The 144,179-nt window shown below is 43.1% G+C and overlaps 1 protein-coding gene and 1 long non-coding RNA gene across 2 annotated transcripts; both read right to left on the bottom strand.

Annotated features, from left to right (window-relative positions):
• Positions 1 to 40,091: 40,091 nt before the first annotated feature.
• Positions 40,092 to 121,190, bottom strand: RAD51AP2 (RAD51 associated protein 2). The gene is made up of 5 exons (XM_040347679.1): positions 121,037 to 121,190; positions 109,360 to 112,176; positions 82,713 to 82,793; positions 74,317 to 74,339; positions 40,092 to 40,397 (listed from the first exon to the last, which is right to left on the bottom strand). The coding sequence occupies exons 1-5, from the start codon at positions 121,188 to 121,190 to the stop codon at positions 40,092 to 40,094; spliced, it is 3,381 nt and encodes a 1,126-aa protein (XP_040203613.1).
• LOC120936317 lies at positions 89,071 to 89,897 on the bottom strand. The gene is made up of 3 exons (XR_005748603.1): positions 89,776 to 89,897; positions 89,462 to 89,601; positions 89,071 to 89,296 (listed from the first exon to the last, which is right to left on the bottom strand). It is a non-coding gene; the product is annotated as an uncharacterized LOC120936317 (long non-coding RNA).
• Positions 121,191 to 144,179: the final 22,989 nt, after the last annotated feature.

Below are 144,179 nucleotides of genomic sequence, written 5' to 3'. Positions count from 1 at the left end.
ATACAGGTTAACATTGTATCCTCAATTCAGTCCATATACATTGCTCCTTTTTTTTTTCAAATTAGACATATCTATGTTTTCCTTTTTTTCACCTCTTTCTAAACACTTTCTAACACTAGTCATCTTGGGATGGTACGTAGATATAAAGATTTGAGCAATATCAGTTTTTACTCTTGATATTTTTATCATGTATTTTTTATCATATATACTGTTGTTGCTCTGCTTAGTCTGTTGGTTTTCTCCCACATACATTTTTGATCGTTTTCAATTGCCAATTGAAAAGTGTAGCGGTACCCCCATGAGGGCTGCCAATAGACTCTGTACCCCATTGGTTACCTCGACTCTGCAAATCCTCTCTTACCTCTGACACCTAGGGTTTCATCCAGTCAGAGCTGTGATAGTAAATAGAGACTCACACAGAAAATTGCATAAGTAAATCCAATGATGTGGCCGCCGGGGGGCAGGGCCGAGTCATACACACGGGGCCTGATTTACTATGCTCTGTGCGCTGCGCTGGTTCATGCGTTAATTAGTACTCCGGGTGGAGGCTTAATTAGGCGCATGAACCAGCGTAGCAGCCGGCGCATTGAAACTAATATGTAAAGCCGCGCCGAACTCCCTATAGAAGTCTATGGGAGAAATCAAAAGTGTTCATTTTAAAGGCTAATCTGCAAGTTTTGTCCTAAAAAGTGTTTGGGGACCTCAGTCCTGTCCCAGGGAACATGTATCAATGCTTTTTTTATTTTTTAAAACGGCCGTTTTTTCGGGAGCAGTGAAATTAATAATTCTTAAAGTGAAACAATAAAAGTGAAATATTCCTTTAAATTTCGTACCTAGGGGGGGTGTAATGTCAGCATGTGAAATAGCGCATTTTTCCCGCACTTAGAACTCCCCCTGCACAAAGTGACATTCAGAAGGAAAAAAGTCATTTAAAAATTCACACGCGGCTATAATGAATTGTCGGCTCTGACAATTCTAAAGGGATTCATTCATAAAACAAACAAAAAAATGTGTAGGGGTTCCCCCAAATTAAATTACCAGGCCCTTCAGGTCTGGAATGGATATTAAGGGGAACCCCGCCGTAAAAACCAAAAAAAAAAGACGTGCGGTTCCCGGCAAATATCCATTCCAGGCCCTTCAGGTCTGGTGTGGATTTTAAGGGGAACTCCACCCCAAATTGAAAAAAAAAATGGCGTGGAGTCCCCCTAAAAATCCACACCAGACCCTTATCCGAGCACGTTGACCTGGCCGGCCGCAGAAAAGAGGGGGGGACAGAGTGCGCCCCCCCCCTCTCCTGAACCGCACCAGGCCACATGCCCTCAACATGGGGAGGATGTCCCCATGTTGATGGGGACAAGGGTCTCATCCCCACAACCCTTGCCCGGTGGTTGTGGGGGTATGCGGGCGGGAGGTTTATCAGAATCTGGAAGACCCCTTTAACAAAGGGGACCCCCAGATCCTGACCCCCCCCCCTGTGTGAAATGGTAATGGGGTACATTGTACCTCTACCATTTCACCCCAAAAAAAATGTCAAAGTGTTAAAAATGACAGTAGCCGGTTTTTGACAAATCTTTTAATAAAATCTTCTTTTCTTCTTTCCTTCGGGTTTCTTCCGCTGCTTCTTTCTTCTCGTCCACATCTTGCCCGACGTGTTCTTCTATCTTCTCCGTCCGTCCTTCAGCCTTCTGGTCACGCATCTTGCCCGTTGTCTTGTCCTGTCTTCTTCTCCGTCCGTCCGCCTCCTCGTCCGCATCTTGGGTCTTCTGCGGTCTTCTTCTCGGTCCGCCAGCCTTCTCGTCCGCATCTTGTGTCTTCTCCGGACCCAGCGTTTGAATTGTAATTGGCCGCCGTGTTCCCGCTCCTGGGACCCGCCCCCCTCTGACGCCACAAGTAAACTCCTTAGAAGGTCATGTGCGTCAGAGGGGGGCGGGGTCGCAGAGCGTCACACAGCGGGGGAATTCAATTTCAATCGCGCCGCCCGGAGAAGAAGTTCCCGCCGTGTCACACTCATGTGACCCCGCCCCCCTCTGACGCACATGACCTTCTAAGGAGTTTACTTGTGGCGTCAGAGGGGGGCGGGTCCCAGGAGCGGGAAAACGGCGGCCAAATCAAATTCAAACGCTGGGTCCGGGGACGAGAAGGCTGGCGGACCGAGAAGAAGACCGGAGAAGACACAAGATGCGAGGAGGCTGGCGGAAGGACGGAGAAGAAGACAGGACAAGACAACGGGCAAGATGCGTGACCAGAAGGCTGAAGGACGGACGGAGAAGATAGAAGAACACGTCGGGCAAGATGTGGACGAGAAGACCCGAGAAAGAAGCAGCGGAAGAAACCCGAAGGAAAGAAGAAAAGAAGATTTTATTAAAAGATTTGTCAAAAACCGGCTACTGTCATTTTTAACACTTTGACATTTTTTTTGGGGTGAAATGGTAGAGGTACAATGTACCCCATTACCATTTCACATAGGGGGGGGCCAGGATCTGGGGGTCCCCTTTGTTAAAGGGGTCTTCCAGATTCTGATAAGCCCCCCGCCCGGATACCCCCACAACCACCGGGCAAGGGTTGTGGGGATGAGACCCTTGTCCCCATCAACATGGGGACATCCTCCCCATGTTGAGGGCATGTGGCCTGGTGCGGTTCAGGAGAGGGGGGGGGCCGCACTCTGTCCCCCCCTCTTTTCTGCGGCCGGCCAGGTCAACGTGCTCGGATAAGGGTCTGGTGTGGATTTTTAGGGGGACTCCACGCCATTTTTTTTTCAATTTGGGGTGGAGTTCCCCTTAAAATCCACACCAGACCTGAAGGGTCTGGTATGGATATTTGGGGGGACCCCACGCCATTTTTTGGTGGGTTTTTTACGGCGGGGTTCCCCTTAATATCCATTCCAGACCTGAAGGGCCTGGTAATTTAATTTGGAGGGACCCCCTTTTTTTTTTTTTTTTTTTTTTTAATGAGCAATGACTCTATTCTTTATAGCCATGAGTACTTTAACCACTTGCCCACCGGGTTAATTCTGGCACTTCTCTCCTTCATGTGAAAATCACAATTTTTTTGCTAGAAAATTAATCAGAACCCCCAAACATTATATATTTTTTTTTAGCAGACATCCTAGGGAATAAAATGGCAGTCATTGCAATACTTTTTGTCACACCGTATTTGCGCAGCGGTCTTACAAGCGCACTTTTTTTGGATAAAAATCACTTTTTTGAATTAAAAAATAAGACAACAATACATTTTGCCCAATTTTTTTATATATTGTGAAAGATAATGTTACGCCGAGTAAAATGATACCCAACATGTCACGCTTAAAAATTGCGCCCGCTCGTGGCATGGCGTCAAACTTTTACCCTTTAAAAATCTCGATAGGCGACGTTTAAAAAATTCTACAGGTTGCATTTTTTGAGTTGCAGAGTAGGTCTAGGGCTAGAATTATTGCTCTCACTCTAACGATCGCGGCGATACCTCACTTGTGTGGTTTGAATACCGTTTTCATATGCGGGCGCTACTCGCGTATGCGTTTGCTTCTGTGCGCGAGCTCGTCGGGACGGGGCGCTTTAAAATTTTTTTTTGGGGTTTTCTTATTTATTTTTATTTAGTTTTATAATTTTTTACACTGAAATAAAAAAAAAAAAAAATGATCAGTTTTCTTCCTATTACAAGGAATGTAAACATCCCTTGTAATAGGACTAGTGTGTGACAGGTCCTCTTTATGGAGAGAGGCGGGGTCAATAAGGCTGGAAAGCATGGTATTGGAAAAAAAAATAAAAGATCTCATGCTTTCAGCTGCAATCATGTTCGTTCACCACAGTGGTGTAGTGTATAGCACTTTGACCTAGCAGCAAAAGAGTCGTTGGTTCGAATCCCGCCCGTGACAGCATCTGCATGGAGTTTGCATGTTCTCCCTGTGCCTGCGTGGGTTTCCTCCCACAATATAAAAACACGCTGTAAATCGGTTCCGGTCTAAATAAGCCCTAATATGCAGTAGTATATTTAGGTTTGGTTCTGCCCTAGGCCTGACTACATATCTGCACCTCCTAATAGAAAAATGACCCACCCCTTCCTGTCAAGGTCACACCCTGTTTTTGTATAACCCCGCCCAGTAATTTTCAGGGGACCCACACACTAGTTCTGGGGGGGGCACTGGATTCCCTTAACCACTTCCATACCAGGCACTTACGCACCTTCCCGCCCAAGCCAATTTTCAGCTTTCAACACTGTCGCACTTTGAATGGCAATTGCGCGGTCATACAACACTGTACCCAAACAAAATTGGCGTCCTTTTTTCCCCACAAATAGAGCTTTCTTTTGTTGTTATTTGATCACCTCTGCGTTTTTTTTTTGCGCAACAACTAAAAAAAGACTGCAAATTTTGAAACAAAAAAACGTTTTTATTTTTTTAGGTTAATTTTTTTGTAAATAAGTTTTTCTCTTTCAATTACGGGCACTGATATGGCGGCACTGATGGGCACCGATGAGATGGCACTGATGGACATCGATGAGGTAGTACTGACGGCACAGATGAGGTGGCATTGATTGGCGGCGCTGCTATGCGGCACTGATGGGCACTCATAGGCGGCACTGATGGGCACTCATGGGCGGCACAGATGGGCGGCACTTATGGGTGGCACTGATGGATACTTATGGGCGGCACTTATGGGTGGCACTGATGGATACTTATGGGTGGCACAGGTGGGCACTGATAGGTGGGCACTGTGCATGGATGGGCACTGTGGGGTGGCACTGATTTTCCCAGTCAGTGCCCATTTGTGGGCACTGATTGGCATCTTTTTTCTTATTTTTTAATGCTTTTTGTTTTTTTGTTCTATATTTTTTTTGTTTTTGCACACCCTGGTGGTCCAGGGTGGGCATCCCTGGTGGTCCAGTGTGGTGATCCGAGGGGGGGCTGCGCTGATAAACAATCAGCGCGAACGCCCCCTGTCAGGAGAGCCGCCGATCGGCTCTCCTATACTCGCGTCTGTCAGACGCGAGTGAGGAAGAGCCATCGATGGCTCTTCCTGTTTACATCGTGATCAGCCGTGATTGGACACGGCTGATCACGTGGTAAAGAGTCTCCGTCTCCGTGAGAGACTCTTTACCGAGATCGGAGATGCAGGGTGTCAGACTGACACCCCGCATCACCGATCTCCGCGCTGCGTGCCCCCACAGGCGCGTGCGGCATGAAATCCTGCAGGACGTCCTGTCAGGATTGTGTAACCACTTCCCGGACGTAAATCGGCCATAGGCTGGGTGGGAAGTGGTTAATTTGCATAGTTTTTCTCTCACTTCCTGTTTGGCTATGGGGCAGGAAGTGAAGGCAAATCTCCCCAATTGGACACAGATAATACAAAATAAACTGACAGGGCCTATAACCCTCCCTCACTCTATCCAAAATTAAAGAAAATAAAACTTGTTGATTATAGTTCTTGTCAGGGGCGGACTGACCATTGAGTCACTCGGGCACTGCCCGAGGGCCCCATGCCACTAGGGGGCCCCATCCGGGTTGCCAGGCTCAGTAAAACCAGGGACAGTATGTAAAAATCTGTGTTTTTTTTAGATCTGTCCCTGATATGTCCGAAAATGACATGCTTTTAATGTGAATATCCCAAGATTTTAGCTGCCCGCCTCTGCACTACCTCCTGGCGTGGTGGTCATCTGTAAGCCAGAGGGGCCCCATAATCTTCTATTGCCCAGGGGCCCCATGAGTTGTCAGTCCGCCCCTGGTTCTAGTTTAAGCACAAATTTCATAGAGTTTTATTGAGAGCCCTAAGAAAATATAACCATGCCAATAGGCCAGGATAGAGCGTTGCTAATATGTAGGAATGTGTGTGTTAGAGCACCCCACCCAATGTTAACTAAAAAATTATTAATTTGCAAATAAGTATTATCTGCTCATTTTTTTGGGGATGTCTGCACCCCTGATAGTGACAACATTTGTGAGGTGTCTTCACCCTTTCTAATTCATTCACTTCCTGTCACATAGCCAAACAGGAAGTGAGGGTAAAACCTTACTAATATCTTTTCTTGGGGACACAGAGATCAATCTAGTTTCCCATTATGTAAATTGCACTCTAGCATTTTGCTGTGTACACCCCAAATTATTAGGGATCTTGGACTTTGGGGTCCATTGACTAAAGGCAAATCCACTTTGCACTACAAGTGCAAAGCAAGGAAGAAAGAAAACAACTTTGCTTCTACAGGATTGGATGTTAAAACCATCAGTGCTTCCTCTCTGATTTTCAGCAACTATGCTTGTACTGCAGAGTGGCTTTGCCTTTACTAAACCCCAAACTAAATAATCATTTGGGGCAGGGATCCTCAAACTACGGCCCTCCAGCTGTTTTAGAACTACACATCCCATGAGGCCTTGTAATGCACTGACATTCACAGACATGACTAGGCATGATGGGAATTGTAGTTCCTGAACAACTGGAGGGCCGTAGTTTGAAGACCCATGATTTGGGGTGTACACAGCAGTGCTGGAGTGCAATTTGCTTAATGGGGACACTAGTTAGATTGACCTGTGTCCCCAAGAAATGACACTGGTAGGGTTTTAACCTCACTTCCTGTTCAGCTGTGTGACAGGAAGTGAAGCCAATTTTAAGAAAAGGGACACAAAGCTCAACACAAAAATAAAAAAACACAAAGCAGGGGTTCTAACACTCACTTGGCTTCCCTCAAACACCCACAATTTGAATAGGATTGCCTTGCGCTAGATTTAAGCACAGTGCTGTAAATCAGCACGTCAAGCCTGTCCACCAATAGCAAACCCCCCCCCACAGGCCATGTTTGCAGGTTTTCCTTCATCTTGCACATGTGCTTTAAAATACAGTCTGGACAGCAATTCTTGATAAGAGAAATCCCCAAAACATGTCCTGTCGGGGGTACTTGAGGGCTGAGGACCACTGCAGAATAAATAAAATACTTACCAGTTTTTGTCTTTAAAGTCATGGAGAATAAACATGGCAAACATTTCATGATTACACACCAGGAAAGAAGCTTAGACAAAAATCACACATAATTTGTTAGGCCCAAACCTAGTTCAGCTGCAGCTGTCAACATATGTAGCATGAAAAAGTAACAAAAGACAAACTTAACAATTTTAAAGTAATTTTTATTGGTCAACAAAACAAGGAAAGCAAAAAAAGACAAACAAACAAAAATACATTTCAAAATTCTAAATAACCATAGCTTCACACATTTTTCATAAAATAAGGCCACATAGACAAATACATCAAAGTGAACATCATTTAAAAATAAACCAAAACCATTGGCAAAATAAAACAAAACCCATGCAACAAACCACATTTGTGTTTAGCAACAGCATTTCTGCCAGCCTGCCCCTTCTGAGGGCAGCTGAGGACTGATCGATCCAAGCTTTTTATAACAGTGCTAGTAATGAAGCAATTGAAATCACATGAACAAATTGCAGTCTCTAGTTTGGGTGAGCTTGTAATTGGGCACACCTGCAATTAATCCAAACCACGCTCTATGAGCATCCAATGAGTGTTTTTCACCTTTTAAAAAGAAAGGATATTTTTTTTCTAAGTGTTTGAGCATGCTCAGTTCATCACACATGTAGGAACCAAGCTGCAATGGAATGAGAGCTTTTTTTTTTGTTTCCCCTGATCTGATGCTTTCCAGCCTGAAGGGGGGGGTGTTAAAGACAGAAGTAAACACGCACATTTAATAATCTATTTGTGTGAAAAAAAAGGTTGCCAATTTTGTTTGGGAGCCACGTCGCACGACTGCGCAATTGTCAGTTAAAGCGACGCCGCGCCGAATCACAAAAACGTGCCCGGTCATTGACCAGAAATATGGTCCGGGCTCAAGTGGTTAAAAATTAACAAAACACAAAAGTGAGCCCAATTTTTGGGGATAATGTGAAAGATGATGTTACACTGAGTAAATAGATACCTTACATGTCACGCTTTACTATTGGAAACACTCCTGCAATGGGGCCAAAATGAATTCCGTGAATATCCCCATAGGCGACCTTTTTCTTTTTTTTCCAGGTTACCAGTTTATAGTTACAAAGAAGGTCTAGTGGTAAAAGTATTGCTCTCGCTCTAACGCACGCGTCAATACCTCACATGTGTGGTTTGAACGATGTTTATATATGTGGGCGGGACTTGCGTAAGTCCCGCCCACATATGTAAAAATTATTTTTACTTTTTGCTATAATAAATATCCCCAAAAATATATATTCAAAAAACTAAAAAAAACCTCAGTTTAGGCCGATACGTATTCTACATCTTTTTGGTTCCAAAAAATCGCAAATAGCGTTTAGTGTTTGGTTTTTGCAAAAGTTATAGCGTCTACAAATTTTTTTTTTTGTTGTTTTAACTAGTTATTGGGGCGATCAGCGATTTTTATCGGTACTGCGACATTATGGCGGACACATCGAACACTTTTTTGGAACCATTGGCATTTTTCTAGCGATCAGTGCTGTAAAAAATGCATTGCTTACTCAAAAAATGCCACTGGCAGGGAAGGGGTTAACACTAGGTGCGAGGGAGGGGTTAAATATGTTCCCTGGGTGTGTTCTAACTGTAGGGGGGGGACTGACATGTGTAAATGACAGATCGCTGTTCATGAAGGGGAACTCCAGACCCCCCCCAAAAAAAATAAGGTGGGTTCCCTCCAGGTGCATACCAGGCTCTTAGGCTTGGTCTGGAACATAAGGGGTTAAACCCACGCAAAAAAAATAGCGTGGGGCCCCCCCCAAGATCCAAACCAAGCCCTTATCCCAGGCACGCAGTCTGGTCAGACAGGAATGGGGGTGGGGACGAGCGAGCGCCCCCCTCCCTCCTGAGCCATACCAGACCACATGCCCTCAACATGGGGGAGTGTGTGCTGTGGGGGAGGGGGGCACTGCCCCCCCACCCCAAAGCACTCTTGCCCCCATGTCGATAGGGACAAGAGCCTCTTCCCGACAACCCTGGCCGTTGGTTGTCGGGGTATGCGGGCGGAGAGCTTATCAGAATCTGAGAGACCCCTTTAATAAAGGGGTCCCCAGATTCCGGCCCCCCACCCTATGTGAATGAGTATGGGGTACATCGTACCTCTACCCATTCACATGGGGGAAATGTAAAGTAAAAAAAACACACCACACAGAATAAAATATTTTATTAATCTGCTCTGGAGCCCCCCCTTTCTTCTTTAGCTCTCTTAGAAGGGGGGGTTTCTTCTCTCCCGATCTTCCGCCGGGACCCTGGGCTTCGGTGATTTCTGCCGGGGGAGGGCGCCATCCCTCGGTCCTCTCCGGAGCCTTCCGCCGGATGCCCCCACCCCATTTAAGCTCTTTTTCATTAGGGAGGGGCATCCGGACTTCGGGGTCTTCTGCCGGGGGATGGCGCCTATCCCCCGGTCTTTCCGGTGCCTTCCGCCAGGGTTCCGGTCTTCCTGGTCTTCTGCCGGGGGTGCGCCAACTCCCCGGTCTTTTCTCTTCTGTCTTCTCTGCTCCCTCTTCTGCCTGGCTCCCCCGCGGAGCCAGGGCTTTCTTCCGTCTTCTTTCTTCTCTCTTCCTTCTTCTGCCTGTCTCCTCCGCGGAGCACAGGGCTTGTCTCCGCTGTCTTCTTCCTTCTCTTCCATTCGATGTTGACACGACGAGGTTCCGCGCTGACATGCCGTGTCAGCGGCGGGCATGGACTTATATAGGGTAATGCCACCATGTGACCTCAACCCATGTGACATCACATTCCCTGGGCATGATGGGAATGTGATGTCACATGGGTTGAGGTCACATGGTGGCATTACCCTATATAAGTCCATGCCCGCCGCTGACACGGCAAGTCAGCGCGGAACCTCGTCGTGTCAACATCGAATGGAAGAGAAGGAAGAAGACAGCGGAGACAAGCCCTGTGCTCCGCGGAGGAGACAGGCAGAAGAAGGAAGAGAGAAGAAAGAAGACGGAAGAAAGCCCTGGCTCCGCGGGGGAGCCAGGCAGAAGAGGGAGCAGAGAAGACAGAAGAGAAAAGACCTGGGAGTTGGCGCACCCCCGGCAGAAGACCAGGAAGACTGGAACCCTGGCGGAAGGCACCGGAAAGACCGGGGGATAGGCGCCATCCCCCGGCAGAAGACCCCGAAGTCCGGATGCCCCTCCCTAATGAAAAAGAGCTTAAATGGGGTGGGGGCATCCGGCGGAAGGCTCCGGAGAGGACCGAGGGATGGCGCCCTCCCCCGGCAGAAATCACCGAAGCCCAGGGTCCCGGCGGAAGATCGGGAGAGAAGAAACCCCCCCTTCTAAGAGAGCTAAAGAAGAAAGGGGGGGCTCCGGAGCAGATTAATAAAATATTTTATTCTGTGTGGTGTGTTTTTTTTACTTTACATTTCCCCCATGTGAATGGGTAGAGGTACGATGTACCCCATACTCATTCACATAGGGTGGGGGGCCGGCATCTGGGGGCCCCCTTATTAAAGGGAGCTCGCAGATTCCGATTAGCCCCGCCCGCATACCCCGACAACCAATGGCAAGGGTTGTCGGGAAGAGGCTCTTGTCCCTATCGACATGGGGGCAAGAGTGCTGTGGGGTGGGGGGGCAGTGCCCCCCTCCCCCACAGCACACACTCCCCCATGTTGAGGGCATGCGGTCTGGTATGGCTCAGGAGGGGGGGGGCCGCTCGCTCGTCCCCTCCCCCATTCCTGTCCGGGCCAGACTGCATGCTTGGGATGAGGGCTTGGTTTGGATCTGGGGGGGACCCCCGCGCCGAATCGGCGCGGGTTTAACCCCTCACGTTCCGGACCAAGCCTAAGAGCCTAATGTAGCCCTGAAGGGGGACCCGCGCCGATTTCAAGTTTGAAATTTGGCGCCGAGTTCCCCTTCAGGGCTGAAAACAGCTCGGAGATTCCCGTGCGCCGCGTCACGCAGCGCAATCACGGGTACGCCGCTTGGTATTTACCAAGATTTTCACGGCGTACTGACAAGGCGCACGGGAATCCCTGACTTTTCTCTCTGCGCATGCCCAGTATGCAAATGAACCTCCCGAGGTTCAGGCGCACTGTGCAAGCGTACGGGGATCTGTTTTCAAAAAACACTTTCCCTTTCAATTCGGCCCGCCAAACACTTCAAAACACATGTCACTTCACTTCCCCTGCATCCCCCCACCTCCCCCCTAATAAACTCCCGCCCAAACCCCCGCAATTTACAGTTTAATGTGCCGTGCGCCAGGTCTGTACTGGTGCACAATGCACCCTCTCCTGGGCGCACGGAGCACATTAGTAACTAGGGAAATACACTGCACTAGCAGCGTATTTCTTTAGTAAATGGCCAAACGGCTGCTACTCCTGCTTTTACTCCATGAGTCATGGAAAAAAGGCTTGGTAAATCAGCCCCTCAGTGTCCATGGACGCCGAGTTTATGACACAGGAGTACACCCGCAAGGTAACCCCCTCAGGATATAGCTTCTCAGAGGGGGTTAGCTATTGGGGGGAGGAGCCGAGAGAGCCACAGAGGGACCCCAGAACAGCAGGATCGGGGACACTCTGTGCAAAACAAACTACACAGGGGAGGTAAGTATAACATGTTTATTTAAAAAAATTAAAATAAATAAACTTTTACAACCCCTTTAAATTAAATGCAGCCCTTGCATGTCCTACATTTGATAAATAGTAATATAAACAGTAATATATGCCTAAAGATATTTCATATGAGCAGAAAATAAGAAGTTCTCAGTCACTGGGGTACAGAAAGAAGATACGAGAGGTAAGAAATAAGGGTGTTTTCTTTATAGAATTGTAGTATTACTGTGTATAGTATTCAATAAAAATACAATAACATCTTGTAATCATGGGCCATTTTTTTGACTCCCCTTCTTCTAATTAGCTATTCCATAACATTCATTATTTTCAGCCATTCTGCTGTTGACTGACTTATGTGTTTGCTTGTATTGTCGTACTGCATGACCCTGCCATACTTCAGCTTTAATCAATGTAGGGTACGTGACATTTTCTGATGTAAAAAGGAAGATATGTTAGGACTGACTTATTAGAAGGCAAGAGGCAGGATGGATAGTTTTTTTTTTTTTACTATAGGCTTTAGAGGGGTGTACGGGCTTATAAAGGACAGTTTGCACCTAAAGCAGTATTAAACCCAAAAGCAAAGATTTATTATATTGCAGCTTATAAATTCTTATGCCGCGTACACACCATCGCTTTCTGCGATGAAAAAAAACGACGTTTTGAAAAACGTCAATTTAATTGACTGTGTGTGGGCAAAAACGTCGTTTTATGTCTTCTAAAAAAACGACACAAAAAAATTGAAGCATGCTTCAATTTTATGTGTCGTTTTTGGCCGACGTCGTTTTCTGTGTTCTAAACATTGACCGTGTGTACGTAAAAACGTTGTTTTAAGCCCGCGCATGCTCAGAAGCAAGTTAGGAGACGGCAGCGCTCATTCATGTAAAACGACTGTTCAGAATGGAATCAGCACATTCGTTAAGGTCTTTTTCAGCTTATAGACAAGAAAAGAAAGCGCTTCTTTAACCCCTGCTTTTAACTGCTACCCAGAAATGGACGTTTGTTGCGGCTGATCTTGTTACATAGTTATGACAAGCTTTTAATTAGTTTCTTTCTTATTTGATAATGTTTATGTTTGTGTTCTGTTATTTAGTTGTATCTTCCATCTTAAAAATTTTAAATATATATATTGGTCCACCTTTTTATTTATTGATTTTTATTTTGTCACCAATTTTATTTTTAATCTCTATTTTGTGTTGATTTGGGAGTGTGTGAAGTGGCTGCAACAACCTAATTTTTTCTTTAACTCACCCACAAGCATGTTTTTTTACCTTGTTAATGTTTGCAATATTTATTTGGGAATGGGTCTGCCCACTCAATAATGATCTCTCAAATCTACAATAAAGAAACATGGTCAAATTTGGCTGAAAAATTAACATTTCATTTATTCTGCTGAAAAATTCAAATAAAAAATGGTGGCAACCCAAAAACACAACATAATAAAAACAAAGATGCCAAGGAAGGCAGCACTTTAGAGCATGCTTGAATTTTTCTGAAAACAAGGGTCCCCGAAGCCACAAATTCAGCCTGTGAGTCCACATTAAAATTCCATCAGGGGCACCGTGTTATTTTTTGGGCTTTTTCTTCCCAGCAGCCTTCCCTGCAGTCTTCTCTGCAGTCTTCCCTGCAGCCTTCCCTGTAGCCCGAGTCCTTGGGGGCTGGGTTCCTGGAGGAGATGAAGTGCCAGGAGCCAGAGCAGCCTCATGAAGAGGAGGAGCAGGAGCAGGAGCAGGAGGAGCAGCAAGGACAGGAGGAGCAATCCGCACAATGTCGGTGTCGTCATCGAGCTGCCCCAGGGATGCCATGCTTATGGCTTTGAAGATGAGTTGTTCGCAGCGCACACGCTGGCTCTGCTCCAGATTGTAGAGCCTGGCTGCAATGAGCGCTGCGAACCCCTCAACTTCACTGGGTGGCTCTCGGATGGCTGCAGTAGCTTGGCGAAGCAGGCCCTGGGTCTCCTCCTCCATTTGTCGCATACTCCTGAGCCGTTTATTGGGATTGCGGAATGGAGGGATCCGGGAGATGGTATCCCGCCGGCGTGCCTCCTGGGTCCCACTGGGGCCTGCCAGCTCCTGGCTCCCAGTGGGCTCTGCCACCTCCTGCCTTGCAGTTGGCCCTGGCTCCTCCTGGCTCCCTGTGGGCCCTGTCTCTTCCTGGCTCCCTGTGGGCCCTGTCTCTTCCTGGCTTTGGTCTGCCTGTGTATCAAAAAAAGGAACATATTTTATTTGTGTTTGTCATTAATCACACACATTTTTAAAATCATGAGTGATGCAAATTGAATGTCAATATATATTACACACAGGGTCGCCATCCCTAATTATGTGGCCCCTTACACACCTTCAGACATGGTCTCCCTGGAATTATGTGGGTTGTTGCAAGCCTAATTTAGGAAATAAGTGGCCTTTTCCCCCAAAAAATAATTATTAAATTTCGTGTCAACTAGATAGTACTCAAAAAGGGTGTTTTCCATCTGGGACCCCTTGCAGGTGTATTGCGTTACTCCCCCCTACTGGCCTATCTGAAAATGCCACCCACTCCTTCATAAACATTATTAATTGGGCAATTTTGTCCCCATCCTGTTTTGCCACTACTGACTATTGATCTTATCCCTAAACTTAGGAGATTCACTTAGAATTTAGAACAAAAGTAACATACATTTAACATTATTACTAGACTTGTCATATACTAACTAAATTCATACAAAAAACACATACCATGCTCCATGGCTCACAATTGGGGTCCTCCAGGAACTCTTGCTCTTCCTCCGAGCTTGCCTGCTCTTGTCTGCAGAGAAGACTGGAGGATTGGCTGCTGGGAAGCTGGGAGCTACCTCTTGGGGGAAGGGTAGACATGGATGCCCTGGTCTCAATGTGGTCGTCCAGGAACTGCAGCTGACTGTAGTACCACAGGGTTGGTTTGTATATGGAGTCAGCTGCAGCCCCAGACCTCATTGAGGCCAGGACTTGGACCCGTTGGGCCCTGTAGGTGCCCCTGATGGAATTTATTTTGCTTTTCACTGTGGCTTTTGTGGCGTTGGGGACCCTTGTTTTCAGAAAAGCAAGCATGCTCTCTTTAGCTTTTTCCCTGGCATCTTTGTTTTTATTTATTGTATTTTTGGTTTGCCACAGAACAGGATGTTCCTTCCATTTTTGAATAAATTCGGTGAGGAAATCAGCATCCTTGAAGGGATCCATTCTTTCTGCACATGAAACAGAAGCCAAAACATAATGTCATTAAAGCCACTAGCTTACTTCCCCTAACTAGCCCACAAACTCATTCCCTCTTCACTATAATAAAGTCGCAAAAAAAAACTTACGTATCGTCGTTATGAAAGATCGTGATTTACGCCTTCTTCCACAGACTATGCACGCCGTTTACAAACACGTCCCATCCCTTTTTACACTACGCACGCGTGACGCTCCGCACGACACCCCGCCCCTGACGTTCGGTATCGTCCTTTCCACGCCCCTTCTCTGTCGTTTGGTGAGGGAGAAATGATGGAGAACATGGATGACAATTCCAGCTCAAGCCAGGAGGCAGGCCAGGCCCAACCACGCCGCAGATTCACATGCAGAGCCTCCAACATGACATTTAATGAAATGGTGGAGATGGTCACCATATTGAGGAGGGAGGACTATGATGCCAAGCATGGCCCCTACATGCATCCAAATAAAGTCAAAGCAAAAATTATGGAGAAGGTCATCCGTAGGCTCCAGCGGAAGTTTGGAAAACGCAGGAGCAGAGAGCACCTGCGCAAAAGGTGGTCCGATTTAAAAAAGAGGGAACCCCACCAACTTGCCAAAATAAATAGGGTGATTCGAAGAAGAAGTAAGTTTTTTCCATGTGTATTAATTATTTTGGTGTGTTCTTTGTGCCATGTTTATTTTTTTTGCAGGTTGACCATAATTAATATTATGAATGTGGACGCATGATTCAGTCGTCGTAGTCGTCGTTCATTCGCTGACTTTCAATAATCCAATACCATATTACTGAGAAATGGCATCATGCCTAGTTTGCATGTGCAAAGGGGAGTTGAAGCACTGTATCATAAATAAAAACGTAAATGTAGGAATTGTGGGCGAATGAACGACGACTCCTAGGACCAATTATTCGACACAAATATGAAAGTTGTGACATTTTTGGGGCTTAAAAGGTGTCTTCAATTCTGGTATTGATGTAAATGTGTTTCAGCTTATTTTTGAAGAAACTTAAATACCTTGAGATTCCCAAAAAGGAGCGTTTGCTCCTCATTTTTTTATTGAACATGTGTACTCAGTAGCACAATTGTTTGTCACAATCACAACCTATGTTGGGTCACACACAGGGGTGAGCAGATCCAGGGGATACTTGGTTAGCTTACATATAGAAAAAAAAAAAAAATTGTCACCAGATTTGACATTACTTTGTGAATGGATTAAATACTGGTCTATTTTCTTGGAACGCTTTTTAAAATCAACAATATTGCCCTCTTTTTTTTTATTTTCAAATATTTTTGGGTCATTTCAGGCCGCTCGTAATGTTTTAACCTCCTGTTTTCCCTTTCTTCAATCTTGTAGGGCACAATGAAGCAGCAAGGCAGGAGGCACAAGCCAACCAAGCCACACCCCCGAGGGATGTAGATGAAGGGGAACCTGCCACAACATCCGGTAAAGTAACATATACCACATTTTCAGGGAATATAGATATAGGCATACAATCTTTTAACACATGTTTTGGTTCCACTTTTTAGGAGAAAATCGGGCTGGTCAGGGACTAGACACGTATAGTGCCCAGCTCCTCATCGGCGAGGTTCTCACATGCAGGGCCCAAGTCGAGGACATACGTCTGGCCTGCCGGGAAATTCGCCACAAAGCGAAGACGCTGGAACGTCAGCTTAAAAATTTTATTAATGTTTTGGGGAGGGTTTAATTGTTTGTGTTCATTTTATTTACAAATATTTTTAAAAACCAAAAAAAAGACAAAAATAAAAAAATTATATTTTGTACTAATAAAAAAAAAGACAAAAAAATAAAAAAATTGATTCTATTTTGTACTAATAAAAAAAAAGACAAAAAAAAAAAAAAATTGATTCTATTTTGTACTAATAAAAAAAAAGACAAAAAAATAAAAAAATGTATTCTATTTTGTACTAATAAAATAAAAAGACAAAAAAATAAAAAAAATGATTCTATTTTGTACTAATAAAAAAAAAGACAAAAAAATAAAAAAATGTATTCTATTTTGTACTAATAAAAAAAAAGACAAAAAAATTTATTCTATTTTGTACTAATAAAAAAAAAGACAAAAAAATAAAAAAAATGATTCTATTTTGTACTAATAAAAAAAAAGACTAAAAAATAAAAAAATTGATTCTATTTTGTACTAATAAAAAAAAAAGACTAAAAAATAAAAAATATTTTGTACTCCAAAAAATGTGTGTGTAGTTATTGGTATCAATGCTGACTCATTAAATTACTCAAGCATATTTGTAGAGTTATTAAGATTTAACACTCATGGGAATTAATGACATCCCAAACACATGGCTGGATGAGAACCTAGGAAAAAGAAACAATACCCCCAAAAAATAAAAAATAAAGAAAAAAAAATAAATTTACACTGTTTAATCAAGCAAAAAGTAAATTTTATTAGTTATTGAAGATCGGGCATTGCAATGGCCCCCCTCCCCATAAAATAGTCCACATAGGATTGACGCACTGCACGTGCGGTTTGGGGGGCCTCACGTCCCGGCTCCGAAGCCTCATCAGGCAATACCGTGAGGTAATTTTGTGAATGTCTCTTTAAAAAATTGTGGAGAATGCAACAACATAAAATAATGTGATTCCATTTGTATTCCGCAAGGTTGATTGCTGTTAAAAACAATCGGAATCGGCTGGCCATGATTCCAAAGGCATTCTCTACCACACGTCTTGCTCTGGCCAGCCGATAATTAAAAACCCTCCTCGTTGGGGGTGCGTTGGGGAAATGGCCTCATGAGGTGGGGACCCAAACCAAAAGCCTCATCTGCAACAAACACGAAGGGCAGACCCTCTTCTTTCTCCTCCGCAGGTGGCAATCCTAGGTCCTCCGACTGAAGCCGTTGGGCGAACTCCGTCTCCGCAAAGACACCGCCGTCCGACATCCGGCCATTTTTCCCAACATCCACGTACATGAACTCATAATTGGCAGAGACCACCGCCATCAAAACAACGCTGTGGAACCCCTTGTAGTTGTAGAAATGGGATCCACTATGGGGTGGGGGCACAATGCGGATGTGCTTGCCATCAATGGCTCCTCCGCAGTTCGGAAAGTTCCAACGCTGGGAGAAGTCCGCTGCCACAGTCTGCCATTCCTGTGGCGTGGTGGGGAACTGGATAGAAAGATAATAAAAAATCCATTCAAACAAACATTGTGAACAGAATATAGCTACAATTTCAAGGGATCCCACCAAAACTTAAACAAAAAAGGTTAGGATTAAAAAATAACATGTGAACACTAAGCATATTAATCACCCCCTCTGATGTTCCAAAAATATAATTAGGGGGAGTGGGGGCCCAAGATGAGTTTGTCACCTGAGAAACAACCCCACAAAAAACATAAAATAATAATAAAAAAATTATTAGTTTGTAGTGAAACAATCTTGGGGGGGGGGTTTGGACAATGGAGGCCACAAATAAAAGGGGATATAGGGACACACAAAATGCAGCACTACAATGGAGGCCACAAATAAAAGGGGATATAGGGACACACAAAATGCAGCACTACAATGGAGGCCACAAATAAAGGGGGATATAGGGACTATGCTAGGTGGGTTTGGCCACAACATAGAATGATGGACAGGTTGGCAAAATACAATAAACATGTAGGGCTTTACAAATGGTGTAGAACAGCATACATGGAGACAAAGTGAACATTCTGAGCATATTACAAACAGGTATGTTTTTTTTTTTAGGGCCATAGTTTGACCATTGAAAGAACACCACTTACTTTAACATAGTCCTCCTGAAGAACCTGAATGATGGCCGAACAGGTATCCGGGATTATGAGGCCGAGAGCCTGGGGGGAGATGCCCGTCCTGCAGACTTCTCCCTGTTGCAAGGTAGCGCAACGTTGCAACTAGCCTCTGCTCAGCAGTGATGGCTTCCCGCATAACGGTGTCCTGCCTGGTGATATATGGCGACACCGAAGCCAAAAGCTGCTGAAATACGGGGTCAGACATCCTAAGAAAATTCCTGAAATCATCAGGGTTATTTTCTCGGATCTCCCGCAGCAGAGGCATATGAGAGAACTGGTCCCTGCATAGCAACCAGTTCTTGGTCCACAACCTCCTCCTCACCCTGTTCATGGACCGTCGCTGGGATGCAGCACACATCCTAACAACAAGCACAGCACGATCTCGGCGACGAGTTCGTACCCGCAACATGGCTAGAAAACGGTCGTCAAATCAGATCAGACTAAAAATTACGCCCTGAAGTACAGAATGGCCTTTGAAGAACGACCTGCTAAACAGCACCGTGCACACAAAACGTAATGCCAAAACAAATACGTCCTTAGTACAAGCACTGTATCACAGATCCGACGACAAGTAGACAAACTGTACGACAGAAAACAAAATTTAAAGCACAGTCACTGAAAATCACGAATCGTATCTCACCAAACTTTTACTAACACGTAGCAACACGATATCAGCAAAAGAGGCCGTCTTCCGCATGGAAACGACCCTTTATAGTGACGTCGTGCGTGATTGACGGAACTGCGCTTTGCTAGAGCGTTGTGAAAAAGTGATGGTGTGTATGCTACGTCGTTGTTCAAATTGAAGTTTGAAAAATGACGTTTTTTTAAAGCACATAAAGCGTCGCATTTTTTCATCGCAGAAAGCGATGGTGTGTACGCGGCATTAGATGTTATGTCTGCATTCGTTTTCTCTTTAGGCTTTCTTCCTTCTATTTTCATCTAGTGATTCAGCCAGTAAGTTGGTTGTTTTACAAAATAACAAGCTTTCTTCCAGATCCGTTTCATTTACAGGAATGAGACAAACCACTTACCACTGATAGGGGTGCTCACAATATTCAGCTCTTATTTATTCATGTAAATCCTTTATGCCAAAAGAAAAAAAACTGCTGCAACTGATAATAAAGTGAAAGCTTGGACTCAATGTGTTGCTGTATTTAACTCTTTTAGTACATTTAACCACTTCAGCTCCGGTAGGTTTACCCCCCTTCATGACCAGGTTATTTTTTGCGATACGGCACTGCATTACTTTAACTGACAATTGTGCGGTCTTTCAACGCTGATGTCCTTTTTTTCCCACAAATAGAGCTTTCTTTTGGTGGTATTTGATCACCTCTGCGGTTTTAATTTTTTGCGCTATATACAAAAAAAGACCAACAATTTAAAAAAAAAAACACTTTGTGCTATAAAACATTCTCAATAAAAAAAAAATGTAGAAAAACCAAATGTCTCCATCAATTTAGGCCAATCTGCATTGTGTTACATATTTTTGGTAAAAAAAAAAAAATCCCCAAATGTGTATATTGATTGGTTTTGTCATGGTCTTACCTCTCTCCTGTCTCCTTCGTTTGACATGTGCTGGCGGCCATCTTGGTTTCTAGGTCTCTTGTAGCCTCCCACCCTGCGGCTCCTCCTTCCCACTGGGAGGAGCTGGATGCCTGGCTCACATATATAGGAGGTCTGTGACTTCAGTTCCTTGCTTGGTCCTCCTGTGTGCACATGCTTCTAAGACTGCTGCTGCTTCTGGTTCTGATCCTGGCTTCGTCTGACTTCTCTGCTGGTTCCTGATCCTGGCTTCGTCTGACTTCCCTGCTGGTTCCTGATCCTGGCTTCGTCTGACTTCCCTGCTGGTTCCTGATCCTGGCTTCGTCTGACTACCCTTCTGGTTCCTGACCTCTGGTTTCACCATCCGTTTGGACTGTTGCTTTACAGCTTGATTTTCAATAAAGCCTTCTTATTTTCACTTATCTCTTGTTGTACGTCTGGTTCATGGTTCCGTAACATTAGGACCAAGCCATGAATTTTGACGGTACAGAGCCATCCTCGCTACCCACGCTGGTTGCCAGACTTGATCAGCTGGAGTCCCTGTTGGGTCAGTTCGCCGTGGCGTTGCAAACCCTGCTTGAACGCACGGCTCTTGTCACTCCCGTTGCCGATGGGTCGGTTGTCGCTCCTGGGCCCGCTCCTACTGCCGCTCCGGTTGTTGCGCCAGAGTCTACCCCGACACCTGTTGTTGCGCCTGCGGTGTTTCGGGGTATGACCGGTTCTGCCCCCCTTCCACAACGATTTGGGGGAGAGCCAACTCAGTGCCGAGGTTTCCTTAACCAAGTGGGCATTTATTTCGAGTTGCTGCCACATGCCTTTCCCACTGAGAGATCAAAGGTGGGCTTCTTGATCTCGCTGCTCTCGGACAAGGCCTTGGCCTGGGCCAGCCCTTTATGGGAGAACAACAATCCGGTGGTTGCCGAGTTTTCCGGTTTTGTTGCTTCTCTTCGGAAGGTATTCGATGTGCCGGCTCGCGCCGCCTCTGCTGCGAAGCTCCTTATGTCCGTCAGACAGGGTTCACGATCCGTAGCCGAATACGCCATTGAGTTTCGTACCCTGGCAGCAGAGGTAGGTTGGAATAATGAGGCTCTGGTCGCTGCTTTCTCTCATGGTCTCTCGGATGCCTTGAAGGATGAGGTTGCAGCTAAGGACCTACCAGTGGAGCTTGAGGCTCTTATTTCTTTCCTGATTTTGATTGACACCAGACTCAGGGAGAGACCTTCCTTTAAGGAGCGCCTGCGGAGGCCTCCTAACAGTTTGGCGCCTACTTTTGCTGTCCCACCCGTGCCTCCCTCTCCTCCCACGCCTCCTGGTGTTGACTTGTCTGGGGGTGAACCCATGCAGCTGGGGTTTGCTCGCCTGTCCGAGGGGGAGAGGGTACTCCGGAGACGCGAGGGCCGATGCATGTACTGTGGTCTCGGTGGGCATTTTCGGTTGGCATGTCCGAACCGTCCGGGAAACGCTCGCACCTGAGATCCTGTCGGGGGCAGATCTTGGGTGGAGTCTCCTCGTCCCCGGTTTCCCGTGTTGATAAACCACTGATCACTGTTGTCCTCTCCTGGATGGGGGGCTCGGTGACGACCCAGGCGTTGGTGGACTCTGGTGCTGGTGGTTTTTTCATTGATAGTGAGTTCGCTGCCGCCAATTCCATTCCTCTACAGGCTCGAGGTTCCCCGCTGGCTCTAGAGGCGATAGACGGCAGACCCCTCCAGCCGTCACACGTGACTCATGAGACCCTTCCAGTGGGGATAGCCATTGGTGTCGCTCACAGAGAGTCGGTCTGCTTCCAAGTTATTTCGTCTCCACACTACTCGGTGGTCTTGGGGTACCCCTGGCTCCCTGGAGATCGGCCGAGATCCTCTCATGGTCACCACAGTGTGGGGCTAAGTGCATCCATGGGCCTGTCAAGTTGCTGTGTACTTCCTCGGACTCTCTGTTGCCTCCTGAATACGAGGAGTACCGGGATGTATTCGATAAGGTACGCGCAGTTGCCCTACCTCCGCACCGCCCCTATGATTGTGCCATAGAGTTACAACCTGGTGCCGTTCCTCCTCGCGGCAGGGTCTATCCACTGTCGGTTGCGGAGAATGAGGCCATGGAGGAGTACGTGATGGAGGCGCTGTCCCGTGGTCACATTCGCAAATCCTCGTCCCCGGCAGGGGCTGGATTTTTCTTTGTGAAAAAGAAGGGCGGTGAGTTGAGGCCTTGCATCGATTACAGGGGTCTCAATCGCATCACGATCAAGAACGCTTACCCGATACCCTTGATTTCAGAGCTGTTCGATCGCCTGAGAGGGGCCACGGTCTTTACCAAACTCGACCTGAGGGCGGCATATAACCTGGTAAGGATCAAGGCGGGCGATGAGTGGAAGACCGCGTTTAACACCAGGACCGGTCATTATGAATCCTTGGTTATGCCCTTTGGGTTGTGCAATGCGCCCGCAGTCTTTCAGGAATTCATCAACGATGTTTTCCGTGACCTGTTGCAGCAGTGTGTGGTGGTCTATTTGGATGACATCTTGGTATATTCTGAATCCATGGAGGCCCACATTCTGGATGTCAAACGAGTGTTGCAACGGTTACGAGAGAACAAGCTGTTCGGTAAGCTTGAGAAATGCGAATTTCACCGATCCCAGGTAACCTTCCTAGGTTACATCATTTCCGCTGAGGGGTTCTCCATGGATCCTGAGAAGGTCTCGGCTGTCTTACAGTGGCCCCAGCCTAGTGGTCTTCGTTCCCTGCAGCGCTTTTTGGGCTTCGCCAATTATTATCGGAAGTTCATCAGGGACTTTTCCATGCTGGCCAAGCCTCTCACGGATCTGACCAGGAAGGGCAGTAATTCCCAGGTCTGGCCGCTCGAGGCCATCCGAGCTTTTGAGGCCCTAAAGTCCGCCTTTGTGTCGGCTCCGATTCTGTCGCATCCCAACCCTGGGTTGCCCTTTGTCCTCGAGGTGGACGCGTCTGAGACGGGAGTAGGCGCTCTTCTGTCTCAGCGTAGAACACCAGAGGGTCCTCTGCTTCCTTGTGGGTTTTACTCCCGGAAACTGTCTCCCGCTGAATGCAACTATCAGATTGGTGACAGGGAGTTATTGGCCATCGTGCAGGCCCTTAAAGAATGGAGGCACTTGCTCGAGGGCTCGGTGGTTCCGGTTCTCATCCTGACGGACCACAAGAATCTGACCTACCTTTCTGAGGCCAAGAGATTGACACCACGTCAGGCCAGATGGGCTCTGTTCCTGTCACGTTTTAATTACGTGGTCTCCTACCTACCCGGTTCCAAGAACATCAGGGCGGATGCCTTATCACGGCAGTACTCCGAGCTGTCCAGGGAGGAATCGATTCCGACTTCGGTCATACCTCCGAATCAGATCCTGGCCGCCATTCGCACCAGCCTGACCTCTCCCCTGGGTGAGCAGATTTTGGCGGCTCAATCTGGTGCTCCCTCTGGGAGACCCAACGGCAGATGTTTTGTGCCTGAGGAGTTGCGCACTCGGTTGTTGCGAACCTACCATAACTCCAAGACCGCGGGGCATCCTGGAAAGAATCAGCTGTCCTGGGCTGTTTCACGTCTGTTCTGGTGGCCTTCCCTACGTTCCGACATCGCCGCATATGTAGCGGCATGCTCTGTTTGTGCCCAGAGTAAGTCCCCTCGGCACCTTCCGTTGGGCCTTCTGCAACCCATAGCCACCGGGGACCGCCCATGGTCACACCTGGGGATGGATTTCATCGTGGACCTCCCTGCATCCCGAGGCCATACGGTCATTCTCATGATTGTGGATCGGTTTTCCAAAATGTGCCACTGTGTTCCTCTCAAGAAGTTACCCTCTGCACAAGAGTTGGCCACGATTTTTGCCAGGGAGGTCTTCCGGTTGCACGGTTTGCCCAAGGAGATTGTGTCGGATCGGGGGAGTCAGTTTGTGTCCAGGTTCTGGCGCGCCTTTTGCTCCCAGTTGGGGATTCATCTCTCCTTCTCCTCGGCCTACCACCCTCAGTCCAATGGGGCCGCAGAACGATCCAATCAGGCCTTGGAGCAATTCCTTTGTTGCTATGTCTCCGATCACCAAGACAACTGGGTTGACCTCCTGCCTTGGGCTGAGTTTGCCAGGAACACGGCGGTGAACTCTTCCTCTGGGACGTCTCCCTTCATGGCCAATTATGGGTTCCAACCTGCCGTGTTACCGGAGGCATTCTCTCCCCAGGATATTCCAGCTGTGGAGGATCACCTTTCCGTCCTACGTGCTTCTTGGGTACAGATCCAGAAGTCCCTTGAGGTCTCTGCGCAACGCCAGAAACTCCAGGCTGATCGCAGACGAGCGCCTGCTCCTTCCTACCAGGTCGGAGACCGTGTATGGTTGTCCACCCGCAACCTCAACCTTCGAGTGCCCACTCCCAAGCTGGCTCCTCGCTTTGTTGGTCCCTTCCGAGTGCTTCGCAGGGTAAACCCGGTAGCCTATGCCCTTGCTCTTCCACCTGGCATGCGGATCTCCAACGTGTTTCATGTCTCCCTGTTGAAGCCACTGGTGTGCAATCGCTTCACTTCCTCGGTTCCTCGGCCTCGTCCGGTCCAAGTGGGCAATCACGAGGAGTATGAGGTGAGCAATATCCTGGACTCACGCCTGGTCCGCGGTCGGGTGCAGTTTTTGGTCCACTGGCGTGGTTATGGTCCAGAGGAGCGTTCCTGGGTTCCCTCCGCAGATGTCCATGCTCCTGCCTTGCTCCGAGCCTTCCACGCACGCTTCCCTCAGAAACCGTTTTTTGCACCGCGGAGGAGGGGCCCTTGAGGGGGAGGTACTGTCATGGTCTTACCTCTCTCCTGTCTCCTTCGTTTGACATGTGCTGGCGGCCATCTTGGTTTCTAGGTCTCTTGTAGCCTCCCACCCTGCGGCTCCTCCTTCCCACTGGGAGGAGCTGGATGCCTGGCTCACATATATAGGAGGTCTGTGACTTCAGTTCCTTGCTTGGTCCTCCTGTGTGCACATGCTTCTAAGACTGCTGCTGCTTCTGGTTCTGATCCTGGCTTCGTCTGACTTCTCTGCTGGTTCCTGATCCTGGCTTCGTCTGACTTCCCTGCTGGTTCCTGATCCTGGCTTCGTCTGACTTCCCTGCTGGTTCCTGATCCTGGCTTCGTCTGACTACCCTTCTGGTTCCTGACCTCTGGTTTCACCATCCGTTTGGACTGTTGCTTTACAGCTTGATTTTCAATAAAGCCTTCTTATTTTCACTTATCTCTTGTTGTACGTCTGGTTCATGGTTCCGTAACAGGTTTACAGCGTCTACAAACTATGGTATATTTTTATTTATTTATTTTTATTTTTTACTAGTAATGGCAGCGATCAGCGACTTATAGCGGGACTGCGATATTGCGGAGGACAAATCAGACACCTAAACTGACACTTTTGACACTTTTTGGGAACCAGTGACACTAATACAGTGATCAGTGCTAAAAAATATGCACTGTCACAGTACTAATGACACTGGCAGGGAAGGGGTTAACATCAGGGGCGATCAAAGGGTTAAATGTGTTCCCTAGGTGTGATTGCTAACTATGGGGGAGATGCTTTGACTGTGGGAATGTAAAGATTTGTGTTCCTGCTGGCGATCTGCATTGTTTACATAGTCAGACTGCAATTCTGCCTTTCTCACAAACGATTGGTGGGTCCCAGCGGACAACGCATCAATCGGACCCGCTGATTGGCTCCCGCTGTGTCCAATCATATCGGGAGTGGGTCACCGGCGGCACCCATATGCGCCCCAGACTCTGAATTGTCAGATCACGTACCAGGTATGTTATCTGGGGCAGAGCGACTACCATTCCACAGTAAATCTACAGTGGGCAGTCGCTAAGCGGTTAACACTCCCCCCTGGACTGAAAATGCTGCTGTCTGCTGTGCCCCTTGTGCTCCTTCATCCAGAGTGGGGACACTCTAATACAGGAGGTGTGTTACTGGCCAAATCACAAGGAGAAAATGTAAAAGCCTAAAACGAAAACAAATGCAGCCATGACATCTAATAATTGGTAAGGTACAATATATAAAAATGTTGGTTTTGGGTACCGCTTTAACTGTAGTTGCACTAAATTGTAATCCCACCCTACCTCTATCTTTATGTGACCACCTCAAATTCCGATTTGGCATGTCATGTTGTGTAATTATTTACTATTATGTTTACTTGTCTACATTTGTATTATTTTATATATTTTTCAGCTTTTTTATTGTGTAGTGCTGTATTTGGTTTGAGCCTGTTATAAAACGGTCTATATCGCCTATCAAGTTCTACTTTTGATTTCAGAGCGTAAAAATAAGAAGTATTATGTCAAAGGTATTCCAAAAAGTCGACACTCTAAATGCCGGTTTTAATTACACTTTTCTTTCTTAGTCTATAGTATAAAATTTGAGTTTAAAAAAAAAAGATTTAGGCTGTGCTGGACTTTTAGAATAAAGAAAGGCATTATTTTTATACTATATCATTTTCAACAAGAGAGAATGGCCTGTTACACAATCACATACACATAGGAGGAGGGTGTCACAGATGTCACAACAGTTGATGACTATGAAATAAAAGACATGTATTTTTTAGGCTTCTAAAATTCTTAAAAGAATATTTACAACCTCCAAAACCTGACCTGTCATTATGACAAATTATACTGTGTGGCTGCAGACACCAGTGTGAAAAATTATTTGCGGCAATGACAAAAAGTTCACAGAAATTCTGAAAGTTGCTTTAGATAAAAGGGAATATAATAAGATAATGGATGCGGTATTAAAATGAAGCCCCCCCCCTTCGGGTTAACGAAAAGGATTTGTCTCATCTGCTTCTGTCGGGCAACTATTGAGATTTGTATTCTCAGTGTAACTACTGATGTATTTTTTATTTTTAATGAGTGCCATGTAGAAGGTTCCAAATTAAGCACTTAGGCCTGGATTCACAAAGCACTTACGCTGACGTATCTCGAGATACGCTGCGTAAGTGTAACTATGCGCCGTCGTATCTGTGCGCCGTGCCCACAATCTGAGATACGCCTAAAAATAGGCTTTCTACGACCGACGTAACTTGCCTACGCCGTCGTATCGTGGGCGCATATTTATGCTGGGCACATTTTCCGCTCCCATTGATTTTCTATACACATATGCAAATTAGGGAGATACGCCGATTCACGAACGTAGTTGCGCCCGGCGCATAATATATGCGGTTTGCGTAAGTCGTAAGTCCGGCGTAAAGTTATTCCCCATATAGGAGGGGCAACTCATGCAAATGTATGGACCAGGGAACAGAGCCGTCGTATTTTACGTTGTTTACGTAGTACGTGAATATGGCTAGGCGTAGGTTACGTTCACGTCATAGGCAGTGATTCGACGTATCTTCGGCTGATGTTTCGACGTGATTCTGAGCATGCGCACTGGGATGTGGCCACAGGACGGCACATGCGCCGTTCATTTTAAGTACTTCTATGGCGCTTGGCCCATCATTTGCATGGGGTCACGCCTCATTAGCATGGCTCACGCCCACTTCCACCTACGCTGGCTTACGCAGAGGAAACCCAGTGTAGATTTGAGAGCGAGTGGGAGCGAGTGCTTTGTGAATACTGTGCTTGCCTCTCTGCGCTGCGTCGGCGTAGCGTATATTCGATACGCTTTGCCGGCATAAATATGCGCCGATGTATGTGAATCCGGGCCTACATGCCTGGAAGGATTTCCCCCCTTAATGACCGGCTATTTTTTGCGATACAGCACTGCGTTTCTTTAATTGACAATTGCGCAGTCGTGCGACATTGTACCCAAACAAATTTTTCCCCACAAATAGAGTTTTCTTTGGTTGGTATTTGATCACCTATGTGTTTTTTTATCTTCTTCTTCTTCTTTCTTCTTTCTTCTTCTTCTTCCACTGATGGGAGGCAATAATGGGCACTCATGAGCACTGGTAGGTTACACTGATAGGCAGCACTGCTAGGTGGTACTGATGAGGCTCTGATTGGCACCAATGGTGGGCATTGATAGGTGGCACATGTCGGCATTGATAGGTGGCACTGGTACGCACTGTGGACACTAGCATATGGCCCTGGCAGGTGGCACTGACAGGGGGTACATATTGGCACAGATGAGGCAGATGTGCCTTCTTCTTCTTGTTCGGGACCAATGTCCCTTGCACCTAAGGCCTCGTACAGACGACCGAACATGTCTGCTGAAACTGGTCCGCGGACCAGTTTCAGCAGACATGTTCGGTCGTGTGTAGGCCCGAGCGGGCAGGATTCCAGCAAACATTTGCCCGCCGGGCCTTTTCCCAGCGGGCAAATATTTCCGGACTTGTTTTAAAACAGCCTGCTGGAATCCTGTCCCCTCGGACATGTTTGGTCGTCTGTACAGACCTACCGTACATGTCCGAGCGCCTGCCATCCCTCGCATGCGTCGAATGACTTTGACGCATGCGTGGAAGCATTTAACTGGCAGGGCCGCCCACGTCGCCGTGTCATCGGCGCGGACACGCCCCGCGTATTGTTTACGCGCAGATTTCTGTATGATGGTGAGTACAGCCACCATACAGAAATCCCCGGGCATACATGTACGGAGAAAACGGTCCGGCGGACCGGTTTCATCGTACATGTATGCTCGTCTGTACGCGGCCTTAGCCGGTAATCAACTTTTTTTTCTCCTCACGCTGAAAAAAAACAATTACCGAGCTTTGTTTACACCACGTGATCAGCTGTCATTGGCTGACAGCTGATCATGTGGTAAGGGGCCGGGATCGTCCCCTTACTCGGATCTGTGATCACTCGAGTCTCAGTGACTCGGGTGATCAGAGCACGCGCCACGCGCGCCCTGCAGGGGCGTGTGAAGAGCATGCAAAGGGGAGGACGTCTATTGACAGCCTCCCAGCAAATGGGGTCCGCGCTGTGGCCGTCATTCGGCTATAGCGCGGACCCCTAGTGGTTAAACCAAACAGTAAGAAACAATCTAACCATAATTGAAATCTAGAAACTTGACCTATCTGGTAGGTAGGTGGACGTTGGGAATCAACACTTGTGGTCCAGGATAGAGGAGTTTTTTTCAGAGAGGGTAGTAACAAAAGATCAAGAAATAACAGTTGTTGAAGAAATAAATATTATTATAACCGACTACATGAGTAAAAAGGGATCAGCAAAGAGGACTGCTCTGAAGTCGTAAGACTTGTGTTAATGAAAGATTGCCACTAAGTTTCAAATCATTTGGTAGAGATATTTTTATGGAGTAAGAATGTCCAACTTTTCCCTAAAAAGCAGAAATTTGAGGTCTCGCCTAACTTCAGTGATGGTGAGAAACACAGTGTTCCAGTGTTTAAGAATAATTATTCGAGCAACTAAAAGACAGATGGGTGTCTACTGACACTCGTCTTGGAGCTTAGAAGCTGAATGGTAATTCATGATGTTACTCAAACTCCTAATGCACTGGTCCCGTAGATAGATTGATAGGGGATAGAGTTATGGCATTTTTATTAATATTTATTTTTACTAGTAAATGGCGGCGATTAGCTACTTTTATCGCGACTGCGTCAAAGTCGGACACTTTTGACGCCATTTGGGGACCATTGTCTTTGATACAGCAATCAGTGCTATAAAAATGCACTGATTACTGTAACAATTACACTGGCAGTGAAGGGGTTAACCGGTAGGGGCGCTGAAGGGGTTAAGTGTGTCCTAGGGAGTGCTTCTAACTGTAGGGGGGATGGGCTGTGTGTGACATGACACTGATCACCACTCCCGATTACAGGGAGCTGTGATCAGTGTCCTGTCACTAGTAAGAATGGGGAAATGCTTGTTTACATTAGCATTTCCCCATTCTTCCTCTCTGTGAGACGATCGCGGGTATCCCCATGGACCTGCGTGCGCCCACAATGCCGCATCTTAAAGGAGACGTACGGGTACATCCATCTGCCCAGCCGTGCCAACGTATATAGTCGTGCGCTGATCTTTAAGCGGTTACAAAATTTTGCTTGTCTTGCAAAACGCTCTCAAACCAAGTTACTCTCAAATCAAGGTTTTACTGTAATATGTTTTGTTGTAGCCCTGGTAAAGGGGGAGCTCCATTGACTTCCAAAATGCATTGGCTGTCTTTTAGCACAATACCAATAAACTAAATTGGACTTTTTAATCGTTTGGTCTGAAGATCCTTCCTTGTATGCACTTTTTTTTGTGGTAATTCTAAAATGTTGGCTTTTCCCTTACTTTCTGTTTTGGTGACAATAGTCATCAGGAAACACATTGCAGAATATCTCCCTAGTAGGGACACAGACAGCAATACAAATTAGACAGAGGGTCTAACCCTTCTCCGCACCACACACAGATGCACTTTAATCTTATTTAGTTGTTCAAGAGGGAACTAAATAACTCTCACTGTAAAGTGGAAACATTTTCTAATAAAAAGTATCTCTAGAGCTAATGCTAAAAATATGTGTAGTTTATAATATTTATATAATTACTGGTGATTTGTGTATGCTCCTGGGAGTTCTCCTTTGCAATACCCATACCTTTCTTTTTCTCTACTGTTGTGGAAATAATTTCAGCTAACCTCAATATGCCAAAGCAATAGAGTTATTTTACAATAAATGAACAGAAGAGTATTTGAGTTTTCTTTTTTCTAGGTAGCACAAGTAGTGGTGACATTAATTCTTTGTGACTGCAAATTGCTTCTTTTTTGTAACACTTTCTAACACGAGAGCCTAGTAGAATTACTGGCAGATATACACCGTATAATGATACACATTGCTTGATAGTACAGCATGTTCATCATCCACTGAAATAAAAGAACATTAACTGTCGTCTCTGTAACCTTGGTGGTTTGTGACAAACACAAGAAAGAAGTTATGCAATCAATGATTTACTTCTAAAGAACACTGCTAAGAGGCATTTGTATCTGAAATGACCACATAATATGTAACTGTTATAATTTTAGAAGATGTCAGCCCTTATAAATATGTATTTTTATGGTTTCTGCGTGTCTCCCTCTGATTGGTACTTGAATAACTACCTCCTGTATGTGGCCAGTCTACCTAATCAGCATATCACAGCTAAGGAGCCAATATCTCAGTTTAAAACAGAATTGTACTGAACAAGCAACTTTCGTTGAACAAGCCAAGGTCTTGACACAAAGATTTGTGGAAAAGGGATATACTACTGATAGTTTGTCTAACACCCTTGAGTTGGTTAATAATACGGATAGAGCTGACCTGTTGAGAGAAAAAACAGACCGAGGGAGAGACAATACCTTGCGGAGTCCATTTGTTACCAACTACTCTTGTCAGCATGCCAGTGTTAAATACATAGGGCTAGATTCACATACCTGGGCGCATCGTTAGGCGGGCGTAGCGTATCGAATATACGCTACGTCGATGTTGCGCAGAGAGGCAATTCTGTAAGCCAGTGCTCCCCACGCTGCGTCGGCGTGGCTTAGATTTCAATGGCGTAACCCAGCGTAGGAGGAAGTGGGTGTGACCCCATGCAAATGATGGTCCGGACGTGGAGCAGTGATGTACGCCCGGCGTATCATGAACGGAGCATGCGCACTGAAGCGGAAGTCTGACCGCACACGTGTGCGCATGCTCACAACTATGCCGGCGCAACTTCCTGGCTTATGCCGAGCGCATAAATACGCCCAGCCATACGCCCGTCCGGCGCAAAAGTACATCCGTTTGCTTGTTTCCCCCCCTGAATCAAGGTACTTTTGAAGAGCGATGGCACCTCTTAAAGTGGGCAAGGATAAGAGGAAGAGAAACTTCAATCCTGAGGAGAGGGCTATCTTGTTGGCGGCAATAACCAAATATGATGCATACCTGCATGGTGCCCACAGTGGTAATACCAGCAAGGCACAGAAGAGGGAGATTCTGGCTAAGATCACCCTCGATGTAAATGCCATTGGCAATGAGACCCGGAAGCCTGATGACACCCAGAAGAAGATCAATGACATGAGACGTCGGGTCCGGGATAAGCTGGCACTTATGAGGAAGCATGCCAGGGGCACAGGAGGAGGACCAGCCTCATCTCTGCGGTTGACACCTGAGGAGGAGATTGTCGCCAAGTGTCTTTCGCAGGAGCAGGTGGAGGGCATTGAGGGCTATGACTCCACTGATCTGCACCTCAGGACAGGTAAGTGTGTTTTATCCTCCATTCGGTGTGTAGCATGTGAGGGGGTGAAAGGGAACATCTGACAAGTGTGTGGGTCCACCAACATGTGAATGTTTTGTGTCATCCACAGATGTGCTGGAGGGAGCTGGGCCGTCGTCGGCCGTTGTTCGACACATGCCATCCCGGAACATCCTGTGGCTCAGTCTGACCCCCTGGAAAGCCAAGTGAGTGAGTGAGTGAGTGAGAGACTTGTAAAGCGCAACACATGCAAACTGAATCGCCTCTGGGCGCTGTATCCATTTCATGGGTAAGGAACCCCTTGACCTCAGAAGAGATGGGTTTTAATCTTTCTCCTGAAGACCAAGTGGTCCGACTCCAGTCGGATGGTGGTTGGTAGTGCATTCCACAGGCGGGGTCCTTGGACTGCAAATCTTCGATCTCCTTTGGACTTGTATCTGGCTTTGGGTATCTGGAGTAGGTTTTGATTGGTGGATCGCAGAATGCGATTGGGGTTATGGGCTTTTATTTTTTCGCATAGATATTGGGGGGCGTTGCCTTGAATACACTTATGTATTAAACAGAGTGCCTTGAAAGTGATTCTGTCTTTTACTGGAAACCAATGAAGGGATCTCAGTGAAGGTGAGATTGATTCCCATGTTTTTTTCCCAGTCACTAGTCGAGTGGCCGTATTTTGAACGACTTGCAGACGAGTGATTTGGTATTTGGGGAGTCCTAGATAGAGGGCATTTGCGTAGTCGAGTCTGGAATTGATGATTGTTCCCACCACGACTGCAATGTCCTCTTTCAGGATAAAGGGCGTGAGTCTGCGTAGTAGGCGCAGCAGATGGTGGGATCCGCTGACCACTGACCCTATTTGTGCATCCATTGTCATGAAGGTATCGAAAATTACTCAGAGACTTTTGACTTTGGTGCTAGGGGTGATAGTTTTACCCAGAATGGGTGGGGGAGTCCATGTTGACGCGGGGTGATTTTTCCGGTTAGCGTGAAACAGGAAAAGTTCTGCGGAAATACAGTTGTGTGTCGTCTGCATAGGAGTGGTAAAGTAACTTCTGGTTACTGATGATTTCAAAGAGAGGGCGAAGATAGATATTAAACAATACGGGCGATAAGGGAGATCCCTGAGGGACTCCGCATGACACCGTACGTTTTTCAGAAGTGAAAGACCCCAGTTTCACTATTTGTGATCGGTTTTCCAAGAAGGAGGAGAACCAGGGTAAAACACCTTCAGCGACTCCAGCTACTTCAGCTAGCCTAGCCAGAGTCAGTGGATCTCCACCAGGAGGACTGTGTCTATTATGAGGAGGCTTCCACCATCCCTGGACCCTCAGCCACCTCCCCGCCCATCAGGTCTACCCCCTCCATGTCTACCCCAGGAAGGCTCTACGGAAGACCAGGGGTGTACCCGGAGCCCTCCAAGAAGGGCTGCACAGGGAGCAGGCCCGGCAGACCCGCCATATCGGTGCTACCGTGGGTGACCTGCGCTGTGTAGCGCCTGTTGCACCTGGGCTCCTCGGCCAAGTCCCAGGCTGCCTGCACATTGGCTGTGAAGCAGTCCCTCACCCAGCAGGCTGATCAGAGCAGCAACATCTCTGACAGCCTGCAGGATGTGAGCGGAAACTGCGTTGCGATGGTGACCTGCATGGGGAGCAGGAGGCCACAACAGCAGTCCTCACGGCGGAGGTGAGGAGGTTGGCAGTGAATTAGAGGCCAACACTGCTGCTGTGGAGATGGAGGGGAGGCAGACCAGGCGGCACCAGCACCACAACACCACCCGGCAGCTGAGGATGCTGGCTCAAACTAATGCGGTGCTCACCCGCCTCACCATTGCTATGGAGGGCAGGCAGCCACCACCTGCAAGGAGTGACAGAGCAGGGGATGATGCTCCTCCTGATGCCCCACCCCCCCCCCTCAGCCGAGGCTTCCTTCAGACAACTGAGGAGCCAGAGCCGTGGCAACCGTGGCACCAGGCTTGGCCCACGACAGAGCAGATGAGTGCTCTTTTTTTGTTGATTATGCTTAGAGTTAGAGCTTTTTCATTTCTTTGCTCAGAATCTGAGTTTTTGTTTTGTTTGTGACGTGCACAGAAGGATGTGCCGTCCTCATATAAGAGCATGCCATGGCTGCCAATGGCATGAACCCTTTTCTTTTTTTGTAGTTCCTGCACAGGCTACAGTGTGACTGGTGTGTGAATGTGAGGGTGACATTCCTGCCAGCAAGGGGTGTCACCCTGGGTCGTCGGGGAGAAGTTATCCCCACGACCGTGTGAATGTGGTATGAATGGACAGCAACATTCTTGGTGCCTTGGCGTGGCGTTGCTGCTCCCAAGTCCTGCAATGTGGACTTGGGCTAAACCAATGTGATGTGGATGTGGTGTGTGTGAGCTAGGGACAGTGGTGTGCATGCGTGCATTCTCCTTGTGCCATGATGAATGTGTGTGTTTAACGTGCAAAGATGCATTCCACGAGGCAACTCCTGACTGCTGTTCCCTCAGCAGACGGGGTAGCCTTGTTCAGGGGGGGACTGTGTGGCTGGGGGGTCAGGTCATCACGTATGTCAATCTCCAGGCCCTTTCTCATGGCGTAGTTGTGCAGCACGCAACATGCACCGATGATCTGGCACACAAAGTTTGGGAAATACAACAGGGCCCCCCCAGATGTATCCAGGCATCGGAAACGGGACTTCAGAATGACAAATGTGCGTTCCACCACTGCACGGGTACGTATGTGTGCAGCATTGTAATTTCTCTCTCCTCTGGTTTGGGGATCCCGGTATGGAGTCATGAGATGGGGCCCAAGTGCATATGCCGAGTCACCTGGAAGGGAAAAGACAGGAGGATGTTAGTCGTGCATGTGCCCCTCGTGATGTGTGCATCATGGGGTCGGACAGTCATGCCTGACTCCCATGTCACTCACCAACCAGTCAGCTGTTCCTGTACACGTTCTGTTCAAATTCTGTGGAGATGTTGCATTGACGGTATATGTAGCTGTCGTGGCAGGCCCCGGGGTGTTTGGCATGGACATGCCATATGAGGCATTGGGCATCGGCTATCATCTGTACGTTGATGGAATGCCACTGCTTACGATTACGGTATATGTGCTCTGTGGCACGGGGGGGCCATAGTGCCACATGTGTGCAATCAATGGCCCCCACGGTGCGTGGGAATCCTGCAATTTGGTAGAAATCATGCATTGCCTTTTGCCGCAGATGCTCATGGGTGGGTTTGATGAAGTGGTGGGACATGCGTGTGAGGATTGCGGGGACAACCTGGTGCACTCATCTGCTCATGGTGGGTTGTGACATCCCAGCCACTACTCCACTTGTACGCTGAAAAGATCCACTGGCGAGGAAATGCAGTGTTGCCAGTACCTTGACCAGTGGTTCCACTGCATGTGCGCGATGTGTCTTGCTGGTGATGTCATCATGCAGCGTGGTTGCTAATTCCAGGATGGCAGCAGGCCTGAATCCGAAGATGCGAAACACCTCCGAATCACCCATGCCAAAGATGTTCAAGCGCGTTTGGTATATCCTCTCCCGTGCCCTCCTACATGACGGTGGACACAGTAGTAGTGCTATGACCATGGCTGCCCCTGGCATGTTGGCATACAGATGTGTTGTGCTGCAAGTGGGGTTGCTCAGCTCGTTCGTAACGGTGCTGCTGTAGCTGCTCTCCAGCTGACCTGTGCATGTCTGTTGCTGAGTTACCCCTGCTTTATGAGGGATAGCTTTAGGCCGGACGTACAACTTACGCGCACCGCGCGTAGCCTGCGTCGGGCGCATGTACGCTCGTGAATCGCCGTATTTCCCTCATTTGCATATTTAAATAGGAAATCAAATGGGGGCGCAAGATGCCCCCAGCGTAATTATGCGCCCACGATACGCCAGCGTATAAAACTTACGGTGGTCCGAAGAAGCCTAGTTTCAGGCGTAACTAGTTCTGACGGCGCACATTTTGACTTACGCAGCGTATTTCTAGATACGTTGGCGTAAGTCCTACGTGAATCTAGCCCATAGTTAATAAGCACTGACATATTCTTAAAAATTACAAAGTTCTTGGTAACATTTTACCAGATAAACCTCAGGTTGTATTTGGGGGAGTTCCCTCTTTGAAGGATAAACTAGCCCCTAATATACTCAATCCCCCCAGTATTGGTTCTATGTTTTTTTCTGGTTTAACTGGGTATTATCAATGCAGGAGATGCCAGGTTTGCTCTCTGAATGGGTGTAGAGCTAGAAGAACCACATAGGTTCAGCTCTGTTTGCACTTCAAAGAGCTATTCCATTGAGCCATTCATTACTTGTTCCACAATCGGAGTTGTCTATTTGCTCCAGTGCCCGTGCGGCCTACAATATGTGGGCAGAACCAAGCGCCCACTGCAGGTACGCTTGAACGAGCATATTAACAACATTAGGAGAGGTTATACTAAACACTGTGTGTCAAAGCACTATTTAGCCGTACACAATAGGGATCCGACTAATACTATATTTTTAGGTATCGTCAAATTCAGCCCCTATTGGAGGGGTAGTAGTTTAGTGAAAAGCATTTCCAAATTAGAAATGGCATGGGTGCATAAACTCAAGTGCTATACACCCTTTGGCTTAAATATTGATGTCGATATCAATTGTTTTATTGATAATTCCTAGGGGCTATTCATATCCCTTTTTTATTATTTAATCATTTGTTTATTCAATAATTTATTGATGACATTGCTTGGCATATTTGTTGTTTCTCCCTTTTATTCGGCCTTCTAATACTACCCAACAGTATACATTTATGAGTCAGCACTGTTAAGGTATGTGAACTCGATGTAAGTCCGGTTTGGCCGGTATACCATTAATTTTATGAAAGTTTTCACAAGATATCATCATATGGCAATTTGGCTGTCAGTCAGTTATTTTTGCTTCTTTTGTGGATGGTAAGGGGGAAGGCAGATGAAATCATTTATTATTGGTTTTACCTCCCCTCTCTTGCTTCTGGCTGCGGTTGATAATGGCCGAAGCCATTCCTGATGGAAGTTTTTTCCATTGGGAAAAAAATATTAGGTTCAATCAGCAGATCTATATGGGCGAATATATTTCATGCTGTATCATGCTGATACAGGTTGGTTGTTTTTAAATATGATATGCCATACCTCCTATATTTTTTACATTTTTATTTGTGTTCAATTATAATATATTGTTTATGTTGCTGACAATTTGATATTTCTTAGTTTATTAATTTATACCTATGCACCCGATGCAGCTGTGTATTGTGATGTTATAGAACTATGGATGTCCATTACAGACTATTGATGTTTCTCTTTGTCCTCTTGGTTGCGTCATTGCAATCAGTGGGGAATCCTGTTTCCATCAGTTAAAATGGTGCTGGTGCGACCGTTCCGGGACTCACAGTGAGGCTGCACCATAATGTTTGAGTATAAGTGCAGTGATTCAGGACACCGCCTGTATCCCGTGACCACGTCCCCATTGAGACGAAACGTTGGGAGGCGACTTTCTGACATCACCGTGTCAATTGATCAGACCCGGAAGATACGGGCTGCATGATCGAGGAGCCGGCCGGTTCGATTCTTGATGATTTTATGTCTGCATTTGCTGTATTGATGTAAGTGCACACCTTTTTGGTATTTTTTAAACCCTGAGGATTTTTTGCTATGCGAGTTCTCCTCTCCTTTTATGGTACATCCCGCACTGGTATACTGCTTAAGGCACCCATTACTGCGATTGTCCCTCTGTGAAGACATCTTTGAGGATATCATTACTACATGCCATTCCCGATCTCCTGTAATTAAGAGATCACAGCTCTTTGGTAAGAGGCAGTGTGTGATTGTGGTGGAGGCATTTCTACTATGACCTCTTCTTGGATGCTGTGGATTAATGTGCACCTGGGAGATCACTGAAATCAACTATTTTTGGCTTCAATATTGGGACTTTACGGTGGATTGTAGCCAATCATTGTTTGGCTTGACTGTTCACTTTACACATTAAGTTTATTTATTGATCACGTTTTCACCACTTATTTTCATCACTTTTTTGCTCAATTTGCGCTGTTTTTTTCTGTCTATATCACAGCTAATGTCTCGTACACACGATTAGACATTCCGACATCAAAACCGTAGATTTTTTTCCACGGATGTTCGCTCTAACTTGTCTTGCATACACACGGTCTCACAAATGTTGTCGGAAATTGCGAACGTCAAGAACGCACTGACGTACAACGATACGATGAGCCGAGAAAAATAAAGTTCAATGCGCAGAATTTTTGTGCGTTGAATTGTGTACAGACGGTCAAAATTTCCGACAAAAACTTTTGTTGTCGGAAAAATTGAGAACCAGCTCTCAAACATTTGTTGTCGGAAATTCCGACAGCAAATGTCCGATGGAGCCTACACATCGAACATTTGTTGTTGTTGGAAATTCTGACCGTGTGTACAAGGCATTAGTAGGTCTGAAGTAGGATAAAATGTCAGCTCCTGCTGGATCTCTCATCTTAACGAAAACCTAACATGAGATTTAAATGCAGGCTGCTGTTTCTGATCTACTCTACACAAAATGTTATGTTGTTTCAGATCAAAGACCCATAAACAGTGAAGCTAGAAACAGCCAACTAGCCAGCAGACAACTAGCATTTCAAAAGTAGTTCAGTAAAGGCACCCCTCATTTTATTTAATTTTTTTTAACTCTATTTAGGAACAGTGATAGGTTCGTACAATAAAACTGTAAAGATATTGATGCAAAAAGAGTTGCAAGTTTTTAAAGATAAAGCATTGTAGCAAGTCAACGAGGCATTGAAATTGGATAAGAAGATCTTCTCAGCTCTAGATAGCTTAGGAGGACAAGATTAACTAAACAAACACGGGTAGGCAGCTCTGTGCAATCCATGTCCTGTTAATATTTTTTATGTGAACTTAAGGGAAAGCGAGGCCAGAAGAAAGGAAGAGGAGGGGAAGGAAAGTATAAAGAAGAAAAAAAGGGTAAGTCTTAAAGAGGAGACATTTTAGGAATAAGGGGTCACTCGCCAGAAGCGTTTTACCTTCCTCCGGGAATCCAAAGGCGTTCCAATGGAACCAGGTTTTCTTTTACGTGTGATACTTATTTTCTGTTGAGAGAACAAGATCTTCCATATGGTTTATTCTTTTTGTAGCCGCATGGGGATAGAGTAGGGCTAGGAGTCCTACCACTCTAGCGGGATAGAGTCTTTGGCCATGTTCAGGAGATCACGGAGCACTAACCTCTTATATATTTTTGAGGTGTTAAAGAGTGGTGTAGCAGGAAAAGGGCTACATAATGTGGGAAAGGGAAGTCTGTGAATATTTTGGAGATTCACCTAACCTCTGTCCAGAAGGTCCTCAGTAGGGGAAGGACCAGAACAAATAGAGAATCAAGCCCTTCTTCTTCCAGCACCTCCAACATATGTCTGGTGAATCAGGAAAATGTTAATGCAGCACAGTTGGTGTCCTGTACCACCTAGAGCCCAATCTGAAGTAAATTTCCTGAAATCAGGTGCATATAGAAAATTTTAGGATGAAATAAAGGAATCTGTGTTTTTGTTGGGGGGGGGGGGTGATATTTAAGTCCCAGAAGGGAGAAATTACATCTTCTAGAGCAGGGCTTAAAATGTCAAGTCCTGAGCTACTCGCCAGGCCTTAAGAGTTACTCGCCACCAGTTGCCCCGCCCAACCCCACCCCTAAACATGCCCTTGTAAAAGATCATATTTTATTTATCACAGCCAGGTCAATAAAATATGATTGCCGATTGCTGGTATTGGTTATTTTATTTTTTTAATTATTACACTGAATAAGGAAAAAAAAAAAAAAATAACCAATACCAGCAATTGGCAATCATATTTCATGGATCTGACTATGATAAATAAAATAAGGGTAAAATATGATTGCCTACTATAGGCACTGTACACATCATTACTGCCATGTAAAGTAAAAAGCTACCCCATCTGGGCGCCTCCACAATTCACCGACCTGAGAGGGGTCTTGATGGCCAGGTACCCGTCTATAGTCAAATCAAAGATGGAGCTTTGGGTCAGAACCAGAACAAGGCAGGCCAAGAGCAGGCATCTGTGGAAATCAGTCTTAAAGCTGATGGTGAACAGAAAGGCGAGCAGGCCCACCTTTATATCAGCCACCGACAACAATATCAGGACATAATTGGTGCCATTCTTTAGAGTTCTGTTGATGACCACAGCCCAGCAGACCAGGGCATTCCTCACAATGGACAGGACTGCGATGATCACCTCCAGAGCAATATTGTCAGGAATGCTGGTAGATCAGACTGTGTGACCGCACAGAGGAACCAAACAAGGTGAGTAGTGAAATGAAAGGTGTTTATTTACAAATGTGTGAACCACCAGTGCACAATAAAACGACAAACAGTATGTACAAATAAAGGGGAATACCGTATTCATAAACGAGCCAAGCCAAGGTCATACACATGGGAGGTCAGTAGATGGGTAAGGATGGGGACAGGAATCAGGACACAGGGAGGCCAAGTCCAGGCAGGAATCAAGGATCAGGATCAGGATCAGGTCCAGAAATCAGGGTCAAATACAAGCTCAGGTCCAGGAGGTATGACGATACCAGGGCGAGGAGTGATTACACACGCCGGGTATTTATAGAGGCGTGCTGATTGCATTCAGGTCACACCTGAACGCAGGAAGGGCTGTATGCTCCATACTGCCAAGAACGCCCCGCTGGTGGACGCCAGTACTGCAGCCCAAGGATCACATAATACCACCAGGGGAGAGCTCCCCTGGCAGTCCAAGACTGCCGGGAGACACCTGGTGGTGGGCCACAGTACTGCACGCCAAATACCAGGCAGTAACACCAGCGGGGGGAACCTTCCCTGACAGTACCCCCCCTCAAAGGAGCGGCCTCCGGACGCTCCAATTAGATGTTGCTGGGGGAAGTCCCTGGTGTCAAGCTGGGCAGCAGATAAAGTCACATCAGGTTGGGCCTGATGAAAGTCCATGACTTTTAACAGGGCAAAGTGCAGCTCAAGCTGGGCAGCGGGTACAAAAATCTTAGGTTGGGCAAAAAGTACATCAAGCTGGGATGCAGATAGGGGCAAATCAAGCTGGGCAGCAGACTCCGGGTCGTCGAGCTGGGCAGCAAGCTCCGGGTCGTCGAGCTGGGCAGCAGGCTCCGGGTCGTCGAGCTGGGCAGCAGGCTCCGGGTCGTCGAGCTGGGCAGCAGGCTCCGGGTCGTCGAGCTGGGCAGCAGGCTCCGGGTCGTTGAGCTGGGCAGCAGGCAGGGACACCTCAGACTGGGCAGCGGATGGCACTGAAACAGGCAGGGCGGATGGCACTGAAACAGGCTGGCAAACTGGCACAGCAACTTCAGGCTGGCAAACTGGCACAGCAACTTCAGGCTGGCAAACTGGCACAGCAACTTCAGGCTGGCAAACTGGCACAGCAACTTCAGGCTGGCAAACTGGCACAGGAACTTCAGGCTGGCATACAGGATCAGGCTGGCAAACTGGCCGCATAGCAGGTAGAGGTTTGGCAGAATCAGGTTCAGCTGGCATGCAAGCAGACTGGAGCAGGTTGGTTGGTGTGGAGACAGGTTGGGTTACTGGCAGGATCATCTTGGTTGGGAAAAACTTTCGTTTTTTCTTGGGCTTAGCCACAGAAGCTCTGTAGGTAAGGGGTGCAGCGGACTGGAAAGGAGGATTGGGATATGGCAGAGTAGAGGGAACAGTAGCTGGAGGAAGTTTTTGTGGGTTAGTAGGCGGCTGAGAAGAGACAGGTGGGTTGTATGCAGGATAGGTACAGGGAGCAGAGACTGGATATTGGCATCTGGTGGGAAGCAGTGTATACTGAGCTTCGACTGGGGTTGCCATTGGTGATGGACAGATGGATCTTTGGGAATGTGAGTTGTTAATGGCAGGGCTGGAAACAGGTGGTTTGGCAGAAATCAGGAGATCTGACCATGCCTGCAGCACAGGCTGAACAAAAGCAGGTTCACACACACCTTGCCTAATCAGAGACTGCACAGAACAAATGCACTCAGACAACTTTTGCTGGGGACAGGAGGAATAATGCTCATCAAAAGACGCCGGATCATCCTCTAATAACCACACCAGGGATTCAACTTGGTCATGACTGAAGGGGGGAGAGAAACCGTCACTGCCATCAGGAATAAATGACAGAGCTGGCTTTACACACAACCGAATTAATGCCTGAACATCATCATAAGACATATAACCCTGATCCACCATGGAATGGGCTGATCGGATGGCTTCCATCAGCTGGTCACTTGTCCATCCCTCAAAAACCTGGCGACAATACTCCTCATCCTCCTCTGCCAGCAGAGAATAGTAAATGATTTCATTGAAATCCATCTTTAGAGCCACACACTACACCAGTATGATTCCTCAAAGCAATCACGTCTGATCAAGGGATGGCCCTGGTATACTGTCAGGAATGCTGGTAGATCAGACTGTGTGACCGCACAGAGGAACCAAACAAGGTGAGTAGTGAAATGAAAGGTGTTTATTTACAAATGTGTGAACCACCAGTGCACAATAAAACGACAAACAGTATGTACAAATAAAGGGGAATACCGTATTCATAAACGAGCCAAGCCAAGGTCATACACATGGGAGGTCAGTAGATGGGTAAGGATGGGGACAGGAATCAGGACACAGGGAGGCCAAGTCCAGGCAGGAATCAAGGATCAGGATCAGGATCAGGTCCAGAAATCTGGGTCAAATGCAAGCTCAGGTCCAGGAGGTATGACGATACCAGGGCGAGGAGTGATTACACACGCCGGGTATTTATAGAGGCGTGCTGATTGCATTCAGGTCACACCTGAACGCAGGAAGGGCTGTATGCTCCATACTGCCAAGAACGCCCTGCTGGTGGACGCCAGTACTGCAGCCCAAGGATCACATAATACCACCAAGGGAGGGCTCCCGTGGCAGTCCAAGACTGCCGGGAGACACCTGGTGGTGGGCCACAGTACTGCACGCCAAATAACAGGCAGTAACACCAGCGGGGGGAACCTTCCCTGACAAATATAAGGGGCCCTTATTGTCATTTCCACTACTGGTTGAGAAGTTTACATCAGGAGACCGTTGGAGGCATGTGTGGGTGGGAGGATGGATCCCCTTCTAGAAGGACTTGGCAATCAATCAGCTGATCAGAGATGAGCAGCAGGAATGCGGCTCTTTATGCAGAAGGTTTTCCAGCTGTCACAGTCCCCGCAGGAATGATAACAGTGCTCCCATGCACTCAGCACTCTTCTTCACATCTCCAGAGCTCAGCGGGGGGGCACTTTGATCCCAAACAGGTGAGCCACCTACAAGAGGACATCACCCAGATCACAGAGAAGGTGACCCGCATCTAGTACACTGGAACAGCCAATCCGATCCAGAGGAGCTCTGTGCAGACTCCGCTCAGCATTGCACGCACATGGGACGGCACGCTGCCCCGCCCCTCTGTGCTATATGCCTCTCCTATAGGTCACCGCAGGCCCTTACAGCTCCCATACGTCACCCCCACTGACACGCCGATTAAATCTTATTGTGTGGAGAGTGGTCACATAGTGATCACAGTGATCGGAGATTGTAGACTCCAATCCTAGCACACTGACTGCCTGCTGGATCCTCCTATACGCCCACATCACCGGTATCCTTCACTACGGGCTCCACACTCGCTCTGATCTTATATCCACTCGCCAAATGCTAGCAGGCGAGTGGAAATTTTGAGGGCTGTTCTAGAGGCTGGGAGTCCAGAGAGTACATAATTGAAAGAGAGTGTCTGAATGGGTATTTTTCCGTACATCGACTCCCAAAGGCAGCAAGTGGACTCTTAGGGTCGCCATAAGTACTGTAGGTAATGAGAGGAGAAGATAGAGTAGTTGCAAGGTTCTCCAAACACCTAAACTGAATAAACCATCAGCCCTTGTGGGCATTAAGGGAAAGCCATCCTTCATGTGTTGTGAACTGAGAGTCCTGGGACATATTCCTCTCAATGAGATCATGAAAAGGACCTGAGTTTGCCATCAGGGAAGGCAGGATTACCTAAGACTGGATAGAGAGGAGATGGAGCTAGGAAAAGTATATATTTTTACAAGGCAGATGCACAACATTTGAGGGTGGAGCCAATAGTAGAGTGTATTTTAAGATGAAGGAGGTAGGGCATGGATGCTTTTTCTATGGAGGCAAAAGTTTTCAAGCCTTCATGTTTGTGCCAGTCCAACAGTTTGGTCAAGTGGGTGGCATTTTAGGATATCAGGGAAGGCCACACCGCCACATTCCTTGTAAAAAGAGAGAATACTAATTTTGTTTTTCTGGGGTTTTTGAGCCCATAGAAGTTTGTACAAGGTGGAATTAACTGATTTCAGGAACCATGTGGGGATGGAGATTGGTAGTGACGTGAACAGGTAAAGAAGCTTTGAGAGAATATAAATGTTAAGAATATTACGATGGCCAAACCACGAAAAGAGGCCTGTACCTCACTTGTGTAGAATTTGTGGAGTTTTGTGGAAGAGTAGAAAAAATTTCAGGGTGAAAGTGTCTTTTAGGTTGGTGGAAATAAATGTTCCAAGATATTTAATCCCTTTTTATGCACAGTGAAAGTTAGATTGGAGGCAAGGTCACTGTAAGTGTCAAGTTCTCTCAGGAGATTAGGGAGAGAGGTGTGTGGGGAGGTAAGGGAAAATGGAAAGTTCTCTCTGTATGCAGAGATCTTGGGTTGTTTGTCTCAAATTAACAAGCCTTGGATATTTGGGTCAGCTCTCACGCTGTAAAGAAATAGTTCCAAAGATGATAAATAGGGAGAGGGGGCATTGACCTTAACTACTGCAGTGAGAGTATACTAGATTTCTCTTATTCACTGGAGAAAGTTGGGGCCTAGACTGATGCAGTATTGCCAACTGACTCAGTCAAATATATTTTCAGCATCTGTCGACAGGTAAAGGCAGGGTTTCTTTATGTGGGAAGCGATGTGGATAAGATTAAGCATTTTTATGACATTGTCCTCACAGTAGCTAAAAGCTGAGTTCCACCTTATTTTACAACTTGTTCTTAAAGGAATGACCACCCCTCCACCTCTCGTTTTTGGATAATTTATTATTTTTTTCCCATTTACTTACCTTATGTGAAGTAATGAGTGTACTTTCTTCCTACCTCGGCTGCGGCCCATGGCGCCAATTTCCTCCTTCACCCAGCTACCTTCTGGGACCTGTGTGTGTCCCAGAAGATGGTGGGCCATTCAGAAAGTGCTGCGCAACTCGCGCATGTGCAGTAGGAAACCGGCGGTGAAGCCTGCAGGCTACACTGCTGGTTTCTCTTAGTTTCAATGGTGGCGCCTGCATCCGAGCCGATGCAAGCTGAGCTTTTGGTACCTCCCCCTGGCTTCTGTAAGCTTGTAGGAAAGTTCCAATATTTAGTGGGAGGAGTTATTAAAAAGGTAGCCTGAATATTTAGAAGATCTCTGGCAATCCAGAGGATGGGAAGGACGACCCAGAGGGTGGGAAGATGGTCCATAAATATTTTAAATATTAAAAAGCCTAGCCAGGGGATTGTTGTTGGGTTGAATAGGGAGTGTTGAGGCTGAAGTTGTGGGGCTTGCAAGGGGACCCCATGGCTGGGGGCTCTGCCTCCAGGCTGAAGCTGAGGAAGAAGAAAGAGAAGTTGAACAGTGGTATCTCCACTACCACATCCAACCAGAACACACCCTGCTTAGTGAGCTAAGATCTGTCCAGCAGGAGGTCTGAACAGCAGTTTATGCAAGCAGCGGGAGCCAAGGGGACAGTGTAAATACCTCTACCTATCACCCCCAGGGACAACGAGGGAGAAGGCTGCCAGATGCAACATTTAGTGAGCTTTCATTGGGACAATGTCACAGTTAACCTAAATCCCTTGCTGTTGGACACTTTTCAAGACAGCCAGGTGTGCTGGAATTTTCTGCACAGGGGACGTAGAGCTCCTGCACGCAGTTGGGACTTTGTGAGTTTCACCAATGGGGACAAAAGCTCCTGAAAGAGGAAATTTGTTTCTGATCCATTAAAGACTGACATTATTCCGGAGGGAGTACAGTCCAGGATCCATTTTTTTGTATATAGAGAAGTCTGTCCTCAAGTTGTTCTACCAAGTTCGAAGTTGGGCATCCCATAATCCCTCATCCCTATCCAAGTTGATAGCCCTCAATATAGCAACAAAAAACAATCCCATGAACTTGTTACGGAGTCTGCATGGAAGTTGGAAAATGCATGTTGTCTGGTTGTGCAGGAATGGGGGACACAAAATCCAGCGGCCCTCTAGGAGGTAGCGCTACACTTACAACTACTCTTTTTCCACATCCCAGTTCAGCACTGGTGATGTAACCCTAGCCTTATAGCTGCATCCTGGGAATGTTTTAGGAGACAGACCCAAAGCTCCAAGAAGTAAAAGGAGATGAATTCAACTGGTCTTAGTGAAAATTGCCACCGTTTGGCAGAAGAAGGGGGAGGAAAAGAACAATAAGCTTTGTGAAGACCAAAAAGCTCACAGTTATCTATTAGTATCTGTAAATTGCCACTACTAAACATTTTTTAAGGCGCCTTTGTTGTAAGTTTTACGATAATGGTGAAGTGACTCTTTAACCCTTTAATCAATCTGTTCTGGTATTTGAGAGCCATTTACATAAAAAGGAAATTCTGTTTTTTACTTGGGCAGAAGCTCTCCTTGAATATATGACAAAGGCTTTGAACTATTGGAAAATACTGACATTCACTGACATGTGAACAACAATAAAATACCTCATATTAGACCTCACACTTAAAAAAAAGGTAGCTTACTGTCTTTTTAGACATAACTCAGCAGAACCATTGTAAGCTGAGATTCTGCAATCTTCGCCAAATCACTTCATCAATCATAAACCTATTGAAAATGTATTAAATGATAAGCCTTTAAACAGAGAAGAGGAGAAAGCATTGTCATTCTACAAATCCTTTATTAATAAAGCTGGAAACCAGAGCGGCCTTGCAAGGCTTGTTTTGGATGAAGTAAGCAGGAATTTCTAGCAGGAACAGCTTCTGAGATATAATAACAGTAAATTTTCTGTTGTAAGGAAAGGCAGCATTGTTTTGCTACCATGCTCATTGGGTTACATTATTCTATTATTATTATTATTATTATTATTATTATTATTATTATTATTATCCCCTATTATTACTTGTATGTTTGTTATTCTGCTTTTTAGAATTACCTAAGAAAAACACATTCAGGGGAATTAACTAAACTTCTTGCTCCAGAAAACTGGTGCAAGAAACTGTCTGGAGTAGTGGGAGCCACTTTAACTAAGCAGATAGACCTGTTTTATGGTTATCTGCGCCACTTATGCCAGTTTCTATTCAATTGTGTAGAACAGCTGGTGTCCCTCTACTGAGCATGCTCATATTTCAGTTCCCTTCTAAACTCTAAATTTCCTCCTTTTTCTTATCTGTGCAGCCCATGTGACTATGAGTCACACATGTGGGCATATACATAGAGGTAAATGACACTCCTCTCCCTCGCACCTCCTCCATGTCCTCCTATTGCCAAACACTGTGGGGACAGAATATTGTATGCCGATAGATTACATTCAATAAGAAACTCACATAAAAAGCTTTGTTTTAATATAAATCAGTGTTATATACTGTGGGTAAAATAAGTATTTGGACACATCACCATTTACTAGGTAAATATACTGTATTTCTAGAGGCTCTATTGACATGAAATTGTCACCACATGTCGGCTACAACCTATGCAATCCATAATACAAAGAAACCAAACCAAAGTTCAGAAATTAAGCTATGTGTAATACAATGGAATGACACAGGGAAAAGGTATTGAACGCGTGAAGAAAAGAAGGTGCAGAAAGGTATGGAAAGCCAAGACACCAGCTGAAATCTATCAGTAATTAGAAAAAAATTAGCTGGTTCAGTCTCAACCGATGGCCTGTAAAAAGGTGCCTGATTACCAAGGTGTCACACAAGAAACATCTCATAATGGGTAAAAGCAAAGAGCTTTCTTAAGACCTTTGCAACCTTACTGTTGAAACATACGGATGGCATTGGTTACAGAAGGGATTTCTACATTTCTGAATGTTCCAGCGAGAACTATTGAAAGAGGGTGGATTTTGGAACTTTTGATGAAGCACATTTGTGGTGTGCCTCCATCCCTGGTTCAAGTAAATAAAGAAGGAAAATTGGGACTTTAAATGAGGCTATTGGCATTGTGGAGGTAAATTAGTAAAAGAACATATTTATTTGACATAGAAATATGTAAAAAATACATATCAATAATGGAAGACAAATAAAAAGTATTATTTCATATATATTCGCACACACATATGTGCACATGTAGCATGAACATCAAGGATACATACAGTCATGGCTGAAATTGTTGGCACCCCAGAAATGTTTCCAGAAAACCAAGTATTTCTCACAGAAAAGTATTGCAGTAACACGTGTTTTGCTACACACATCCCTTTGTGTGTATTGGAACAAAACAAAAAAAGGGAGAAAAAAAGCAAATTGGACATAATGTCCCACAAAACTCCAAAAATGGGCTGGTCAAAATTCTTGGCACCCTTAACTTAATATTTGGTTGCACACCCTTTGGAAAAAATAACTGAAATCAGTCGCTTCCTATAACCATCAATAAGCTTCTCACCCGGGAATTTTGGACCACTCTTCCTTTGCAAACTGCTCCAGGTCTCTCTTATTGGAAGGGCGCCTTTTCCCAACAGCAATTTTAAGATCTCTCCACAGGTGTTCAATGGGATTTAGATCTGGACTCATTGCTGGCCACTTTAGAACTCTCCAGTGCTTTGTTGCCATCCATTTCTGGGTGCTTTTTGACATATGTTTGGGGTCATAGTCCTGCTGGAAGACCCAAGATCTCGGACACAAACCCAGCTTTCTGACACTGGGCTCTACAGTGCGACCCAAAATCCTTTGGTAATCCTCAGATTTCATGATTCCTTGCACACATTCAAGGCACCCAGTGCCAGAGGCAGCAAAACAACCCCAAAACATAATTGAACCTCCACCATATTTCACTACAGGTACTGTGTTCTTTTCTTTGTAGGCCTCATTCCATTTTCGGTAAACAGTAGAATCACATTTTCCCAGAAGGATTTTGACTTACTCAAGTACATTTTGGCAAACTGTAGTCTTGCTTTTTATGTCTCTGTGTCAGCAGTAGGGACCTCCTGGGTCTCCTGCAATAGCGTTTCATTTCATTTAAATGTCGACGGATAGTTCACACTGACACTGATGCTCCTTGAGCCTGCAGGACAGCTTGAATTTCTTTGGAAGTTGTTTGGGGCTGCTTATCCACCATCTGGACTATCCTGCGTTGCAACCTTTCATCAATTTTTCTCTTCTGTCCACGCCCACAGAGATTAGCTACAGTGGGTTGCAAACTTCTTAATAATGTTGTGGACAAAGGCAATTCTAGATCTCTGGAGATGGACTTGTAACCTTGAGATTGTCGATATTTTTCCACAATTTTGGTTCTCAAGTCCTCAGACAAGTCCTCAGACACACAATGCAAACACTAAGTGAACTTCTCTCCTTTTTATCTGCTTTCAGGTGTGATTTTTTATATTGCCCACACCAGTTACTTGCCCAGGTGAGTTTAAAGTAGCATCACATGCTTTAAACAATCTTATTTACCCACAATTTTGAAAGGGTGGCAAGAATTTTGACCAGCCCATTTTTGGAGTTTTGTGTGACATTATGTCCAATTTGCTCTTTTCCTCCCTTTTTTGTTTTGTTCCAATACACACAAAGGGAATAAACGTGTGTATAGCAAAACATGTGTTACTGCAATACTTTTCTGTGAGAAATACTTGATTTTCTGGAAAGAAAATTGGGGTGCCAACAATTTCGGCCATGACTGTAGATATATATCAGCTTGGCACCACATGGTAATCTGAAACAATTGATTGATACATTCTATAAATTCATATATATACATATGTCATATAGGCAGCACATTGCAAAGGTAATAGGAATGATGAAAAAGCAGTAAAAACATGATTAATTTGTGGATGATGACTTGGATTGATTGTCTAGTACATGCATATGTCTGCATCCTAAATGCCCGACACGTTTCATGTGTGAACACTTATCGGGCAGATGCTCAAGAATATCTATAAAGAATAAAGTATAATTAATTTAGTTGTAACTGGTCATAACAGGAAAAGGCAAATTAGCCTGCCCTGAATACTTACATAATGTCAAATGCGATGAAATGTAGGGACTATGGAGCCAGGGCCAGTGAGCACTGTTGGGGCCATAATCCAAACGTGGAAAGAACATAATTTCACTGTAAATCTTCAAAGGCCTGGTGCTCTTCACAAGATTTCTGACAAAGAAGTGAAAATAATTATCAGAAGAGTAGTCCAAGAGCCAGGGACCACTTGTGGAGAGCTTCAGAAAGACCTAGAATTATCAGGTACAGTTGTTTCAAAGAAAACATCACCCCAAAAACACTCATATACCAACAGTGAAGTTTGGAGGTGGGTACATCATGGTTTTTCAGCATACGGTACTGACAAACTTCATGTCATTGAAGGAAGGATGAATGGAAAAATATACTTACATTTCAGCAAGACAATGATCCCAAATACAAAGCCAAGGAAACTCAACTGGTTTCAAAGAAAGAAAATAAAGCTGCTAAAATGGCCCAGCCAATCACCTGACTTGAATCCAATAGAAAATCTATAAAAAGAACTAAAGATCAGAGTTTAGAGAAGAGGCTCAATGCATGCAACTAGTTTCTCCATCTTGAAGCTGTCATTACCATCAAAGGATTTTGTACAAAGTATTAAATAAACTTAGCGTGTTCAATACTTTTCTCTGTGTCATTCCATTTTATTATTTATACGGTATGTGCACACTGCGCTCCAGAATGTGTATTATAAATAATTGTACCGCTACTTATAATATATTTTAAAAAAACGTAAAAAATATATACTGCAATCAAAAAACATACATTTCACAGTAGCGCACTAGAGTGTATCACCATGCAAAACATGCTCAAATAAATTTAAATGATATAAAGTGTCCATAGAAATGTGAAACAATATCTTGCAGTCTCATGCAAAAACATTGACTCAAATCCATTCGAATGTGATGAAATTAGTGTAAAAACTAGTGTTACAACACCAATAATCCTCCACTCCCTTAAGAAAAAAGCTCACCAGATGCTGTTGCCATTCACTCTCCTGTCTGGCAAATCTTGCTTATATGTTATATTAAAGAGCCGATAATGGACGCCAGACACGAAACAAATTTCTTTCTTTTGGAGGAGAAGAGGAGAGTGGGAAGCAGGGATATTAGGAAGGTTAGAACCAGGTGGGCTGAACAACGAATAAGGGAAATACAGAATGACAGTTGTTCTAGGGGAAGATAATTGCTTGTTCCTGAACAGTAATTAGCACCATACTGAATCAACCTGAATTGCATTTATTAATACAGACACTGAGTGAATGTGGGGGCCTGCTGTTTAAAGTGAACCTGTCAAGTAGACAGTGATTAGCGCAGTGATTTAAACAATAAAGGTAAATTTTAGTTTTCCATAGAAATCCATTGCAGCACAGAGGAAGCTGATTCTTGTACCTTTATGGTTAATTCTATAAACAGAACCCATAGTTATCTATAGAATAAGTCATTTAGATGAGTCATTCCCACCTAGTTTCTCTTGCCCCTATAAAGGCCTGTAATACCTGAAAAACTCTGTGGCAGAGGGGAAAGATCACATATCTGCTTTAAATCTGGACCCCAAATAAAATGTGCTGAAATTAAAAAAATTCCTGGATGGAATTAAACATTGCTCACCAGTACCTAAACTTAGAAGATATCTCCTGCCCGGGGTACAGACATTAATAAAAAGCTGTATCAATTCTATTCAGCACCCGAGCCTTACTTGTGCATGGGTAACAGTAATATAATATTATATCTCAAAAAAGACAAAAGCCAGCACTCAACCAGTAGACCTCATCATTTGGTGATATGAGTTTGCAAAACCAGGTATAACACGTCACTAAATTATAAAGAAAAAACATCCCTTCCACACAAAAACAAAACAGAAAAAAATGTCCTAAGACATTCAATAATCCAGTTTTATGCTAGGGTAAGTGGTATGTTCCATATATGCTTGAAATGTTTTTTGTCTTCCTCTGGATCAGTGAAAGATGCAGATGAAGTATGTTTTACAATACAAGGTTAACAACTTGGACATTTGATTTTTTTAAGCAAAAAAATAAAAAATAAAACTTGATTTGGTTTGATTCGATTTTGCTTAAAGTAACAGATCCATTTACATTGATGTTCATCACTAATTGTATATAAAATCTTTTTCGTATTTTAATTTTACTTTAAAATACAAATCTAAGGCCCCGTACACACGACCAGTTTCCTCGGCAGAATTCAGCTTCCGACCGAGTTTCTGGCTGAATTCTGCCGAGAAACCCGGCCGTGTGTACAATTTCGCCGAGGAAGCCGACGAGGAGCTCGACGAGGAAATAGAGAACATGTTCTCTATTTCCTCGTTGTTCTATGGGAGCTCTCGGCCCGTCAAGCTCCTCGGCGGCTTCAGGGCTGAACTGGCCGAGGAACTCGATGTGTTTGGCACGTCGAGTTCCTCGGCCGTGTGTATGGGGCCTAAGTATCTGAGTAGCTTTGTGTCATTCTGTTACATTAAAATAAAATAAGGACAAATGTACAGAATACTTGAATAAATGCAGTGTCTTTAATTATTTGAATAAAACAAAATGAATGAATGAATGAATGAAAAACTTATATAGCGCGGCACATGCGAACTGAATCGCCTCTGGGCGCTGGTTGTTAGTGTCTCATGCCATCAGAAGAGCAGGGTTTTGATCTGCTTTCTGAAAGACAGGTGGTTTTGCTCCAACCGAATGCTGGTTGGTAAAGCATTCCAAAGCCTGGGACCTTGGAAAGCAAACCTTCTTTCTCCTTTGGACTTGTATTTGGTTTTTGGAACCTTGACCAGATTTTGGTCGGTGGATCGCAGAATGCGGTTGCAATTGTGAGGTTTGATCTTGTCGCATAGATATCTTGGAGCCTTCCCATGGATGCACTTATGTGTCAGGCAGAGTGCTTTGAATGCAATTCTGTCTTTCACTGGCAACCAGTGAAGGGATCTCAGTGAAGGTGAGATTGATTCCCAAGATTTTTTCCCAGTCACCAGTCTGGCGGCCGTATTCTGTACGACTTGCAGACGAGCGATTTGGTACTTGGGGAGCCCGAGGTAAAGGGCATTTGCATAGTCCAGTCTGGAATTCACGATTGTTCCCACCACGACTGCTACGTCTTCTCTGGGGATAAATGGAATAAGTCTGCGTAGTAGGCGCATCAAATGGTGCGACCCGCTGACTACTGACCCTATTTGTGCGTCCATTGTCATGAAGGTGTCAAACGTGACTCCTAGACTTTTGACTTTGGAGCTAGGGGAGATGATTTGTCCCAAAATGGGCGATGGTGTCCAGTTTGTTGCCAGTTGGCTCTTCCGACTGGCATTAAACATAAAGAGTTCTGTTTTAGCGCTATTGAGTTTAAGATAACTCTTAGTCATCCAGCTTTCTATTGAAGAGAGACATTTCTCTAATCTGAGATGATGATCCTTTTTTTGGCAGATGCGAAAATACAGTTGCGTGTCGTCTGCATAAGAGTGATAGAGTAGTTCTTGGCTACTGATAATATCAAAGAGAGGACGAAGATAGATATTGAACAGCACCGGTGATAGGGGGGATCCTTGGGGGACCCCACATGGCACCGTGCGTTTTTCCGACGTGAAAGATCCCAGTTTCACTGTTTGTGATCGGTTTCCAAGAAAAGAGGAGAACCATGGTAAAGCATCTTCTGCGACTCTGGCGACTTCTGCTAGTCGTCTCAGTAACAATTTATGGTCTACTGTGTCGAAGGCTGCGCTTAGGTCCAGCAGAACCAGGAGACAAGATTCTCCTTCGTCTGCGGCCTCGAGCGCATCGTCCCATATTTTCAGTAAGGCCGTTTCCGTCCCGTGTCCGGGACGGAAACCGGATTGAAATGGATCAAGTAGGTTGTGGGTATCCAGATGCTGTTGCAGCTGTTGTACCACCACTTTCTCCATTATCTTGGAAAGAGCATTTAGACCTGTTATGGGACGGCGGTGAGTTGGGTCCATAGGATCCAAATTAGGTTTTTTCAAGATGGGCAGGATTGTGCCCTCTTTCAGCAGGGAAGGCACTATGCCTTCTTTAAATGACTGATTTATAAGCTGTGTGATTGGAGGCGCCAGGATGTCGGCACATTCCTTCAGTAGCTTGGTGGGAATGATGTCATTGGGTGCTGTGCTGTTCCGCAACGCACCAATGATATTTTTGGTGGTATTGACGGAGATTGGTTCCAGAATGAACTTAGTTGATTGTCGAGGATTTCTGTCGGTGTTTTGTAGTTGATTGAAGAGGGGGCTGAGCGGAGTATTGTTTTGCAGAACACTTACCCGAATTTTTTCAATTTTGTTGATGAAAAAATCCGATAGTTCATTACAGAACTCTTGGGTGTCTGAAGTGGGGACTTCAAGACATCCCGGATTCATGGTCTGGGTGACCATCCTGAAGAGTTCTCGTGGGCGATTCATGGCGCTGTTAATCACCATGGAAAAGTGATGTTTTTTGGCTTTGAAGATTTCTTTGTGATATCGTGTTGTTACTGCTTTGTAGATGTTGAGGCGGTCTTCTGAAGGGCTTCTTTTCCAGGCGGCTTCCGCCCTTCTGCGCTCTTGCTTCAGTAGCGACAGCTGGTTATTGAACCAGCTGGACTTTTTTTCCCGGCTGCGGACTTTGTGCTTTGGTGCTGCTAAGTCGGCTGACTGTAGCAGAGCTGCATTTATGGCGTCCAGTGTATCTGAGGCTGCTAGCTGAGGAGGAATAGCCCCAATTCGGTTTCCCAGGGTAGATTTGAAGAGTTCCGAGTGGAGCTTCTTCTGAGATCTAGCCCAGTGTATTGTCACCGGCTTGGGTGCTTTTATAACTAGTGGAATTCTGGGAATTATGAAGCTAATTGCATGGTGGTCTGTCCATGGTAAAGGTTCATTACCCAAAATGTTTATTTTCAGATTTTGTCTGAAAATTAGGTCGAGTGTGTGACCTGAAGCATGCGTGGGTCCGCATATAAGTTGCTGTAGTCCTAACCCTTCCAGGTGGTCGATGCAGGCCTCCGCGATGGGATCCTGTGAGGAGTTGGCCCACAGATTGAAATCCCCGAGCAGCAAAAGATGATTGCTGTTAAGGGAGTAAGTGGATATGAACTCCGTTAATGCTGGTAGCAACTGCGATTTGGGCCCAGGTGGCCTATAGCAGAGGAGAATGTGAACGGTCTCCTGGGAGTTAGATTGAAGTTGAAGCGTAAGGGTTTCCATAAAAGGTAGAGGATTTTGAAGGACCGGTTTAGTGATTGCAATATGAGACTTATGAATCACCGCAAGGCCTCCTCCTCTTTGCCCTATTCTGTTTTCCGTTAAGATGCGATAATTTACTGGTACCAGTTCTCCGAGAATGGTGTTGCAGTCGTCTGAAAGCCAACTTTCTGTAATAAAGAGGCAGTCTAGATCGTTTTGTAGTAAGAAATCGTGGATTTCTGATCGGTGTTTTACTGCCGATCTAGTGTTAATCAACGCACAAGATATGTGCTTGAGCTGTGTTGAATGGTTGAAATTTTTGATGATCGATCGACGATCGAATCTCAAAAGTTGATCTGTTTTTAAGGCCTCTGTGGTGACGGCAGGTAATATTGTTGCGAATTGTCTCAGACCCCAAATAGTTTCTGCAGAGTATCGCAATTTAACCATTGTTGCCAGTCACCGTGGACGGGGGTGCAGGTGTTGTGTGAGAGAAGATTCGCAGGATCCTCACTCTCGGCTATTTTGGTCCAGAGGAAGGCAAAAAAACCCTGGGCGAGCTGGCCAAAGTGCTGCGGCAGGGAAAAAAATTCCTTCCTGATCCCTAAAGGCGATCGGATCAAACCCTGGATCAAAGACTGTTGGATTATGGAGGGGAAAAGGGGGGGATGCGGGGTGTCACTGCTGCTGGGGTGTACCAAGATGGCCGCCAGGCAAAACACAGGACCCAGGCTGGGGGGGCTGTCAGCTTGGTAAAAAATAATTTTACCGATCTGGTTGCTGAACAGGGGGTGGAGGGGACCTCTAGGGGTGCGGGGGCGATAATCCTGGGAGATCTGCACTATTGGTGGCAAGTGCAGGGTGTACGGTCGGCGCGCCGGTAGGCGGACTTTCCAGAGGCGCGGCGGCCGCGAAAAGGAGCAGGCAGGCGCGGGCGTGTAAAAACGCCGGAAAGCGCCGAAAATTCACCCAGGGGTGGTGGCTGGGGGCCACCACAATCGTGGGTGGCCGTGCGGGCGGCGATGCCGGGCGAAAGACGGGGCGGAGAGCCGCAGTGTGGGGTCTGTGTGACGGCTGTCCTGAGAAGGACGGTCGTCAGAGGTTCCCCAGGAATGGCAGGCCCTGAGAGACAGGGGCTTACCTGCGGAGAAAAATGTCCACGAGGAGTGAGGAGAAGGAGCTGGTTCCTGGTTCCTAGGAGCTGCGGTTTTCCTTGTGCAGCACAGGTATGGAGAGCCTGCCTAGCTTCTGACTGCCAGGTCTGGGTGAGAGCAGGCTCGTAAGCGGAAGGTCCGAAGCGCCCTACTCCACCGCTGACACTGACTGACTGACTGACTGACTGACTCCTGATTGTCCAGAAAGCCAGGCATATACTTGCATTTTGATCTAAAAGGAAAATTTAAATAGAATAAGATTAATTTAATATGCAATTAGTGATAAATCCTAGTTCAAAAGAAACTGTAACTAAAAGCAGAATATATTTAAAACAACCACCCTTCCAACCATTTCCTGACTGTGACCCCACCTGTACTTTTTTTTAAATATATACAGTCTATATATATATATATATATATATATATACAGTGAGGAAAATAAATATTTGAACACCCTGCTATTTTGCAAGTTCTCCTAAATCATGGAGGGGTCTGAAATTGTCATCGTAGGTGCATGTCCACTGTGAGAGACATAATAAAAAAAAAAAAATCCAGAAATCACAATTTATGATTTTTTAACTATTTATTTGTATGATACAGCTGCAAATAAGTATTTGAACACCTGTCTATCAGCTAGAATTCTGACCCTCAAAGACCTGTTAGTCTGCCTTTAAAATGTCCACCTCCACTCCATTTATTATCCTAAATTAGATGCACCTGTTTGAGGTCATTAGCTGCATAAAGACACCTGTCCACCCCATACAATCAGTAAGAATCCAACTACTAACATGGCCAAGACCAAAGAGCTGTCCAAAGACACTAGAGACAAAATTGTACACCTCCACAAGGCTGGAAAGGGCTACGGGGAAATTGCCAAGCAGCTTGGTGAAAAAAGGTCCACTGTTGGAGCAATCATTAGAAAATGGAAGAAGCTAAACATGACTGTCAATCTCCCTCGGACTGGGGCTCCATGCAAAATCTCACCTCGTGGGGTCTCAATGATCCTAAGAAAGGTGAGAAATCAGCCCAGGACTACACGGGAGGAGCTGGTCAATGACCTGAAAAGAGCTGGGACCACCGTTTCCAAGGTTACTGTTGGTAATACACTAAGACGTCATGGTTTGAAATCATGCATGGCACGGAAGGTTCCCCTGCTTAAACCAGCACATGTCAAGGCCCGTCTTAAGTTTGCCAATGACCATTTGGATGATCCAGAAGAGTCATGGGAGAAAGTCATGTGGTCAGATGAGACCAAAATAGAACTTTTTGGTCATAATTCCACTAACCTTGTTTGGAGGAAGAAGAATGATGAGTACCATCCCAAGAACACCATCCATACTGTGAAGCATGGGGGTGGTAGCATCATGCTTTGGGGGTGTTTTTCTGCACATGGGACAGGGCGACTGCACTGTATTAAGGAGAGGATGACCGGGGCCATGTATTGCGAGATTTTGGGCAACAACCTCCTTCCCTCAGTTAGAGCTTTTAAGATGGGTCGAGGCTGGGTCTTCCAACATGACAATGACCCGAAGCACACAGCCAGGATAACCAAGGAGTGGCTCTGTAAGAAGCATATCAAGGTTCTGGCGTGGCCTAGCCAGTCTCCAGACCTAAACCCAATAGAGAATCTTTGGAGGGAGCTCAAACTCTGTGTTTCTCAGCGACAGCCCAGAAACCTGACTGATCTAGAGAAGATCTGTGTGGAGGAGTGGGCCAAAATCCCTCCTCCAGTGTGTGCAAACCTGGTGAAAAACTACAAGAAACATTTGACCTCTGTAATTGCAAACAAAGGCTACTGTACCAAATATTAACATTGTTTTTCTCAGGTGTTCAAATACTTATTTGCAGCTGTATCATACAAATAAATAGTTTAAAAAAATCATACATTGTGATTTCTGGATTTTTTTTTTTTTTGATTATGTCTCTCACAGTGGACATGCACCTACGATAACAATTTCAGACCCCTCCATGATTTCCAAGTGGGAGAACTTGCAAAATAGCAGGGTGTTCAAATACTTATTTTCATCACTGTATATATATATATATATATATATATAGATAGATAGATATATAGATATAGATATATTGTCCAAGGGTCTTCTGGATCATCCTCTTCTTCTGCAGTGGTGGCCGGGGCAGTCTTTCATTTGCACAGAATTGTGATTGTAATGACATGTGACCAGCATGCAGTACATTAATCCCCAGGCTGTGCCAACATTTACATAATGGGGAGGGCAGGATATCTGGTGGCACCTTATTTTAAAGAAAAATAAATGTCTAATGGTGTAAATCCATTTTCAATCATGTTGTCCAGCAATGTAGAGTCATTGTTAATCAAATGACAACCTGGTAACACAAACACGATGACCTTTATATCCTGCTCCTGATGGACTCTTCAGTAAGAATGATAGTTCACCAGCCAGTGATGACCCTGATCAAATATGGTCAGAGTCAAATTTGGTCAATGACATCACCCAGGATACCCACTGGCTTGTTTACCATGTGAAACAAGTTGTCACCCTCACCCTATGAAAGAACCCATTCAGTTTAAAAAATAAATGAAAGGCAAAACATTTGTGTATAGATATATAGTAAAAAAAACCACTATAAATACCTATTTTCTGAGCAGGTGTGAGGTGGAGGGGTTATAGCCTCTAAGGGGATGAACTTCTGTATTCTATGCGTCGAGTGTGAATTTCTTCTGTAAGTGGCAGTGTAACCCTTGGTTGTTTAGTATCAATAAAGCTGTGTCAGTCAATGGACTAAAGATAAGCACAAGTAATAAACTTGGAAAACCTGTGATCTTAGGCCTCGTACACACAACCGTTTTCCTCAACAGAATCCATCAAGAAACTTGGTGGCAGAGCTTTTTTGCAGAGGAAAACGGTCGTGTGTATGTTTTTAATCGAGAAAACTTATGTGGAACTCGATGAGAAAGAAAGAGAACAAGTTCTCTTTTTCCTCGTCGGGAGTCTCAATTTCCTTGTTGTGTTCCTCGTCGGGCTGGTTTTCGACGAGAAACACGTTCATGTGCATGCTTAGAAACCCGCACATGCTCAGAAGGGTGGCGCCAGTGGAATCAAACTTTCCCTTTATAGTGCCGTCGTACGTGTTTTACGTCACCGCGTTTGAGAACGACGAGATTTGGTCTTGACATTGTGTACGCAAATAAATCTTGTCAAGATTCTCGACAAGCCTAACAAGGAACTCGAGGAAAACAAAGTTTTATTTACGACGAGTTCCTCGATACTTCCAGGATATGCAATATCCAGAAGGAGTCTACCACTAGTTAAAAGCAGAAAAAAAATCTTCACATACAAGCCAAAAGTGCAGCAGAAAGGAAGGAGAAATCCATTCTCCTGAGGACACTAAAGCTTAACTGAGCAGATGTGAAGTGGAAGGGGCTGAACTTCAGCTTTCCTAGTATTTTTTTTCCTGAAAGGGGCAGTATAAAGGCTCATGCACACAGGACCTTTTAACAGCTGCTCCTAGGGGCATCAGTCATTTTTTTTACAGCTTAAAAACGCTTCTCTATGTTATTGTACATATCCTTGCACACATAGGCTTTTAGAAGCTGTAAGTGGCATAGGCATTTTCAAGCTGCAAAAAAAACAACCAGGACCAGTGCATTTAGGAGCGGTAGCACTACAGCTGTAAAAACGATTGACGCTGCTAAATGTGTATACAGCATTTAGCCAGGTCAAGCATTTTTAAGCTGTAGTAAGAAATAAACACTGCTTAATGCTAATGCAGCTATAGCGCATTAACATCAATGCAAAATGCTTCTAAAAGCGTGTTTTTACAGCCACTTTTTCCTGGCAGCAGTACTGGCTTTGCAGCTCGTTTTTTAAAACACCATGTGCGCACGAGGCCTAACCCTTGGTTGTTTATTATCAATAAAGCAGTGTCCCTCAATGAACAATAGAGACAAGCAGAATAAAACAATAATTATATATATATATATATATATATATATATATATATATATATATATATATATATATATATATTTATTTATTTTTTTATAATTGACCGTTTTTATTACAGTTTTCCAATATACAACATAACAAAAGGTAGAAAAGAAAACAAAATATATATATATCAAAGAAGGACATCTGATAGAGTTCACTTCAGCCTGATGTACTGTAACAGCAACATAGAAGAAAAATAAAAGTGTTGCAACTGCATGGCATTATGAGTGACTATGATATCATTTAACTTAAATAGTAAGGCTTCTGGCATCAGAAGGGAACAGTTCCAGTAGGAACCATCCTAAGTTTAGCAGCTCTATTACATGAGCCCTGGACAGTTCAGAGAGTCCTTGAAGACAGTCCAAAAATACCAAAAGTAGGGCCCCTTTCACACTGAGGCGTATTTCAGGGCGTTTTAGCGCTAAAAATAGCGCATAAATAACGCCTGAAATAATCCTGCCCCAGCATTCTTAATGTGAAAGCCTGAGGGCTTTCACACTGAGGCGATGCGCTGGCGGGAGGAAAAAAAATCTCCTGCAAGCAGCATCTTTGGAGAGGTGAAGGAGCAGGATGATTAACGCTCCTACACTGCTCCTTCCCATTGAAATCAGTGGAAAACTGCGGTAATAGCGCCGACAATGCGCCTCTGCAGAGGCGCATTGCGGGTGGTAGTAACCCTTTTTCGGCTGCTAGCGGGGGTTAAATCGGCACTGCTAGCGGCCGAATATCCCGGGAAATACGACGGTATAGCGGCGCTAAAAATCGCACCGCCACCGCACCTCCCGCACCCAGTGTGAAAGGAGGCAGAATAGAAAAAGAGAAGAGGTCAAAGGAATAGTAGACAACTGGGTTTGAGGCTCCTGGGGAGGATGAGAGCTTACCATTAATACAGACAAAAAGGCATTAAACGTTCATGGGTGGGGGGGTTATCCCGCGAGTGCCAAGGCTTCCATATTGCATCATGCTGCTCAACCGAATCGTGAATCGGACCGTAAGAGACTCTATAATTTCTATGTCTTTAATCCTAGTGTAAAGATTAATAGAGGTTGAGGGTGTTTGCCTCTTCCACTCGAGGGCGAGAAGATACCTAACAGCTGTAAGAATGTTGCGTGTCGATTTCTTAGCTAACCTAGGCAGGCTTTTGGGCAGTAGACCTAATAAAAATATCTTGGGGCACAGTGGGATGTCTACCTCAAAAAGCCTTTGGAGTAGGTCCTGGACAGATTTCCAATAAGAAAGCAAAAGAGGGCATTGCCAATAGAAGCAGAGTACCAAGAACCTCTACATAAGGCATAGTGGCAAATCTGGAGGGAGCTAAAATACGCTCCATGGGGCAGATCATGCTTGTCACATAGTTCCTCAAACCACAGCAATGTACGCATAACTGTGTTGACTAGATGTCCGAAATGTAAAAGGTTCCTTGACAGCCTTTGAGAAATCATTTGGAAGGTAAAGCTATCAGGCATTTTAGGGTTGCAGAGAAAAACCGTTAGTAAAGAGGCTTCAGACATGAGGGATTGCTTATGTCTGAGCTGTCTCCAGAGACCACGTAGAAGGGCCATAGAACGTAATAAGTAGGCAGAAGGCAAATCAACATCAGCAGTCCAGAGCCAGTTGTTAGGATGTATCGGGGCCAGCCACAATTTATCAATATGCGTCCAGAGGTTGTGCGTAGTGTTGCTCACGAATATTCGCATTGCGAATATTCGACTCGAATATAGCATATTCGAGAAATCGCGCTATATTTCGAATTTCGCGGTGAATATTCGCAATTCCGAATATTCGCATTTTTTCAATTTGATTTTTAAAACAGATCACATCCTATCGACGTCTAAAAGCATTGCTGGTATGATTAGAGACCCTGGGCCGAGTAGCTAAGCTGAGGCGATCCTATTATGTTGCCAAATTGAAAAAAAAAAAATTGCGATTTTTCGCTATTGCGAATGCCAAAATGATTGCGAATTTTCGATAACTGTGGTAGGAGAACTCTGATTGTCTCTGATGCAAAAGGGGGGGGCTTTGTGTATGTGTATGTTATGAATATTTGTATGTTTGATATTATTATTTTTTGTAAGAAGGAAAAAATTGCGCATACCTTAAAAAAGGGGAGAATACAGCAGCAACTCAAAAATGTTATACAACATAAATTAATACAAGACAGAAAATGGAGTCGCTCTACAAGAATAAAAAATATGTCTAGTGACAAGACATGTGGGCAAATTATAAAATAAGCAAGCGCAAATAACTTGTGAAATACACAGTGAAACAAATATATAAAGAAATATAGTCCCAATAATAGAAAAATAATCTTTCATAAAAATGTCTTTGATATGTGAAGTGAAAAAAAGTCCAAAGCATGCAGCATGAACGTGTTCAATCTTTAAGGTGTTTGATTGACAAACGGCTGTGACAGATGGATAGAGTAAAGAATCACCACCAATGCAAAACACTTTTTATTTTCTATTGTAAAATATCAAGAATATTCTGAGCCAATCAGAGTGCTCCTTCCGCATTTGCCGAATATTCGCAATTATTTTGTATTGTAAAATATCAAGAATATTCTGAGCCAATCAGAGTGCTCCTTCTGCATTTGCCGAATATTCGCAATTATTTTGTATTGTAAAATATCAAGAATATTCTGAGCCAATCAGAGTGCTCCTTCTGCATTTGCCGAATATTCGCAATTATTTTGTATTGTAAAATATCACGAATATTCTGAGCCAATCAGAGTGCTCCTACAGCATTTCTCGAAATTGCGCAATAAATATCGCATTCGCATGTTGCGATATTTCGATAAAATATCACGAATATTCTGAGCCAATCAGAGCGCTCCTACCGCAGTTATCAAAAAATCGCAATTATTTTCGCATTCGCAATAGCGAAAAATCGCAATCATTTACTTTCGATAAAATATCACGAATATTCGAATTTAGCGAATATATCTCGAATATTCGAATATATATTCGAGATATATCGCGAAATCGAATATGGCATATTCTGCTCAACACTAGTTGTGCGCAGGTAATGTTACACAGGAAGCTATAGCTTTCAGTTGAGCAGCATAGTAATATTGTGTCAGGTTTGGGAAGGTCAGGCCACCATCGTTGGGAGAGGCAAAAAGCACCAAATTGCTAACCCTATGTTGTTTATAGTTCCACTCAAAATTTAAAAGATCCACATGGAAAGATCATAAAAATATATAACATTTTAGGCAAAATAGTCATTTTAATCAAGTCTGTGTGGCCTAGCCAGGAAATGCGGTTATGTTTCCAATTCGCTAGAAGTATTCTATTTGATGCGAAAAGAGGCTTAAAGTAAATTTTATAGATGGGTTTCATAATGCGGGGTAATGTAGACTCCCAGTATCTAATGGTCGAGGTCAGGGAAAGAGCTTGAAAGAGCAAAACCACGCAAGCACAGAGAAAAACACACCAACTCTATGCAGATAGTGTCTTACCTCCGATTCAATCCAAGAACCCCAATGCTACAAGGAAGAAGTGCTAAGCATTAAAGAGGAAGTAAACCCCAATGGGTTTTACTTCCTCTTTTGCTGTGTGCAAACCCTGCAAATGAAAAGCATAATGGGCTAGTATGCACCGCATACTAGCCCATTATATGACACTGACCTGCAAACGAAGCCTGCGCTGTCCGATGTGCACGGCGCATCCATCTTCGCCCCTCTTCTTTACGGGGCTGCGGACTCCGGCTCTGTGACTGGCCATGCACGCGATAGTCATCTGTTAAAGCACACGCTGGGGAAGAAACGGCACAGAGGTCCGTTTCTTCACAGCGCCTGCGCCGATGACAACATCAGCACACTACAAGTGAAATATCTCCTAAACGTTGCATGTTTACGAGATATTTCCACTAATTATAGGCTTACCTATAGATAAAAGTAAGACAAAAGGGTTTACAACCACTTTAAGCCACTGTGTTGCCCATGTTACCCGATTAATTTAGATCCAAATAATGTCTAGCGGAATTCAATTTTTAGGCTGAAAGAAATGTGCATATTATTTTTTTTTTACTTTGCCTTTAACAGCATGCTTTTCATGTCATGTCATGTCATACTATTCATGCTTATATTGTATGGGTTGTGTATGGGGACATGTTGTAAGTCTCGCTCAGCACGCTTTTGGCTTCATTAATTCAAAGCAATGGAATCAATATGAAGGCCATTTAACTCTGACCTGTGTGACACTACATTGTACAGAGAGCAAAGAAGTCACTGATGCAATGAAAAAATGCTGTACCCTAATAATGTCTTCTAAGAACACAATAAGAGTGCTGCCGGGAAGGGGTCCTTTCAAAATGTTATTATAGCAAAGATTAGCTGCAGCCCACAGACCCCATAGTGGGGACCTCTATGCTGAAGGACGACACAATATCAAATAAAAATGTGTGATATTGGTTCATAAAAAATATATATATATATATATATATATATATATATATATATATATATATATATATATATATATATATATATATATATATATATCAACTATGTGTTTGTACGATATTATTATTATTTTATTTCTTATGGTTGAACTTGATGGACTTGTGTCTTTTTTCAACCTGTCTAACTATGTAACGATATATATATATATACAGTATATATATGGTATAACTCTGTGAGAGTCTGATAGATGTTGCGAGGGCTGGACAGTGCACCTAGCAATATAACCGTTTAGAGCATTATGCTCCCAGGGGGCTAATGCCTAGAGTGCAGACTGCTTGCCTTCTGGACATTCGTCCTCAGGCACATACTGCACTAAATGTAAGTACTGTATTTTACGGCGTATAAGACGACTTTCTGGATGCAAAAACATGCATCCAAAGTCGGGGGTCGTCTTATACGCCAGGTACGGTCTTTGTGCTCACTTTTTTTGCCGGCGGTGACAGTCTCCATACGGCGAGCGCGAGCGTCAATGATTTAAAAGACGCTCCTTCTCCTCAGAGTGTTCTGTGATAGGAGGAACACAAATCTTCCCAGCAGCGCCTCTGTTCTGTGTTCCTCCTATCACAGATGCCTTCTCATCCTCGGACGAGATGAGAAGACGTCCGTGATAGGCGGAACACAGAACAGAGGCGCTGCTGGGAAAATTTGTGTTCCGCCTATCACAGAACACTCTGAAGAGAAGGCGCGGCTTTCAAATCATTGACGCTAGTGCTCGCAGTACGGAGACTGTCACCGCCGGCAAAAAAAGTGAGTGTTTGCGGTGATTGCACTGGGGGGCAGCAAGTTCAGGCACAGTGGGGGCAAGTGATGGCACAGAGAGGGGCAAGTGATGACACAGTGAGGGGCAAGTAATGGCACAGTGAGGGGCAAGTGATGGCACAGTGGGGGCAAGTGATGGTACAGTGAGGGGCAAGTGATGACACAGTGAGGGGCAAGTAATGGCACAGTGAGGGGCAAGTGATGGCACAGTGGGGGCAAGTGATGGTACAGTGAGGGGCAAGTGATGGCACAGTGGGGGCATGCAATGTAATGGCACAGTGAGGAATGTAATGTAATGGCGCAGTGCAGTGAGATTTGAAAAAGCCTGTTTCTGTCAGCGGTTCTGGCTACCCCTCAGCTTCCAGAAAGACTAGTAAGAAGGGGGAAGTCTTATACAGTGAGTATATCCCAAAACCAAAATTCTTCCTGGAAAATGATGGGGTCGTCTTATACGCCCAGTCGTCTTATACGCCGGAAAATACGGTACTGCTAGGTGCACCAGCTCTGTCCACCTGCAGCAGTTATCAGCCTTTCATAGGGTTTGACAGGCTGTTGACAGTGGGACCGCATGGTATACTTGTATACTACACTCACCAGCCACTTTATTAGATACACCTGTTCAATTGTTTGGTAACAAAATGCTAATCAGCTAATCACATGGAAACAACTCAATGAATTTAGGCATCTAGACGTGGTGAAGACAACTTGCTGAAGTTCAAACTGAGCATCAGAATAGGGAAAAAAAGGGGCTTTAAGTGACTTGAACGTGGCATGGTTGTTGGTGCCAGGTGGGCTGGTCTGAGTATTTCAAAAACTGCTGATTTACTGGGATTTTCACACACAACCATCTCTAGGGTTTACAGAGAATGGTCCAAAAAAAAAGAAAATATCCAGTGAACGGCAGTTGTGTGGGGGGAAAATGCCTTGTTGATGTCAGAGGTCAAAGAAGAATGGGCAAACTGGTTTGAGATGATAAAAATGAATGAATGAATGAATGACTTGTATAGCGCAACTCATGCGAACTGAATCGCCTCTGGGCGCTTTTTCCAGCCAGAGTCTGCTTGGCTGGTGCGGTCATTTTACCCCGTAGGATCGTGACACGCTTGGGACACACAGTCATACACACAGATATACATATATATACTGGGCCAATTTGCACAAGATCCAATTTACCTACCAGAATGTCTTTGGAGTGTGGGAGGAAACCGGAGTACCCGGAGGAAACCCACGCATGCACAGGGAGAACATGCAAACTCCAGGTAGATGGTGTCGTGGTCGGGATTCGAACCAGCGACCCTTTTGCAGCTAGGCGAAAGTGCTATTCACTGCACCACTGCACCACTGTGAGAGTAACTCAAATAACCACTCGTCACAACCAAGGTATGCAGAATACCATCTCTGAACACACAACACATCAAACCTTGAAGCAAATGGGCTACAGCAGCAGAAGACCACACCTGGTGCCACTCCTGACAGCTAAGAACAGGAATCTGAGGCTACAGTTCGCACAGGCTCACCAAAATTGGACAATAGAAGATCGGAAAAATGTTGTCTGGTCTGATGAGTCTTGATTTCAGCTGCGACATTCAGTTGAATTGGAAAGGAAGAATGTATATTAGGGACTTTTTAGGAATCCCTAGCAGGGGGTAGAGACACGGCGCCATCGGTCGGAAATAACATCTCAGGCTAATCAGCACCTGACTGGCTCCCCCCATTGCCCATGAGTATGGACTGAAAAGCATGGACGCGACGGTGCAGAAAGTGCCACACGCAGTGTGAAGTGTTTGACGTGGACGCGCAGTGATGGCGCACCCAGAACACAGAGAGGTGGGGGTGGGCGGAGGCCCACAGAACCAGTCCCGGCCCCCGGGTGTAAGACAAGGCCAGACAACATAGCGACCAGCCCAGTCACCTTGGGATTGTAACAATGAAAGTTGTATTATCCACTTAAACTGGTGTAAAGATGTACATACTGATAAAATGGTTAATAATGGTAAAAGGTTTAAAACAGGAGAAGCTAAACATCCGGTCATTGACTGCAGAGAATGTAATAGAAAAAATTAGAGCAATGCCATAAAGTTCCATCCCTGATTATGTTGAATTGGAAAGGAAGAATATATATTAGGGACTTTTAGGTGTATTTACATCCCTAGGGATTTTAATTGAAATCATGGCCCGGTGAGGTCATGTATTTCCATCCCAATAATGTCAATAAAGGGAGAGCGAAGAGGGTGGGACTTTAACTGAAGTATATGGCAGCAAGAGAATATTAGGTGAACAGCAGAACTTTAATTAACATGGTAGAATATGCACATACACTTGTTGATAACATGGTAGATGATACACAAAATAATGATAGTAACCCTGGTGATAACAGGTGTGTCTCATGGTACAGCCACTGATAACAACGGTAAAATTGGTAAACATGGTAAAAAGCGTACACAATCTAGTAACAATCATAACTCATTAGGAGACTAGAATAAAGTTCCGTGGTTCACCATAGGCAAATTGAATAAAAACATAGTTGGAGGTACTATGGCTTCATTGAACCTGTAAGGGTAGGGATAGCATAGTGACTAAAAAATCGCAGTATTGATTGGCAGAAACACGGCAACAGAAAGCTCTACGCGTTTCGTGGCATTGCGCCACTCATCAGGAGATTGCACGTGGTATATCTAGAATGGAAGTAGTAGGTAAGTGATAGGTATATGTAAAGGCATGAACAGGGTAGAGTAGGAAACCCTAACACCAAAAAGTGTACTTACTGGTTAGAGTTCTATTGCTGCCATATACTTTATTTAAAGTCCTACCCTCTTCGCTCTCCTTTTCTTGAGCTGCGACATTCAGATGGTAGAGTCAGAATTTGGCATAAACATGAAAGCGTGGATCCTTCCTGCCTTGTATGAACAGTTCAGGCTGGTGGTGTAATGGTGTGGGGAATATTTTCTTGGCACACTTTGGGCCCCTTAGTACCAATTGATCACCATTTCAATGCCACAGCCTACCTGAGTATTGTTGCTCACCATGTCTATTCCTTTATGGCCACAGTGTATGGCTACTTCCAGCAAGACAAGGCACCACGTCACAAAGCTCAAATCATTTCAAACTGGTTTATTGAACATGACAATGAGTATATATATCTATATATCAGTATATAGGATCTAAACGCTGTATCAAGCCAGCCAAGTGGGTATGGTGCCAAAATAGTTAAAACACATATATTTTTTGAGGACATGTAGTTCTTGAGGGCTGTGATGACACAAATAGTTTGATTTACTAAAACTATAGAGTGAAAAATCTGGTGCAGCTCTGCAAAGAAACCAAACTTTTATTTTTATGAACAAGCTGAAGATAGAAGCCGATTGGCTACCATGCACAGCTGCACCAGATTTTGAACTCCTCAGTTTTAGTAAATCAACCCCCAGAATATTTTCCTAAGCAGGAAGACGATCTCTGTCTTCCCCCAGTCAGAGCAACCCCCCCACAGTTAGTGAGCACCTCCTAGGGACACACTTAACCCTTTGATCACCCCTGATGTTAACCCCTTCCCTGCCAGTGCCATTAGTACATTAACAGTGCATATTTTTAGCACTGATCACTGTATTAGTGTCACTGGTCCTCAAAAAAGTGCCAAAGGTGTCAGTTAGGTGTCCGATTTGTTCGCCACAATATCGCAGTCCCGGTAAAAATCGCTGATCACCGCCTTTACTAGTAAAAAAATGAATAAGTCAAAATTTCATAAAAATATCCCAACGTTTGTAAATGCTATAACTTTACCAAAAATATGTAGCTAAATACATATTGGCCTAAATTGATGAAGAGATTTGATTTTTTTTTATTGGATATGTTTTATAGCAGAAAGTAAAAAATATTATTTGTTTTTTTCAAAATTGTCATTCTTTTTTGTTTATAGCGCAAAAAATAAAAAACACAAAGGTTATCAAATACCACCAAAAAAAAAACTATTTTGTTGGGAAAAAAAAGAACATACATTTTAATTGGGTACAGCTTCGTACGACCGCTCAATTGTCAGTTAAAAAAATGCAGCGCCGTATCGCAAAAATGGCATGGTCATTAAAGTGGAGTTCCACCTTCCCCTCAAAAAATTTCAAGTCAGCAGCTACACATACTGTGTAAGGGAACCCATCAGTGAAGCCACTCAGCTTCATGGCCAGGTCCTTACTGCGTATGCGCGAAGTGCGACTCCGCTCTCCTACTGGCCCGACAGTACGGGTAGGAGGAGGGAGGAGGAGAGGGCGAGATCGGATGGAATTGGGGACAGGGTACCTGTCAAAACCAGGTATGCGCCCCCCCAGGAAGGTGCCAAATGTGGCACCAGAGGGGGGGACAGATAAGCGGAAGTTCCACTTTTGGGTGGAACTGCGCTTTAGGGGGTAAAACCTTCCGGGGCTGAAGTGGTTAAAGAAAATGCTCAACAAACCAAATTATAGGTATAATAATTGTAAAAAAAGGGAATTGAACATGTGCTTTAAATGTTAGATTGTATGCCTTTATATGTGAGCTCTGAGCGAACCAGACACAGTATTGCTCAGTTCATGCACTATTCAGATTTTTAGTCACTAAGAAAGTCCATGGAGAAAAGGAAGGCATTTTGTTTGGATAAATGTTTAAAGAAGAGCTTAGTGCGTATCTCTATAATAAAGGGTTTCTCTCTGAACATCCTCTGAGTTTAACCTAGCAGCTTGGTGCTCTTCTATAAAATGTTTCCTAGTCTAGAGCCTCTTTATACCTTTTTATCTAACACCTTCTACTTGGCAGTAGAACAAGGAACCCTTATGCAATATTGAAGGGTTTAATCAAATTCTCTTGCAAGCCGCTTAACATTTTTCCTTTGACAAGTGATGTACCTCTGTCTTTCCATGTGCAACATTTGCATTTTGCATACTTTTATATTGTCTTATTATGTGTTAAGGAAAATGGCTAATCCTTTGCACGAGGAAGATTTCATGAATCTTAAAATAAATGTACCTTTCAAGTAAATGCAGGAAAAAGGTGGAGAAAGGAATCCTTTGGTTTGGCTTTTATCTTTTATTCAGTGATTGCTCGCGCCACTAAGTAGGTGAGCCCCTTCACACATTCTCTTGAATGTTACTAAGCACTATCTATGCATTTCAATGTAGATAACTGTAATTTCCTTGAAATCTCTGGCAAATTACACAGTGACATGCTTTTCATTTGTAATTTTGTATTCTTGCTGAGCTCTTATTGTATTATACAATATAATGTAAACCTGATCATGTAAATAGAGCATGTTTTTATATGTACCGTGCAAGAAATCATGCTAGGGTAGGCTGTGTATCTTGATTTGATTTAATAAATGCTGTGACGCATTAAGTGGGCAGTCTTAACTGGTAGTGGCAGCGGTAAACCATGCATTAGATATGGACTCCCATGAACAGTCCAAATAATCCTTTGCCCTTATTCTTTTATTTATCAAAATTTATCAAGTACACAAACACGGTTCAATGTATGTTCATAGCATAAAACATACAAGCCACTGACCAAACTCTGTTCATACCCTGACTGACAGGGTACCCACTATAGTGTTCCCTAAAACAAATAGGCAGCACTTTTAAAAAAAAATAGTGGTCTGTCGACACATAGCCTTTTCACTCAGCAACAGTGAGAGAGAGAGAGAGAGAGCCCTGAGCATCAACCAGCTCACATATATAAGGCATGAGGACAGCTGACTAATTCATGGCTAGATTGTAAGCTTTTGGGAGCAGGGCCCTTCTACCCCTCTTGTTTTACATTGTGTTGTAAGGGTACTGTCTCCTATTATTCTCTAAAGCACTGCCAGCCAGGACCTTACAAGCTCTAAATGTAAACAATTCCATACTTTTATGTGCTTACACCACACTCAGAAGTTCTTTCTTGCAGAATTATTTGACTTGAAAAGAATTGTCATTCCCAAAGGAGCCATAAAGAAGAAGCGCTACCCCCATATGAACTGCTGGAAATATGTCCAGGGTTCTTTTTTCACAACCGTTGAAAGTGCACTTGGAAGTGCAGTCACTGTAGATCCGAGGGGGACATGCAAGGAAACTAAAAAAACAGCATTTTAGCTTGTACATGATTGGATGATAAAATCAGCAGAGATTTACCCGTCAGATTTACAGCGACTGTACTTCCAAGTGCACTTGCTGTGCAAAGTGGATTTTCCTTTCGTAAATAACCCCCTATGTGCCCTTTACAACATGCATGCAGCTGACTCCTTAGCCCAAAGTCTCTAGGATCTCTCTCTCCAGTCTGTACACACAAATGTCCTTGGAAAATTGGTTGCCTCATTCCAAAATCCATGCAATGCTTTCTCCCTATGACTAGATCCTCAGACAACAGTCCCTTAGCCAGCTTTCTGCAGCTTCCAGTGAAGCGGGGCCTTAGATCACCCACCTGATTCCCCGCAGGCACATGGCAGCCCCCTTTAAGATGTGGTCTCCTAAGAAAAACAGACCTGGATGCTCTGTGTCTTTAAAGCGGAGCTCCACCCTAAAGTGGAACTCACGCTGATCGGAACCCTCCCCCCTCCGGTGTCACATTTGACACCTTTCAGGGGGGAGGGGGGTGCAGATACCTGTCTAAAGACAGGTATTTGCACCCACTTCTGGCCACACAGTTGCAAGTTTACTGCGGGCAGAACGTCACCTCCCGTCCTCCCCCCATTGTGCTCTGGGAACACTCGGCTCCAAGAGCACAGCGGGAGTCAATCAGCGGCGCAGCGCAACTCGCGCATGCGCCATAGGGAACTGGGTAGTGAAGCCGGAGCGCTTCACTTCCTGGTTCCCTCACTGAGGATGGCAGGGGGGAGCAGCAGAGTGATGAGCGATCTCTTGTCCTCTGCTGCGGACGGCGCTGGACTCCAGGACAGGTAAGTGTCCTAATATTAAAAGTCAGCAGCTGCAGTATTTGTAGCTGCTGGCTTTAAATATTTTTTTTTTAGTGGCACATCCGCTTTAAGTATTTACAAATTCTCCCAGCTACCATCTGGTTGACCCTCCCAAGGGATTGGCCAGGGTTGTATGAATATTTAGTTGCTGATTAGACTCTTCCTGCCCGCTAATATTCTGCAAAAAATTACTGTGCCCAAGTAACTGGTAACTGATGTTTGGTATGTTCATTTTGAAAAGTATACTGTCCTATGAATAAGCCAATGCCAGGTGCCTAAAAAGAAGAATACATTATTAATCATCAATGAAAGTATTTTGAAACACTTGGGAGTCTATTTAGAAACAACTTACTGTGAGCATTTGCACAGCTGTCACTGATAATATGTTTACAGGCATACCCCACTTTTAAGTACACATTGGGGTATATTTACTAAAGCTGGAAAGCGCAAATCAGGCTCACTTCTGCATAAAAACCAATGAGCTTCCAGGTTTTATTACCAGGCATAATTGAACAAGCTAGGGTTAGAAGCTCATTGGTTTCTGTGCAGAAGTGAGCCTGATTTTGTGACTTCCATCTTTAGTAAATAAACCCCATTGTGTACTTAAAAGTGGGGTATGCCTGTATTTCCTACGATCATCTGCTACAGTCTAGTGGCCATAATAAGGCAAATTCCCGATTAAAGAGGAAGTAAACTTCTGCTGACATTTACTTATAGGTAAGCCTATTATAAGGCTTACCTATAGGTAGTGTTAATATCTCCTAAATGTGTTCCGTGTGACATCACTGGCGTATGCGCTCTGAAGGAACGGCCAGCCAAGGCCGTTCCTCCTGAGCAGTGGCCGGGGGCCGTGCGCCTGAATAGGGGGTGGCAGCGGCAGCCATGGATAGATTCATGCTCCATGCACCCTTATGGACGCACCGCCACTGCTCCTGTGCCCTGTGCTGTGAACAGCGGGACTGACATCATTGTGGCTCTGGCCAGTCACAGAGCCGGAGCCAGCAAACCCAGAAGCAAAACGGGTGAAAATGGAACCAGCTGCAGCGCTGACATTGCAGGGCTGAAATAGCTTAGGTAAGTTTCACATAATGAAACTTAATTAAGTTTCACATAATGGTGCTAGTATGCAATGCACATTGACTTTACCTTGCAGGAACAAAAAAAAACGTCCAGCGGTATACAACCGCTTTAAAGTTTTCAGCAAAATACTGCACTGTGATCACAAGATGGAGCTGAGCAGCAGAGGACATACCTGTATTAGACACATTACAGAAACAATATATGACAGCTGAGACATTCAGCAAATTTTGTTTTTTATGATGTTTTATAAACAGGTCCCTGAATTGTACTGTTAGCTGATACCTAAATATATTGTCAGCAGCTATTTCCTGGAGAAATGCATATTGACAATCATCAGTGGACCAGAGCAATTGAAAATGCAGTACTACTCATTTTTTTTTTCTTCTCGTCCTTTAACAAACTAAATTTTTAATGGGATTTCAACACAATGCAGAAAATACCACTTTACTTCTCCGTAGGAGTTCTGCAAAGAAGAAACATACAACATTAACAGTTATCCATTTATTTATTTGTTTCAATAAATGTAACAAGTTTTAACACAAGATAATGCCGCCTTTCATCTGTATGATAGAATCTCTACATGGTACGGAAACTTTAGGCCCCTTTTACACAGGTATTGATCAGACGGTTCATGCATTCCTATGGAAAGAAGGTCTATGCATTCCTATTGTTTCCATTTACACCCACCTATATCTGGGTCCGAATGGGTCCTCTAAAAAAAAAGAAGAGGAGAGGTTTGAAGGTAGCAGGGTATAAACGGGCAATGGAACAGTTCACTCCTGGCCACCCATAGTGTACAGCGGGCTCTGTCCATGTCCATTTTGAAGAAACTGAGCGGACACGGATATGGCATCTGCCCAGTCTGCTCTGATCAGCAGGGAATCAGCTCACAAGACCCCTGCTGATTGGAACAGAATTTTTCCCATGGAAAGGGGCTTTATGCTAAGAAATTTTAACAAAGCCAACTGATCATTGAAATAAATCAATTCTGCATCAGTGGAATGGTTTATCAGAATTACTGATTATTGGTTATTGTGACAAGGGCTACATCAATGTGAACATTATTTGAAAATGGCAATCTCCACTGTATGTAAGGAATAGGTGCACTAAACTTTAAAACCATTGTGAGAATTGCAGAAACACATCATAAAGCCCAACTTCTGACAGCAAACCCTCCACACTGCAAGGGGAAAATACATGTTTTGTCTGGTGGATATAATGAATAAAGTGAAATGCTTAACTTATTTCTGCCTTCTGTATGCTTCTTCCTCTACATAAGACCGGCCCACTGAAGCTAATTCTCTGACCAGCCAGTGACAGCTCTCTAACATCATGATGTAAAATGCATGACCAGCAGCCCTGCATTTTACTTGAGGATGCTGAGGGCCCGTCCACATCCCAGGATTTCGGCGTCCACATCCCAGGATTTCGGAAAGTGCTCCAGCTTCCAGGGGGCGACGAATAAGGTAAGTATTACTGCTTATCTATCACCACTTAGGCAAAAATAACAATTTAACCCTTGCTGTAAGAGAGGGGCGCCTCTGTAAGGGTAATTTTTAAACTAACCCAGAGGTCAACTTTAAAGCACAAATACACCTTTTCACCAGTTCCACACAGTAAGGCAGGATGACATAAGCAGGGTTGTAAATAGTATTAATTAGCTGGTTTGTATTCAATGTGCCTAGTAAGAAATAGTTCACATTTGTTGTCTGACACGTGGTCTACTGGCTGTATACGGATATTGCTCAGGAAGGCCATAGATGGTGCGAAATTGCAGGAAAGAAATTTTCACGGTTACCCCATCAACACAGATGGTGCTGACAGGGGAATGCCTCCTCCTAGGACAGTGATGGCGAACCTTGGCACCCCAGATGTTTTGGAACTATATTTCCCATGATTCTCATACACTCTGCAGTGTAGTTGAGCATCATGGGAAATGTAGTTCCAAAACATCTGGGGTGCCAAGGTTCGCCATCACTGTCCTAGGATATTGTATTTTCCCGGAAGGGGGGCAGGGAAAGCCGCCCCTGCTGGGAGAAGACAGTGATTATTGCTAGAGACTATGGCAGCTGCTAGCGATAATCACACTTAAAATCCAGAAGGCTGGTTGTACCAAAAATCGATCAACTTGGTGCATTCAGCCTGTAAAACCGGTCAAGATTCCAACTGTCTATGGCCGACCTTAGTGGACTGTAGATCACTGCAGACAAATTCTGTTTACAGGCCAGAAAAAAAAATATGTGAATGCTATTAATTACCTTACTGTCCCGACTTACATTATTACATTTGCCAAGGTTGGAACTATGCTTTAAAGGTATTTTTGTACAATAAAGCTTACCCTTGGGAGTAAAAATTTCAATTCATAGCCTATACTATCTGTATTATTTTTGTACATCACCCTATGTTTGCATGGCTTTCCGTCTACAAACCAAAAACATTTGTGGGTTTATAGGCTTCCTAACAAAGTGTCCCTAATATCTATGGCCAGGGCAGGTTCATTCAATTGTGATCCCCTTTGGAGGGTCAAGACAGATGTGAACTGTTCTCTGTATTCTGGAATATGCTGTGTAATATGCTGACACTATAAAAAATGCAATAAATAACCCCTCGGCTCCCACCAGGTTCCCAATCTTTTGATAGACTGCAAACTAATTCTAGAGCATTGAAGCTGAACCTGTAACTTGACCTAATGGGAGGGTTAGAGATTGGAGTCTGGCCCCTGCATCAGCGGGCTATAACTATTTCTCCCTGTGTAAGCTCCATCTTTACAGTCTCTGACAGAATTCCTTTAAAACCTGCAACAAATTGAAATGCTTATAACACAAAAATACTGCAAACACATTTCAATACAATTATTCTGTCTTTGAACTACTCAAAGCTGTAGTATGCCTGTAAGGACATGACAGTGGTAATAAATTAATTCAATCGTATTTATGCCATCTCTGAAATTTTAATCTACTATCGGAGGTAAGGATGAAGCTGTTTAATCTTTGCTTTCTTTGACAGGCCAATCCTGAGAGGGCCAGGGCGCGTCTTGAGTGGTGTCACTCTTCCAATCCCATGAGAAAATGTCACTTCTGTGGAAAAGATAAGAGTCTTATCATCGTGTGCAGGGAAGATAGAAACTGCTCAGTTCAGTAATGATATTCTCATTTTCCTGAAATAATAAACAGATAACAATGCCAGGCATTGTTTAAGGTGCCTGGTTCCATCTGACAGACAGCTGACCAGCTGGTGCCGAGCGCTTATGATTATTATGTAAAAGGGAATCAGAGGTACCATTTCCAGCTATTCATATGCCTCAGTTCCCGAGGTTATTGTAGGGCAAATACTCATTGCTGCTATATTTAACCAGAGAATATGGAATGTGAATGTTGCTTTCAGTAAGGTGCCATGAATGAACATGTCTGACTGACAAGCTGTCCTAGTTGCCCATAAAAATGGCATTACATTTTTCCTATTTCTAGGACATTAAGGGAGAAGAGAGAGAGAGAGAGAGAGAGAGAGAGAGAGCGAGAGAGAGAGAGAGAGAGAGAGACTTGTAAAGCGCAACACATGCGAACTGAATCGCCTCTGGGCGCTGTATCCATTTCATGGGTAAGGAACCCCTTGACCTCAGAAAAAATGGGTTTTAATCTTTCTCCTGAAGGCCAAGTGGTTCGACTCCAGTCGGATGGTGGTTGGTAGTGCATTCCACAGGCGAGGTCCCTGGACTGCAAATCCTCGATCTCCTTTGGACTTGTATCTGGCTTTGGGTATACAGGCATTTTTATTTATTTATTTTATTTATTAGCAATGGCAGTGATCAGCGAATTTTAGTGGGACTGCGACATTTCGGTGGAGAAATACAGGGAAGAATATGCTAAGTGCCATCCTTCAGACATCTTAACACAGAGCCAGTTGATGGCCTCATGCAAACGGCTGGTTTGAGGCATAAGACATACATACATAGGTGGGCCCGCAGGGTGTTCCGGGTGTGCACACCCTAATCACCTTGTGCGCATTAGCATTATCACCCTGGGTTGATTTACTAAAGGCAAATAGACAGTGCACTTTGCAAAGTCCAGTTGCTCCAGAGCTTAGTAAATGTTGTAAATCTTAATTTTGCAAAGAATACCCAATCATGTGCAAGGAAATAAAAAAAGCATTTTGGCCTGGAACTTGAATGATGGAAGACAGAAGAGCTTCTACTCATTTACCAAGTTATGAAGCAACTGCTCTTGCAGAGTGCATTTGCGCTTTACAAAGTGCACAGCCTATTTGCCTTTAGTAAATAATCAACCCCTCTGTGTGTGGATGGGGATATGGGAAAAATCTCCCTCTTAGCTCTGTCATAAAAGAAGTGCTTACACACTTCCCATTGTATGTGTGTTTGAGCTTTAGGGTGCACACCCTAATGCAATAGACTGCGCACACCTATCCACACATACATCGTGGGTGTATTTCCATACCTAGGAGAGACAACTGCAGTGTACAACCATCCTAAGTAGTGAATGACTGTATGCTAGCTGTACCCAAGTATACACCATGCTTGCAGAAACTCGTGCATTGACGTGGATCCCTGGACATGACTGTTGCTTATTCAGGGGTTTATGCACATGCATTTGTGCAAGTTTTGTGCAAACCACAAAAACGTTCCTCCATATCTGTTTCAGATGCGCTTCTGCATTTTTGATGCATATTAATGCCTTTTTGATGAGTTTCAGATTTTTTTTTTTTTTTCACTTAACCCTCCTGGCGGTGTTCCCGAGTCTGACTCGGGGTTAGATTTCTGTGCTGCGATCGGTAACCCCGAGTCAGACTCGGGCTTGCCTCGCAGAATCCACAGACAGTGTTTACTTACCTTGTCCCTGGATCCAGCGATGCCACCGCGCTGTGTGAGCGAGCGGGTGCTCGCTCGATTCACACAGTGTCCTCCTGTGCCGCCGATCTCCATTCCCTGCGATGTTACGACGCACGGGAGCGGAGAACGGCACCAAATTCAAAAACGTAAACAAACACAATACACACAGTATACTGTAATCTTATCTGGGCAGACCACTTGTCCCCAGTGGTCTGCCCAGTGCCCTACATGTACTTTTATATAATAAAAACTGTTCTTTCTCCCTGCAAACTGTATATTGTCCATAGCAACCAAAAGTGTCCCTTTATGTCAAAAATGGTTTTAGAGCAGCTAGAAAACAGCGATAATAAATTATAATCACTTGCAGAATTGTGCGATAGCGATTTGTGGGGAAATCCGTCATAAAAAAATAAAAGTAATGACAGCGACAATTCTGCAACTGAGCAAATTTCAGTGATTTTGAGTTGATTACATTATTGAATAATTTTTATTATAATTATATTATTATTTGTTATAATTATTTATAATTATTTATTATATTATAATTTATAATTTTGTTTTTAAAAAAAATTTCATACCCGGGATGCCTACAAGACTCTTGTTTGGTCAGATTTAAGTGAGTTTTTCCTAAAAATTACAGGCCTACAGTATAAAACGCCAAATTTCCTTGCAAATAATTGTACCGCTTTCAGCACCTTTTTTCTGAAAGAATCATACCGCCAGGGAGGTTAAGCCCCGGAAGGTTTTACCCTCTTAATGACCAGACCATTTTTTGCGATACAGTACTGCATTACTTTAACTGACAATTGCGACGCTGTACCCAAATAACATTTATGTCCTTTTTTTCCCACAAAAGAGCTTTCTTTTGGTGGTATTTGATCACCTTGCGCTATAAACAAAAAAAGAGCGAACTATGGGATATTTTTATGCCATTTTTATTTATTTATTTTATTTATTAGCAATGGCAGTGCTCAGCGAATTTTTGTGGGACTGCGACATTGCGGTGGAGAAATCGGACACCTAACTGACACTTATGACACTTTTTTGGGGACCAATGACATTATTACAGTGATCATTACCAAAAATATGCACTGTTACTGTACTAATGACACTGGTAGGGGTTAACATCAGGGGCGATAAAGGAGTTAACTGTGTACCTAACTGGTGCTTGCTAACTGTGTAGAAGTTGCTCTGACTTGGTGAAGACAGCGATCGGTGTTCCTGCTTAGCAGGAACACCGATCTTTATCTTCTCCCCTGTCAGGACAGTGATCTGCCTTGTTTACCGCTGTTCTGCCTCTCTCAGGAATGATCGCAGACGGCCAGCCAACATCGGGGTCCGCCGGACCCGCTGATTGGCTCTCCCTCTGTCCAGTCAGCATGTGACCACGCCTCAGGCAGTGTGCACACCCCCTCCAGGGTCTATTCCACAAAATGACATACAGGTACATGCGCAATAGAGCTGACCTGCCACAGTGGTGAGGCTGCATTGATGGGCACTGGTGAGGCTGCATTGATGGGCACTGGCGAGGCTGCATTGATGGGCACTGGTGAGGCTGCATTGATGGGCACTGGTGAGTATAATACACTCTTCAAATGTGCTTTACAGTGCATGGTTTTCCCTTATGAACAAGAAATTAATGACGTTATGCGGTTGGGCTGGCATAAAAATGCTGTGGGGCTGGTATAAAATTATTTCCAGAAATAACGTATATATATATATATATATATATATATATATATATATATATATATATATATATATATATATATAATCATACAATCATTACATAAACACAAACCACATACACTGAATATATCATTTGAGGAAAATATGCTTAGTTTACTATTTGCCAATAAAAAAAAAATGTCCCCGGATTTAATTTTAAAAATCTGGTCACCTTAAGTTAGAGGAACAATAGCAATATATATTGCAAATGTTAATTGCATTTATTAAGATTTTAGCCTAGTCATGCAATGATTTTGGACAAGATAACTTTGGCATTGTAATTGCTCTGTACTCTGAATGATCAGTTTATTGATAGCATTTCTGTAAATCAAATAGGTTCAGAGAATAGATTTCTTAACAGAAAATACATTTTAATCTCAAGTCTCAATCTTATCTGTGCATAGAATGTAATAACTACTATTCATTTTTATAAAATCTTAATCAAATGGTGGAAAAATTGCCTAAACCCACATTAAAGAACCCAGTAAATATTGTTATTTTATTACCAAAAAAGTCAAGCTAAGAAGCAGAAGGAGCTTGCAAAATCCACAAATTATCTGAGATACTGTAGATTAACATTCATGGCAAATGTCAGAGATGCCAATTTACCCACCTTGGCTTGAATTCAAGTACATTTTCTCCCAGTTGAGTTGTATAGAAATAAATGAAATGTCATTTGTGACATTTCAATAAAGTTAAGAAAGGGAAAAAAAATGTAGGCACCTTCCCCCTCTGCCGTACAGAACAGACTCCAGGCCGATCTGTTTTAGTGTGCGGAATGGCATGACCGAGTCCTAGGAGTTCATGTAACATGGCCTTGTGTCTTAACCTGCATAGCTTCCTAATACAAGTTAAAGTAAATGCAAAAGCAACCTGAAGTACCGTATTTATCGGCGTATAACACACACTTTTTCCCCCTTAAAATCATGGGAAAATCGTGGGTGCGTGTTATACGTCGATCCCTGCTGTCTGAGGGAAGAGGAGCGAGCGCCGTTGAATTACATAGAGCCGTGATCTCCTTCCAGTGTATCCGGTGCTCTGTCACGCACAGCCACGCCTCCTGGCCCCGCATTGTACTGTACTGTCTATCATATGAGTAGGGGCAGGAAGCGTGGCTGTGCGTGACGGACATTCAGCGGCGCTCGCGTGAGTGACGGAGCGTCAGGTACACAGGAAGGAGATCACGGCTCTATGTAATTCAGAGGCGCTCGCGTGAGTGACGGAGCGCCAGGTACACAGGAAGGAGATCACGGCTCTATGTAATTCAGCGGCGCTCGCGTGAGTGACAGAGCGTCAGGTACACAGGAAGGAGATCACGGCTCTATGTAATTCAGCGGCGCTCGCGTGAGTGACGGAGCGTCAGGTACACAGGAAGCCCAGGAACTGACTGCACTGGTGTAAACTATGCCATTGGAAACCATATAACCTACTTTCCATGTGTTTTTGATGCAAAAAACTTCTCTGGAGTTGGAACAGCCATAAATGGATCAATATTTGCCTGGTAACTTCCAGTTTCCCTTAGTGAAGATGCCGACGCCTGCACCCAGAGCTGATGGACGGATCAGCTTGGGGTGCCGACATTGTGCAATCCCTGGACAGATAAGTGTCCTTATATTAAAAGCTAGCAGCTACAGTGTTTGTAGCTGCTGACTTTTATTTATTTTTTGACAGGCTGGAACTCCTCTTTGATGCAAGTTAAAGCAACTATGAGCACCTAAAGGCATACTGCATTTGACTTTTTTCTGAGTTTAAAGCCTGTGTACATGATAGTCTCTAACTACGTTTGAACGACATGTCTAATGAGGATGTAAGGCAGGTTGTTAGGAAAAAGATGGAGGGGAATATAACACATACTCCATCAAGGCTGCTGTATTTGACTTTAAGATAAAATCTCGCTAGCCGTTATACGTTTTTTCTTTTATTTTTTTTTCATTAACATCTCTGCTGAGCTATGAGTAAGGGCTTTGTAAGCCGAAACACGTTAGCTCTCTGCTGTATAATGGACCTCTTTATTTTTAATAAATAAACTCTGCTGACTGTGTATGGACTCCAGCATTGACTTTTTCGAACTCTGCTGATTTGCATTTTCTGTTGACTATTTTAGTCTTAGCAAGCTCTCAAAAGCCAGGAATTGTAAGCCTGTCAGGCTTTTGAATACCAGAACATATTTTGGCTTTTGATTATTCTCTATTGTTTTCATTATAATAAAATAATGACAAAAGAGTTTCCACATTTCATGTTATTGTTGTATAGACCTCAACTTGCCTTTGTCAATGTGCTGCACAATGGTTCTCTCTCCATAAGGTATGAAAGATGGTGTCCATAGGACTGTCTTTGTAGTATTTCCTAAAAAAGGTCACATGTTAGTATAAAATTATTGTGATACAGAAGCTATTATTATAAAAGGTAATTAGACAATGCTTTTGTCAAGTGAAACAGTTCCTATATGTGGATTTTGCAGGCGGTTTTAACCCTTTCTCGGCCGCTAGCGGGGGTTAAAACCGCACCGCTAGCGGCCAAATATCTTGGCAAAAACTACAGTATAGCGGAGCTAAATATAGCGCCACTATACCGCCAGCACACCTCCCACGCACAGTGTGAAAGGGGCCTTAGCAAAAGTATGTAGGCATAGGACAAACCCTCTGTCATGCCCCCTTAAAGGAGACAAAAAAATTCTCAAAAAAAAATGATTAGGTAAACCCATAAGTGCTGTTTTTTTACCACTACTATTCCCTTTTTACTGGCTCTTGAAATTTAGAAATTCAGTAATTTAGAAATTGGATGAAAGGTTTATAATTGGGAAACACTTTTTAATAGATAAGTAGTTTATATACAATTATATAGATCATACCAAAATGAGGGACAAATGAGGATGAAAGAGGGACAGAGGGGCTTTGTTCCAAATCAGTGACAGGCCCTTTAAATCAGGGACAGTTGGGAGCTATGCACACTGTACTTTGCAATGACTTGAAGCCTGAGGAGCAGGAGGAAGGGGTGCAGTGCAGGTGGCCAGAAGTCTCTGGGAGAATTGCCATCAGTAACCCTTCCCATTTGGAGGATGTAGGGGCACTGTCAGCAACAAGGTAAGAGCTCAGCAAGTGAGGAAAGCCTGCTGAAATCAAGAAGGTAGTCAGAGTGGGCAGGTGGAGGGTCTGGGCTGGCCAGCAAGGGACCCAAGGAGATAGGTCACTTACCTGGTGGCAGCCAGATACACAGGAATTTTCACCTAAATGGTGTTGGGTAGGTAGATGTCAGCCAGGTGCACTGTTAGTGTCACTGGAATAGTGGATACACATTGCACCAGGCTCCCACCTATCTACTATACCAGTGAAGCTGACAGTGCACCTGGGTGCCACCTACAGTTAACACTGAACGTCATTAGAATGGTGGAGGCCAAGTGCACTATAGGTATTAATTGGAATATTCTGTAGACTTCTTCTTTATAGATGAAGTCCAGCCTGAGCTTTTTAGGCTGAGCTTCTCCTCTGGGTCACAGGAGTGCAATTCAATTTGCACTCCTGTGACCCGTTTTCAGCAGAGCGCGGTCTGAAGTCCGCTCTCCGCTAACGTCGCTGCCATCAGCAGCGCGTCATCACGACTTCCATGTCGGGATCCACCAGCAGCCTTGACTGATGGCAGTCTCAGCGAGCCGCTGAGACGGCCGCTCTCCGCCCCTCCACAGCTCAGCCCTCCAATGAGCGCTGAGAAGTAGAGCAGAAGCGATGCTGACAGTCATCGCTCTGCTCAGGGAGGAGTGAGAACCGAGCCATCAACGGTGTTCGGTGGCTTAGTTCCACTGAGGTAAGTATAACTAGCAAATAAAAAAAAACATACTTCTCTTTTAAACCCCTTCCAATATTAGTGCCAGTTCACACCACATACATTCTAGTATGCTGGGGGGTTTTTTGCATCAAAAACACATGGAAAGTAGGTTATATGGTTTCCAATGGCATAGTTTACACCAGTGCAGTCAGTTCCTGGGCTTTCAAGTTCCAGAAAAAAAATAGCACATGCTGCACTTTTCCTGCAATGGACTGTACTGGAATGCTGTAAAACACATCAGAAATGCACAGGAATGCACTGGAACGCATTAAATACGCATCACAAAAGCACTGGAATGCATTAAATATGCATCACAAAGGCACCAGACCACAGTACAGTGAAAAAAAAAACAGGGAAAAAGAAGAAAAAAAGCATCTGGAATGCATCCGGAAATGCTTTAAAAACACTGTAAAAACGCACATTTAGAAACGCACAATTTGACCACACCAAAAACTTGGCGCAGCATTCTTTTAGCTCTGTCCCCAATCTCAGAAAATGCCACAGACAAAATATTATGTTCTTTCTCATTAAAAGGAAAGGGACAATTCCTTCTGAATGCAGCAACATTCAGTGCAGGGGGGAGATATTTAGTGCAAGTGCAACCTAATGCAATTCTGGTGTGATTTTTACACAAATTTAATAGAATTTGGATATACTGTAGCTGCCATTTTTGTGCTGGGGAAGAAAACCTGCTGGAATCATATAAAGATAGGACAGATACAGTATCTCACAAAAGTGAGTAAACCCCTTACATTTATCACTATTATATCTTTTCATGTGACAACACTGAAGAAATGACACTTTGCTACAATGTAAAGTAGTGAGTGTGCAGCTTGTATAACAGTGTAAATTTGCTGTCCCCTCAAAATAACTCAACACACCATTAATGTCTAAACTGCTGGCAGCAAAAGTGAGTACACCTCTAAGTGAAAATATCCAAATTGGGCCCAATTAGCCTTTTTCCCTCCACTGTGTCATGTGACTCATAAGTGTTACAAGGTCTCAGGTGTCAATGGGGAGCAAGTATGTTAAATTTGGTGTTATCACTCTCACTCTCTCATACTGGTTATTGGAAGTTGAACATGGCATCTCATAGCAAAGAAATCTCTGAGGATCTGAAAAAAAGAGTTGTTGCTCTACATAAAGATGGCCTAGGCTATAAGAAGATTGCCAAGACCCTAAAACTGAACTGCAGCACGGTGGCCAAGACAAAACAGCGGTTTAACAGGTAATTGGTCTGCATGGCTGTCATCCCAGAAGGAAGCCTCTTCTAAAGATGATGCACAAGTAAGCCTGCAAACAGTTTGCTGAAGACAAGCAGACTAAGGACATGGATTACTGGATCCATGTCCTATGGTCTGATGAGACCAAGATAAACCTATTTGGTTCAGATGGTGTCAAGCGTGTGTGGCAGCAACCAGGTGAGGAGTACAAAGACAAGTGTGTCTTACCTACAGTAAAGCATGGAGGTGGTCATGGTCTGGGGCTGCATGAGTGCATCCGGCACTGGGGAGCTACAGTTCACTAAAGGGAACCATGAATGCCAACATGTACTGTGACATACCGAAGCAGAGCATGATGCCCTCCCTTTTGGAGACTGGGCCGCAGGGCAGTATTCCAAAATGAAAACGACCCCAAACACACCTCCAAGACGACCACTGCCTTGTTTAAGAAGCTGAGGGTAAAGGTGATGGACTGGCCAAGCATATCTCCAGACCTAAATCTTATGGAGCATCTGTAGGGCATCCTCAAATGGAAGTTGGAGGAGCGCAAGGTCTCTAACATCCACCAGCTCAGTGATGTCATCATGGAGGAGTGAAAAGGGACTCCAGTGGAAACCTGTGAAGATCTGGTGAACTACATGCCCAAGAGGGTTAAGGCAGTCCTGGAAAATAATGGTGGCCACCAAATTCACACTTTGGGCCCAATTTGGACATTTTTACGTAGGGGTGTACTCGCTTTTGTTGCCAGCGGTTTAGACATTAATGGCTGCATGTTGAGTTATTTTGAGGGGACAGAAAATCTACACTGTTATACAAGCTGCACACTCACTACTTTACATTGTAGCAAAGTGTAGTTTCTTCACTGGTGTCACATGAAAAGGTATAATAAAATATTTTCAAAAACGTGAGGGATGTCCGATGTACTCACTTTTGTGAGATACTGTAAGTGATTTAAAAGCATTTCCATTAAAGTCTATGGACCACAGAATCCCACGGAATCTCACCAAAAAAGCATACGATCCTTTCCCAAAGTCGGATCGCAGCTGTGCTGCATTGATGTGAACAGGCTCCATAGGAACCAACGTTATTTTCCTTGTCATATGATTCAGTGCAGAGACTAATGCCCCGCACACACGACCATTTTTAATGGTCTAGAAAAAAACTAAGTTTTTTTCAACGCGATTCTTGTTAAGCCTGCCTTGCCTACACACGATTGTGAAAAATAAATGCTCGAGCAAAGCGCGGTGACATACAACGCGTACAACAGGACTATAAAGGGGGAAGTTTCATTCGGATGGCGCCACCCTTGGGGCTGCTTTTGCTGATTTTGTGTTAGTAAAAGTTTGGTGAGAGACGATTCGCACTTTTCAGTCTGTTACAGCGTGATGAATGTGCTATCTCCATTACGAACGCTAGTTTTACCAGAACGAGCACTCCCATCTCATAACTTGCTTCTGAGCATGTGCGTTTTTTTCACGTCGTTAAAGCTTACACACGACCATTTTTTACGACGTGAAAAACGACAACGTGAAAAACGACACGAAAAATCAGAGCATGTTCTAAATTTTTAATGCCCATTTTTCACGTCATGAAAAATGCTATGGAGACCACACACGATCGCTTTTAATGACATTAAAAAAAACGTAATTTTTCACATCATGAAAAACGGGCGTGTGGACGCGGCATAAGGCCTAGTTCACACTAGTGCAATTTTGAACTTGATTCGCATGACAATGGAAATCATATTGTTTCCAATGGTGTCCATTCCCATCAATGCAACACAGCACAATGCAATTTTGGAAAAGGGTCCTGTACCACTTTGGTGCAATTCCAACAGATTTTGACCCCATAGACTTCAATGGAAGTGCACCAAAAATGCATCTAAACAGTTGAAGATTTATAAGGGGGCAACAGAAGCAACTGCCCCAGACCCTCCTGCCAATGGGGGCCCCAGGCTTCCTTTAGAAAAAAAATGAAACATATTTTCCCTCGAGGTCTCAGTAGTGTGTTCGTTGAGTAAATTGTCCAGTTTACAGACTTTGCCTAGCTCCAGTCACGTCTCACTCCATCTCAACTGGCAGTTTTATTACACGAAGAAGGGCTTACTGATACCTTTCCAGGTTGTTAATGTGCTTCCTAAGTGCAGGAAAAAATACTTTTTGTAAATATTGTAGTGTGATGCATACTGTAACTGTGATGTATGACTTGCCAGTTCCAATTTCCAGTGTAATGTGTATTCTTACAGTCAATAAAAAAGAAGGAAAACATCTGACAAGTGTCTTCTTCGGAACCTAGCCTATACATTTCTAAAACAAATGTGGTTTATTATTATTTTCAGTGCACTTTTTGTATTTGTCATATAATTTAATTTCTTTGTGCAGGGGCCCCCAAACATGAAGTGCACTGGGCCCCCCAAGGTCTAAATTTAGCACTGAATCTACATATGATTAGTGTGTTTTTGATGTGATTTCAGCAATTTGTTTCCCCCATCATTGGCCAAAACAAAAAGGGGAGAGGCATTAAAATCTCATCAAAATGCAGCAGAATTGTGTCAAAAACACAACCAAGCCATACTACCGGTACATAATCATGAAAAATTGTATCAAATCGCAGCCACAGTAGTATGAACCTAGTCTAAATTTATAATTGGTAATAAGACTCAACTTACTGAAGCTCCCAGGATCAGTGAACAGGTCTTCACTTCAAGCAGAATGAAAGGCAATTTTTACAATACATAAGTAAATATTACCAGTGTCTGCATTTTATTGTTGGACACAACGTTTAGTAGGAAAGAAAATAGATCAAAGCTAAAAATAAAAAGACCTTCTAGCAACATAATGCCGCGTACACACGACCGTTTTTAATGTCATGGAAAAAACTATGGCCCAGATTCAGAAAGCACTTGCGCCGAAGTATCTCGAGATACGCCGCGTAAGTGAAAATATGCGCCGTCGTATCTGTGCGCCGTACCCACAAACTAAGATACGCCTAAAATCAGGCTTCATCCAACCGACGTAACTTGCCTACGCCGGCGTAGAGTGGGTGCATATTTACGCTGGATGCATTTGGCGCACCCATTGATTTTCTATTCAAATATGCAAATGAGGGAGATACGCCGATTCACGATCGTACATGGGCCCGACGCAGGCTACGACTGGTGTGCGTAAGTTGTACGTCCGGCGTAAAGTTAAGCCCCATAAAGCAGGTGTAACTCAGCAGCAGACATTGAAAGGTCTACACCAGTGAACTCAAGCCCGCGTATTTTACGTAGTTTACGTTGGACTTGAATATGACTAGGCGTAGGTTACGTTCACGCCGTAGGCAGCGATCCGGCGTATCTTAGGCAGTTGTTCCGACGTGATTGTGAGTATGCACACTGGGATGCGCCCACGGGACGCCGTTCATTATACTTATCTGTCTGGCGCTCGGCCCATCATTTGCATGGGGTCAATGAAAAAGAGGGACCCCACAATCAGGAGAATGTCAGTGTTTGTAAGTCACCACATCCCTAGAGTTATGGAAAAAACATGAAATACCCCCTCAAGGGTGGGACTTTATAAGTGACACAAACACGTGAATGAGTAGAAAAATATATAGCAAATTTATTTAAACAATTTAAGTAAGGACATCGTACAGTGTCCTAGCAAGGATAAAAAACCACATGCAAGTGGTATACAGATCCTATTTGTAAAGCAATAAAACAGACATGAGACAAAAATTGGTCCAACCCGACAGCCGTTTCGGTATCTGTGATCCTTCTTCAAGGGGTATTACAGACGATCATTGTGTCAGAGAAATACATGTCTATTAGAAAAGAGATATATACATATATTACATAGAAAAAATTCAACTTAAACAATATTTACAACTCTAGTGACCGAAATTGTTAAAAAACATGGGGAAGGGGGAGACAAGAAAAGGACAGCCATACAACTATGTCATTTATCAAAACAGATATGAGCTACTTACAGTCAATAAGATCTGTAGATAGAGTCCTGTCTCAGTGTGAAAGTACGCCAAAAACAAGGGGAGAATGCTGTATATGGAGATCAATGTCTCTGTGTTCACGGGGAGGATATACAATCATAGCCTACCAAAAAGGTCCACGCCTAGGAAAGGAAGGGAATGAGGAAAGAAGAGAAAAAAAAAAAAAAAAAAATATATATATATAATATGTATATATCATTATTTGTTGCATTCAAAGAGTTAAATGCAGACACACATTTATAGCAAAAAAGAGTAACCCCATAGAGCTGGTAATCCAAAAATGGAGAGTAACTTACCAGATATGGGAATCCATATAGGAGAGGGTATGCATGTGCCAGAGAACAAAAGTTCAGCCACAAGGAGACAAACTACCCAGATTATCCTATGTTTCAGGAAGGGTGGATTGCTGGGTGATCGCAGGCAGAAATCACTGGAAAAAGGAATTTAGGAGTATATATAAATAATATGTATGGCTAGTCTGGTGAAGTGTGCATAAAGGCACAGCACCAAAAACAAACAATAAGCCAAACATCAACAATCAGTGGTCCTACCTGCATGTGAGAAGTCTCCATAAGTCCAGCAGACGCCATGACAGTCAGAGACAATAGTGTCTGCAATGGGCTTAAATAGAGTCCATTAGTGGCTATGGCGCATGCGCGCGCGCACGTGCTGCGTAGTGACGCAATTGCGTCTTGGGAAAAAAAAAAAACGGGATGGGCTTGAATAGAGTACATTAGCGGCATAGGCGCATGCGCGCGCGTATGCGCTGCGTAATGACGCAATTGCGGAAATGACGCTATTGTGATGAAACTCGCAAGTGGACACCAGCACATTGATATCAATGCGGTGACTACACTCGAACAATTATTGCCTGCACAGTCCAAATACATTTAACAGACGCCATGATAGTCAAAAATATGGACGTCGCATGTGTCGATCAGCATGGTGACACCATTGCTGCAATGACACATGTAGTAGCGTTGGCATGATGACGCAATCGCGGCAGACGGGTATAAAGTCGCAATTATATCAATGTCAATATGGTGATTCCATATATGACATTGATTAAAAATTGAAAATAAAATTAAATAAAAAATTGGAAATAATAAAGGGAGGAGATATCACTTAAATAAGTGATTTTGCCAGTGCCAATCCACCCTTACACAAGTATATAACCCGAATTAGGATGACAATGCCATCAATACGGGAAAAAAAAAAAAAAAAAAAAAAAAAAAGGGGGGGGGGGGTGGGAAAGAAAGAAAGAAGGAAGGGAGATGGAGAGGGCCTTTCGCACAGGGCGTGCCGGATATCGCCCAAATAATGGGAAGGAGCCGGCATGGAGTGTGCGCTGACGCAAGAAAGCAGTAATTACTGCAAATATGGGGGGCAAACATAACAAAACCCAGGTGGTGAACCGTAGGTGCGCATGATATGCCCCCCACGTGCGTCAGGTGGGGGCCAAATAGATATCCTCACCCGCGAAGCATTATACAGCAAATGTGTGTACAAAAAATGGTCGTATGGGGATGGATGTGGAGAAATCTATTCCTCCCGTCCCCCGGAGGAAAACCCCTCCAGAAAAGGGCGATAGCTAACTATTTCATTAAGGCCTGGTTTTCTAGTAGCATCTAGCATGGCTATCCATCTTGTCTCCCTCTGCAGCAAGGTCCTATTCCAGTCGCCCCCTCTACTGTTGGGGTGTATTCTATCCAAAATGAGGAATTTGATTTTAGGGATCATCCCACCATGGGCGTCTCGAATATGGCGCCCCAGGGGGAGGTCCGGGTCTGCTTTCCGCATACATGTAATATGTCTGGAAGCGCGTTTAAAGAAAGGTTGTTTCGTTTTTCCAACGTAAAAAGCCCCACAGTGGCATGAAAGTAGATATACCACTCCAGGTGTTTTGCAGTTCGCAAAGTGGGAAGGTCTGAAAGTTTTACCATCAGGTAATAGAATATTGTCCCCAATGTTCATATATTGACACAGATTGCATCCTCCACATCGGAAGGTGCCAGGCCTTTTACATGGATCTGTGCGAAATTCACCCACGTATTCACTCTGAGTAAGGCTATCTTTGAGTGACTTGGTTTTACGGTAAGTGATCAAGGGTCTTAATGGTACATAGGGGGCTAGTAATGGATCTACACTAAGCAGATGCCAATGTTTAGAGATAATCCTGCCCACATGTTTGCTCTGCCTATTAAACCTGGTAATGATCCGAAGGGCATTTGGATTTGCGTCGGTCGGTAATTTCTTACATTGTTTTTTCTTGGTAAGTAGGTCATTTCTTGGTCTGGCACTGGCTTTCCTAAAGGCCTTTTTGAGGCAAGTTGGAGAGTAGCCTCTTAGAAGGAGCCGATCTCTTAGCTTGTCAGCTTCTATTTTAAAGGTCTCATCCTTTGTACAGTTGCGGCGTAGCCGCAAGTACTGGCCAAAAGGAATAGATCTAATTAAAGATACAGGATGTGCGCTTTGTGCATGTAGAATAGAATTACATGCAGTGTCCTTTCTAAACAACGCACTTGTAAGTTTACCAGATGGGTCTTTCTCAATGGTCACATCCAAAAAATTGATTGAGACATCACTATAAGTCATAGTGAAGGTTAAATTGTATGTGTTGTCATTCATGGCTGAAAGGCATGCTAATAACATTTGGGGGGTACCAGTCCAGACCAGCAGGATATCGTCAATATATCGACTCCAGTGTATAATGTGGTCTGTTAGGGGCAAGTAAGCCTCCTCAGACAGAAACCCCGGTCACGCCTCATTTGCATTGCATACTTCCACTTACGCCGACTTACGCCTTGGAAACCCAGCGCAGTTTTGGGAGGAAGTGCTTTGTGAATTCAATGCTTGCCTCCATGCGCTGCGTCGGCGTAGCGTATCGGAGATACGCTACGGCGGCATAAATGTGCGCCAGCGGCTGTGAATCCAGGCCTATGTTTTTCTCGATGTGATTCTTGTCAAGCCTGCCTTGCATACACACGATCGTGATAAAAAATGCTCGAGCAAAGCGCGGTGACATACAACACGTACAACGGCACTATAAAGGGGAAGTTCCATTCGAATGGCGCCACCCTGATTATGCTAATTTTCTGTCTCATAACTTGCTTCTGAGCATGCCCGTTTTTTTCCCCGTCGTTAAAGCGTACACACAACCGTTTTTTACGTCAAGAAAAACGACGACATGAAAAACGACAAGAAAAAATAGAGCATGTTCTAAATTTTTAATGTCCATTTTTCTCGATGAGAAAAATGCTCTGGAGCCTACACACCACCGTTCTAAATGAGCAATTTAAAAAATAAAAATTTTCTCGTCATGAAAAACGGTCGTGTGTAGGCGGCTTAAGAGTGTGTTTGTAAATGTTTAGCACCACGATAGCCACTGCAGACTGCATGATCTAATCCAAAAGTAGACCTACAAAAATAATCATTGTTATTTGATATATCAACAGGGAACTGGGTTTTGAACTGCAGTACACAGGTCTCTGAAGCTCAGAAAAAGAAACAGGTTACCCACACCTAAATAGTGTGAAATAACCTTATAATGCCTTTAACATGAAAAGTACTTTTTGTGGCCAGCAAACCTTTAAGAAGTCAGCCCCTGGTGGTGTGTTGTTATTGGCTTCAGTTCATATTCATATAGTTTCATTTTGGAACATGTAGGTTACCATAACAGCTAATCCAGAAGACATTAAAGCATTCTTTTTGATCCCACCTTACAGGTAGTGAGCACCCGGTGAGATTCTGCTGCAAGCAACTTCAAAGGCAGCTAAGCGCAACATGTGGCTCACAAGCCACTAACTAGAAATCACTGCTTTAGGGTATAAGCGCAACTTTAAAATGCTTTTTATTGCTGTGATGTTATTGGTTTAAAAGCCTTTCCAATCCATCTGTAATGTCAAAGAATGCTTATGAAAAAATACGATGATTACTTGACAAAACTAATATCTAAAATGTATTTCCTGCTGTAGAATACAACATTCCGTTACATTACTAACTCTTTTTATGTCAAGAAAATTCCACATCCAGAAAGCCACTCGAGGAAATCTGGCACAGTTGGCTAGAAAGTCAGATGCTTAAATGTTACAATTCGGCTAATCTGTAAAACACGTTTGGCTTTACACTTGCAGAAATGTGCAGCTGGTGCTGATAATGCAAAAAGATGCAGGACCGCCAGCTAGTCACAAGAAAGAAGGTTTTCTTCTTTACAGAATTCACAAAAAAAAACGCACATGCAGTAATGTGTATCATTGTCATTACTAATCAATAAATACAAATGAAGAAATGTTATAAAGCACTTCTTCAATATAGTTAAGGTAATAGCTCATATGAACAAATCATTTCCCAGCTGTCATTTTAAATGGGAAGAAGGAAAACAAGAGATTAGTACAGTGGAACCTTGCATTACGACGAGCATAATCCGTTCCAGGAGAATGCTTGTGTAGCGCCCCCCCCCCCTTTTTAAATAGCTGGGGCGTTATGCTAAAGTTAGTGGGGAATGGGAGATCTTAGTTGCTCCCATTCACTGATTGTTAGTTTGTGCTGTTGCATGCTGGGGGGGGGGGGGGGGTATATCTGGGGCACCGGCCATTTTTCCTCAGAGTCTGCGGGGCCCGAGTTCCAGGTGCGGCATCCACCTTCAGGGTGCGCTCATTCACGGGCCCCATCCTCATGGCCTGCCTGGTTGAGGCCATGCACCTCGCGGAGTTTTCTTTCGATTACGAAAGGGACCCCAGCGGCTTGCTGGGTTCCAGATCCTAAGCTGGAGGCTGAACGGTGGGGGAATGGCTCGGGAGAACCTGAGTGCAGAGGTTGCTTGCGAGGCCTGGACGAACCACCGGGGATCCGATCACCACGCTACATGACAGGTACCTTCCTTCTTTTTCTGTCAGTAGGTGATCCTATAGAATAAGACTTAATGGGAGGATTCACTATCCTTACGCCCTGATTATACTGAATAAAGTTACAACGCCTGTGGCAGAGGCATTATTCCCTCCCAGTTATCTGATTATTAGAAGTGACCCTTTGGCTGCCAGGTTTAAGCTGATTGCCTGTCCAGGGGGCACTTACCCACCCTGGCGAGGGTGGCGACGTTTTGAATTGTCTGTGCTGAGAGCAGGCTTGCTCTCTTTTTGCTTTTTGATATCCAAGGCCTGATGCTACATGCTTTTCTTTCTCATCAACCTTTTCCTCTACTGTGTGTCATGTTGATGTTGGACTTGTTGGCCTTGGAATAAAGCAGTGGAAACTTATACTACTGGCTGGACACTTGTTCTTTTGCCCGCACTCACAAGTATTACCCCTAGACAGAAGAATTTGGTAACTTAATACGCTGATCTCGAATAAACCAGCAGCTCCTTCGGGGGTAAGTGCTACACTTGTAATCCAAAGCACTCGCATATCAAAGCGAGTTTCCCCATAGTTGTCAATGAAAACGAAGATAATTCCTTCCGTATTGACTTATATTGCATGCAATATCACCTGTGGCCAGAGGCGGGGGGCGCCGGAGAGCCTCAGAAATACTCGGGGACCGCTCGGCTGAACTCGGAAAGGCTTGGAAACACTCGGGAACTGAGTATTTTCAAGTGTTTCTGAGTATTTCCAAGTGGTTCTGAGTATTCCCGAACAGCTCTGAACCATTCCGAGTGTCAGCGGCGCCCCCGCACCTCTGGCCAAATGCAGTACTGCACATCCCATTGGCTTGAATCCTGCTAGTTTTGCGAGACAACACTCGCAAACCAAGTCAGGATTTAAAAAAAAAATTGCTCGTCTTTCAAATCGCTCGTTAACCGCGTTACTCGTTAACCAACGTTCCACTGTATTGGTCACACTTCTGGGAGTGTCAGATGCCTGATATATGTAAATCACATCCGCCTAAAATTATGTACACATTAAAAATTTAAATAAAGTTTATCGTAAAAAGTTTTCATTTATTGCTTACCCTAGTTTTGCATACCTCCATAATGTTGGCCCATTACCTAGATTCATGGGCAGGTATATATGTAGAAGAATCATGTATGCCATGCTCAGCTATCACTTAAAGCCCCATTTATAATGGAAAGCAGATATTGCCATCAATCAATTGGTAAACATTGCAGCCTTCCATTTACAGCCCATTCATTAAATGCAGGCATTGGTGTTAAGCCTATGGTGTTCTGAGGAGTTCTCTCTGATTGACACAGCAGAGAAAACTGATTGAAGCAGCAGAGAGCTTGTCCCATGTCATATTACATGGCTTTCCTCCAGGCTTTTTTCCCCTTTTTTTTGTTTAAGCAGGCGAGGGTAATGCCATACTTCATGACTGTCCCCAGTAGCATCATATAACGCCACTCTAAAGCCCTGTACACACGATCGGTCCATCTGATGAGAACGGTCTGATGGACCGTTTTCATCGGTTAACCGATGAAGCTGACTGATGGTCACCATCGGTTAAAAAAACAATCGTGTCAGAACGCGGTGACGTAAAACACATCGACGTGCTGAAAAAAACGAAGTTCAATGCTTCCAAGCATGCGTTGACTTGATTCTGAGCATGCGTGGATTTTTAACCGATGGTTGTGCCTACTAACAATCGTTTTTTTCTATCGGTTGGGAATCCATCGGTTAAATTTAAAACAAGTTGGCTTTTTTTTAACCGATGGATAAATAACCGATGGGGCCCACACACAATCAGTTTGGACCGATAAAAATGGTCCATTAGCCCGTTCTCATCGGTTTAACTGATCGTGTGTACGCGGCCTAAGTCAGGCACAATTGTTTGCCAGAATTCATGGACACAATCTGCACAAGTGTAAAGTGAGATGACGCCAGGGTCAGGACAAGGTGGGGGGGGGGAAGAGACAAGTGCCCCGGGTTTATGGACAGGGAGGGGGCACACTGGGCACTCCAGCTGCTCCTTTTTCCCTGCCTCTAACTGACAGGAGACTCCAGCAATGTAAGGAAATGTTTTCCTTTCAGTGACACCACCAACAAAGGGGCTGTTTTTCATTCCAGTGACACCACAGACTCAAGGACATGTTTTCTTTCCAGTGACACCCCTAAAGCAGAGACATGGTTTCCTTCCAGTGACACCACCGACTCAGAAAAAAAAATTCTTCCAGTGGTAACGCCAACTCAGGGATATTTTTCCATTTTTGTGGCATCACCCTTTCCAAGGACCTTTTTTCTTTCCAGTGACACCACCAACTGACATTATTTCCTTCCAGTGCCATCACCAGGTAAGGGAAAGTTTAATCAGCACTGTTTTTTGATCTTTTTTACAATAAAGGCTAATTTCCGGAGTGCGGCTGTCCAGAACTTTCCTTTACTAATTGCTATATGCTTAGCCTGCACCTGCTGCTTCAATTCTGAGGAGAGTCTTACTTCCATATACCCACCTGGAGCGGTAATCCCCTTCCCCTTCAGTGCCATCACCAGCTCAGGGACATTTTTTTCCTTTCAGTGACACCACTACCCATTGACATGTTTTTTCTTTTCACTGACACAGTGAACTGTGCAGGGACATTGTTTTCCTTTCATTGACATCACAACCCAGGGACATTTTTTACTTCACCACTGTTAGACCAATATTGGAAAACTGGTCTTAAAATTTTCCGTTCACTGCAGTGTAACACAAACATTTGTACTATTTCATATTATTTCAAACATTTTGACATGTGCCATTACTGGCCCCAACCCCTTCTTCACCCAAAAGTATGTGGGAGAGGCTTGCAGTGTCCAATAGGAGGGGGTTTTGAACTGGTGATCAGTTTCCCATCTTTGCCCTGTGCACTGGATGATCCGGAATTGGGTGATGCAGACCTGTTTTTACTTCAAAAATTCAATCAATGGAAGAAAAAGCTACATATCTCCAAATTCCACAGCAGACAACTGGATGTTAAAGGGAAATCTGTACTGAAAAAATATGAAGGCTAGCCAATTTTAGTTGCCTGACTATCATGCTGGTACTTTCAACAGCTGAAGACAGTTATGCTATTTGCATAGTTGGGAACGTGTACCACTCCACACCATGAGCACATCATTGATAGAGCTTATAGGGTGACATATCATCCAAACATGCGTGTGCCATACCCATCCTGCTATTCCCACCAACCCACTTCCTTTGATTAGAGGTATTTGCATTCAGCTGCTGTACTGTAGAGATTTGTGCAACCATTACAGTTTTTTTTGCACTTTGTTTTTTTTTGCACTTTGGGAAAAGGTAAAACTAATTTAGCAAGATGGATTTACCAAGGATGTCTGAAGTATCTGGAGTTCCATTTTTACAAAAAAGTACTCATCATGTTTATGAAGACTGATATCCTGCTGTGTTAAAACACTGTAGAAAATGAGTTAAAGTAAAATGAGAGTTCAAGCATGACTGCCGAAATTTCCAGAGACAGATGTATGACCAGACTGGGGGAGAGAAAACAGCTTGCTCTATCCTACAAAAATTGAAATCTGCTGAAGGGCAAGACAGCAACGTTTTAATGGGCCAGGAAAACTATCTGTAATAAAACTGTACATTTTGTATGGCAATATATACAGTTGTTGTGAAATAGCCCAGTTAAAATCCAGAAGTATGAGCCTCAATAAAAAGGGAAAATTGAATTGTCTTCTTTAATTCTTTATAAAGAGACCTTAAACAATTACTAATTACTTTTCTTTTCTGTCTAGTTCAGGTAACTTCAATGTTAAAATCTTTATTAAATCCTCCAGAGGACCAAATACATGTAGCACTTGATCCAGTACTGACCATCAGACCCTTGTGTAATAAAAACACATTTATATTTCTGTCAGTGCTGGCTGTAGCACCACCCCAGGTTGAAGCCCAATTTATGGGTGTTCCTATGAGGGATCATCATGCAGAACTGTAGTCACTGGCCTCTCTCAACATGCACACAGTGATCAGTCCTACAGCACTGTCCCTTAATTTTCAAATTCAATAGTAAAATGATCAATCATTGCTGTGGGGCTGTGTGATCTAACTGTGCAGTATATTGACAGATCCATCACACAATGCTGCAGCGCTGGCTGATCTTTTACTATTGTAAATAAACAGTCAGTGCTGGTGGGGCTATGTGGTAGATCTGCAGCTGCTAGTAAACATACACAGCACCAGTAGATCTATCACATGTACCGCAGCAATCACTGATAACTATTGAATTTCTGGATGAACAGACGGTGATACAGGGCTGTGTGATAGATCTGCTATTGCAGTGTACGTTTACTAACAGCTGCAGATCTATCTTGGCCCCCTGGGGAATTTAATGAAGATTTTCAAAATTAAGTGATAATTGTTTAAAGTGAACCTTATGGATATTTAAGGGTATTTGCTTATTTTAAACAAGCAGTAAGGCTGGGTTCACATATATGCAAATTGGATGTGTTTTTAACTGCATGCAATTTGCATAACATGTGAATGTGAACGGCTTTCAGTGGAGTCGGTCCACATGTGTCTGAGGCCGCTGTGCTGCAGTTTGAATAAGGGATCTATGCGTTTTTGGGTCCAGGTGCTAATTCAGGGGAAAACTTGCACCTGAATCGCACCTGAACGGGTGAACAGAAACGCACCTGACTCCAGACAGCAAACCGCAGCCGGACATGTGTGAACCCAGCCTAAATGATCCTTAAAACAGACCCTAACTAACAACTAAATCAGCTTTCAACTGCATGCAGCCTGTGGATCTCACTGTTATTAGATATTATGCACAGTTTGGTTTCAAGCACAATGAAAAGTGTAAACTAGCATCCCAGTGATAATATATAAAAAACAGGGTGCAATCAGCGCAAATATATAGATCAAAAAATGATGATATTAAAAGTGTATTTATGTGATACAGACCCCCAGGGTTCAGATCACTGGTAATGCCAGCTGAACACTAAGGGAAATTCGCAAAAATCCTAAGCAAGTAAAAAATAAAATAGAAAAAGTGCAGCGCAAAACTCAAATATATAAATGATACTGGTATACTCAAACACCAATACCATAAGTGTGAATATGAATATGCAGAAAAAAAAAAAAAATTAATACAATTCAAACAAACAGTCCAAAAGTCCATAAGTGTCAGAAGATGAGTGAATTAAACGAAAATAAATCTCCACCACGTGACAATCCACCAAAATATTGAAGTGATCCCTCCACCGTTGTAGATGGCTACTCTCACCTTCATATATGGACCACTGAGTTAACAGATGGTCATCAAATAGGCAGGTCATAAACAGGAACCAGGCTGATGTATTAGATCCTCATAAGACAACCAAACCGCAAAGGACAGGTGCATGTAAAGAGATAATCACAGACTAAGTGCTCACTGTTGCAATGTGTGGATTTATTCTTTAAAAGAAGCAAAAGTCAGGCTACTCACATTTGGCCAGACAAAAAACGGCATGAAGTAACAATCTTTAGGAATGAACAGCAGATGAGCGACGTGATGTTTCAGGCTCCTAAACCACCGGACGCGTTACGTTATATCAACCCCCCGCTGAGGAAGTTGATATAACGTAACGCGTCCGGTGGTTTAGGAGCCTGAAACATCACGTCGCTCATCTGCTGTTCATTCCTAAAGATTGTTACTTCATGCCGTTTTTTGTCTGGCCAAATGTGAGTAGCCTGACTTTTGCTTCTTTTAAAGAATAAATCCACACATTGCAACAGTGAGCACTTAGTCTGTGATGTGATTATCTCTTTACATGCACCTGTCCTTTGCGGTTTGGTTGTCTTATGAGGATCTAATACATCAGCCTGGTTCCTGTTTATGACCTGCCTATTTGATTTGCTTTATTGACCATCTGTTAACTCAGTGGTCCATATATGAAGGTGAGAGTAGCCATCTACAACGGTGGAGGGATCACTTCAAAATTTTGGTGGATTGTCACGTGGTGGAGATTTATTTTCGTTTAATTCACTCATCTTCTGACACTTATGGACTTTTGGACTGTTTGTTTGAATTGTATTAAATTTTTTTTTTTTTTCTGCATATTCATATTCACACTTATGGTATTGGTGTTTGAGTATACCAGTATCATTTATATATTTGAGTTTTGCGCTGCACTTTTTCTATTTTATTTTTTATCCCAGTGATAATGCAATGTCATTCAAGGGCCAGATATTAAAAGTATCGGGTACCACTGATCTAAAGGATTAGGCTTTATTTCCACTGACGTTTTTACAGCCACTTTTCTGAGCGTTTTTTTCAGCTTAAAAACGCCTGTCCATGTTATTCTATGGCATCATGCCCACATAGGCGTTTTTGAGCTGCAAATGGCATAGGCGTTTTAGAGCTGTAAAAAAAACGCAGGACCAGGGCGTTCTGAAGCTCCAGAGTAGAGCTTCAAAAACGCCAGATGTTAAAAAACGCTCAAAAACGCGCGAAAACGCTCAAAAACGCTAACGCAGCGTTTTTGAGCTTACAAAATAAACATGGACAGGCGTTTTTAAGCTGTAAAAAAGGCTAACACAAGTGGCTGTAAAAATGCCAGTGGAAATGAAGCCTTAGAGTTCAGATATCTAGCACAGCATAAAACTGAAATGTAAACATATTTTGATTCTTTCATTGCAAGAATTCACAATTTCTTAACACACTTTTTTTCATAATTAATTAAAATAGATCCCAATAGCCATAAAATCTCAAATTTACTGAGCAATATCACAAACAACAGCTGTGTTGGTACAATTGTGTATAATTATGAATGATTAATCTTGTGGAATTATGAATGATTATGCAAATATCTACTTTTAGAATATTTATAGAAGTTTTGTTTAAGAAAGCAGTCCATGTTTTTTGGTTGAATAAAATATGTAAAATAACAAACATAAAAGTGATACGCAGGCCTTCTTGCCCACATGTTCATTCTACTTGCCATAACCACATACAGGTGTGCATAACGAAGCCAAGGAAAGATGGAAAAATCTCCAAAAGGCATCAAATTACAGATTAGACATTCTTATAATATGTCAAAAATATGTCATTTACACTTTCAAAATTACAGAAAACAAAAAAATGGCGTCTGCAAAAGGTTTGGCACCCTGCAAAATTTATAGCATGCACTGCCCCCTTTGCAAAGCTGAGACCTGCCAGTGTCATGGATTGTTCTCAATCATCGTCTGCAGGGCCATCTTTTCCATTGGGCACGCTGGGCAGTTGCCCGGGGGCCCCGCTTACCTGGGGGGCCCCACCGGGTGCCCAGCAACCCCAGTAAAAAATTGTGGAGAGTGACGGGTTAGAACTGCCCATGCCCAGTTTGCTGAAATCACAGAGAAGATCCGGTCCTCCACGAGTGCGGGGGGGGGGGGTTGCTGATGTAAGGGGGGAGTGAATACAAAAATGTAAGGGGGCACTGATATAAAGGTTCCCCCTCCTATATTAGTGACCCCCCTTACCTTAGTGTATTTACTCTACGGAAGGTGGTTTCTGGTCACCAGAGTGCCCCCCACATCAGAGTTCCCCTTTACATCAAAGTCTGCAGGATTCCCCCTTACAATGCAAGGGGGAACTCAGTCTGCGGACCCTGATGTAAATGGGAAAGAGAAAGCAGTGGACTCTGAGATAAGGTGGTCTCTGGTCACCAGAGCCCCCCTCCACATCAAAGTTCCCCCCTTAGATCATGATCTGCAGCGTTCCCCTTTACATAAGAGTTCCCTTTCACTGTAAGGGGGAATCCTGCAGACTCTGATGTAAGAGGAAACTCTGTGCTGGCTGGGTTATAGTAACCTGACCTTCATGTAATTTTGTTTTACTTTTGTTTAACGTAAACACATTGCTAATAGCACTAGCTATATGTTTATAGTTTAAATACTGACATTTGCATTGTTCGGCACTGAAAACTGTAATTTTAGGTACTTTTTTTGCAGTGGCAGTAAAAAATGTGGTTCTGCCAGTAAATTTTATGATTTTTGTCAGTAAATTCTCGTGCGTGATTGTGTAGACAGGGCCCCAGTGCACTGTATTGCCCGGGGGCCTATAATGCTCTTAAGATGACACTGATCGTCTGGGAAGACCAGGTGATGTCAATCTCAAAGGTTTTAAATGCCCAGACTCAACTGACCTTGCCCCAACAATCAGCATCATGGGTTCTTCTAAGCAGTTGTCTAGAAAACTGAAACTGAAAATAGTTGACGCTCACAAAGCTGGAGAAGGCTATAAGAAGATAGCAAATCGTTTTAAGATGTCAATATCCTCTGTTCGGAATGTAATTAAGAAATGTCAGTCATCAGGAACAGTGGAAGTTAAAGCAAGATCTGGAAGACCAAGAAACATATCAGACAGAACAGCTTGCAGGATTGTGAGAAAAGCAATTCAAAACCCACGTTTGACTGCATGATCCCTCCAGAAAGATCTGGCAGACACTGGAGTTGTGGTACACTATTACACTATAAAGAGATACTTGTACAAATATGGTCTTCATGGAAGAGTCATCAGAAGAAAACCTCTTCTACGTCCTCACCACAAAAATCAGCGTTTGAACTTTGCAAATGAACATATAGACAAGCCTGATGCAATTTGGAAACAAGTTCTGTGCACCGATGAGGTTAAAATATAACTTTTTTGCCGGAATGAGCAAAGGTACGTTTGGAGAAGAAAGGGCACAGAATTGAATGAAAAGAACCTCTGTCCAACTGTTAAGCATGGGGGTGGATCAATCTTGCTTTGGGGTTGTATTGCAGCCAGTGGCACAGGGAACATTTCGTGAGTAGAAGGAAAAATGGATTCAATAAAATTTCAGCAAATTTTGGATGGTAACTTGATGCCATCTGTGAAAAAGCTGAAGTTAAAGAGAGGATGGCTTCTACAAATGGATAATGATCCTAAACACACCTCAAAATCCACGGGGGATTACATCAAGAGGCGTAAACTGAAGCTTTTGCCATGGCCTTCACAATCTCCTGACCTCAACATAATTGAAAATCTATGGATAGGCCTTAAAAGAGCAGTGCATGACAGACAGCCCAGAAATCTCAAAGAACTGGAAGACTTTTGTAAGGAAGAATGAGCAAAGATACCTCAAACAAGAATTGAAAGACTCTTGGCTGGCTACAAAAAGCATTTACAAGCCGTGATACTTGCCAAAGGGGGCAGTACAAGATATTAACTCTGCAGGGTGCCCAAACCTTTGCAGACGTCATTTTTTTGTTTTTGTTTTCTGTCAAAATCTAACTTTTTTTGACATATTATAAGAATGTCTAATCTGTAATGTGATGCCTTTTGGAGATTTTTCCATCTTTCCTTGGCTTCGTTATGCACATTAATACAAATTTTTACCTGGGGTGCCCAAACTTTCGATCCCTACTGTAAAAATATATTTTTTTGCCAGCTAGGCCATTAAAAAGCAACTAGTCAGGGGTCAACCCTATGGTTATCTAACCTCAAACTGCATGAATTCTCAGTGATTAACCTTTTGGTTTTCCATAGCAATGATTAGTCTTTCTACTTTATTTTTTCGTAAATTCGGGAAATTCGAAACATTCTTTTTTTCCATTTTTGTTTCATTCGTTTTTGAAAAAACGAATGAAACGAAAAAAACGAATGAAACGAATAAAAAAAAAAAACGGAAATTTTCGAATTTTTCAATTTTTGAAACTTCGAATTTATGACATTTCGAATTTTTCAATTTTCGAAATTTCGAATTTCGAATTTTTCTAAATTTCGAATTTTTCTAAATTTCCAATTTTTCGAAATTTCCAATTTTTCGAAATTTCCAATTTCGAATTTTTCAGTTTTCGAATTTTTCAATTTTTGAATTTCGAACTTTTCAATTTTCGAATTTTAAATTTTTCGATATTTCGAATTTTTCCATTTTTCAATTTTTGAGGTTTCGTATTTCGAATTTTTCAGTCGAATTTTTCCATTTTCGCATTATTCAGTTTTCGAAATTTCGATTTTCAAATTTTTCAATTTTCGAAAATTCGGAAATACGAAAATATTCGGAAATACGAACAAATTCGGAAATACGAAATTCCAAAATGTCGAAAATTGAAAAATTCGAAATTTCGAAAATGGAAAAATTCGAAAATTGAAAATTAGAAAATTGAAAAATTTGAAATTCGAAAATTAAAAAATGTTAAATTTTTCAATTTTCAAATTTTTCAATTTCGAATTTTCGAAATTCGGAAATACGAAAATTCGGAAATACGAAAACTCGAAACATTTTTTTCAATTTTCGATTTTTTCAATTTTCGAATTTTTCAATCTTCGAAATTCGGAAATACGAAAATTCGAAAATTGAAAAATTCGAAATTCGATAAATTCGAAATTCGATAAATTCTAAATTTGAAAAATTCGAAATTTGAAAAATTCTAAAATTCGAATTTTTCGATTTTCGAATTTTTCAATTTTCGAAATTTCAATTTTCGAAATTTCGATTTTCGATTTTTTCAATTTTCAAATTTCGAATTTTTCAAATTTCTGTATTTCGAAAATTGAAAAATGTTTCAAATTTCGAATTTTGCAATTTTCGTATTTTTCCATTTCGAATTTTCGAAATTCGTTAATACGAAAATTCGGAAATACGAAAATTCGAAAATTCGAAATTCGGAAATTGAAAAATTCGAAACATTTTTCAATTTTCGAACTTCGATTTTTTTCAATTTTCGAATTTTTCAATTTTCGAAATTTCGAATTTTCGAAATTCGGAAATACAAAAACTCAAAATTTGAAAAATTCGAAAATTCGAAACTTGAAAAATTCAAAAATTCGAAAATTCAAAAATTCGACATTTGAAAAATTCGAAATTTGAAAAATTCCAAATCTGAAAAATTCGAAATTTGAAAAATTCGAAAATTTGAAAATTGTAAAAATTCGTATTTCCGAAAACCGGAATTTCCGAAATTCGTAAATACGACAATTCGAAAATTAAAAAATTCGTAAATATGAATTTTCAAAAATACGAAAATTCAGAAATTCGAATTTTCGGAAATAAGAAAATTCGTAAATTCAAAATTTTCGGAAGTCCGAAAATTCGTAAATAAAAAATTCGTAAATACGAAAATTCGTAATTAACGAATTTCCGAATTTTCATAAAAAACGAATTAGAAACAAAACTAATTGCACATGTCTACTGTAGGTAAAATAACAAAATCAAGTCCTTGAACAATATCTTAAAGTGGTTGTAAACCGTTGTGTTTTTTCACCTTAATGCATCCTATGGATTAAGGTGAAAAAACACCTTGTACTCTCTGGCCCCCCTGTGCCCCCATTTTTCTTACCTGAGCTCCGAACTTCTGTGAGCTCGATCCCACGACGCTTTCCAAACAGCTCAGTCGGCTGTTCATTGGTTAGATTGATAGCAGCGCAGCCATTGGCTCCCACTGCTGTCAATCAAATCAATGATGCTGTGTGCCGGGGGGCGGGGCCGAGTCATACACTTGGCGGTTGGTGACACAGTGTAGGAAGAATCTGTGAGAAGGGACTGGCACTGATTTTTTTTTAAACTTTAGAATACGCCGGCAGTGCTGTCCCAGGAGACTTCGGGACTCCTGGGAGTGCAGGGGCGCTGTGCAATGTAAAGGGGCTGTGCAGTGTGCAGGGGGGCTTTGGAATGTAAAGGGGTCTGTGTAATGTGCAGGGGGGCTTTTGAATGTAAAGGAGTCTGTGTAATGTGCAGGGGATCTGCATAGTGTAATGTGCAGGGGGTCTTCATAGTGTAATTTCAGGGGTCTGTGTAATGTAAAGGGGTCTGTGTAATGTGCAGGGGGTCTTTGGAATGTAAAGGGGTCTGTGGAAAGTTTTTTTCCTAAAACTTCCGTCTTAAAATTAGGGTGCGTGTTATATGCCTGTACGTGTTATACGCCAATAAATACGGTATCTGAAGTGCAAACATTTCACTATTCACACAGTGCACTTAGGATATTGTTCAAGGACTTGATTTTGTTATTATCTATTTATCTAAGTTTTTTGTGAATTATACTTGTTTTGATCATTACTGGGGAGTGTTTACGTAGATTTACACTGATTATCACTTGGAAAGATATTTTAAGTTTAGTGCTGCACATTTATAAAAAATACAGTTGCAAGAAAAAGTATGTGAACCCTTTTGGAATGATATGAATTTCTGAACAAATTGGTCATAACATTTTATCTGATCTCCATCTAAGTCACAACAATAGACAATCACAGTCTGCTTAAACTAATAACACACAAAGAATTAAATGTTACCATGTTTTTATTGAACATACCATGTAAACATTCACAGTTCAGATGGAAAAAGTATGTGAACCCCTAGACTAATGACATCTCCAAGAGCTAATTGGAGTGAGGTGTCAGCCAACTGGAGTCCAATCAATGAGATGAGATTGGAGGTGTTGGTTACAGCTGCCCTGCCCTATAAAAAAAACACACACCAGTTCTGGGTTTGCTTTATACAAGAAGCATTGCCTGATGTGAATGATGCCTCACACAAAAGAGCTCTCAGAAGACCTACGATTAAGAATTGTTGACTTCCATAAATATGGAAAGGGTTATAAAAGTACCTCCAAAAGCCTTGCTGTTCATCAGTCCACGGTAAGACAAATTGTCTATAAATGGAGAAAGTTGAGCACTGCTGCTACTCTCCCTAGGAGTGGCCGTCCTGTAAAGATGACTGCAAGAGCACAGCGCAGACTGCTCAATGAGGTGAAGAAGAATCCTAGAGTGTCAGCTAAAGACTTACAAAAGTCTCTGGTATATGCTAACATCCCTGTTAGCGAATCTATGATACGTAAAACACTAAACAAGAATGGATTTCATGGGAGGATACCACAGAGGAAGCCACTGCTGTCCAAAAAAAACATTGCTGCACGTTTACAGTTTGCACAAGAGCACCTGGATGGTCCACAGCAGTATTGGCAAAATATTCTGTGGACAGATGAAACCAAAGTTGAGTTGTTTGGAAGAAACACACAACACTATGTGTGGAGAAAAAGAGGCACAGCACACCAACATCAAAACCTCATCCCAACTGTGAAGTATGGTGGTGGGGCATCATGGTTTGGGGCTGCTTTGCTGCGTCAGGGCCTGGACAGATTGCTATCATCGAAGGAAAAATGAATTCCCAAGTTTATCAAGACATTTTGCAGGAGAACTTAAGGCCATCTGTCCACCAGCTGAAGCTCAACAGAAGATGGGTGTTGCAACAGGACAACGACCCAAAGCATAGAAGAAAATCAACAACAGAATGGCTTAAACAGAAGAAAATACGCCTTCAGGAGTGGCCCAGTCAGAGTCCTGACCTCAACCCAATTGAGATGCTGTGGCTCGACTGTGGCACGACCTCAAGAAAGCGATTCACAGCAGAAATCCCAAGAATATTGCTGTAAAGAAGAATGGTCAAGAATTACTCCTGACCGTTGTGAACGTCTGATCTGCATCTACAGGAAACGTTTAGTTAAAGTTATTGCTGCCAAAGGAGGTTCAACCAGTTATTAAATCCAAAGGTTCACATCCCTTTTCCTCCTGCACTGTGAATGTTTACATGGTGTGTTCAATAAAAACATGGCAATATTTAATTATGTGTGTGTTATTCGTTTAAAGTGGAGTTTCCATCCCAAAATGTTTTTAATTTTTGTGCTCATTAGACCTAAAAAAATGTTTTACTCACCTGGAAATGCCTGTTGCTATGCGGTCCCACGAAATCTGCCTTCGCAATCACCTAGGATTCTGACATCATCTCCCTCGGCTCCTCAGCACGCTAATGCTCCTGGGAAATGTGTGTCATCATTTCCCAGGATGCAGTGCGCTACCCAATTATAACTCCCCATCCAAGACTTCCAGGAAGTAAGTGCTTGTGGGCTTCAATGCCCACAAGCAAAATGACAACGGTGTGGACATAGTTTTATAAACTATCTTTTTTGAATAACTATGCAGAGTGGCAGCGGATTGTAAAATAGTAAGTGACTGGATTTATATTATAAAAACGCATGATGAAAGGACATGCATTTAAAAAACGCTAATTGTGGTTGGAACCCTGCTTTAAGTAGACTGTGATTGTCTATTGTTGTGACTTAGATGAAGATCAGATCACATTTTATGACCAATTTGTGCAGAAATCCATATCCCATGCCAAAGGGTTCACATACTTTTTCCTGCAACTGTATTTGTCTTTTCTTGTGCATGTCTACAGACTCCAATCAAACCTGTAGTATGTCCACGGTCTCTGACCATCATTTCCTCTGCAGTCTCCAATGGTACATTACAGATCACAGTTGAGGCCCCTATACCTTTAAAGTTGACAATCATTACTATAGTGAAGTCTTATTCTTTAGGCAGTTGTTAATTAGGTCATAAGTCCTTCTGAGAAAGCTGTGTTAGAAATACCCTTAAAGGAATTCATTCTTTACTGAAGTATAGTGTAGTGAAAGCTTGCTGTGCTATCCCTAATCTGTCTTACCTAGAACAAGGAATAGAAAGACTACTAGTTGCTCTAGGCAATGCAGGCAATTCATTTTTTAGATTCTTCCAAGAAAAAAAAAATTGGCTATAAGGCTGCCCATATACTACCTGTTTTTTTGGAGATTTGATAAAAATTCTACGAACCAAAATAATTTGAAAAAAGTAAAATTTTGGTAAAATGTCATCATGTTGGCTAAATGCAATGACGTTAATGGAAGGTACCGGTAGTTGTTGTTCAATTTGGTTTATAGCTGAATTCTAGGTATGATCTTTGTTTCACAGCTTGGACCAATGTAAGTATGCATACTGTATATCATGCCTGAAGGACTGCTGGGGAAGGCTACACTCACTGTAGTAGTACTACAGTGATCAGCACCATGGCCATTAACAAAACTTCTTGAATTTTGTGAATGAATACAAGACATTCTCCGATTGGAGGAGGTGGAGAGGAGGCTGGGGACACCTTCTTTGAAGGTCCAAATATTAAGTATAATCACAGTAAAGCAAAAGGAAATGTGTATTTGATTAACTCACCTCCTTTAACAGTAGAATACAGTGATTCCTCATCACCTGAACTAGCAGAGCAAGATGCTTGAGGTACTTCCTGCTCTCTTACTTGAATCAAAGTCTGGTCATTCAACCCACAGTCATTACTATCCATTATTGATTCACAGGGTAAATCCTCAGTTAATATGTCTGGCAATTCTACCGAAGTGCTGCACATCTGTTCTATTCCTTTCTTGTTGTCTGATATGAAGGGGTTTTCATTAGTCTGTCCAATTGAATGGAACAATTTCAGCTCTTCAAGAACCAAGTCAAACTGAGCCTTCATTTCAAATGCATGAAGGGTAAGCCCAGCAAGCTCTACAGCGCTGGGGTTGGTAACACCAATGGCAGAATTGCCTTCTAGAGAATAATTAGCATCTTTTAAATTACAGTGTGATTTTTCTGTATTTTCGAAGGAACATATCCCTTCAACTTGTAATTCATTTATGTTGTCATACTCTGCCTTTGTAACTACATTTAAGATGGTCCCTGAAGGAAAACCATTGGCGGTATCAATTGGAAAACATGAATTCTTCAGGTTTATTTCTTCGTTTGATAAATTTAATTTCAGGCTTTCACTGTGCTCTTCAGTTTTAGACTTATTTTTGAAAATTATATCTGACCTCTTCGGTTCTCTTTCATTTTGAATGCTATTTTCACAGAAATATGTGTCATGCATGGTGCTGTCTTGTAAGAAGTTGTGCACAATTTCTTTGTTTTCATAGACAGATTGAACTTCTTTCTTACAAACTTTTCTGTCTGCATCTGACACACCAAGTTCATTAAAGTGTAGTGTAGCTGAACCATAGCATTCTTTTCTGCCGCTCCTAAATTCACTTTCCATCGGAATACTGCTATCAGATAGGGCTTGGTTTTGGAGTAAACAGTTTGCTTCTGCTGAATTATCATTCTGTAATTCTACCGTATACATATCCAAACCGATTTTCCCAAACATTTCATGAAACACCGGTTCTGGATATGATTGCATCCAATTTGCCTCTGTAAACCTTTTCAGGGTATCTTCTTCTGAATTCTCAGCAGCATCCAGAAGGTGTGAAGGAAAACAGAAGTCTTGATTTTTAAGTGCAGTTGCATAGGCCAGATGAGCACTTTCAGTGGTTTTAAACATTGTTTCTTCGCCAAGTGTAACCTCCATTTCCATTTGTTTGGCTTCAACGCCATTCGCTTTGGCAAAATGCTGCAGGATTTGTAATTCATTTTGTGGAAAAGATCCTACCTCAGAAATTCTGTTTTGAGAATATGCAAAGTCATTTATAGGCATTCCGATGAATGAATCTGCTGAAGTGCTGATGTTGGGAAGAAAATATTGTTTTTTACACTTTCTGTGGTGATTTAGTAATGCTGGAAATGACATTTTTGTTGACAGAAACAAGTTACTGCCAAAATGACAGTTTTTCTTATCAATAAATGACAAATCAGTTTTTTGCAAAACTGAACAGCTTATTAACATGCTTGCAGAAATGGTACTTTTTTCATGAGATGCCCATTCAAAAACCACTTGGCGTTGTGATTTGATGGGCTTGTCATCTCCTTTGTTAAAAATAACATTTGAAGTCATTTGAGGATACAGTGAGAGACTGTCATGTGGATTAATCCTGCTGTATGTGTTCATTTTCAAAAAAAAGCTTTCTTCAGAATAAGTCTGAGCTTTACAGTGTCCTTTTTGCGTCAAAGCAGTGTATGGCACAGTATAATCAACCGTACTGTCAGTCTCGGGAATAAAAATGCTTGTGAAAACATCTATTTCACCAAGAAAAGAGTCTTTCAGCACTGATCTCAGTCTACATTTCACACTACATGTTTCATAACCATCTCTGGTACAGTCACATATTTGTGGAGTGTTAACTTTTCTTAAAGAAGAACTAGCTTCTTCTGAATAAAATTGTTTTACAGGATATATTTTTGCCACACTGCACAGATCAGTAGAGCCTGTGGTCTGGTCAAATTCTAGACATTTGTCAGAATTTTTCAAATGGCCATAAAACATCTTTGATCCACCAAAGACTTCATTTTCACTGACATGCATGGAGAGGTCAGGAGTATCACAGCTTTTGCTGAAATTGTAGGAAGCCTGTTTTGCACTCACTTCTTCAGTTTCTTTCAGGGTAACTGATAGCTTCCTTTTAAATGGTCTCTGATTGTCAATTTTACTGGCTTTCTCCCAATCCCTAATCTCCTTCATTGCGTGTATACTCTCTTTAAAACAAGGTCTACGTGAACTTTTAGCAGCAACTAATCGATTATTCCTTGCATGAAATTGTCTTTCCTTTTGAATCAGCGCAAAGGAGGGTACATTTTTGCCGTCAACTGTGGAAATATCAGCATAGGCTAATCTGCCATATAAACGGTTTGTTTTATAGGCTGCTACAATGTAACTTTCCCAAATTATGTCAGTTTGAGATACAATAATGTTTTCTAGCGATAACCCAACCACTTTAAATGGCAGAGCAGAGGCTTCATTTCCATTATGTTTATAAAACCTTTGTTGTTTTTCAATTTTCATTTCAGCATGAGAAGTTGTGCTGGGTTTGTAACACATTGCAGAGCAAGGATTATGTGCGTTTATTGGCTGGCATATTGCTTCCTCTTTAGTCTGAGCAGTGATTGCTCCTGAAGTGCCTCTGTTTGTGCCCAGCTGTAGCTGCTGAGACTGTATCGTCCTTGTGCGCTCTCTCTGCCCAGGCCATATGCGAATCATTTCTGTGTATGACTGCTCTTCTCTGTTCATGTCACTGACTTTCTGCAAAACTGCTGGGTTTCGATCCAGGGAATATGAAACAAGAGCTGGAAAGAAAATATCTTTATTAACAAAGTATTCAGTCTGCACTATTAATAAAGCATATGATTTTCAATTTATTGTTGCATTGTTGTGAAGACAGTGACAAGAGTAATATGCCTAATGCACACATTTTGAGCTGAACAGAAAGAACATCTGTCAGGGTTGGTAAGTTAAACCAATATAATTGTGCTTTAGTTACATTTTTACACCTGGCATCCTACAAACTAAATAAATATTTTCCACATGAATTACAATTTAATTTTTGAGGTTATTTGCAGTCGCACGCAAGCAAGACAAAAAATGCATAAGTTTGAAAGACCTCATTTCACTCACTGGCTTGCATTAGTGATAAAGGATATTACTGTACATTGGTAAAGTGTATCTAAAGTCAAAAATCATGACAGTGGTATTACAGTTTCCCTACTCTACTCTATCCAAAATGTAAAAAAAATTCTGGCATTACATATACTTTTTGTTTAAAGTGTAGCTCCACCCAAAAGGGGAAGTTCCATTTTACTGTAACTACTCCTCCCCTCCTCCCTTGCCACAAATGCAATGTCATTTTTTTTTTGTACCCGCTCCCACTTCAACTCTCGGATCGCCTAGGGCCTGCGATTTGAGCAGAAGTTCTCCTCTCCCCATACCTCCCTAAAGTCTTCTGGAACACGTCACAGGTCCCTGAAGACTACCAGACCATCAAGTGGCACAGCGCAACTCACACATGAGCAGTGGGAAGCCGGCTGTGAAACCGCAAGCTGTCACAGCCGGGTGCGTACAGTTGAAATGCTGGCACCAGGGAGAGAAGCCTGTGGGAGCGTGTGTTTATTAAAATTCAGCAGCTACACTTTTTGTGGAGCTCTGCTGTAAAAGATTTAAATTTATTTTCAGAATATCATAAAATAGGCTACATTTATATAGCCATTTAGGGATATAGTCAGAACCAGCATGGAAAGATCGTAGTCAAGGTGGCACATACAAAAAACAGGTATAACAAATAAAACTAGTGTAACAGTGATTAGTGAAAATTGAATTTTTTTCATGTAATAACACTTAAATAATATGTTACCCCAACATTTCATATTCCTGATATGTGCCTGCTGTACCATGTACTTGTATGAGAAAGTATACTGTGCTCTTTATATTTCTTTCTTTGTGTGAAATCCCTGGTGTTCCTGCCAGTCCACCTGCTTCCCTATTTCAAACTGACTACACTAGGCATGAGAGCACATACATTTCAGTGTGGTCAGTTTCAGCCTGCCTTTCCACTTATCAGAAGACCTGTGCTGACACCCGCCGACTCCCCCCCCACAGCCATTCACTGGGATGATCTGTGTATGGCTGTTTCTCCATCCCTGACTTCCTAAGCCCCTTATGCAGCTGTGAACAGAGATTATGTGATCACTTATAAAAAAAAAAAGAAAAAGAAAAAAGGGTATTTATAATGATATGCAATATATATAAATATATATATATATATATATATATATATATATATATATATATATATATATATATATATATATATATATATATATATATATATACACACACACAGTATATATATACAGTATATATATATATATATATATATATATATATATATATATATATATATATATATATATATATATATTTATATATATATACACACACACACACAAATATTTTGCCTTTAATTTAATGGGTTGTTTTACAAGGTGGATGTTCACATATACTTTGAAACAATGACAATGAAAAACTTATCTGAATGTGGTGAGATCACAATTTTTTATGGCTGGGAGAGGGACTAGTGGGAAAGTATAAGTAAGGAAAGGAGAGGTAAAAGATGTAGAAAAAAGAAGTGTGGAAGAAGCAAAGGGAAATAAGAAGGGGATGGGAGCGGAATAGAAGGGGTAGGAAGGCTCAGGGAATGGTTTAAGTGGTAAGACCAAGTGGGTGTGCAAGTTGGGCTGGTCAAACTCGTTCTCCCTGTGGTAAACATGCATTATATTCAAGGTCAGCATACTGTATGTTGTTATAGATACGCTTTAATGAAAATAAAAAGTTGACCAACACCATGCAAAACTAAAAATTCAGTTCAGCATGGTAGCTACCGTTTTTCTCCGAAAATAAGCCTGGGTCTTATGTTATTTTGGCAACAAAATACATAATAGGGCTTATTTTGGGGGTAGGTCTTACCACGTAATGTGCTGTCTTCTCTCCCCTCTCTCTCCCTGCCTGACAGGAATCCCCAGTGTGAACTGAGTTAAAATGCTTGTAAAATCCTATAATCCACTCTATTACAGTAGTATATAATGTACAATGTGTGTGTTTCTGTAATATAATTGTGCCAAATACCTTCGATATAGCACCGCTATGCACTTCTGTGACTCGCCGGAGCTCTCTTCCCCACAATTATATTACAGAAGCACACACATTGTACATTATATACTACTGTAATAGAGTGGATAATAGGATTTTACAAGCATTTTAAACCAGAGTATATTTTCGGTATTAGGACTTATATTGCAACCCTCCTGGACAATAGTGATAGGTCTTATTTTCAGGGAAACACGGTAGAATCTTCAGTCACAAGCCAAACAGCAGTATCACTTTTTGCCAGAGATTTTCAATAGCAACAACTAAACTAAACTAAGGTACCCCGCTGCAAGCAAGTGAAGTCTTTATTATGTAGTATAAGGCGGTAACTTTGGGGAAATCTTGTCACCGAAGCCTCAGGGAGATGTAAGAAACCAGCAGGTGTTCTAACTACAAAACTATTCTTCTTGTTACAATAGTAGATAGATCTGTGTCACAGTAGCGTTCCTGTTTCTGGCAGTAACCCTACATCGAGCACCCACTTGCTTCTAGGGCATCGCTCTTTTGCAATCTGAAACACTAAAAAGGTCACTAGCGAGGGAAGAGAAAAGAGCGGCATCTGTCTGGTTTGGCCAGCAAGACAGCAGCATCATAGAAACAGGTGAGTACTCACTTAGCAATCCTGTTGCTGGCGAGTTGCCACTGGAACAGGATCGATAGAGTGATATGGCCCTCAATCTATACCTAGGGGTGCATAAACCATAGCAAAAAACCTTAGAGAAAAATTCAATATCTTTATCTACATTATTTCTTGGCATTTTTCATATGCCCATTTCATTTAATGTCTGTGTGTGAAGTACTTTTTGCATGCAAAAGAATAGTTTTGTGTAGTTGTAAGGGGACTTATGAACGGCTAGAATTGTGCACCATTTGTGTGCAAATTGTGCCCCTTGCCCTGCTTTCTGACCTGCTTGAGACTTTAACCCTGTACCGTCTTGTGCCCACTCCATGCCAAAGGCTTCCTCCTGACAATTCCGACAAACTCTTTGCCTGGTCTAACAGGCATTTTTGCAACCCACCCTAACCCCTACCTACATAAAAGTCTACAGTTGGCTCTTCTGGGAGCAGGTCTACCTCTCCCTGTCCTGCAGCCCTGTCTAGTGCCTTCAATTGCTAGCTACATCTGCCTGAAGGTGGCGTCTCTGGCTCCCATGTCCCAACTACACTAGGGCTAATCCCAGCCAGGATTATATGTGGGCACTGACTCATCGATGTCATCACAAAAGGAGGGCTTTAACTAAAGGGGGCCTAGCACCTGATGACACTACAAACAGGGCCACCTATTGGCAGACTAGATAACTGCATCTGCTTACGTACTGTCCTAGCCTGATGTTTGGTGGAAGAGAGACATACTAAAATATGAGTTAAGATGTGAATTTAGCCTCAAGAAACACTCCGGGCAAAATTCATAAACTCAGCTCAGTCACTGCGCCAGTAGTGTGAATTACAAATATTTTGGCTAAACAAAACTTCACATGCCTGTGTTTGAACAGTGCATTTACCGTTTTGGTTTTAGATCTACATTAAATTCTTATATCCTCGCTATATATTCACTTGCCCTAGCATTAATGTGTCAAAAGTTATTTCACGATTGTGATTTTGTCAGACATTTTACATATATGCTGTGCCTCGGGGCAGACATCACATGCTTGTATCTTGTATTAGGCAAAACACTCTCCACTGTGCTTACCTGTAAGGATTTTATTTTCTTTAAACCTGAAGACCTGACTTCACTGAGTTCTGAGTTTTGCCTATTCCAACTGCTTTATTCCTCTGAAGTGCAGTCATGTGACAGAGGAATGGCTGTAAGTCGGGGCGCAGACCAGTAGTCGCACCCCTAGTAAACAATTTAAAACCATAGCAGAAGGGTGAGGATTTTTGGACTACAGTAATAAAGATAATAGCAAGCGACTTGTGGTACCTGCCGTTAGGCAGGGCTTTCGGTTTGAAATGTTTTTAATGGCTGACAAGCCGATGTGTTTAAGCTCATCGTACATATAATTTCATATTATTGAAGTTCCCATGCATATTCTCCTTTTGGGAGGATACAGTAATATACTATAGGAGAGCTAGCAGCGAGTCTTATGCCGTGTACACACGATCGATTGGATGGTTTTTCAGACGGAATTCCGCTCAAGCTTGGCTTGCATACACACGGTCACACAAAAGTTCTCTGAACTTTTGACCATCAAGAACATGGTGAAGTACAACACTACGTTGAGCCAAGAAAGTTCAATGCTTCCGAGCATGCGTCGAATTGTTTCCAAACATGCGTCTGAATTTTGCGCATCAGAATTGCTACAGACGAATGGAATTTCCAATAGCAATTTTTTCCATCTGAAAATTTGAGAACCAGCTCTCAATCTTTTGTTGGCGGAAATTCTAAAAAGCAAAAGTCCGATGGAGCATACACAAGGTCATAATTTCGGACCAAGAGCTCACATCGGACTTTTCTTGTCCGAATTTTCGATCGTGTGTACACGGCATTATATGCTCCCATTTAAGTTGAAAAATTAGTTATACGGTTATTACCAAGTTAATTGATGCATACTGAGGCTACTAAACTTTGCCGAAGCTTCCAGACATCAACAATCTATTGTCACAAAAGGGTTTATATTGAAAGAATATAAAGGAAAAATTCCTACATACAGATTGTATCCCAAAGTTGGATGACAAGCCAAAAAGCTTTCTCCTGTCGCACAAGAAAATAAAGACACATTGAGGGAGATTTACTAAAACTGGATCACACGGAATCTGGTGCAGCTGTACATAGTAACCAATCAGCTTCCAGGTTTTATTGGCAAAACTTAACCTCCCTGGCGGTATGATTCTTTCAGAAAAAACATGCTGAAAGCGGTACCATTATTTGCAAGGAAATTTGGCGTTTTATATTGTAGGTCTGTCATTTTTAGAAATAACTCACTTAAATCTGACCAAACAAGCTTCTAATAGGCATTTTTTTAAAAACAAAATTATAAATTATAATATAATAAATAATTATAAATAATTATAACAAATAATAATATAATTATAATAAAAATTATTCAATAATGTAATCAAATCAAAATCACTGAAATTTGCTCAGTTGCAGAATTGTTGCTGTCATTATTTTTTTTTTTTTATGACGAATTTCCCCACAAATCGCTATCGCACAATTCTGCAAGTGATTATAATTTATTATCGCTGTTTTTTAGCTGATCTAAAACTATTTTTGACATAAAGGGACACTTTTGGTTGCTATGGACAATCTACAGTTTGCAGGGAGAAAGAACAGTTTTTATTATATAAAATGACATGCATGACACAGGACAGACCACTAGGGACAAGGGGGGTGTGTTTTTTTTACATACAGTACTGTAATCTATAAGATTACAGTATACTGTATGTAATGTGTTTGTTTACTTTTTTGAATTTGGCGCCGTTCTCCGTCCCCGTGCTATCGTTATTATGCATTAAATTTTTGGACATTTTTTCAATGATCCTTGGTGTGCTGGCGAATATGTGTACATGATTTGCTTTCCGGTTCCCAGCTGGTGATCGTTTCAGCACCCTTTTACTTATTGGCCATTTTCCTGGAAGGTGTGCAGTTGGAATATTTTGTGACTCCGTCCCCGTGCGTCGTAACGTCGCAGGGAACGGAGATCGGCGTCACACGGAGGCACTGTGTTAATCGAGCGAGGTCCCGCTCGCTCACACAGCGCGGTGGCATCGCTGGATCCAGGGACAAGGTAAGTAACTTTGCCTGTGGATCTAGCGAGGCAAGCCCGAGTCTGACTCGGGGTTACCGCTCGCAGCAGGAAAATCTAACCCCGAGTCAGACTCGGGAACACCGCCAGGCAGGTTAATTGAACAAGCTAAAGTTAGAAGCTGATTGGTTACTATGCACAGCTGCACCAGATTCTCTGTGCTACCATTTTAGTAAATCTCCCCAATTGAGTCAAAATTAGCTCTGCATGTAGTATTTGGAGAAACTGACTACACCTGGCACCCTTGTGGCAGCGAAACATTCAAATCCGTGTTAATATACAAAGAAGTTACCGTATATTACTGCAACAATGGGGAACGGGGGAGGGGGTCATGTAAGATGAACCAGTACTTTGCAACCAATAAATCCCAATGCTGGGCACCAGGCGATTTTAACCCTCTGCTAAGTGGGAGCTTTACCATATAGTGACCTGTAGTTCTTACTGTAAATCATAAGTGCCTACACCTAGAAGAACCTTAGCTTGTAAGAGGGGCTTCTAGGAATGCCTTGTCCCAATGGTATATCACTTAGATACTTTTGCATTTATAAAGAAGGGCAGGTCCAGACTTGAATGCATTTTTTAATGCTTTACTTAAACTTTGTAGGTAGGACATGGGGAGAAAAGAGGTAGAATACCATAAACTCATATGGGGCTTCTACAGATCTTTGGCTAGCAGTCACTGGATGGGTAACATCATCCAGACGCATCATGCAGAACTTCTACAGGTGGACACAGACCCTCAAAACAAGATGTTTGAGTGTAACTCTGCTCTAGTGATGATTTGAGCACAAAGCCTTCTTGGGCTTCAGCCCTGAGGCCTAAAACTGACTGCACAGCCTGCTAAAGTGAACACCTATAGGCCAGAAGAAGGAGGGATGAAGTATCTCCCTCTCACTTCGAGCCTAAGGATTTTCCAGAACATTGCATTCCTGTTTTATCAAAGCTAGGTCGAAATCATTGATGACAAGTTCACCACAAGTTGGCTAGCTGTCAAAACAGAAAGTACTCTCTGTATCCACACCTGACACATGACTCTGGAGGCTCCTCCACAGAATGAATGGCATGTGATGTCATACAGATCATTCCTGTGTGCAAAGATCTGAAGTACAGCAAGGCTGTTAGGAAACACATTACACGGAATAGCTCAGAATGTGTAAACCTTCAAGAACTGTAAAAAAAATGTTTAACCTCACCCTCAGTAAATCTTGCATTAATTTCTAAATGAGCTTTTCTTGCTTTCTAAAAAAAAAAAACCTTTAAAATATGCAGTAAATACAAGTGGTTTTCCAAGTGAGTCATGCCACATTTATTTCTTATTTCTTGCTTTTGTTAAGGAAAGTGCTTTCATAAGCAGAACCAATTTAGACTTTTACTGTCAATTAAAACGTAGTCACGCTCCCATTTAAAGCAATTAGAACCACAAACATGTCTAAATGAAAACATTTCAATGATCACCATTTGACAAATAAAATGCTGTGGAAATCTAGCTGATCCGATAATATTACCAGTGCATTTTATAGTTTTCATTACTCAGTACGTGATGTGACCTTGGTTACTAAATGTATTACTAATAAAGCCTAACTTCAGCAATTTGTTTTGAGATTCAGGATAGAATGGAGCTGAATTAAAATATTTGTTAGGGGTTTCTACCATCTGTGACTCCCATTGGGGGTTTTCTTTCTCATTTTCTGCCCTGAAGGAAATAGGGGGTGCAGGTATCATAAGGACAGGAAGCAGTGCCGGCCCAAGACATTGTGCTGCCTGGTACCAAGAATGAAATGCTGCCCCCCCCCAAAAAAAAATTACGTTCACCAAAATGCCCCCACATCCAATTTTTTTATATCATGACAACTAAAGTGGACCTATCCTGGCTCTATACATGTATATAGGAGTATAAAAAGGACCTGTTATGGCTCTATTCATGCAATTAACCCCACAGTGGAGCGGAGAGCAGAACGGGAGGAGCGGTCGGGCGGCAATTAGCCCCACAGTGGAGTGGAGAGTGAAGCTGGCGGAATGGGATGGCGTGCGGGCAGGAAATTTGCTGCCCCCCTGAAAGTGCTGCCTGGTACAATGGTACCATCGGGTCCCATGGTAGGGCCGGCCCTGACAGGAAGGCACAGACAACAATAAAAAAATTGTCTACATTTCTAAACCTTCCTCACTCTTCTAAAATGTGTTCTTGTTTGTATGTGTATTCCCATTGGAGAGATTTTCAATCACTCCAATGGGATTACAAATAGAATTTAAAACTTGACATAGGCTCCACCTTTTCCCCCATTTATCCAAGCTATAGTTAGGCTTTAATGCACAACTTTACCATTAATGAAGCTGTCCTTATGTACTGTCACCCTGGCAGCACAGAGACGCACACAAATCCTGTGTGCAGCCCACCTGTAAAATACATTATTCTTCATTTCAGTGAAGTACACTGTGTAACTGTGCCTGGTCCTGCACATCTTTTGCAAAAGAGAATGTCCTTGGCTGCCTCCTTTGCACATAGCCCCATTCATTACTATAGGTGAACCATACTACAATGGATGACCGAAGATCACATGGGTATAGCTCACTCATATAAATAAATAGGGTCATGATGCTTGGAGACTGTAATGGAGAGGAAGGTTAAAGTTTTACAAGCTTGGTTGCACCAAGTGGTGGTGGATCACTAAAAGGCCCATAACTTCACTCCAAGGTTAAGGTGTTGTAATGCTTCAAATGCTTTTTTTTTTTTTTTTTTTAATAACAAACATGTTATACTTACCTCCACAGTGCAGCTCGCTTTGCACAGAATGGCCCCGATCCACGTCGTCTGGGATCCCTCGGCTCTTCCCCGCTTCTGGGAACCCCCCTGGGAAACGTTCTTCCAAGGGGGTTACCTTACGGGTGCATTCCCGAGTCCTCAATCCGCTGTCCATAGCCGCCGACTACAGGACTCGGCCCCGCCCCTCGCTTAATTGGAGTTGATTGACAGCAGCGCGAGCCAATTGCTGCACTGCTATCAATCCCCCATAAAATCCCCCATTATTATCACCGTCCCAGCCCTTGCAGCCCTTTCCATCTGTGCAAGGAGCTGAGTCTCCACCTCCTCGTTAACATTGGGTGGTTTATAACAAACTCCAATTATTAACTTTGAACTACGCACATCTGTATGCAGTTCCACCCATAATGCTTCAGACTCATCACACTCTCCATCAACCAGGTCCTCTTTCACGCTTGCTTTGAGGTTACTTCTCACATAGAGACAGACCCCTCCACCTTTCCTTTTTACCCTGTCTTTCCAAAAGAGAGCATAGCCAGGAATATTAATAGCCCAGTTATGTGAGGATTGAAGCCAAGTTTCAGCAATACCGATTACATCATAGCTCTCCTCATGCGCCAGAGCTTCCAACTCACCTGTTTTGCTTGGCAGACTTCTGGCATTGGTGAACAAACACTTAAATGTATTGTTACAGTTTTCTCTGGTGTTTTTCATATACTTTTTAGTAGTAAAAATGTCACTAAAATTTTCAATGACTGTTTGCAACATGGGAACTTTCTTGTCACCTGCCATAACCCTTCTCCCATCTATCCCCATTCCACTCTCCATTAATGTCTGACCCCTAACTGACCTGTGTGCCCGATGTAATTCTAGTTCACCCTCCCCCCTCAAGTCTAGTTTAAATACTCCTCCAGCATTCCCATTGGAGGTTGGAACCTCTACCAGGTTATTATTGCTGTTTTTATCCCTGCTGAGAAAATTCAAATGTATTACTGGTCCTAGTGACCACTGTCTCCAGTACGGATTGTGATCCTACTTTTTTCAGTTGTCACAGAAACAGGAAATGATAAGTAATCTTCCAACGGTAAAACCCTTATTGATGACAGCTGTCTAAGGGGGGAAATCCCCTCACTTTAAGGAGCTCTCCACTCACTTTCTGCTGTATCCCTGGACAGAAAATGAAAGGAAATCTCCCTGGATGAACACAGTGAACAAATAAAACCTCAGTGGTCCAAAAAGAAAAAAAAAAACATGTTCTGGCTTTAACCATAACTGAAAGACACTAAATACAACAAAACAAAAGCAGGTTGACTTTAAAGAAGTGCTTTAACCCTCTTCTTTAACTTTTATTTCCCATCCTCTCTTACCTTTTATGCTGGGTTGTGCTCAATAAATATACTCACACTCCCAGTGAACCCAGCAGTGAGATTATTCTGATCCTCCACTCTGCTGAACACCTGGTCCCAAGCACCCATCTTCCTTTCTGATGTTATCGAAAGACAAGGGTCACCCTGGGTAGCAAATCCAGCGCCCTTATGACGTGAATACTTAGTGCCACATCATTAGGAGGCTGGCTTCAAGCACAAGAAGGAGATAGTCACCCCCCTGGTGAGGCACCATGACGCATGTGCTGTAGAATACTCTGAAGCCTCCCGGGATGCGTGACAAGAGTATCTCAGAAGGCTGCGGGCAGCTGTGAATTTTATTCTCGCCTAGGCAAGAAATCCAGAAGCAGGGGCAGTTACAAAACAAAGGGTGATAAAATATAATAAAATAAATAAATGTGTGATTGTGTGAGGTTGGGGGGGGGGGGGTATAGGAGTAAAATTATGGAAAGTTGGGGTAAGGGTGGTCTGTTTTAAGCACTTACTGTACTACATCCTGATCTTCATTTTACCCGTGTGACTAATTTTAAAATCTCATCAAAACGCAAAAGGGAAATAGCTCACTTTAAAAAAAAAAAAAACATACTAATAAGGATCCTTATACTAGCATGTTAGCTTTATGAATTGACCCACTGGCTTACTATCCATTTGTGTTTGGAGGGGGGGGGGGGGTAAAAATAGGTTTGTTGAGCCACAGTTTTACAATTGCCAAACTACCCCACCTAAGCTGCAAATGCACTCGGATGGGGGTTAAAAAAAAGGCCACCTCTGTTGCATTGGAGGGGCAGTGCTGCTGCCAAATGTGATCCATTCAAGTGAATGCTCCCTGTTGCTATGCTTGCAGTTGTGGTTCCGTTTTCCCATTAAAAGATACTCTCTGGCTGTCAAAAAAAAGTCAGTATCACCTTCTGAACTACTGTTAGCCGCCCCCTTGTCTCTCCCTAAAATGTGATCCACCGCAGATCCCTTTTCACAGACAATGCAAGTGTAAACAAGCCCTTATGTAACTTATTTAAAACTGGATGACAGAGAGTAATGATAATGACTGATCTGTACACACTGCACTAATCATGCTATGATAACTGTAGCTTTTTGAGTGATTGTATTTATTGCTTGGATTATATCCTTTCTTTGTTGGAAGACTATGTATTACTGATTGCACGACTACTGACTGAAGCTTCTGTTATTATTATTCTGTGCAAAATTCAATAAACGTTTTTCCCGGGGAGAAAAAACTGGATGACTGAGCAGCCTCCTTAAACAACTCATATCAGCCAATCAGATTCAAATATAAACTTTAAAAAAAAAACAGCTGAAAATGTAAACTTTTAAGTGGAACTAAACCCTCCTCTCCTTTATCTTAGCTGTTGCTTGATCTGCAACTGCCATGGTGCTGCACATATGATCAGTTATGACGCCAGACGTTTGGAGGTTTGGCAGTTTGGTTGAGAGCACAACCAATGTGACAGTTATCATTTGTCATTGTCATATAATATACTATCTCATTATCCAAGACAGCAACAGTTTTTACCATGTGATTGTGAGCTGAATTGATGGTCTTGGGCTCAGCAAAACTGTATTGATGTGACCCTGTGCTGTTTGCTGTCTGGTCTAAAATGCTGCTTTACAATGTACCTGCCTCTGTGTCGGGTGCCTCTTCCAGGCTCTGCCTCCACCAGTCCCCAAGCCGCCACCAGGCACTGTGTTGTCCCATCATTTACTCCGCTCCAGCGGTGTGAGTGTATGACACGGCACCGTCGGCACGGGCAGCAGAACGTCCTGGGGAGGGGCTGCGTGTGGAGACCAGAGAGCCGAGAGCGTCCGGGGGGGGGGGGGTGCGCTGACGGCACTGTACTCAAACACCGGAGAGCGCCCTGGGGGGTGGGCTGGACCTGCATACTGTCACATGTTACAGAGCGGGCTGGCAGGGGGGTGGGATGGGTTACAGAGTCAGAGCGGCGGGGGCCTGGGGGGGGGTGCTGGGCTGTATCCACTACACATGTCACACTGTCTGTTTAGAGCGGAGATGGGGGCGGGGGGGCCGTGGCGCTGCTTCACACACATCATGGATGCCTGCCTGGTGTTAGTTCTAAGCTCTGTGGACTGACAGTGCAGTTGTAGTTTAACCAGCGGCCGGGCGCCCTAGGCGGCAGTGCTCTCTAGGCGGCTGCCTAATCCGCCTAGTGGTAGCGCCGGCCCTGTGTGTGGTTGTGTGCGCATGCATGTGTGTGTATGTGTCTGTATGTGTCTGTATGTGTGTGCATGTGTCTGCATGTGTCTGCGCATGTTTCTGTGTGTGTGCATGTGTCTGTATGCATGTGTGTGCATGTGTCTATGTGTGTGTGTGTGTGTATGTTACTTTTAATCCTGACTCCCCCCCCCCCATTCTTGTACCATCAGAACTGCTTTTGTAGGGCTTGTTTGTGATAGCAGCAGTCCTCCGCTGAAACGCAATCCATGCACAGATCGCATTTCAGAGGCATTTGACAGGTGGTAAAGAGGCGATATGTTGCCTCCTCACCACCTGTTTTAAGCCCATAAATGCATCATCACTATACCGCAACTGTGCAATGCACACAGTAGCGGGGTAGTAGCAGTGCAGCACCATTCACCCTCGGTATACCTCCAGCTGCAGCCACAGCATGGGTACATCCCCAGCTAAAGGGGGAGAAGGTGGGGGTGGTAAAAACAGCTCAACCATGTGGTTTTACCGCCCCTCGAACCTGACATTTAAACAAGCCCTTAGTTTACATCTGTGTGGCTGCATGCAGCGTGTAGGGCAGCCCATTCATTTCATTGGGACACATTGCCCACAAAAATGCAGGGAAAGAAGTCCCTGACCTTTTTTTTTTATTGCACTGCACCTAAAGCACCCCACGTTTTCTAATATGTAAGGTACCGTTAAGAATTAATGGCACCCCTAAAGATCAGAAACGATTTTGCGCATGTTCCGCAAAATACAGTAACGTGAACCAAGCCTTGGACTGGGGTGCCTCAAGAACGAAAATACTTTTTAACCACTTAACCCCCAGACCATATTGCTGGTCAAAGCCCAGAGCACTTTTTGCGACTCGGCACTGCCTCACTTTAACTGACAATTGCACGGACGTCCTTTTTTTCCCACAAATAGAGCTTTCTTTTGGTGGTATTTGATCACCTCTGCAGTTTTTGAGCTATAAACAAAAATAGAGCGACAATTTTGAAAAAAATATATATTTTTTACTTTTTGCTATAATAAATATCCCCCAAAAATATATAAATAAAACTATTTGTTTCCTCAGTTTAGGCAGATATGTATTCTTCTACATATTTTTTGCAAAAAAAAATCGCAATAAACATTTATTGATTGGAAAAAGGTTGAGAAACACTAACCTAACTAATACATTAACTAGCCTAACCATAAAGTTTGGTTCACAGTACTGCGTGCGTGGGTGTGCATGTGCATTTCCCTGCATTTTACATTGTCTTCCTAAGCATCGTATGTAGGACAGCCTGAACATGGAAAAGAGGTCCCAAATAATTTTCCAAAAACACGACACACGGCGTGTTTGCTAATGTGCTGCGTGTTGGGAAAGCGTGCAGTTTTCAGAGCGTTCCCGACACACATAAATGTGAAGCTAGACTAACTAATACCAACTATATTACTGTTTACCTGACCATAATACTAACTAACCTAACCATATTACTGTTTACCTAACCATAATACTAACTATGCTGACCAAAATACTGTTTACCTAACCATAATACTAACTATGCTGACCAAAATACTGTTTACCTAACTATAATGTTAACTAGTCTAACTATAATACTGATTACCTAACCACAATACTAACTAGGTTAACCATAATACTGTATTAACTAGCCTAACTATAATTCTAATTACCTAGCCTAACCCTAATATGTGTGGTGTCCCCTGAGCTCACCTGTCAGCTGCTGCTGTGATTCTCCTCAGTCAGCAGACTTTGTTCAAACTTTATTGACAACAATCATCCTTCACAATATTCTATCATTTCAGCTGTATGTAAAATTTCCAGGGTGACAAACTAATACATCTTCAGCTTCCACGTTACTGTAGCCGTCAGTATCTTTAATAAACACATCCCTCCACAACCTTTCAAATAAAACATACCGTAACTGCTTTCACTGTGTGTTTTGGCAGTATTTTTCATCACAGGGTCACAATGTACCTTGTGTAAAAATTTATGGCGGCCTCCTCAGCTGCCTCAGGTCACAGGACACATTATACCTCAAGCATCTCATTTATAAAAAATTTGAGAATTGCTGAATTGTCTTAGTGTTGCCCCACACCAACCACATTTTCTGTAATATAAAGTGAGGAAAGGGCCCCTGGATAGAACTGAGTTTCTCAGCATTGGCACATTATGGTCTTTATTTAAAAATATGCTTTCTAATCTAGGGACAATCCTGGTTGAGATTTGTGAGTGAAAAATGTTCCTGGAAATGTTCCTGGTATTCAGTCCTAATAAGGCCTCATACACACTGAACGTTTTTGCTATTTCTCCTAAACACCTTTCCTTCCGACAAGAAAAAAACAATTGGCGCGTGTAAAGCGTTTAGGGGCATTAGGCTACTTTCACACTGAGGCGTTGAGCAGTCGCGTTCTGCGGCGCTATTCAGCCGCTAGCGGGGCGCTTTTAACTCCTGAAAAGGGTTAAAACCACCCGCAAAGCTCCACTGCAGCGGAACTTTGCCGGTGGGTCGCCGGCGCTGCCCATTGATTACAGTGCCTCAAAGATGCGGCTAGCAGGATTTTTTTGAGCGTCCTGCCAGTGCACATCTCCAGTGTGAAAGCCTTTGGGCTTTCACACTGGAGTGAGAGAAGAGGCTCTTTCAGGGCGCTTTGCAAGTGCTATTTTTGCTGTAAAGCGCCTGCAAAGCGACTCAGTGTGAAAGTAGCCTTAAGCGCTTGGGTATTAATTCATTATACTGTCCATAAAAATTATATAGACCCCTTTTAACACAGAGCCGTGGCCGCATTAGCACTAAAGCGCTGCTCGTTTTAGCAGCGCTTTAGCTCTGTTTAACCCCTTCCCAAACAGCCGCCACGGTTGTACTGCAGCAGGTTGGCTCCCCTGGGCAAACCGACGTAGCTGTACGTTGGTACGCCTTTTGACCACTAGAGGGCGCATGTGCAATGACCGCTGGGCACCCGAAATCGCTCCACACAGAGACAGAACGGAGATCTGCCAATGTAAACATACACATCTCTGTGCTGTCAGCGGTGAGGAGAGTGATCCTCACACAGGCAGAACCCACCCCCCCCCCCCGAGTTAGAATCACTCACTAGGGAACACAGTTAACACCTTGATCGCCCCCTAGTGCTAACCCCTTCCCTGCCAGTGACATTTACACAGTAGTCAGTGCATTTTTATAGCTCTGATCGCTGTATAAATGCCAATGGTCCCAAAAATGTGTCAAAAGTGTCCGATCTGTCTGCCATAATCATAATGTCGCAGTCCCAATAAAAATCGCTGATCACCGCCGTTACTAGTAAAAAAAATATAATAATAATAAAAGTGACAGAAATCTTTCCCTTATTTTGTAGATGCTATAACTTTTGCGCAAACCAATCAATATTTTTAAAATAATTATTGCGATTTTTATTACCAAAAATGTAGAAGAATACATATCAGCCTAAACTGAGGAAAACGTGCTTTTTAAAAAAAAAAATTGGGGTATTTATTATAGCAAAGTGCAAAATATTGTGTTTTTTTTTTTTGTTTATAGTGGAAAAAAAAAAATCGCAGAGATGATCAAATACCACCAAAAGAGAGCTCTATTTGTGGGGAAAAAAAGGACATCAATTTTGTTTGGGTACAACATCGCACGACCACGCAACTGTTAGTCAAAGCTTACTATAGGCTTACCTGTAGCATAATGTTCTAAAAAAGGGTTCACAACCACTTTAACCCCAAACAAGAGACTAAAAATGCCTGTGTTGTGTCGCTTCCAATGCGCTTTTCAGGCGCTTTGGAAGCGCTGCCCATTCATTTTAATGGGCAGGTGCATTTGGGGAGCGATGTCTACACCGCGCCAAAGATGCTGCTTGCAGGACTTTTCCTGCAAGCTCACCGCCCCAGTGTGAAAAGTCACACTGAAATGAATGGGAGGCGGTTTTCAGGTGTTTTTTAGAGTCCATTTTTTAGCGCTTAAAACCGCCTCGGTGTGAAAGAGCCCTTATTCTGGCCTTTGAAAAAAATTAATGCTCAAGAGCTAAATGCACCTAGCAGTAACGTAATTTAGATGTGTTAACGCGTGTTTACATGCGTCAAGTGTTTTTTCTACAAAAATGCCACTGCTCCTAGAAATGCTGGCAATCTTTTTTTTGTTCTGCCTTAAAACTTCTCTAAACGTGATGTGTGCATGGGCACATTGGGGTTGACTTACTAACAGCAAATAGACTGCACACTTTGCAAAATGCAGTTGCACTATGCAAGAGTAGTTGCTCCAAAGCTTAGTAAATCAGCAGCAAAAAAGCATTTTTTTCCTTGCATGTGATTGGGTATTCTTTGCAAAGTGAAGCTTTACCTCATTTTCTAATGCTTTACTTCAGGGAGCAATGCTTTTTTTTTTAATAAAGGAATTGTCAAAAACTCTGTGGGGCAGATCCACATACATTTGCGTGGGCGCAGCGTATGTGAGATATGCTACGCCGCTGTAACTTACTTTGCAAATCTTTGAATCCTGAAAGAATTTGCGCCGTAAGTTACGGCGGCGTAGTGTATCTCTCGCGGCATAAGGGCGCGAAATAAAAATGTGGCGAGTAGGGGGCGTGTTTCATTTAAATGAAGCACGTCCACGCTCCGAACGAACTGCGCATGCCCCGTCCATCAAAACTCCCAGGGTGCATTGCTCCAAATGACGTCGCAAGGACGTCATTGTTTTCGATGTGAACGTAAATGGCGTCCAGCCCCATTCACGGACGACTTACGCAAACTACGTAAAATTTTCAAAATTATACGCGGGAACGACGGCCATACTTAACATTGAGTACGCCACCAGATAGCAGCTTTAACTATACACCGGAAAAAGCCGAACGGAAACGATGTAAAAGAATGCGACGGCCGCTCGTACGTTCGTGGATCGTCGGAAATAGCTAATTTGCATGCTCGACACGGATTACGACGTGAACGCCACCCAGCGGCCGCCGGAAAATTGCATCTTAGATCCGACGGCGTACTAAGGCGTACGCCTGTCGGATCTAACACAGATGCCGTCGTATCTTGTTTGGTGGATACCAAAACAAAGATACGACGCGCAAAATTTGAAATTACGTGGCGTAGCGTAATTTCTTTGAGGATCTGCCCCTGTGTTTTTATTTGTTTTTGACACTTTTTTGGTGAATGAGCAGGAGCACAATGGACCCCATACTCATTCACAATGGGGGGGGGGGGAATCTGGGGCCCCTTGTTAAAGGGGGCTTCCAGATTCCGATAATCAACATGGGGATTGTCCCCTCCCTTTCCTGGCCTGCAAGACTGCATGCTCGGATAAGGGTCTGGTGTGGATTTTGGGGGGACCCCCACGCTATTTAAAAAAAATATTGCCCTTTTTTTGACGGCAAGTCTTTCTTTCACATTCCGCTGTCAGCGGAAGCCCATTGACAGTTGATGACTCATCTGTTGTTAAAGACGCATGCATTTTTGGTGCTGGTCTATTAAAGTTCTGTTGCATGTAAAACGCAATCTCCTACAGGAAAAAAGTGCCTGACGCTTCCCAATAATGCCCCCAGCCAGCATCCGCTAGTGTCAGATTTTCCACCACACTATCACAGTCCCGCTAACAGTCGCTGATCACTGACATTACCAGTATAAAAAAAATTATAAATAAAAATTCCAGTATCTTTACCATAGATTGTAGACACTATGGGCAAGATTCAGCAAGAATTTACGCCGGCGTATCTATTGATACGACGCGTAAATTCAAAGCTGTGCCGGCGTATCTTCTTTCTGTATTCAGAAAGCAAGATACGCCGAAATTAGGCTAAGATCCGACTTTACGTAAGTCTCTTACGTCGTCGTATCTTAGTTGCATATTTACGCTGGCCGCTAGATGGCAGCGTAGAATATGCAAATGAGCTGGAATACGCCAATTCAGAAACGTACGTGCGCCCGGCGGATTTTTTTACATCGTTTGCGTAAGGCTTTTTCCGGCGTAACGTTACTCCTGCTATATGAGGCATAGCCAATGTTAAGTATGGACATCGACTTAGACATTTACTTACAGCAGCAAAAGCCTGTATTCCAATTTTGTGGAAAAGCACGAGCCCGCCGACAAGACAATGGCTGGGCAGGGTAACCGAAATACAGCAGATGGAAAACCTGACAATGGGAATGAGAGAGCAGGAGGAGAAATACAGACAGGTCTGGGTGCCGTATATCGGTTACAGGGAACAGAATCCCTGAGGCGGGGGGGGAGGGGGAGAAACAGATATTCCCCTTTTTTTTTTTTTTTTTTTTGATTTTTGTTAGGCTTGTAGTAGGTTTATCTTGTGATAATCCGGGGTCTGAGCCCGGTGGGAGGGGAAAGGGGTAGCTATTATGGTATGGTATGGTAAATAATACACGTTGAATTAAGGGTTTTTGTTCTTTTTGTGTAATTAAAGAAGGAAAATTGTATAGTTAAAATTAAGAACAAGATTGTTGGAATGTATTATACTGTACATGTTTGATCTTCTATGTATGAAGTATGGAGAAGTGGAAGAAAAAGTATATAAAATAAAGAATAAAAAAAAAAAAGTATGGACATCGTTCCCGCGTCGAATTTTAAAATTTTTACGTTGTTTGCGTAAGTTGTTCGCGAATAGGGCTTTGCGTAAATTACGTCCACGTCGAAAGCATTGACTATTTGCGACGTAATTAGGAGCATGCGCACTGGGATACGTTCACGGGCGGCGCATGCGCCGTTCGTGAGAAACGTCATTTACGCGGGGTCATGTTTTATTTACATAAAACACGCCCACCTCTTCAGAATTTGAATTCGGCGCGCTTACGCCGGCAGATGTACGCTGCCGTAACTTAGGGCGCAGGTTCTTGAATCCAGCCCCAGCCTCACTAATTTACGGCGGCGTAGCGTATCTCAGATATGCTACGCCCGCACAAACTTTTTTTTTTGGATATGGTTTATAGAAAGTAAAACATATTAGTTATTTTTTTTTTTAAATCTGTCTTTTTTCTTTTATATCGCAACAAATTAAAAACCCGGTGGGGATCAAATACCGCCAAAAGAAAGCTCTATTTGTGTGAAAAGAAAATTATATAATTTGAATCATCATGAAGGGAGGAAAATCTTCCAGTGGGCAAGTGGTAATAACTAGTGTTGCTCACGAATATTCGTATTGCGAATATTCGGCTCGAATATGGCATATTCGAGTATTCGCGATATATTTCGAATTTCGCGGTGAATATTCGCAATTCCGAATATTCGCATTTTTTCAATTTTATTTTTAAAACAGATCACATCCTATCGACGTCTAAAAGCATTGCTGGTATGATTAGAGACCCTGGGCCGAGTAGCTAAGCTGAGGCGATCCTTTTATGTTGCCGAATATAAAAAAAAAAAAATTGCGAATTTTCGCTAATGCGAATGCGAAAATGATTGCGAATTTTCGATAACTGTGGTAGGAGAACTCTGATTGTCTCTGATGCAAAAGGGGGGGGGCTTGGTGTATGTTTCTGTTATGAATATTTGTATGTTTGATATTATTTTTTTTTGTAAGAAGGAAAAAATTGCGCATACCTTAAAAAAAGGGGAGAATACAGCAGCAACTCAAAAATGTTATACAACATAAATTAATACAAGACAGAAAATGGAGTCGCTCTACAAGAATAAAAAATATGTCTAGTGACAAGACATGTGGGCAAATTATAAAATAAGCAAGCGCAAATAACTTGTGAAATACACAGTGAAACAAATATATAAAGAAATATAGTCCCAATAATAGAAAAATAATCTTTCATAAAAATGTCTTTGATATGTGAAGTGAAAAAAAGTCCAAAGCATGCAGCATGAACGTGTTCAATCTTCAAGGTGTTTGATTGACAAACGGCTGTGACAGATGGATAGAGTAAAGAATCACCACCAATGCAAAACACTTTTTATTTTCTATTGTAAAATATCAAGAATATTCTGAGCCAATCAGAGTGCTCCTTCCGCATTTGCCGAATATTCGCAATTATTTTGTATTGTAAAATATCAAGAATATTCTGAGCCAATCAGAGTGCTCCTTCCGCATTTGCCGAATATTCGCAATTATTTTGTATTGTAAAATATCAAGAATATTCTGAGCCAATCAGAGTGCTCCTTCCGCATTTGCCGAATATTCGCAATTATTTTGTATTGTAAAATATCAAGAATATTCTGAGCCAATCAGAGTGCTCCTTCCGCATTTGCCGAATATTCGCAATTATTTTGTATTGTAAAATATCACGAATATTCTGAGCCAATCAGAGTGCTCCTACAGCATTTGTCGAAATTGCGCAATAAATATCGCATTCGCATTTTGCGAAATTTTGAAAAAATATCAAGAATATTCTGAGCCAATCAGAGTGCTCCTACCGCAGTTATCGAAAATTCGCAATTATTTTCGCATTCGCAATAGCGAAAATTCGCAATCATTTCATTTCGATAAAATATCACGAATATTCGAATTTAGCGAATATATCTCGAATATTCGACTATATATTCGAGATATATCGCGAAATCGAATATGGCGTATTCTGCTCAACACTAGTAATAACCCTTCTGAATAAAAATCTACAAGTTTGCTTTTACCAACAGTGTTGGTGCATTATTTGAGGTAGTCTTACTGGGTGTTAAAGCGGTAGTACACCAAGAAAAAAAAATAAAAAAACTGCAATAACTTATAATTTCTAGTTGAATAGGAGAGGGCAGATACAAAAGTATAATACACTGCAAACAATTTCTAAAACAGTTAGAAAGGTAGAGTGCATTTAACGGTCTATATTCATGTAGTGATAATGACATTTCTGCAGGCAGTTCTTTTTCCTACTTTATAGATCTCTTAAAGCGGAACTCCACCCTAAAGTGGAACTCCCGCTGATCGGAACCCTCCCCCCTCCGGTGTCACATTTGACCCCTTTCAGGGGGGTGCAGATACCTGTCTAAAGACAGGTATTTGCACCCGCTTCCGGCCACACAGTCTCGGGCAGACTGCGGGCATAATGTCACCTCCCGCCCCCCACGTTGTGTTCTGGGAACACTCAGCTCCCAGAACACAGCGGGAGCCAATCGGCAGGCGTAGCGCGACTTGCGCATGTGCAGTAGGAAACCGGCCAGTGAAGCCGGAGCGCTTCACTTACTGGTTCCCTCACCAAGGATGGCGGGGGGCAGCAGAGTGACGAGCGATCGCTCGTCCTCTGCTGCGGACGGCGATGGACTCCAGGACAGGTAAGTGTCCTAATATTAAAAGTCAGCAGCTGAAGTATTTGTAGCTGCTGGCTTTTAATATTTTTTATTCAGCGGACATCCGCTTTATTTAAAACATTTTTGTTTTAATTTCTGTTGCATTCTCAGTATACATCATATTCTTCCACATATGTATTTTAGAGGCAAATCTGTTTTTCAGATATGGTAACTACAATCTATGTAGGGATGTTTATTTGACATTTAAAAAACAAACACAAGAGAGCACCTCTATCTAGGTGTAGCAATTTAATAAAAAGAATAAAAGGCAATAAAAGCGCACTCACTAGTTAAACTTGCATCAAGGCTTGTCATAGACCTCCATAGGATCACTGTGAGGCTGCAGAGTTCAACAAGCATGTGACTAGTTGAAGCAGAATTCTTGATGGAAGTACAGCTGTCAGGCTTCAGGCTGGAAAATAAGCAACAGCAGCTTCCAGAATTAGCAAGATGGCTGGGGCTCTCTAACCTGGGTGATGATAACAGGAAGTGGAGGGGATGTTTTAGGGCAGAAAGGAGTGCCTCTTTATCAAACCATAGGAACCATAGCGGTTCTCCTGTCTGGAAGCTGCTGTTGCTTATGCTTCAGCCTGAAGCCTGAGAGCTATACTTCCATCAAGAACTCTACTTCAATTAGCCACATGCCTGCAGAGCTCTGCAGCCTCACGGTGATCCTATGGAGGTCTTTATGTGTTTATGACAAGTCACTTAAAGCAGAGCTCCACCCTAAAGTGGAACTTCCGCTCATCGGAACCCTCCCCCCTCCGGTGTCACATTTGACACCTTTCAGGGGGGAGGGGGTGCAGATACCTGTCTAAAGACAGGTATTTACACCCACTTCTGGCCACACAGTCTGCGGGTAGACTGCAGGCAGGACGTCAGATTAACGCCCCCCCCCCCCGTTGTGTTCTGGGAAACACGCGGCTCCCAGAACACAGCGGGAACCAGTCAGCACGGCGCAGCGCGTCTCGTGCATGCGCCGTAGGGAACCTGGCAGTGAAGCCGGAGCACTTCACTTCCTGGTTCCCTCACCGAGGATGACGGTGGGGCAGCAGAGTGACAAGCGACCGCTTGTCCTCTGCTGCCGACGGCGCTAGACTCCAGAACAGGTAAGTGTGCTAATATTAAAAGTCAGCAGCTGAAGTATTTGTAGCTGGCTTTTAATATTTTTTTTTCGAGGGACATCCGCTTTAACTTGTGAGTGCATTTTTAATAATTTGCTACCCCTAGATGGAGCCTCCCTCTTGTGTTTGTTTCCTATGTGTGCAATTAGGATATCAAGAGCTAATCTGAGAGGAGCTGCATCCACTTCACCTGGTGTTCCCTGCCACTCTCCGGGCCCTCTTATGTGCCCCCTTAAATGACAGTTGGGTTCTTTTCAGCGCAATAGCTTATTCATTTTCTTTGGTATTATGTTTATATGACATGACTGCTGTAATTTTCCTAACAAGCACATAATTCAATTGATGTAGACAGTTATTTCTGCTGCAGTGCTGTAGGCTGGAAAATAATGCATGATATATTTACGTAGATGTGTGGAGAAAAAAAACATGTTTGGGATGAAAAAAAGTAAAAATTATAACTTCAGAGAAATCATTATGCAAAGCTTGTGGATGGCATTGAAATGGCAGATGAAAATAGGTCATTTATGAAATGTAAAAAGAGCACTTGCTTCTTATTAGTTTTTGTGTGTAAATAATCATGGCTGTAGTTCTCAATCTCTATAATTGCTGTTTGCACAGACCTAGTAGTCTGTAAGATTGAACTAAGCTGTCTATTGATTATAATGATGAACAGTGGTTAACGCCTAGAGTCCCACACATCAGTGCGGATCTGCAAATTTGCAGACCAGGGATGCAGTTTTGTGTATTCTTAGACCTCTGATTTGTGAAAATGCACCACAATTGTTGACAGTTTGAATGGCCACCTAAGGGTGCCCGAAAATGGGCATGATAATCGAACGTCTTCATGCCCGCTCTCCTGCACCCCGTTTGACAACAATCAATGGCTACAGCTAGTGTGCCCCGCAGAAAATATTGGTCATCAAAGAGATCTTGGAGATCCTCAATTGATTAATAGAGAGGCACCAATGGCTGACAAAGCCTAAGCAGGGGACTGGGCATGAAATTGTCTACTCTTGTAAGGGCACCTCTACATTCTTGACAGATCAAATTTTGTGGACTGCCCTACCTGCACATTCAGTAGTGTGAAGACAACAGGAGGCCTGCAAACAGCAGCTGATGACCATCACAATCAGAGAAAAAATGATTGAAAACCCTGGATCTGAGTAAAGCCCCATACACACAATCTGACTTTTTGACAACAAACTTCAAAATGACCAGGTTTTTCAGAAAATCCGACCATGTGTGCACTCCATCGGACAAACTTTTTCGGTTTTCATCTGACAAATGTTCGCTCTGCAAACAGACAAACTTTTCGGCATCAAAAGTCCAATGGTGCAAAGTCCGATCGTGTGTACAGAAATCCATCATACTTAAGTCCTAAGTACAAACACGTATGCTCAGAACCAATGCAAAAGATCTACCAGCAATAGCAGAAGTTGCCCAAAGGGTGGCACTAAAAAGCAGAAAAACCACGTACAGTAGTAAGTCAATTACGCCACTACGTTCATGTTTGTTGGCTAAAAAAGTCCTGCCGTCTGTATGCCAACGCCCTGTGAACAAAAATCCCTGAAAATTTTTTTTTTGAAGTCCGATCGTGTGTATGAGGCTTAAAGCTGAATGTATGGAACTAAAATGATCAACATGTGGGAAAGATCATATTTATATATGGATTTTTAAAACACAGTTGACATTTTTCCCTTATAATAGCTTGGTACAGAATTGGCGATGCAATGGCTAGAGGGCAATTTATGAATGTAAGTAACTTATTAAATGGAGATAACATGATCCAAAAATCAAGATCTTCTGAATTGTAGAGGAAAGGTAACTAACTCTACCCCTTTTATGTTGAAATGGTGGTTTTAAAGGACATTTTTAAAGTTGCTGCTCCACTGCAGCTGTTAATGAAATTAGGTTCACTCTTAAATGCAATTTCATTATAATAAAAATGGCTATTCTTTTAGTAGCTTACATGTATGAGATAATATTCACTGATGCCAACCAAAACATGTGACCCATTATTTTGTATTACAAATATATCCTAGAGCAAAATATAGACACACTTAGCCTCGGTTCACACTATGAACCACATGTGAATCGCTCAGGAACCACACCACATTCCTGTTTAATTTGCATGCGATTCAGTGCGGTGTGATCTGAGCCCGTTTATTTGGAATGGGCTAAAATTGCACAATATAGCACCACGGTCATGCATGCACCAATTTTGGAACCGCACTGCTACTGGATCTCATGGTCGCTTTGTACCATGTGATCTGGTGCAGAAAATGCACTGCATTTATGACCTGCGCTAAGATTGTGCTAACACCCACTGCAGATTTCAAGGGCAGTGCGATTTGAATGTGGTGTAGGAAACTAGCACAATTAGCAGGGTTTCCAATAGGGATGAGCCTAACACCCCCCGTTCGGTTCGCACCAGAACCTGCAAACAGACCAAAAGTTTGTGTGAACTTTAGAACCCCGTTAAAGTCTATGGGACTCGAACGTTTTAAATCTAAAGTGCTAATTTTAAAGGCTAATATGCAAGTTATTGTCCTAAAAAGTGTTTGGAGACCTGGGTCCTGCCCCAGAGGACATGTATCAATGCAAAAAAAAGTTTTAAAAACTACAGTTTTTTCGGGAGCAGTGATTTTAATGATGCTTAAAGTAAAAAATAAAAGTGAAATATTACTTTAAATTTCGTACCTGGGGGGTGTATAATATGCCTGTGAAGTAGCACATGTTTCCCGTGTTTAGAATAGTCCCTGCACAAAGTGTCATTTCTGAAGGGAAAAAAGTCATTTAAAACCACTCACTGCTAATAGCCTGGGTTATACAGAGGAAGTGAGTAAACCCACCCATAGGGCTGGGCACACTTTGGATTGGATACTCCATAATGGCTGTGTAACCAGGACGGACCCACCGCTAGAGGTGGCTTGGAGTGACCATTTCTTTATAGGCTTTAAAATAGTGGGTAATGTAAAGAAAAAAAACCCTCATATACCTAATAGAGTTGTTAAACCATTGCTTACACGCAATTACTCAAATGTGTCCACAGATGCTTTCTCTAGAATATTTCTAGAGAATGCAGATATCAGGGTATTTAAAAAAATACATACCGTTGAGGATAAAATAGAAGCATTTAATTCAGCAATAAAAAAAACTTTAGATCTTTTGGCCCCAAAAAAACAGAGTCAAAATATAAGATCCCCAATAAATAATCCGTTCTGGTTTAATCAAAATACTTGCATGTTAAAATGGAGTTGCAGAGCGTTAGAAAAAATATGGAGGAAAGACCCTAATTCCTGTACTAGAGAGGCATATAGAGCGGCGTTGAAAATATATAAAGCTGAAATAAAAAAAGCCAAAAGAACATATTTAACAGAGAAAATTAGGTTGGCGGAAAACAAGGCTCGCAGAATTATTTAAAGTCACCAACACTCTTGCAAATCCAATTTGTTTAGATACTAAGGAAGTACTCTCTCCAGAATTAAGTGAGAAATTAGCAGAGTATTTTAAGCAAAAAATAATAGACATAAGAAATAATATACCTGACTCTTGTTACACAGAAAGTTTTCCTGTATATAAAGGGGTACGTTTTACCTGTTTTTCGGCGGTAACTAGTGTAGAGATACTGACTATTCTCAAATCGCTTAGAGCTTTGTCGTCAGCGCTTGACCCCTGCATTGCGCAGCTGGTGAAGGACTCGGCTGTTACCTTGGCACCATTTATAGCAGACATTATTAATATGTCCTTCGCTATTGGAACAGTGCCAAGTATTTTGAAGCAGGCGGTTATAATCCCCTTGTTGAAGAAGGCTAACGTGCCACGGTCCGATCTAAGTAATAACCGACCTATTTCGACCTTGCCTTTCCTAGCTAAAATAATGAAGAGAGCTGTTGTGTGGCAACTTCAACCGCACTTGGAGTCCAATGATATTTTTGATGAATATCAGTCTGGATTCCGCCCTGGTAGAGGCACAGAGACCACCCTGATTAAAGTTAAGGATGACTGCCTATGGGCCATGGACAGCGATGAGACTTCAGCGTTAATATTGCTGGATCTGTCGGCTGCATTTGATACTGTAGATCATGCCAGACTTTTGGAAAGGCTGGTGTCTGTGGCCGGGTTTGAGGACATGGCATTGACATGGATGGCCTCATTCCTGCAGAATAGAACTCAGAGGGTAAGACTAGGGACATATTATTCATCTAATAGCTCCTTGTCCTGCGGGGTTCCTCAGGGTTCTGCGCTATCGCCGATATTATTTAATATCTACATAAGGCCACTACTATATATTATTCGGCGCCATAATCTTAGCTTTCACGTGTATGCAGATGATACGCAAATCTATTTTAAGCTACCTAAAAATGAGGAAGTTCAGGTAGATTTGGCATCCTGCCTGGAAGAAATACAGTCCTGGATGGGAGCCAATTATTTAAAACTTAATGGCTCAAAAACAGAATGTATTATTATCAGTAATCAGAGCAAAACCAGTGTGACTGATTTTCCTTCTTGGCCGGTTTCGTTTATGCCATCCCCGACCCCGGCTACCCAGGTTCGGGACTTGGGAATCATTCTGGATTCCAAATTGTCATTGAAGGCGCAGGTAAATCAGGTGGTAAGCGCATGTTACTACCAACTAAAACTCCTGCGCTCTACATTGCATTTCATTGACGAGGGGGACAAAGTCCAAGTGATCAATGCTTTTATTGGTAGTCGGCTGGACTATTGTAACGCGTTATACATGGGGTGTCCAAAAACCCTTCTGCATAAGCTTCAACTGATCCAAAATGCCGCAGCAAGGTTATTAACGGGTGTGGGTCGTCGGGACCATATTACACCTTCTCTGAAAGCCCTGCATTGGCTACCGGTGGCTGAGCGGGTCTTGTTCAAAGTGGGTTGTATCGTCCATAAAGCCATCCATAAGATAGGCCCAGGGTATCTGCAAGAAAAATGTACCTGTTATGTTCCCAACAGATCATTGAGATCTGCTGATCAGGCCAATCTGACTGTCCCTAAATTTAGAAGAACTAAATGTGGAGGGAGGACGTTGGATGCGCAGGGCTCAATATTCTGGAATTCTCTACCTCTATATATAAGATGTGAGAAGGATCTATTAAAATTCAGGAAGTTTTTAAAAACTTTCCTATTTGTTCAAGTGTATGGCCCTAATTAGGGTAAGATATTAGTATTGGTATGGTATTTTAGCTTTTTTAAATGTTATTATGTGATTTTATATTGTTTTCTTATAGTAATGAGAGATGTGTTCTGTATTTTTATATGTTGGTTCTATGAGCGCATCGAGGCCTGCTGGTAATGACTGCGCTCCCAATAAGCATTTTAAATAAATAAATAAATAAATATAATGAATTGTCGGCTCCTGGCAATACAGAGAAAAGGCATTGAAAGTCATTGAGAAAAGAAATTGCGTGGGGGTCTCCCCAAATTCAATTTCAATGCCCTTCAGGTCTGGTATGGATATTAAGGGGAACCCCACGTCAAATAAAAAAAAATTGTGTGGGGTTCCCCCCAAATATCCATACAAGGCCCTTTAGGTCTGGTAAGGATTTTAAATTTTAAAAAAAATGGCTTATCGGAATCTGGAAGACCCCTTTAACAAAGGGGAACCCCAGATTCCAACCCCCCCTCCCCGCGTGAAATGGTAATGGGGTACATTGTACCCCTACCATTTCACAAAGAAAGTGTAAGAAATTGTATAAAAAAAACACAGACACCGTTGGGAAAGTCCTTTATTAAAAATAAAAAAAAGATTGCAGCGGTGGTAATCCACTCTCGGTCTCCGCTCCAACGCTGTCGGTATCCTGCGATGGGTGATCTCCTCTCCGGGGGCCAGCGATGAGAAGATCTCCTCTTCATCCAGGTCCAGGATCCAGCGATGAGATGTCCATTCAGCACAGCGCATCACCTGTCTCCACCGGAGACACCCCGGGAATGACACGGCTTCAGCCAGTGACAGCTCTTATGTAGGTGAGGGCAGGGCCACCCGTCACGTGACCCATGTCCCCCTCTGATGCAAGGGAAAAACCCAGGATTTTCCTGTGACGTGACGTGTGACCCCGCCCCCCTCTGATATAATGGCAAACCTGCATTACATCAGAGGGGCGGGATCACCGAGTCCCCAAACACTTTTTTATGAAATAACTTGCATATTAACCTTTAAAATTAGCACTTTAGATTTCTCTTGTAGACTTTTACAGGGTTTTCCGTGGCTTTTCGAATTTTCCGCGAACACCCCAAATTGTTCGCTGTTCGCCGAACGGGCAAACAGGCAATGTTCGAGTCGAACATGAGTTAGACTCGAACTCGAAGCTCATCCCTAGTTTCCAACATTGCATTAGTATGAACCTAGGCTCCAATAGCTAATAAATATATATATATATATATATATATATATATATATATATATATATATATGTATCCTTTAATTTACATTTTTACCTGGAGTTATCCTCAAAACTGAACTTCAGCTTAAAGGAAAACATAAAAAATATTTGCCATTGCTATTTTACCCACCATTTGAGAGCACAGGGCATCATAGATCCTGCCTTCCCTTACCCAGGCATGTCACCGAGAGCAGCACCAATCAGTATAATCTCTGTAGCATTGGGAACCTCCTAACACCCCAAGGAAGTAAAGGGGAAGGAGGACTCTAAATGTCATGCAATTGGTGTATATACTGTAAGTAAATGGGGGGGGGGGTACTCCAAGGAGGATGGTGGAGGGAACTTGACTTAAACTACATTTATTAAATGGAATATCTTGTTTTTCTCTTGAAACCTTCAAAGTAAAAATCAAAGCACTTTTCAGTTTCAGAACTGAAGAAAAGTTAAATAAAATTTCCCCTTCAGCTTAGTGGAGAACTTTTCTCCATTTATTGTGGAAAACAATTTTCTTTTTATATGAAGCGCAGTATTTCTGCCTGTGCAGCACTGCAGTCTAAGGCATTTCCGCACAATAATAAATCTTACCTGCAGGACCTTTTTACAGCCCAGACAGTCTGTTCTTCTTAACTCTGTGTCTGCTTCACTTATCTCCTAGAAGGCTTTAATGCTTGTGAATTCTTACAAGATTCAATATGGGCATTCATTAAAATCATATTATAGCCTATCATCGCAAGGGCCTACCAAGCTCATTAAAATAATAATGGAATATAAAAAAAGAGTTTCATTTTTGTTTTGAAAAATATTAGCTTATTACATTTTAATTAAAATGAAAGAGCTTACCAGCATTGTTTAAAAAAAGAAAAACATGGAAATATATACATAATAAAAAGAATTATAGGTGAAATAAGCTTCAACAATAAACATGTAATGTAAAGTGAATATGTTTTAACCTGTGAATCATTACTATAGATCAGTGGTCCAACATCAGTAATCAGGGAGAAAATGCTGGACCCTGATCAGGGAGAATATGCTGGACCCTGATCAGGGAGAAAATGCTGGACCCTGATCAGGGAGAAAATGCTGGACCCTGATGAACCTCCATTGCATCAAGATCGCACTTTCAAGGTACGTATACCCTTCAACTTCTTCAATCGTCTGGTCTTTAAATACCAATAGTAAGCTTGTGTCGGTTTATCTTCATAGCTTTGCTTTTGCACATGCTAATGCACACTTCCACTTCCTGCTCTAGACTCCTTGACAGATGTTGCAGATCATAGGCGTGCGCAGGGGGTGTGCTGGGTGTGCCTGGGCACACCCTAATCACCCTGTGCGCCAGGGCAGAGGATAAGGCAGTAAAGTCTGCCCTTCTATACCAGGCCTGTGTCCTATTAATTCAAAAGGGGGGCCCGGGCACCTGCCAACTTGCCCAGTAGGAGGACCAACTGTACTGCTTTATTTCAGATCCTCTTATTCCTCCCCCTGCAGCACTCCTGGCTTCTCCTCCTCTTCCTCCCTCCACAGGGGGATCAGTTCTAGCATCTGTGCCTCTATCCTGCCCTCAGTCTCTTTCTCAGTCTTAAATGTAGGACATCACGGGTCTGTGTAGAATCCTGATATTTCCCCAAGGCCCCCCAAAATGGCAGTTTAAAAAAATAAAATAAAAATGTAAACAAACAAATGTAAAAAACATTGTTTTTTTTTAAAATCATTTAACAAAATGAAGGGCTTGTTTACAAGTGCATTGCACTCTGTAATTTCCGCCATGGTTGCGAAGCATAGCATCGCTGCCGCGACTTGTGTACACCCCTAGCCACTGCCTCTGTGCACACCTATGTAGGCTGTGCACACCTATGTTGCAGATATATTTAGAGGCTAGATAAACAAAAAAGGAAAGAACACGTGAAGGTGCTTTAGCAGTGAAAGGTAATCAGTCAAATGATCAGACAAGGAGTAACTGTAACTTGTAGATTACTAAACAGGTGCAAAGTTAGAACCAATAATGTAAACCAGGTTCAGAATGGCAAAGAGCATGAATACACTGAAGAATAATGTAAAACAGAATACAAAATTTGCACAAAAGTGGACTCTTTACAACAATGTCTTTGTGGCTCAATCGGGGTAATATGTAGCTGAATAGTATAGTCTCTATAATACTCCATAACAACAGACTAAATTAGAATCACTTCAGTAAAACAGTACAGAACACAGCTACTTGTAATTATCCTCACAAACAGTTTCAGTCACAATCCATTTTAGCTCTGGTAACACAGGCGAACAGCTGAAGGGATCCAACGACAAAGGACCACGCTACTGAGTGCTCCCATAGCAATCATAAAAAAGCTTCCCGAATTTGGCTCTTGTCCAGCTGCCCACATGCTCAGGCACCCAGCGCTGTCAGATCGGCACGAGAATATATTTGGAACACAGAGCTTACAAAGAGCTATAGTAGTACCCTTAACCTCCCGGGTACGTTTTGCAATATCTGAACAGCAGAAATACAAGCAGTTTGATCCTTTATAGTCATAGATCAATGAGTGGAAGACTTTAATATAAAAGATGGTGACACATACTTATATATAATATATTTAAAAGCTGAATTAGTTTAACCTTTAGCCTTTTTCCATTATAGACTATGTAACAGATTCAACCAGGACATTTGGAGGGAACTGCAGGCTAACCTTAGCCTTTTTCCATTATAGACTATGTAACAGATTCAACCAGGACATTTGGAGGGAACTGCAGGCTAGCCTATTTCCTACTGACTATTGGCCCTGGCTTTTAAGGGAGCACT

The sequence above is a fragment of the Rana temporaria genome, chromosome 4 (genome assembly GCF_905171775.1).
Source record: "Rana temporaria chromosome 4, aRanTem1.1, whole genome shotgun sequence".
NCBI lineage: Eukaryota > Metazoa > Chordata > Amphibia > Anura > Ranidae > Rana > Rana temporaria.
The sequence above is the reverse complement of the archived record's forward strand: the minus strand, read 5'-3'. Positions and strand labels throughout refer to the sequence as shown.

What these genes read in the sequence shown, in the direction of transcription:
- RAD51AP2 (XM_040347679.1), bottom strand. Translation starts at nt 121,190, where the DNA reads ATGGACAGCGGATTGAGGACTCGGGAATGCACCCGTAAGGTAACCCCC. An exon ending in GTATTCTACTGTTAAAGGAG is followed by an intron (nt 82,794 to 109,359) that starts GTGAGTTAATCA and finishes GACCTTTTTTAG; the next exon opens with GAAATACTACAAAGACAGTC. An exon ending in TGTGCAGCACATTGACAAAG is followed by an intron (nt 74,340 to 82,712) that starts GCAAGTTGAGGT and finishes TCTTCTTTGCAG; the next exon opens with AACTCCTACGGAGAAGTAAA.